This window comes from Magallana gigas, chromosome 1 (genome assembly GCF_963853765.1).
Source record: "Magallana gigas chromosome 1, xbMagGiga1.1, whole genome shotgun sequence".
Classification (NCBI taxonomy): domain Eukaryota; kingdom Metazoa; phylum Mollusca; class Bivalvia; order Ostreida; family Ostreidae; genus Magallana; species Magallana gigas.
In genome coordinates this window covers 51,546,211-51,648,441 of record NC_088853.1, presented here as the reverse complement: position 1 = coordinate 51,648,441, position 102,231 = coordinate 51,546,211, and the positions used below count along the sequence as shown (strand labels likewise).

Sequence of the window (102,231 nt, the reverse complement as noted above, 5' to 3'; positions counted from 1 at the left end):
CAACCCTTTTTTATGTATGTTGCTAAATCAGATTAATTTAAACACTTTAAGATTTTTTTTTTGATCTCGAGCATCACTTTTCGAACACCTTAGGAGTACAAACCCGCCATTGGTCTACGTAAGACGATGCTTCAGAATAGAAATAATATTGCTTTCAGTAATTTTCAGTACGATGTCTTAATTTACGCTCTATCATTTAAATCAATTATGATGAATAAACATCTACATGTAATCAAAAGTATAAATGACGTTGAAAAGCTAAAGATTCCGCCATAGGCAATTTTTAATTGAGTTTTATTGATTGTAACGTAATAATAAGAATTCGATGTTCGTAACAAGCACTTGTTTTAGGTGCGCGATATTCCTGAGTAAAGCAAATTAGGTCCCTGGTACTATATTTTCAGCATTCAACCAAATAATCAACGGTGTCTAACATTAGTTTTTTATGTGATTTATCTTAAGCACATGAACGTGTGTAAATACATACAAAATAATTCATAATTTGCATTTTTCTCTTTCACAGTTGAAATTCGTTAAAACACATTTTCTGCTATCTCCAGAAGTATTTGTTTCTCATCTTTATTACAGCTGGTACAACATTTTATAGATACATGTATATATTGCAATCATTAAAAAATATAAGCATGTAGAAGATAAATTTCATTAAGTATACTTTCTTTCTTTTGAGAAATCGTTTGTTTGAAAGATTTTGATGGTGATTATCATTCTCGTGCTTAACACCGATTCAAGTTAAAGCATCACATAGAATTATATATGTCAGCCTTTGAAACAGTGATATCACGGTTTTCTGATCGTTGAAAAATTAAAAGTGTAGTGATCACTGCAGATATTTGTAAACTGTCACCATGTTAGTGCCATTTTGTCCCACGTGAAGATTGTTCTCATTATCCACACATGCACTACGGGGATCAGTGATGTTATGTTCTGATGTGAGTAGCATAGACAAGAACTGGCCGTTCTTAATCAGAAGATGAGCCGCGTTAACATTAATATCGCAGACCAGGATATGACCAAGGATATCGGTACAGATACCAAAAGGACGAAGCACTGACCCATGACCTGTAAAGTAGAACCTGTGTTGGCCAGATTTATTCACAACTACAACAGCGTTCTTGTCTAAGGCAGAGACACAGATATCGCCATTAATATTTTCTGTAATATAGTGTGGATTTCTACTGTACAGCCCCAGTCCTTTGATGTCCCCTTGAATGTTTTGTATTTCTATCCATGTCTTGTTGTACCTGGTGACTTTCCCCTCCCAATCCTTGCTCATTCCCACCAGTATGTCCTTGTTGATGTGAGAGGAGTGTATACTTATTGGTTTCCAATCTCCCGTTTTAATGAATTCAGTAATTATATAATCTTGCGTTATTCTACTGATGACATTTTTTTTTGTCTGTATAGATCAATTCCGCATCTAGTGTGACTGTGTGGTAGCCTTCAACTTCACCATTGGTTTTTATCTTTAATAGCATACTGCCCTTAAGATATGTTTGGATGAGGTAACCCGTCTTATTACTGACCCAGTCTGCCTGATTGATCTGATGATAGATGAAAATTACTGTTATCACCTGGTACTGTGTACTTCCATACCTCAGTAACACAAAACGATAGAGAAAGTGTGTGTTTCTTTCCCTTCCGTTTTGTCTGCTTCCCTGTAGGTTTCAACACTGTAGAGGAAGTCTCCATGGGTGTTGTCTTTCTGTTCTCTGGTTTAGTGTTAGGAACAGTTATATTACCCAATAATTTTGGACGTCGTCCTGGCTGTATTGACTACCAGTAAATACAGGAAAAACTAGTTTTGTGGTCTCAGGCATGGATTTCATTTTTAGGTTTTCTGAAAATGAGAAAATGATAGGATTGTTTTGGACACTAACAAAGGAAAGGTAGCACTGAAACTTTTTGGCAATATTTTCAAGGTAATCATTGTATTCGTTATAGGTTTTGTCTTGACTCTGAAGCTTTTCCAAGAGGGTCTTTTCTATTCTGTTGGCTTGTTCTAAATTGTCCGACATCGCTTTTTTAACTAGAAGTTTAAGCGATTCTGCTTCAGCTTTTATGGATGCTCTTATTTTATCCATATACGTTTTCATTTTCAAGACATCTTCTTTAATATCTCTCTTCATCTCTTCTGAGATTGAGAGATGATATTGATTTATGTTGTAGATTTCATCAAGGCACATGATGAAATTATTTGAGTAAATTGTCTCAAGATCGGCAAACATATGTCCTCTATGGTTTTGTATTGCGCATTTGGAACATAATGGAACTTGACAGTTCTCGCAAATCATGCCTATATCCTTAGAAGGATGATGTTTGCATTTCTCTTCAGGAAGTTTACGTTTACGCTCTCTGTAAGGGACCACTTCATGGCTTTCAGTTTCTGGACTCTTCTGATGTTCATCTCTGCATTGTTTACACATCGGTTGGTGACAAGGATTGCAGTAAAACTCGCAGTTATTCTTACAATCTTCAGTACTACACACTAAATTATGCTGGGCTATGTCTGGAATATCCTGTACAACACCTGTACCTACTTGTTTGGATAACGCCATCTGAAAAATGGTCATTTATTTACTTTTTAAATTTTACGTACTACTTAATATCTTATATCAAAGAAAAAGTAGAAATAAATCTTCATCGGCAAATGACGTGGTACTGTTCTCACAATTAAAAATATGAATAATGTTTATTATTTAACAATAATGTTAAATTAAGAATGTATCTTATGACTCACCTTTCTTTTTGAAGTTTTGCAATGTTTCTAGTTTATATTGGACGTTATACAGTTTATAAATCAAGACTTTACGAGATCTGTGGTTCTACTGCCAAGTGATAGATTAAAAATTTAAATCCTGGAGCATGATTGTGCCCGGTGCCGGAAAATTTAAGCCATATGATATCAATTGATCAGGTTTAAATATTTGCTCTATTTTAGTGGAACACTTGTTTAAGTTTGATGATGTCAAAATCAAAATATCCTTTGGTTTGTTTTGTTTTTATTAAACACTGATTTTTTAAGCTATGTTATTAAAGAAAACGCTAAACTACCCTGTAGATACCATACTTATTTTTTAATACCCTAATATAGAGCCTAGAGGTTTAATTATGGAAGAAAGCAAACGTAGTTCTATTTTACAATTCAAACCAGATGGCAATTATCCCCATCCCCCTTCCCCGTTAAGCCATACATTACTGAAAAATGTCTTCATAACTGAGTTTAATTACGATCGCCGAAGATAATCGATGACGACTCACTTTTATGCTCTGTTGCTAAGCACTGGATATCTAGGATGTTTCAAGTTAGAAAACACTGAACAGAATCGTCTGACGTTAGACAAAGTTGTCACTGCAGAAGAGGAAAAAGAAATACAATAGCCCAAAATTGAATGACTAATTCATAATTTTACTTGGATCGTTTCGGCATAACACTGCATGGGGTATTCGGAAAAGGGGGTGCTACATTTGTAAGATACAATGCATGTTTTTTTTCAAATTGCGACTAAGCAGATTTTTTTTAAAACCCAGAAGTTAGTCGACAAAGATAAACTTGAGACAAATAAAAAATAATTGATATGATTGATATGTGAAATAAAGCGGATTAAAGTCTATTTATCAAAGTCATTTTATCTAGTACATGTTACACACTAACGGTGGATGCAAAGTAATGTTTTGTATGTTAGATTTGTAATTGAGAAATCGCAACGAGTTTGTACATACGCACTGTTATTCACAGCTCCATATCTACGTCGGATTGTACGTTTTGGGTTTCTGTCGTTTGTTACTGTATAATTAATTGTCAGCTGGTTTACTGTGCTTGCAAGTATTCATGATTTTTATTCAGACAATGAGATAGTGGAATGAGAAAACCATTCATATATGTCAACTTGTGCAAGGCTTATTTTGAAAACGTTTACCTATCAAAAGGGTAATCTTTTTAAGGTACATTAAAATCCAAATCTTTACTTTACACCGATACTTACTTCAAGTAAAAAAGAAACATTTCATGTAAAACTGTATTAGAATACAAATTTAAATGTATTGTTAGTTTTGCTTGAATCCAAAGTTAGATATAACTTCATTAACGACATTTTAAAATCGGAGAGATGTTATTTAGTCTCTGGATTGGAAACTTGCAAATCCAAATGGAAATTGGATAACCTTTGCTGTTGCAAACCCAAAACTTTTCTATTCATCAAATGCGTCTCTCTCTCTGTCTCTCTCTCTCTCTCTCTCTCTCTCTCTGTGTCTCTGTCTCTCTCTCTATCTCTCTCTCTCTCTCTTTAACCATGAACCAAGGAGGTAAACAAACAAAATATTATCTCTCTCTCTCTCTCTTTCTCTCTCTCTCTCTCTTAAACCATAAACCAAGAAGGTAAACAAACAAAATATAAATTAGATGTTTAACAAAAGCGTTTTAATTCACCAAGGTAACAACGGTATTTTGACGTCATATTAACGTTAGCAAGGTCTCTGGTGTTGACCTCACAATTTCGGCATACTTTCTAAGCATTACACATATCAAGTAAATAAAAACAATTTATTTTAACACAAACATTCAAAATGGTGCACAGATGTTACAATAAACTGTTCAATGTTTTATTTAGGTTTATATGTTCTTCTTTTTCTAGTCTTTCAGTAGTATTAGACTCGCACATTTTATAAAAGGGGAAAACAGTAAACGATTTCTTTCCACATACGTTCATATGTTCACTGAGGTTTTTTTTTACGATATTCCAGTGAATTAATATGCTGTTTTTGTATCCGAATTCGTTCCCGTAATGTATTTCCTGTTTCTCCAATATAAAGTTCTACACAACCAGAACATGTGGTTACATGAATTAAATTTCTGGTATGGCATGACATGTCATTGTTGATAGTAAACTCTTTCCTACTAAAGTTTTTGTCCTGTTTTGATATACGGGCAGGTACCTCACCGTGGATCTTGGCAATTGGTTACTTTGTAATCTAACACAAGCATATTCTTTTTTTTCATGTTTGATTTCAATGCCAGAACTTGGAACATAGGTTTTTTAATATCCAGATCTTACAAAAAGTACTTTTATATGTAATGCTCACTGAAGATATTTGTACACTGTCATTGTGTTGGTGTTATTTTGTTCGACGTGAAGATTGTTCTCATTGTCCACACTCACACCACGTGGTTTCTTTATCCCTTGTTGTGAAGAGAGAAGTAAATACAAGAACTACCCGTCCTGATCCAGAAGATGAACTGTGTTACAGTTATTATCACAAATCAAGATGTGACCGAGGATATCAGTACAGATCCCATAAGGAATAAGCACTGACTTCTGCCCTTTGTAAGAGAATCTTTTTTGTCCTGATTTATCAACCACCACTACAGCGTGTTTGTCATAGTCTAATACACATATATCACCGTTAGTATTTTCTGTTATGTAGTGTGGATATCTACTATAAAGCCGTTGTCCTTTGTTGTCCCTCTGTGTCTTTTGAATTCCGTTTCCTCTTTTGTTGTACCTGATGACTTTACCCTCTTCATCTTTGCTCATGCCCGTCAGTATGTCATCGCTGATATGGGAGGAGTGTATGCTAAGTGGTTCCCAATCTGTTTGTGGTCACTTATCTGGACCGTTCATGACCGTATTGATCCTTCTATTACCTATACTAACACCATTTGGCACCAAATCTTCGTTGTGTTTGCAGTAACAATTGAAGTAATATTTTACACCAAAGCATGTTTGCTTTCAAAGTTTATACGGTCAGGTTTTGAGCGCATTGTTAATGAAGAACAAAGTTTCTTTTATATTTGATTTCATTTAATCTGCGAAGTTTGATTTCATCTCTGGATTGCACACTTGCACTCGCAAGGCAATCCTCGGCTAATAAATGCAAACCGAAGTCTCTCTCTCTCTCTCTCTCTCTCTCTCTCTCTCTCTCTCTCTCTCTTTTTTTCTTTTATCAATATCAATTATCTTATATCAATTGAATTAATTTTGGGAAAATGCTTTTTTTTCTTAAAACAATTAAACATTCATAAAATGCATAAAATCTTATTTCCAGTTTTTGATACTTGTTTAAATAATTTGAAATTGAATTTTAGATGGAATGGTAAAATCCATCATATTTCCTAGATAGAAGAAAATTTAAAGTATTGATTTAACTGATGCATTTCAGTATGCGTTGAAAAGATATATGTTGACCATATAATACAATATTCTTCTATGTAAAATACTTCTGAATTCTGATAAGTGATACTATTTCCTTAAAAAATCTGACAACTGAAAATGAAATGCAATGTAAAAGATATAATAATAATAATACCAATTAGTTGAATTAAACATGTAAAACATTTTACATATGATAATGCAAAAGTTTTAATATATTTCGTTCACTATAGCTACTTCTCAATCTGAGCACAAATGAATCATCTGTAATGACACTAGATTGATATAGATCTCTCGAAAAAAAGAATTTCAGTTTATGTTTAATCGAGTTTGATTTCAATGCCATACCGATGAATAAAGGCTTTTAGGAATGCTGATTTTACAAATGATGCTCATTGAAGATATTTGTACACTATCACTGTGTTAGTGTCACCATGTCCTACATGAAGATTGTTATCATCATCCACACACACACATAAGGGATACTCTCTCCTTTCTTGGGATGTAGCTAGAAGAGTCAAGAACTGACCATCCTGATCCAGAAGATGAACCGTTTTACTGCTCGTTTCACAGACAATGATGTGACCGAGGATATCAGTACAGATACCATAGGGACGAATACCATAGGGATGAATCTTTGACTCTTGACCTGTATAGGAAAATCTGTGTTGTCCTGATTTATTCACCACTATCACGGCTTGTTTGAGACAGTCTGATACACAGATATCACCGTTGATGTTTTCCGTGATGTAGTGTGGATATTCACTATACAGTTCTTGTCCTTTGTTGTCCCGTTCTAAGCTCTGTATTTCTTTCCCTGTTTTGTTATACCTGGCGACTTTACCATTCATTAACGCTCTCATTGCAACCAGTATATCCCCGTTGCTTTGGGATGTATGTATGCTGAGTGGTATCCACATCCCTATAGTGAATTCAGGAATAGTTTTTTCATGCGTTATTCTATTGATGATACGTTTCTTTCTGTCAATGAAGATCAGATCGCCGTCCAGGGTAACGTTGTGGTAGCCTTCAATTTCACCGCTTGTTTTTATCATCTGTAGCTGTTTCCCCTGTAGATCAGTTTGAACAAGGTTGCCACTTGCATTACTGACCCAAAGTATGCCTGATTTACCTCCTGATATATGACATACAATATCAACACCTGGTACTATGTACTCTTTAACATTGTTGATAGAGGAAGACAGAGAAAGTTTTTGTTTTACTTCTAATTCATCTCCGTCCGCTTTTTTCAGTTTTCTTGTAGGTTTCAACTGTGTAGAAGTAATGTCCATTGGTTTTATTTTTCTAGATGCTGGTTTAGTGGTGGGAACAGTTACCGTACCCAGTAGTTTAGCGACATCATTCCTGCTGTATCGACCAGCAGTAAATACTGGATAAACAGGTTCTGTCGACTTAGGTATGGGTTTAATATGAAGTACTTCTGAGAGAGAAAAAAGGATTGAGTTGTTTTGAACTTTATCGTAAGACAGGTATCCCTGGAACTCTTTGACAAGGTTTTCAAGGTAACACTTGTATTCGTCATAGGTTTTGCCTTGACTCTGAAGCTTTTCCAATAGGGTCTCCTCCATTTTGTTGGCTTGTTCTAAATTGTCTGTCATCGCTTTTTCCACTAGACGTTTAACTGACTCTGCTTCAACTTTTATGGATGCTCTTATTTTCTCCATACACGCTCTCAATTTCAAAATATCTTCTTTAATATCTCTTTTCAAATCTTGTGAGGTTGGAAGATAATATTGATTAACGTTGTAAATTTCGTCGAGGCAGAGAGTAAAGTTCTTTGAATAAATTGTCTCTAGGTCGTCAAAGGTGTGCCCTCGATGGTCTCTTATCGAACATTTGGAACATACTGCAACTTGGCAGTTTTCGCAAATCATGTCAATATCTTTAGACGGATGATCTTTGCATTTCTCGACAGGAAGCTTTCGTATACGTTGTCGGTAAGGGACTACTTCATGATTTTTAGTGACCGGACTCTTCTGATGTTCATTGCTGCATTGTTCACACAACTGTTGGTGACAAGGATTGCAGTAAAACTGGCAGTTGTTCTCACAGTCTTCAGTGTCACACACTAAATAATGTTGGGCTATGACTGGTACGTCCGGTACAACACTTGGACCTACTGGCTTTGATAACGCCATCTAAAATTTGTTCATGTACTTTAATTAGCCCCATCGTTGACTTATAATCTTCAGAATTGAATACATGTCAAAGTGAAAGTAAAGATCATTCCAGATTTAGGTGAAATTGTTTACAAATTAGAGTAAAGGAACACTGATCGATATATGTATCATGGATAAAGAATTTTTTGTGTATTATGACTCACCTTGCTTTAGGAAGTGTTGCAGTAATACGAACTGACTTTGTACGTGATGTCGTTGATAAAGCGAGACTTCACGGGATCTCTTTTAAACGTCCTAGATGCAGATAAAAATAGCTTTAATGTATGATTTGGCCAGGTAGCATGGATTCAAAGTCTTATTTGTATTATTAGGTCGCCGTGACTGTACCAAGCTTAATGATCAGTATGATGTCAGTATCTTTCTTTTAACTATTTTAGTGGAACTTTGACAATTTTATGTCAATGTTAGGACATTGCTTATCTTTGAATTACATACAGTCAAAAGACACCGGTATTGTCTTTCATTAAAGATCTAGCAATCAATGATTGATATTACGTTAATTTAATTTAATAAACCGATACCAGTATTCGATCCTGAAGATGATTGGGCAAGTTTTGAGATATAATTTTTTTTGATTGAAATTTTCGCACTTCACAGCTATCAATAAAAAGATATTAGCATTTTTGTTTAATTAAGTCCGTGCCGTATACAGTTTAGTGTTGTCGAATCCGTTTTAAGATGGTTGACAGTTTTTGTATTGTCATTTTTTCATTTCTCTCAAGATTTGATTTTCTACATGTAACACAAAACCTTAGAATATGTTACAAACTTATCAAATCTTAAAAATGTGCGTAATGAATAAAGTATAATAAAAAGTATACTGAAAATTCCCAAAATTGCCTGTTTCTGTCATTTTTGTTAAAAAAAACCTTCCACACGAACATAACCACCCCCCCCCCTAAAAAAAAATTACGGTCATAACGGATTCGGAATCACAAATTTTTGGATATAGCGAACTAATTTTGAATCCCGTAAAGGTGATTAATTACGAAATTTAATATTTCTATACTATAATAAATTTATTTAAAGCTTAAAAGATTTGCACTACTATTAAACAAAATAGTTTGAATAAATGTATTTTCACATTAGTTCTTTAATTCACAATCTGATTTTTAAAGGCATCAAAAGAATTTACTTTCATTCTAAGCCTCAATTAGCAAAAATTGTAGTCTAGTGAAAAAAACCCATCTAAATAGGAATTCACTATACTCATAGTTATTATTATGAAATCGTTATACGGATATAACAAATCACGAATATAACAAAGAAAATACGTTGGTCCCTAGGACTTCTCTATAACTGCGTTTAACTGAAATGAATTACTCTAGGAACTATTTAGTAATGCGATTCCTGTTGGGCATTAGTAAAAAAAACTTCTTTTACAAAATTTGTGATGCACTGATTATGCTTAAAAAGTTTTAATTTATGCATTTTATTTTGATGAGAGAGAGAGAGAGAGAGAGATTGAAAGGTGTCTCAATAAATTTATCTTGGCACGTGGTCAGAGCATGGATGCTGTTATGTAATGGTTATACACACGTGTAAACACATGGGTTATTTTTCTTCAAATTGTGTTGAGTTTCTGATTTTTAATGTACCTGTCTGAATCATACAATTTTGTTTTTGATTTCAGGCAGTCTACTTATCGTAATTGTTTTCCCTCGGACTGAAATGTCACACTTTCATTGGTTTAAACATGGTACGTAATTGCCTCGTATATCTCTATGTTTGCTCCGTGAGGATTAATATTAGGCAATATGACCGTCATTGGCCATCACTTAGCCTACTAATGTTGAATTTCATATTATATAACCCAAAAACCGTGTCCGTTCTCAAATATTTAAAGTTGTTGCCCCTTGGAGTTATTTTTAAATTAGAGTAGTTGCCCTTTGAATTGACGTACCATAGTGTTTGTGTCTGCTGCGTTCGTGTATAATGGCATCCAGATTTGTACTAAGCACTGCAGAGGAAAAACAGGAAAAGCGATTAAAATTGAACTGTAGCAAAACGTTACAGGTAAACAAAGGAGCGGCTAAAGTTTTCAAAGAATATTTGAAAGTAAAGGGAGAAAATGAGAACTTTCTAGACTTTGACAACGTGAAATTAGACGCGATTTCTAAATGGATCTACGTAGAGAAGATGGATCACATTACAAAGTAAATTCTCTGGAGACAATTTGCCATGGCATAAACAGATATTTGAAGTTGCCCCCCTTCAATACAAAATTGGATATAGTGAAGGATTCCTCGTTTACCGACAGCATCCGTGCTCTGACCACGTGCCAAGATAAATTTATTGAGACACCTTTCAATCTCTCTCTCTCTCTCTCCCTCTCTCTCTCTCTCTCTCTCTCTCTCTCTCTCTCTCTCTCTCTCTCTCTCTCTCATCACGGCTGTTTTAGCCGAAGCCAAAGGAATGGGGAAGGGACACGTGGTTAACCATCCTTTTATCTCAGACACTGACTTAAAATCTTTGTTTACATGTATGCATTTGTCTATTAATACAGCACAAGGTCTCTTCAATAAAGATCAGTTTGACATCCGAATGTTTTTCTGCAGGCGAGGGAATGAAAACATGCATTACATGACCAAATATATGTTCCGAGTTGAAACTAACGAGGACACTGCTCGAAAAGTCGTGAAAAAAGTTGTTGATGAACTAACTAAATACCATCGTTTGGACAAAGAAACTTCTTTTGGAATTATGCCAGAAAATGAAGGTTTGTTTTGCTTTTAAGTATGTCTATATTTTAAAAGAATTGAGTCATAGAGAAAATCTTATCATACTTATAAATTCTTATTTAAAATCTATCAATATTTATACATGTATGTATTTGTGATCTTTTTTGGTGGGATCAATCTACTGTCAAGTTTTGTCTTTGGAGATGTACTAATCAAAGCTGCATTCAGAATGTGACAGATAATTTTGATTGACACAATATACATTAATTTTTACTACTAAAAATTTACGTGTTTCTTGATTGGGGTTAGAAATGTTCCCTTTGACAGGCTATGACAGCGACCAACAGAGGGTTTTCTCGAATCTGATGCAGTGTGGTTCTGTAATGTCCCTGTTGGTGAAAAGAAATTGAGAAGTTTTCTCAGCTGCTTGGCCAAGGCTACTAACTTGTCAAAAGTATATACAAACCATTTCGTAAGAGCAACTGGAGCATCTATTCTGTCCAAATGTATGTATGGACCCTCACAAGTTATGTCTGTCACTGGACACAAGTCCGTACAGTGCCTGGGTGTCTATCAGCGAATTAGTGATGCAGAAAAAATTTAGATGAGTGAGTCAATCAGCGAAAATCTTGCACCAACATCCCGCTTGCCAACGTTACCAAGTTCCATGAGGCATGCTAATATGGCCAATTCATCTTCTTCATCAACGGTTTGTGAAACTCAAATAATGGAATGCGATCTTACCGGATGGCAAATTGATCAACTTTTTGCAGATTTTGAAACAAAGTCCAGTTGAAGAGAAACAACAATTCAGACCAATATGCTTCAGTAACTGCACCGTGAATATCAGTAATATCAACATTAAAACAAAATAGTTCAATAAAAGAATATGTATAGATTTGAGTGGTTTTAATTGTTTATTATTAATTGTTGAAAAGAACTATATAATATATATGATAAGAATTAAATTTGGCCCCCATAATTTGCCATTTTTTAAGTGTTACGGGTACAAAAAAAGGTAACTTCTTTTTTAAAAGAGATGATATAAAATATATTTTTCATATATCTATTTGATTGTTTTGCTCTTACTGGCAGTATGTGACGTCAAAAGTGACGCTATTTTTTAGAATTCAATCAAAATCAGTCAAAAATTGATATTCTAATATTTTTACGAATGGGGAACATAGAGCGCATGCTTGAACAAGATAATTTTTTTGTCACGTATTAGTCTTGGCTAGATACATCTCTGATTAAAATATTTTGTTTGTTCAAGCATGCGCTCCATGTTTTCTGAAAGAAAAAGTGCTTGAAAACAAGCTGTTATATGCTATAAATGCAAAAATGGCGGGAAAAGGTTGTCTTTACGATGTCATATTTGTATATTGTTGGCACTTGAATCAAAATGAATATTATGTACACACATCACATATATATCTGAACTAAAAAATCAAAGAATTACAGTAAAATGATGATGTTCATTTTAGGGGGCCATTTTAGGCCCATATCATATGTAGTCCTATAATAGTTTATTTTTGAAAATACTGTTTGTTATTGATATAAAGATGGTTGAAATTTATTTACTGTTGAAAAAATAAAAATGTGTGGAATTTAATTAATGGATGAACAGTTCTTGCGAGTAAATGTATCACTTGATAGTTCTTGGGAAAACAAAACACTTCGCCTCACCATCTATGAGATTGATCAACACAATATATTTCCAGAGTGTGTCAGTAACTAACCTAATAAGTAATAATATTGAAAGCGCAAATAAAGTTCCTTTTTCATATAATATCGCGCTATTTCAGATAACAAAAACCTTTAATATTTTACTTTTTACTGAAAACCATATCACATCGTGATATTTGTCTTCATCTTAAAATCTATAGCATATTTTCAAAAAATCAATCTGTGAAAATAAATTAATCGCAAATAAACGTATATTCATGATTTGCGTAAAACGTTCTATATTAAAGGCTCTTGAGAAATATTAAGTAATAGCAAACATTTTCTAGAAATGTTTGATAAAGCATTCGAATAAAATAATGTTTCAGGTACATGTATCTGTATTTTTTCTTCTATATTTTGATTGTAACAAAAGTTTTAACAGAAACCAAATAGCGCCAATATTAATCTAATTAAAATTTGACTTGTAATCGTAGAGGAGTGGAATTACAAGTCTAATTTTAATTAGATTGCAAATAGTGGGTTTTTTCTATTTAATCTTAGAGACCACACATAAAACTAATAAAATTTAATAATAATATACGTATTAAAATTTGTTTAATAAATCGTTGTAATGAATATTAAATTCAGTATTCAGTACGACGATGTAAAGCGAAAATGATTAAACAACCATCACGGAGTCGCGGGAAAATACGGTACCCGCGTTGGCCGTAAAGTAAATTCTCCCTGTTTTCTTCTTATAAGTCAGTTTACTAACTTCAGGATAGGTAAGAGATTAAAATAATGTTTAACTTTGACCAAGTACATACACAGTAATGTCAAGATCAAATCAATATTTTATCACATTTAATAACTGACGTCCGATTTTTAAAACCAATATAACATTAGACAGGTATGATAAATTCAATTCAATACAGCAACCAACTATATACAATTATGTAAATTAAAATTAAAGAATAAGATTTTTTAGATTTATATCTTTATTAGATATTTCTCAAATTCTGGTTGAATTTTTTTTATATCAGCACTCATTTAAATTGATAAATCAAAAAAAGTATAATGTAATTATTTCTATAACTGGAATAGAGTTATCAATATTTTACTCTCAGTACATGTAATAGTTCAATTATTTTTTTATTGGTTTCATTAAATATTTGAACACTGTTATTGTATTGGTGTTGGACTGTCCCACGTGAAGATTGTTGCTCTCATCCAGACACACACTTCGAGGATACTTCACCCTTTGTTGTGGTGTGATTAGTAGAGACAAGAACTGACCGTCCTGATCCAAAAGATGAACCGATTTACTGTATGCATCACACACAATGATGTGACCGAATACATCGGTACAGATACCAAAGGGACGAAATTCTGACTGCTGACCTGTGTAGGAGAACCTGTGTTGTCCTGTTTTATTCACAACTACTACAGCATGATTGTTAAAGTCCGACACACAGACATCACCGTTGACGTTTTCTGTGATGTAGTGTGGATTTTGACTATATAGTTTCTGTCCTTCGTTGTCTCTCTGAATGTTTTGTATTTCTTCCCCTTTTTTGTTGTACCGGGTGACTTGACCCTCTCCATATTTTCTTATCCCAACCAATACGTCCTCATTGATATGAGAGGAGTGTATGCTTATTGGTTCCCAGTCTCCTATTGTAATGAATTTAGTGATTGAATAATCAAGAGCTATTCTATTGATGACGTTTTTCTTTGTGTCTGTATATATTAGATCGTCGTCAAGGGTGACTGTGTGGTAACAACCAGATCCACAACTGGCTAGTATCTGAAGATATCTCCCCTGTAGATCTGTTTGAATAAGTTTACCACTATTATCACTGGCCCAGAGTCTACCTGATTGACCTACTGAGATATGATATACCCTTTCAACACCAGGTACAGTGTACTGTCTGACCTTGGTAACAGAGCAAGACGGTAACAGTGCTTGTTTGACGTCAAATTTCTCTCTGTCAAGTTGTTTCTGTTTTTCTTCAAATTTCAATTGTGCAGAGGCAGTCTCTATGGATTTTATTTTTCTCTTTTCTGGTTTTATGTTAGGTGCAGTTATTCTGCCAAATAGATTAGCGACATCATCCTTGCTGTTTTGACCAGCAGTAAATACTGGATAAACAGGTTTTTTGGTCTCAGGAATGGGTTTGGTTTTTAAATGTTCGGAAAGTGAGATAATAATCGGATTGTCTGTGACTTTATCAAATGACAAATAACCATGGATATCTTTTATTTTGTCCTCAAGATAATTGTTGTAGTTCTCGTAGTTTTTGTCCTGTCTCTGAAGTTCTTTTATTAGTGATTGTTCTATTTTCTTGACTTGTTCTAAATTGTCTGTCATCACCATGTCAGTCAGTTGTTTAAGATACTCTGCTTCGATTTTTATAGATGTTCTTATTTTGTCCATTATTTCTTTTATTTCTTTGGTATCTTCTTTTATATCCTTTTGCATATTTTGTGAGATTGGGAGAAGATACTGATGAATATCGCAGATTTTATCAACAAAGATAGTAAATCTATCTGAATAAACTGTTTCTAGGTCATCAAGCTTATGCCCCCGGTGGTTTCTTATAGCACATTTGGAACATAAAGGAACTTGACAATTCTCGCAAATGATATCTATATCTTTAGAAGGGTGATCCTTGCATTTTTCCACAGGAAGTTTTTGTCTACGATCTCGGTAAAGGACCACTTCATGGTATTTGGTTTCTGGAGTCTTCTGATGTTTATCTCTGCATTCTTCACACATCGGTTTATAACACGGATTGCAGTAAAACTGGCAGCTGTTCTCACAGTCTTCAGTGCAACATATTAAAAAATGCTGAGCTGTGACTTGTTCATCCTGGATAGTATATGGAATTACTGCCTTGGATAATGCCATCTGAAATTTGTTTTGAATGTCGTTTAATTTTTCCATCCTTGTCTTCAAATGTTTATATTTTAGCAAATGATACACTGAAAGTAATTCTAGATCAATGAAGGTGTTATCTTACTTAAAAAATGTAGGAATGTCAAATTTACTCAAAGAAGCTTAATTGAAGGCTTAACGAGGCCGGGTCTAATTAGTTCTGCCCTAGATTTTTTAATGAAATTTTTTACCTTAATTTCTATTTATATAATTATTATTTTAAGATTAAAAAATAAAACATTTACCACACCGTTTGTTTAGGGGGTCATCTCAAAGTTTGTTAATCTTTAACATAGGACCCTATGGGATTTCGCTTGAAATGTATCAATTTTGCACATTTTTTAAACTTCTGCCCTAGGGATTTCTTTTTCTGTTCTACATATTAAAGTTATTGCTAAAAGGCATCAAATGGTCAAATAAAAAAAAACCTTTTACCTACTGGTTTGTTCCTGGGGTCTTATCAAAGTTGATTTTTGTATGCCCAATATCCCAGATTTGTCAGATAATGGCTATTTTTTATTTGAGAAAGGCGGAAAAGGTGATCTTTATAGTATTATTAAAGCATTCAGACATATTTAAGTAATAAAAAAATATATAACATCACATATTAAGGGTCATTAATATAAAATACATGGTTACTGTCTTGAAATATATGAATTAAGCTATATTTAGGCGGGTTCAGAAAACGTGACAGAGGGTTAGGTCTGCTGAACCCTCTTCAGGTTTTCGACCCGAGCCCAAATATAGCTTATAGTTCTAGACAGTTATGTTTATTCCCCAATATAACATTAATTTTACGCATTAAACGAGCCATTTTCAACAAATTTCGCTGAATATCTGCAGTTGAAACTATCATGCCATGGCGTCAACCAAGCAAAAAGATGACGTCACAATACAAATCAAACGCTGCGCGAAAGCGTGCGTACTCGTTCTGTACTCGGCCTCGTTAAGTCGAACGATATTCGAGTACCCATTGATTTATTTGAAGCATGTTTTTTTTTCTAAAAAAAAGATATAGTTGTCCAACTTTGGGTCTTTAAGTCAACACTATATACATCTAGAAGTGATATGTAATAAGCGACTTAACATAAATTAGAATTTTCATCTTAATATCCGTTTAGCAAATGTCCTGGCTTTTCCTTTTTGCTCCGGACGCTTACACATAACTGAGTAACACATCATTATCATCAAACATTTTATTTATGGCGACTCAAACGTGTCATGCTTCATGCTAAGTCATTGTTTCGTCCCTTAGCAAATATTTAAGTTAAATGACTACTAAAACTAACGCCTTTTATTAATTTTGATATTACATGTATTAAATTTCAATCAAACAAACATCTAATACAACATTAACTGTTTTAATGTTTAACGTGAAAGAATCCCAAATCACATGATTATGAGAAAAATACTTTTTCAAACCATAATTTGATTTATAAAAAAAGGAGATCTTCGACACAAATATTTAAGCCGCTTGAAATATTATTCTAGGGCCAGGTACCGATGAAGAGACTATTACTTAATGACTACGAATGCCAGAAAAAATTATGCTGTTATATTTATTCGTAGCCCAAAACCGCCGGGTTTTTTTAAATTTCCATTCCCTTTAAACATGAAATGAATAATAAACTAAGAGATTTTCTTATCCATGATCGTCGTGACCAACCAAAAGTCGAGTACTCATTGACATCCCTAATAAAAAGATAACATAAACTTATATTGTTCCATTTCTAATAGGAATATTGCTATTGGTATATTTGACTAATTTTTACCTACCTTTGCTGTCTGATGTTTCTTAATAGCACGATTATTCGTTGGACGTTATATCGATTATACAACAAGAATTTATGAGACCTGTGTTTACTACCCTCTATTGAAAGATATAAATAGATTTAAAGCCCCTGGTAATATTGTGAACAGTAGCGGAACAGATCAACCAAATGATACCATTCAAAACTTGTGTTGTGCGACATTCGGATACGTTTGGTTATATCATATCTATCTAATATTGCTTCTTCATTAATTGGCAATAAGATGACACTTGTTCAGCCTTGTCAAGAGTTAAATACAAGAGGCCCGTGGGCTACATCGCTCACCTGAACAACAGTTCCTTGTAAATTCTATTTCATAGCATGTGCTATTTCTATTTTAAACTTTTAACCCCTTTCCAGAGCCCCAGTATTAGTCCGTGTGTTGGCTTTATCAGTTTAGAATCTTATTTATTTCAGGTTGTTTGCATTGTTATCTCAAAAACTAGAGCAGTGTGGTTCTTGAGAAGATTTTTTTTTACATTTTGCTAGATATATTTAACCTTGAACCTCGCCTGGGACCCAAGATTTAGTTCGGTGGTCACGATTTTTACAATTTAGAATCTTCACTATATAAACAAGGTATTTTATAGCTATTGGCATTTCTGGTGCAGCGGTTCCTGAGATTTTCAAACATTTTTCTTTGAAGTTCTATGTTTTAATTTGATCCCCGCATGAGGACCCAGTTTTTGTTCGGGGGTCACGATTTTAACAATTAAGAATTTTCAATATATATACAATTTTTGTTGTAAATATTCGTATTTCTGGTGCAGTGGTTCTTGAGAAAAAGATTTCTAAACATTTTTCTTTTGTAGTTCTATGTTAAACTTTGCACCCCGCCTGGGATATCAGTTTTTGTCAGGGGGTCGCGCTTTTACAATTTAGAATGTTCACTAAATACACAAGCTATTGAGTATATTATTGGAATTTTTTGTTGCAGTGGTTCTTGCGAGAAAGATTATTAGATATTTATATATATATATATATATATATATATATATATATATATATATATATATATATATATATATATATATATATATATATATATATATATATACTGACGAATATAAGTTTCCATAATAAGCGATGAAAGAAAATTGATATATTGATAAATGTCAAATGTTGCATTAAAAAAGCAAAATTTAAAAAAGATAAATAAATACAGATTCAACTAGTATAAATTTTGTTTTCGGACTCAAACATATCCCCAAGATTTAATCTATTTTTACCTGAAAATAGGAAGTAAATAGACTGGATGGCCTGCTCTTGATTCCGAGCGCTGTCACTAGAAAACTCAAGGCGATTGCACACGCTATTATTATGACAGCAAACCAGTCTAGGAAGTAAAAAATTCATATCTCTTAAGATCTCGCTTTATCAACAATAGAACGCCCATCAAATAACAACACAACTGCAAAGCTTACCGAAACCAGGTGAGTCATAAAATACGTCTTAATTCTATTTTCATATCATATATTAAAAAATATTCGTTTATGTTAATTTTTATAAATGCCATGTCATTTGTCGATTTAGATTCATCTTTACTTTCACTTTGATATGCATCATTAGCCCCCTACCGGTTTTCACCGGAGGGGACTATAGCTTTCCTCTGCGTCCGTCAATCCGTCTGTCCGTTCGTCCGTCCGTCCGTCATCCGTCTGTCTGTTTGTCCGTCCGTCTGTCTGTCGCACTTCAGTTTTCCACACTTTTTTTCTTTATGCGTTTGAGGAATAATATGAAATTTGCTGAACAGCTTCAAAATGTCAAACTTCAGATCAAGTTTACACTTTTGTAGCGCGTCTGAATGGCATATTTTATAGAAAATTAATTTTTTATATTCCAATTTTTTAATTTTCGAGTTCGATATTCTGCATAACAGTGCATCGTTTTCACAATTTCCACAAACCAGTAGGGAACGTGTATTGCTTATGCAATACTCTCAGAATGGTTGTTAAATATAATATATTCTAAGTCGATTTTGAAGATTAACAAATATAAAAATTACATCTTCAGATGGCATCCTCCAAGCCAGAGGTGTCTTGTACTGCTCATGACTTACCAGACACTGCCCAGCATTATTTAGTGTGTGACACTGAAGACTGCAAGAAGAACTGCAAGTTTTACTGCAATCCTTGCCACCGGTCAATGTGTGAACAATGCAAAGATGACCACCAGAAAGGTTCAGAAACTAAGGGCCATGAAATGGTCCATTACCGTTTACGAAAACGAAAACTTCCTGTGGAGAAATGCAAGGAGCATCCCTCTAAAGATATAGATATGAATTGTGAAAATTGTCAGGTTCCACTGTGTTCCAAATGTGCAATACAAGACCACCGAGGGCACACGTTTGAGGATCTAGAGACGATTTATTCAAAGAACTTCGGTCTCTGCCTTGATGAAACACGTAACATTCATCAATATTTTCTCCCAACCGTACAAGAAATAAAGAAAGATATTAGAGAGGATGCCAAGAAACTTATTACTTTCATGGATAAAATAAGAGAGTTGATAAAAATTGAATCAGAGTCCATGAAAGGTCTGGTGGATGAAGTGATGTCAGAAAAGTTCGAACAAGTCAACAAACTAGAAGAAACACTGAAGGAGGGAATTCAGAGTCAATATGATACATACAAGGAGTACAATGCCTATCTTAAGAATTTCGATACTAAGATTTACGGTTACATGTGTTTCGATAAAGTCCAAAGCAATCCAATCCTATTCTCACTTTCAGAATATCTGAAAATCAAACCTATCCCTGAAACCACCAAGCCAATCTATCCAGAATGTACCGCTGGTCAATATAGTAAGGATGACTTCGCTAAACTTTTCGGTCAAATATCAATTCCTGACACTAAACCAGAGAAGAGAAGAATAAAACCACTGGAAAAACTCCCTACTCAGTTAGAACCTACAAAAAAGCAAAGAGGACGAAAAAGGGGGAAATCTTTTACAAAAAGAACTCTCTCCTTGTCTTCCTCTGTAGACATAGCCAAGGAATATACTGTACCAAGTGTAAAAGGTGCTTATCATTTATCACTTGATACGTCCGGCGGCATATGGGTCAGTGATAATTATGGTAACCTTGTCCATGCAGATCTGAAGGGGAATCAGTTACAGAAGATACAAACCAGTGCCGGGGATGAAGGTTACCACACAGTAACCAAAGATGGGGATTTAATCTATACAGACAGAGAAAACAACATCATAAATTTAATAACATCAGATAAAACAGTCGCTGAATTTATTAAAACTGAAAAATGGACACCTCTTAGCATACACTCCTCCCACATAAACAGAGACATTCTGGTGGGGTTGAACAAGGATCGAGAGGGTCAGGTCGCTAGGTATAACAAGACGGGCAAAGAAATACAGAACACTCAGAAGGATAGCAAAGGCCAGGGAATATGTATTAGCTATCCACACTTTATCACTGAAAACATCAACGGTGATATCTGTTTATCAGACTACGATAAAAATGCCGTTGTATTGATCAATAAAATGGGACAACACAAATTCACCTACACAGGTCAGGGTTCAAAGTTCCGTCCCTTTGGTATCTGTACTGATATCGTCGGTCACATCCTGGTGTGTGATAATGAGAGTAACACCGTTCATTTACTGGATCAGGACGGTCAGTTCTTGTCGTTTCTTCTCACGGAGGAGCACGGGATAAATAATCCCCTTAGTGTATGTGTGGATGCGGATAACAATCTTCATGTGGGACAATATAACACGAACAAAGTGAAAGTGTACGAGTTTCTAGAGTGACCATTACTTAGTTGAAAGTAATCATATCAAGATCTGCACACAATGACTGTGAAATTTAGCCTTATGATACATCAATTTCAGTATTTGATTGTATGTTGTAATGAAAATGAAATGGTATTTCGTATATTTGCTGATGCATTAGAAAATAGGTGACCATTCTTAGATAAGCAGAAATTGGCACTGAATTTTTACGATAGTCGTTAGATTGCATAAAAAATACACCGTTTAATAATTAATTGCATGCATATGAAATGATATTTTGTTTTGTAATGCATTTTAAAAATGTTCATTATAATATCAGTTTTGAAAGATTTAAAATAAAAATAAACTGAATAAAAAGGATCACTTGCTATATTTTGTACGCCTTTTTGGTATTGGTAATCCAAACTTCACAAGACGTATGTCGTAGAAGAAAAATCAACATGCCGATAAATGTTAGTTGCAAGTAGTTTTTGTATTGTAATTTAGGTACACTAGTACACAATTTGTGCATTAGACTCATAAAAATATGGTTTATATCAATTGTATGATCAATACATGCATCAATAAATTGGGCACGCCCACAAGATATTGACTAAGTGAATTAAGTAAAAACATGATAAAATATAATGATATTTTTTGCATACATATGAACATTTAAATTGGTGTCAAATTCAAATAAATATTAACACTTACAAGAACAAAAAAAATTAAATGAATTATTATAATTACAAGTGGTACCAAACTTACAGAGAAGATGCCTTCATTCTAAATTGCCTTCATTCTATTCGTTATTTTACTTTGTTTCACATTCTTGGTTTCAAAAAAAAGTTTCGAGATAAACACTTCAGTATTAAAATTAAACAAATCTATAATACTATATTAAAATAATAGACTCGAATTTTTGGGCTTTAATACCGAGAAATCGGAAGAGTACTGTCATTTATTTTATACATTTTAAACATCATTGATACTTGAAGATTACCAATTTGTTTTTATTATCAAGCTTCGCTAATCAATAATCAACAAAAATTCATGTAAAAAATCCGGAAATCATATGGATTTTTTGAATTTTACAATCTTGCGCATGTGCATTACATTCACGCTAAATCACGGGAGACGCTTTAGTTTATGTTTCAACAATATCACATTTGCACGGATAAACTCAGAAACAATATTATAAATACATGTAAATTTTCGTTGTAAATTTGTCATCTCTTCTGTTCATCAAAGGTAATACGGGAGATAACTCTAACTCAGTGCATTTAATATGAAAAATCCGGAGAATTTCGAATGTCAACATGGTGTGTAATTCGAAGCAAGTAATAAACGTTGGTCAAAAAGTGTTGAGTTCCTCATTAATATAAATTGAATTTTAGATGAAAGATATATACAGCCTCAGAATGGTTTTTTTTTATAAATAATTTAACTATTTTCAATGCAGCTCCATTATTTTTCCCCAAAATCGTTTGGAGAGATTCTGCAATTGTTTGCTACATGGTAGGCATTTTAACTGTGGAAAAACACTGTCCCAAGACACAGTTAGATTATTCTAACTAAGCAGAGTGAAGAGAAATTAATAGCATTTTTGTAGGCTTAAAGCTTGGTTATGTAAATGTCAACAATACGCGGGTAGGTTAAGGCTGCTCCGAGTTAAATGTCCGTCGATATTATGATCAATTTCAAAATTGTTTATTTTTATGAAAACAGTGCTAAATATTAATATCAAGTGAATGTGTTTGCCATGATATTATTTTTCTGCTTCGGAATCGAGTTGATCTTTGAAGCTGCCGTGCAATGGTATCACGTGTAAGTTAAAAATAGATACCTTTTTTATCTTACAAAAAGTCAAAAGGTGTAACACTACCCCGAAATTCATATGTATGTATTATACAATAATTCGATCGGCTATTAGTTCCTGTTTATTAGTTTTCCTGCTAGAATTCTATTGTTAATCGCATAAATTGAATATTGTCATTATTTATCGGAAACCCGATGCAAGCACGGATCAAAGTCACTAAATTAAATTCAATATGATTTCATTTGAATTAATCACATATTATAAAAACCGTATTCGCATTTTTATATGGGATAAAGATAGCAAGCATTACAGAAAACATAGATTTACCACGTAATTGGACTCGGATATTGTTATTTTTTCGGCAATGATCTCTGAATTGTTTATCAATTATACATTCAAAGTAAGTTCGACATGAAAATTTCGAACGTAGCAATATATTGCACTGAAATACTAAAAAATCACACGAATGATAAGAAGACTGAAAAATTTGTCTGCTACCGTGCACATTCATACCTCTGTTGCTTAAATCTTTATCAACAACTGAGAAATAAAATAAGCAGATCTCGTAAAGTCTTTCTTTATCAACAATAAAACATCCAAAACCAACTCTTAACAGTGCGACACCTCTCATAGCAAGGTGAGTCGTGAACTACATATTGAAATTCATATTTGTTTAAGTATCCTTTACCAAAGTTCTTTAGTTTCAAATTTTTAAACAATGCTAGGTCGTTTTCCGATTTAGAATTATTTTTACATTCACCTCGATATGCATTTTATTGTAAAGATTTCACATAAAAAATGTAACTAATAAAATAACATAAATAACGATTTCAGATGGCATTATCAAAGCCAGTAAGTGAAGGTGTTGAACAGGTTATAGCCCAGCATTATTTGATGTGTGGCACCGCAGATTGTAAGAAGAACTGCCAGTTTTACTGCAATCCTTGTCACCACCCAATGTGTGAACAATGCAAAGATGAACATAAACAGAGTCCAGAGAGCAAGAGTCATGAAGTTGTCGTTTACCGACATCGTAACCGAAAACTTCCTGTGGAGAAATGCCGAGACCATCCTTCTAAAGATATAGATATGATTTGTGAGGACTGTCAAGTTCTACTATGTTCCAAATGTGCAATACAAGACCACCGAGGGCATATATTTGCCGATCTAGAGACAATTTATTCAAAGAACTTTAGTCTCTGCCTTGATGAAATACGTAACATTTATCAATACTTTCTTCCAACCATTCGAGAAATGAAGAGAGACATCAGAGAAGATGCCATGAAACTAATTACATTTATGGATGATTTGAGGGCATTAATAAAATCTGAAGCAGAGTCCATGAGACGTCTGGTGGATGAAGTGATGTCAGACAAGTTGGAACAAGTCGTCAAACTAGAAGAAACTCTGAAGGACGAAATTCAGAGCCAATATGATACATACAAGGAATACAAAGGTTATCTCGAGGACATTTACAATAGGATCACCGGATACATGACCTTTGATAAAGTCCAAAGCAATCCAATCCTTTTCTCACTTTCAGAACATCTGAAAATCAAACCTATTCCTGAAACCACAAAGCCAATTTATCCAGTATTTACTGCTGGTCAATACAGCAAGGATGATTTTGCTTACCTATTCGGTAACATATCAACTCCTGACACTTTACCAGAGAAGAGAAGAATGAAACCCAAGGAAACTCCTCCGAAACGGACTCTCTCTTTGTCTTCCTCTGTAGACATAGTCAAGGAATATACTGTACCAAGTGTAAAATGTGCTTATTATTTATCACTTGATACCTTCGGCGGAATATGGGTCAGCGATAATTATGGTAACCTTGTCCATGCAGATCTGCAAGGGAACCAGTTACAGAAAATTCTAACCAGTGTCGGGGATGAAGGTTACCACAGTGTAACTAAAAGCGGGGATTTAATTTACACAGACAGTGGAAATAATACCATCAAAATGATAACATTGGATAAAAAGATCACTGAGTTTATGAACATTGAAAAATGGACCCCTCTCAGCATACACTCCTCCAACATCAACGGGGATATACTGGTAGGAATGAGCAAGGGTCGAACGGGTAAGGTCACCAGGTATAACAGTTCAGGGAAAGAAATACAGAACATACAGAGGGACAGCAGAAGTCAGGGACTTTATATTAGCTATCCACGCTATATCACTGAAAATATCAACGGTGATATCTGTATATCAGACTATGACAAAAGTGCCGTTGTGGTTTTATATAAAACAGGACAACACAAATTCTCCTACACAGGTCAGGGTTCAAAGTTCCGTCCCTTTGGTATCTGTACTGATATCGTCGGTCACATCCTGGTTTGTGATAATGAGAGTAACACCGTTCATTTACTGGATCAGGACGGTCAGTTCTTGTTGTTACTACTCACAGAGGAGCACGGGATATATAGGCCAGTTAGTGTGTGTGTTGATGCTGATAACAAACTTTATGTGGGTCAATTTAACACGAACAAAGTGAAAGTGTACGAGTTTCTAGAGTGATCATTTCTTCGTTAAAAGTTATCATAGTAAGATTTGAAGATGCCGCCTGATTTATAATGATGTCTTTGAAATTTAACCAAAAAAAAAATGAAATGCAGATTTTAATTGTATGTTGCGAAAATGAAAAGGATTTTTGTACGATCAATTGAATATGTGAATACAATAAAAGACAATGAACTAAAAATAAGAAATTATCTGTTATGAAATAAAAAAAACCTTTTCCCTAAGGAAGGTTTATAACTCTAAAATATGACTTAGTTTGAAATTCTAAAAGAAATGATGTTTTATTATATGAAAAATTTAGTTAGATATCTATTCACTTAGTTTAATTCAGAAATAAATTGTTGATTTTTTTATTGGGGGGGGGGGGGGTGTTCATGCACATGTCAAGGTAGTTATGTAGTTATACCGTAATTTGGCCAACAAACGTTTTTGGACTTTTCTCTAATCTTTTGTCAATTATCTAGAAGTGTGTAAAAGACGTAAATTAATGTTTTTGTTGATCAACACATCATTACACAGAAGGATCCGCCAATTCTCTATTATACTAGTAACTATACATATGGCAATTATTAGAGATGAGATAGTTCAACCAATTCCGTCAAAATTCATGTTATCATTTAAATTAGGTTTCGATTGATCAGCATATAGAATAAAAGATTTCTTGAGAAAGCAAAAAAAAAAATTCACGTAAAGTCTATGTTTAAAATTAAAAACAAAATTCACTACTACATTATTCAAAGAAAAACTGATCTTACACATTTTAGTTATTATTCAATTTGGCTAAACAATGCACTTCAATAGTTTCAAAACGTTAAATCTGACAAGATTAGCTTCATACAATTGACTTGAATTTGTCTTCAAAGAAAAACACCAAATCTCCAAGTCTGACTTGTTTTAGAGATATGTGTGTACCTTGATCAACAAATTTGCACATATATCACAAATCCAACCAGCAAAGAAAAGAGTATACAACTGTCCTTTTATTACATTCAAAAGAACCCTCTTCAGCATTGTATTGTTTTATCTACATCTACTTTTGAATCATTTAATCAATAATTCATTAAAGGAAAAGGGTTAAAGATATTAAAATCATTATTGTTGATTAAAACGTTACACAGAATGAACAGCCATTTTTCACATTATGTGTAAATGTTGCCATTGTATATCAACATGTCTACTTGGAAGTCCGAGGTCAGTCTGTGTACTATATCCTCTCAATGTAACTCAAGGTTCGATATTTCAAGAAATAATCCACGCAAATATGCGGAAAAAGTATAAAGACAACAGTTACGTGAACTTTCTTGACATTTTAAAAGCTAAGCACTGTATTTAGGCAGTGTTTAAAAATTAGAAGAATGTGTATATTCTAAGTGCGACAACTAGGTCGTGCTTTGGATTGCGTATTATATTTGTTTCTAGCCTTACAAGTATGAATTACAATCAATTTCAGTAAGAATATAAAGAAAAATATACTTAATGGATATAAATATTATTTGATGACAGTTTGCTGACATGAAAATATAATCCGTAGACTCTATATACCTAAAAACCAGCATTCTGACGGTAGATTAGGAGCTGTGATTTACTCTGATAATGTGAGAATTAAGCAACAGTGATATCTCTTTATTGATGTTTTTAAATAAAAACAAGAATATGAGGGGCTGCTGGTTTTAGAACAAAGAAAAACATTGTCCCTTAATTCTTGGAAATTGCACTCCTTTTTTCCTTCCAATTCCTTAGCGACAACTTTATCTAACCTTATATATTTCTTCTCCAGTTACTTGAACCTGAAATAGCTTATAATCCAGGGCTAAGCAGTTGGGAAAATTATAATATTTGGGATGTAAATCGGTATTGTATTCTGTAGATTTTTGGTTTTAAAACTGAGTCTAATATCTATAGTAAATAAGTTACTTTAATATTATTGCTCAAAATCAATAGTATATGAGAGAATATTGAACCGAAAAATAGTACATCTGTTTTAACTTATTAAACAGATATACCTTAACTATTTTGTACATTTAATTCTTTTTTCAAAACTTGAGTCCATCCCACTCTTTTCTAAAACGGCATAGAAGCAAACCTGAAAAATGGACAGAAACTGATTTATCAATACGCCTTATGAAAAACTTCAGAACCAATCCGAAGAAGAACGACGACTACAAGTACATGTAGCACCGATTTAATCAGTTGACTCAATATTAATGATTTATAGTGTGGCATTGTTATTAGCTCATCTGAACCGAGGGTTCAATTGAGCTTGTCTGATCAACCGATGTCCGTCCGTCTGTCCGTCCGTTTGTCTGTCTGTATGTCTGTCTGTCCGTCTGTAAACTTTTCACATTTTTGACTTCTTCTCAAAAACTACTGAGCAAACTTTGTACAAAGCATCCTTATGTAAAAGGGATTTTAAATTGTTCAAATAAACGCCTTAACCCTTTTTTAAAAGAGGGTAATTGCAAAACAGTGAGTATAGTGTTGTGTCTTTAAAAATCTTCTTCTTAAGAACCACTGGACTAAAAATACCAATATTTACAAAAATCCTTGTATACTTAGTGAACATTCTCTATGGTAAAAATAGTGACCCCCGAACCAAAACTTGGGCCCCAGGTAGGGTTCAATTTAAATCATAGAACTACAAAAGTTCACAGTCTAACATATATATATATATATATATATATATATATATATATATATATATATATATATATATATATATATATATATATATTTGTTTTCCCTTGGACTGAAATGTCACATTTTCATTGGTTTAAACATAGCACGTGATTGCCTCATATATCTCTATATTTGTTCTGTGAGAAATAATATTAGGCAATATGGCCGTCATTGGTCGACGCTTCGCTTACTCATTTCGACATTTCATAGTATTTTATACATAAACTGCATGCTGTAAGTTCTTAAAGTATTTGGAGTTGTTGCCCTTTGAAATTCTTTAAAATTAGAGTAGTTGCCCTTAGAATATTGACGTCACATTGTTTTGTCTGGAGCAGAACAAAATGGCAGCGACGAAATTTGCTCAAATCTCTGCAGAGGAAAGGGAGAAAACATTTGAAATTAAATAGCAACAAAACATTGTAAGTAAACATGGGTAAAGCAAAGATTTTGAAAGAGTATTTGAAAGGTGAGATGAAAATTTTGAAGAGTTTAAATGAGTTAAATTGGACGAGATGTAAGGCATCTTGTACATGGCTTTGCGTAGATCATCGCTATTTGTGAATAAATATGTCGCTTAATAGTCCTCGAGAAAACAAAACACTTATTAGGTTAGTTACTGACTCACTACGGAAATATATTGGGTTGATCAATCTCATAGAAGGCTCGGCTTCGCCTCGCCATCTATGAGATTGATCAACCCAATATATTTCCGTAGTGAGTCAGTAACTAACCTAATAAGTAATAATAGTTAACTTGTCTCACGCTGTCTTCAATAAAATATTGTTTCTTAAATATAAATGATTGGTATGGAATCCGGATAGCGCCATGTAGTTCACTATCGCATCAACGCACCATCGACGTTTGAGTCGATAGTGAGATGCGATAGTGCGATGACGATGATGCAATGGTGCGATAGCGCGATGACGATGATGCGATCGCGCGACAATGCGATGACGATGGTGCGATGGCACGATAAAGCGATAACGCAATGATGCGATGATAGGATAGCGATGACACGATGGTGCGATAGCGATGATGCGATGCTCTATCGCGTTATTGTTAGTTCTTTATCGCGTCATCGTCATCGTATTATCGTAGCATCGCTCTATCGCCTTTCCATGGAAAGGATTATATTCCCAGCCCATTGCACAACATAGCGTTTGATGACGAAGAGAATGTAGTAATTATTATCAATAGGTAGGACTTAAGATGAAATAAATTTATTACGGACGAAGTAACATGCAGATGTTTGTATCTGTTGATGCATAAATATAAATCCTGCAAATATATCAGCAGAAAAATAACTATTAAGTTATTAACCTGTACATAATTCCCATCTAAATTTAAATGAAAGTATAATACTTTTGCAATATTATAAATCATATTATGTTCACAAGTCATTAAATATTGAAAGTAAGGTAACTCTTACAATTACAATGAATATAGAGTACGCACTTTTCCCTTGGTAGTCATTCCAAAAAGTACTGGTTAAAAATATTAAAGACAAACTTTTTATCAATTTATCAAATCTAACAGCTCCCTAATATACTGAAATTAAAGTTTATTTCGCTCAATATATAAAGCATATGTGTTTGTTAATTAATTTGAATGAGAATTATCATCCCCGCGTTTGAATGCATGCCTTGATCATGTGGTTTTCATAAATTGCATTTATTTCTTTGTTTATTTACCTATGATTTAAAAATATATATCGTTAGCAAAAGGGTAAAGCTTATTTGTAATACCTAATTATTATTAGAGAGTCAAGTTTATCAACCTCTCATATAAAATCCGTTCATATATTCACTGCCTGCCGCGTTTTCTCTTTTCAAGTCGATGGCGCGATGATGCGATGACACGATGACGATGACGCGATAAAGAACTGACGATGACGCGATAGAACATCGCACCATCGTTATTGCACCATCGTGTCATCGCTATCGCACCATCGCGTTATCGCTATCGTATCATCGCGTCATTGCGCTATCGCTTTATCGTGCCATTGCACTATCGTCATCACATTGTCGCGCCATCGCATCATCGTCATCGCACTATCGCACTATCTACTCAAATGGCGATGGTGCGATGATGCGATAGTGAACTGCATGACCCTGTCCGGATTCCATAGATTGGTGTTTTTTAAATTTATTATACTATATCTATTATACTAGTTTTTGCTTTTACCAGTTTTAGCATGAAATTTCGCTTATCATGAATACCTTTGTGCTAAAATCACGTTCATCCACTAGCGTGAAAAATGTCCAGATCATATGTTTTTTCAGCGCCCACCAATCGTTTCAGCTTCAATACACAACGTAAAATATAAAGTATACGGGGGTATTGAATTGCATCAGCCATGAAATAACCCGGATGATAACGTTGAACAATTGTGTGATGTATTCCGAGTGAGTTACAAATGGTGAAAATTGTGAAGAAATATAAACGATGTGTCAGTAAAGATATTTTGTATATATTCCCTTTTATCGATTTCAACTGTATTTCTTTCACACACGAAATGTGTATTTTCATTACAAAATGGTCAAAAAGTGATGGAAGCACTACCTTGGGGCAGGCAATAGGCAACGATCTTTTTTTCATTTTTTTTTTTTGGTATGGTTAGAAGAAAATATTGATGGATGTTTTAGATTCCATCAAGACAAAGAGTGAAGGTCTTTGGATAAATCGCGTCTATACTCTTAGATATATGACCTCGATGATTTAGTATTGCGCATTTAGAACATAGTGGAACATGACAGTTTTCTCAAATCATATCTATATCTTTTGATGAATGTTCCTTGCATTTCTCCACAGGAGGTTTGCGTTTTCCTGGAAGGTAAGGGACCACTTCATGGCTCTTCGTTTCTGGTGTCCTTTGATGTATGTTCATCTCCGCATTATTCACACATTGATTGGTGACAAAAATTGCAGTAAAATTGGCAGTTGTTCTTGCATTCGTCAGTGCCACAAACTATGTAATGCTGGGCAATGACTGGTATATTCTGGATATTACAGTATCCAACACCTCTTGATTTGATAATTCCATCTGAATATTGTAAGTTTATTTATCAAATATTCAACTGTACACCAAGTCAAATACAGAAACTCTATTGTAACAATAAAATAAAAAGTGATGTGTTCAAATCATTAATTATATCACTCTGTTAGAAAGTTCCCCAACCCAGATTATTATTTTCATCATCAACAAACACACTACGGGATTGTTTACCACTTGCTGTGCTGTGATTAGCAGAGACAAAATTTGACCTGCCTGATCCGTGTGGCTGCTATTATCGCACATTAAAACGTTACCGAGAAGATCGGTGCATTATCCATAGGAACGAAACGCTGATCCTTGACCTGTAATGTATAGGGAAACCTGTGTTGTCCTGATTTTTTCACCACTACCACAGCTTGTTTGTTATAGTCTGATACACAGCTATATCCCTTGATATGTATATATATATATATATATATATATATATATATATATATATATATATATATATATATATATATATATATATATATATATACTACAGTCTTTGTCCTTTGTCATCCATCTGTATTTTTTGTATTTTGTCATATGCTTGGTTAACACTCATCGGCTTTACTCATTCCCACTAGTATATCCCCATTGATTATTGAGGAACATAGTCTCAGTGGTTCCCAGTTTCTTTCCTAAAGAGTTCAGTGATTGTATGACACGTTGTTATTTTTTCGACAACATTCATGAATTCGCCCTGTGTGACTGCGTGGTTGCCTTTTGATCAACCGCTAGTTTCTATTAATTTTATGGTCCGTACTTGACTCCAATGTTGATCTGTATTGATAAGTTAACCATTCCATTTTTTGCTTGTATTCACACAAGGTTGAGGTTTTTATTCATGTCACGGACTTTCCTTATCCGTCTTTGATTAGTTTCGTTAGTTCTCGATGTCATTCTGTTTCCGTAGCCTACTTATTACAGCCAATGTCCGAGAGAGCTATTCCTTGCGGTAATGAAATCCGCGAAACCCTGTAATTATCGGCCATCTTTTTCAATTTTCTTGGATGGAATCTCGTCATTTTGAAGATGAACTCTATTCAGTCCATTACGCAGGAAGGAATTGCGGTATTAGTTTCCATAGGAACGGTTTTCTGAAAGATTGGTTTTTGCTTCTACCTCGTCAATCCAAAGACAAGTACCAATTTCGGCAAAGAGTGCCTGTCCATTACCAGACCTGATTGAGTGTGCGAATTTTACACATTAGTAATTGATCCAAATTATATCAAAAGGGAAAAAACAGGGAACAGTTTTTTTTTTTTTATCGTCTTAATTACCAGTTCGTCCTCCCTAATTTTTTCAAACTCGAATAATATACCAGAGTTTGTCATAATCTATATATTTACGTTATGGTAATATCCATTTTTTTTCACTGCGCATAGAAACAGATTAATATTTTCATAAGGCAAGCAGGTACAATGTATCCAAGCAAGAGTATAAAAAATCGTCCATCCCTGTCGAGAAAAAAAATTCACTGAAAATAAATTTTAAACTGTTTCATCCGGGGATCAAGACGTTTTACACAGAGGCGAGGGAAAATTGTGTTTGCCACTGGAGGGAGTTACCAGTATTACCATTCTAAAATCTACTTATTGATATTATGTTTTAAATTTCGTGGGGGCCTAGACCACATGACCCCCCCCCCCCCCCGCACATAAATCCACAGATATGCACCTAAATGCAATGATATAAAGTACATCTTTTAACTGAAATTATATAACATTTTAATAAGGATGTTTTTTTTTCATATCTATTACATCAACACAAATATAGTCCCCCGAATATTACATCAACACAAATGTAGTCCCCCGAATATTCATTACATTTTTTCAAAGGAAATAGGTTTTTTCGGTCATAACAGCTGAACAAATGTAGTCCTCCCAAATAATTTCACTCTAATTATCTCAGATCAGTGCAGCAGTTACTGTTAGCTCTATTAACCAAAGAAAGACAACCCTTCCTCTTTCCTTAAAGCCAAGCATCGGGGCCAAATAAGCTCACTGAATAAAAATACATCTTGACTTTAGTATAAAAATTACGTGACCTTGACCTATATTTTGTTTATCATAATGACGCATCCATTTAAAGATAATTAAAACATTCTTACCATCTAAATTCATCCTAAAGACATCATAACGCAAGTGCTTCAAAACAGTTAAGGATTGTTTTAATAATATTACTAAGAGTTGTCAAACACATTATATATATTACGTAGTACTATTAAAATCGTTCTCATATTTACAAAACAAACAAACAAATGTAACAAGATATTTGTAATAATTCATCTTGAATATTTTTTTAATACATGAAAAATAAACATCAGAATCAACAGAAGAATTCATTTATAAACATACATCAGGTATATATATAGATTGTCTTTCACCAATAAACATTTTTTTAATTGTCAATGAGTACAGTATATAACTAATTAAGATAAAAAGACAATACATATTATCAGCTTAAAATGATAGCATTCATAAAAGTATGAAATATATACGACATTGAAAAAAAAATAAACCCCAAAGCTATTAAAACAATTACTTACATTCATCAGAGGTATTATTATGAAAAATGTGCAGTGTATGCAGTCTACACAAATTTTCCTTCGTAGAACAAGTATTATTACGAGGAAAAGGCAAGCATATACAATTACATATGTATATGTAATTCAAAGAATAAAAGAAAAAAATATAAATAAGTCAACAATTAAAAATCATACAATTGCAGATAATTATTTGGAATATGATTTGTCATAAATAGTTCACTAGAACGAATATACAGCTAGCACTCATGATATCCAATCAATCAATTTATCAATCAATCAAACAGTTAATCAAAGAAAAATTAACCCAAGAACTAATTTATAATTCATATTAAGCATTGATGAGTATTACTGAAGCAAAACATATAAACAAGTATATGCCCAATATTTTTTTTACTAGTAACCTTTTTAGTATGCAAAGATGTGGGAAATAAACACAAAAAAATGTATAAAACAGGTTAATGCTGATATTGATTGAATAAACATTTCATAAGCTTTATCAGCTGTTTGTTTTTCACAAATGAATTGAGCTTGTGCTGGCAATCAAATAAAAAGATTACAAACAAGCCGATGTCAATTAGCACACATTAAAAAACTTTCAATTTAGAACGGAAGAAGGAAGAATGACCAATATCTGCAAAATTTAAGATGTTTCTTGTAATGCCACATAGCAAAGCAATACGTAACCAACTGAACCTTAAACATTCAATTTAACCTTGACCTTCAGGTAAACACTTCATTCATCTCTGACCTTTATAGTCACAAGGTATAAAGTTTCTATCAAAGCATCAACTATAAAAATGTGAAGGTTACAATTGTAGACAGAACTAAAACAATAACAAACCAAATTAATTAATCTTAGGAAACATGACTTTTTTTTTATCACATCTTCAATATTAACATATCAATATGTTCTTTATATTTACATTGGTTCAACAGAAAATGATAAAAAGATTGAGGAACAATATACATACAATGATAAACATGAACAGAACTCTCATTGTAAGCACTATATTGAGGAAACCAAGATATTGGTTGGTTTTGTATAATTTTTAAAAATAAAATTAACAGCACACACCTAACATATACAGTTCCCATGTTCAAAGAACATCTCACATCAGGGTTGACAGAAATTGAAAAAATACAACAACAACAAAAAGTTCTAAATCAGCACTTTTTCATGGGTTGAATTATAAATCACAGTTTCACAAATCTATTTGTCAAATAATCTACCTGTCATATTTTTTTTTAATGAACTTCTCTATATATATATAACAATAACTTTCTTATCTTTCTTATCTATATCCTGTAAGTAAATAGGCAGCAGGAAGAATTTAGTCACAAAAATATTACGGGTCACTCAGATGTACATGTAGTCATTTCTGATCACCAATCAGAAATGGTAATTTCCAGGTGAATAGGTAGGGAAGCTAAATTGTCAACAAATTAAACATCAGAACTGTCTTAACTTTTAAACATGATATTTTTCATCCATGAACTGTTTGTTATATAATGAAGAAAATTGAAATAATTTAACCTTAAAATTTTTTAAAAATATTTTCCTTTACCTTTTAAAAAAGATGTTTATTTTTTTTTTAAAAGGTAATAAAGCCTAAAAATCCATTCCTTTTAAACATCTCTAAAAAGCTGCTCTAACTGTAAACCTTCCCAAATAAATATTTAAAGAATGCATTTTAGTAGTACATGCATATTGAATTTATGTAAATTGAAAAAATACTGACAAGACATCTCCAAAGTTTCTTTAACTTTCTGTCATTCCTTCATGGTTTAAATTTGAAAACTTCAGCTAGGATGGTTTCACCTTAAACACAAATTTTCACAAATAGGATATAAATTTCCTCTAATAAATTATATAGAAAATCATATACTATTCAGTTATAAGTTCTCTCTGGGGTTTATTCAAATGTCTCAAATTACATCTCAAATGAGACCAAAAAATAAAAGTATACTGCACTACTTTCTTCTAAATAAACTTCTAAAGCCCCCCTTCCCCTTGGATGCTGCTTTATTCTCTTCTTTTTTCTTCTTCTCTTCCTCCTTCTTCTTTCTCTTTTCTTCCTTCTTTTTCTCATTTTCTTTCTTTTTCTCTTTGTTGTCATATTCTTCCAAGAAATTTGGATTTTGTTCCAACAAAACTTCAACCCTGCAAAAGAGAAACGACCTTAACCTCTTTTCTTACTTTGTTTCAATAATTTAATTTGCAATAATCAAATAAACTGCAGGTTTGAAAAGAATGTAAATACACTCTAGCATTTGGGCTGTGATAAGCATATGCATGTTTGAAAACTAAATAAAAATCTATTGTCTTGCTCTTTAATGAATGATGCCTGCATACATCTCTATGCTAACAACTCTTGCTCCAAAGACATCTATAGAATCTGTAAACCTGTCTGACCTGTTGATCTGCACTTACCTACAGTTGCCTATGTACATGCCTTCTTTATTTTACTTATATATATACATTTGTACACTTGCCTATGTAAAGACATGCCATTGGGTATTAAATTTGTGGATGCATGATTTATCATACTAATGTATACCATTCATGTGGTGTTATTTTACGCCGTTTTAAGCTTTCCGCTTAACTACTGTTAATTTCTATCCATTACACTGCTATGGATAAAAAACCTCTGGGTTCCAATGATGCCTTACTTACTGATAAATATCTTTTTACTTGCCTGATGTGCTGCTGTGCTGTGCTGTGTGCCTGCGCGGGGTTTAGGAGGGGGAGGTGAGGGGTTCGGGGGAGTGAGAGAGAGGGGAGTTATCTGATGTGGTATGTGGCTGAAGGTATCTATCATCATACCTACAAAGCAAACATAAACATTTACCTAATGAATGTATATACATGTTAGCCATTTAATTTGACACAACATTTTATTCAAGTGATAGAAATATTGAATTGAACAGCATAAAACAAATATTATCCACAAGGATTAACTTACAAATATAATATCTATTAATGCAATTTCATCAAACAAAAAACATATATTTTGGATCCCTTTTTGTGATTATAAATAAGAACCCTCTCCATACAACAAAGATGAAATCAACTTCTTTTATTAAACATAAATCTACTTCCCATGTTAATTTAACAAATTTGACAACAACTTAATATTGACAAATAGATGGTATTTTTTTAAAAAGTTGTATTTATACCATATATATATTATTATTATATATAATATACCATAAAACATTAACAACAAAATTCCACCCCTATGACTGTTCAACTAAATGACTTGAAACACAACTATCTTCAAGACACAACAGTCCTAGATCCACCCCTGTGGCCAAATTGAAACACAATTATCTTAGATCAACACCTGAGACTGTTTAAGAAACAAATATCTTGGATCCACCCCTGTGGCTGTTGTACTCACTGTTGCACTAGCTCTGGGACAAAGATGTACTCCATCGGAATGATCTGACCTAGTTCTGACAGGGACCGCACAAACCTCAGCTTGGAAGAGAACTTGGCACTGTAAAAAAAAATAACCAGAAATGATAATATATATGTTTTGTAGGAAATAATTTTAACACAATAAATGTTCATTGTTCCTAAGATAACTGCCATTCAATTTATGGTTTTATGAAATTATTTCTTATTTTAAAAAAAAAAACAAATCTGTATCACAACTGAAACATACATGTACACAATTTCGAGATACTTGCTTGATTAGATTTAATATTTAGTTACTAGTATTAAAATTGTCACTCATCTTACTTAATCATACATTTACAGTTAATTTTTACAGGGACATGCTTTCATATTTTTTTTAAAGAATGGGCTTAAGGGGTCTTGAACACTTAAAAAAATAATGATTGTATTAAACAAAAGTATCAAAATAATATTTAATTTCTTCATCTGATATGTGTATATGATAGTTTTGATAAATAATTAAATACATTTTTAAAAGAGGCTATATGCTCAATAAATTATCCTATAAATCTACTTTAGAATTTTCAATAGGATATTTCAAACTATAAAATGTCATCTAGTATAGGAAAAATCCAAATATTTTAGCAATAAAATTTGATTGTTTTCTTCTATCTTTATATTAATAGAGCTCTTCTTTTTAAGGAAATACATATGGTCAAAAAATGATGATGACTATCGAGCGTTCTTAATATAAACACTACAATATATACCCATTCCTACCTTATGAATGGCCTAGTCATCATTACAATGGTTCGTAGCCATAGCGTTGGATGAACTAACAACAGAGCTTTCAGGTTCTTACGAAGTCTGCAAAATAAAAGTAAGGTAATAAGTTTTAAAATACACTAAATCTATAACTGTTTAACAATACAGTTTCAACAAGTGCAATTCCAAACAATGATTTGCTTTGTTTTTTTTTGTTTTTTTTTTGATTTCCAATTATTGTTTTTCGATTAATTCTACCATAAGAATAGTGGGTAAAAAATACATGCAATGGCATACAGTTTCTTGACTGCATCTTCTTTAGATTGATAAACATCAAGTTAAAAGCTATTTAATAAGTCAGTTGGCAAACGGCAAATAATTTTTTTTTTACAAAGGTGGCTAAAGCAGGAGTAAGACCATCCTCCCCCTCTTTTAGTCACTGTGAAGATTGACACAGACTCCCACTTTGAAATAAAAGAAACTGATCTAACTCGGGGCTATTTATATATCTCAAAGAATTCATAACATTGTCTGCTTTGGCAGAATAAAATTAAAACAAACAGGTTATTTCAAATCTGTCTCCCACCTCCTGTCAATCATCTGGTAACATTTTTTCAGCCAACCGAAACTCGGCATCTGTCTTCGAGGGGTGGCGCCATGGAAATACACAATCATGTAGTCCTCTGCAACTAGTGTCTCCAGAGTACTTATCACATACCTACGTGATATAAAATTGGGTTTAAAATTAAAAAAAAGAACCTACAAACTTCTAAACTAATAGAAAAATAAAAAATAAATGTACATCTTAACTTCCTTGAAACCTTGTGTAGGTCAATATAAATATGCTTTCTGAACAGCAACAATTTAATACTATGCCATCATATTATTAATTCAATGAGACCAAATTTCATGAAATGTCAATATTTGTAGGGGCATAGTTTTACGTCTTCACTTGACTTGACTTTACAATGAATTTAACATTGTATTTCATAATTCATTGAAGTACTGCAGATGTTCTATCATGGGTGAAGAGAAGGAAAATTAAGCCATCAATAAATGCAATAATTCAACAGTAATAGACTAGCTAGGTCTATTATGAATGAAAACATTTAATTTTTAAATATATTCATTGAAATACTTACATGAACAAGTTATCCATTACATATTGATAATCACGCCTACTCCTATCTGGAAGGTAGCAACCCGAAAATATGATAATTGCGTTTAGTCCATCTCCATAGTAACCTGAAAAAAAAAATGAAATTCTTTTAAAACATGGTATCCTTTTTGTTCTTCCATTTTTTTTTTATCTTTGAAGAACTTTTCCCATTGTGATCAAATACCTCAACATGTCGCATGTGTAAGATGAAAACTAAATAAATTTGATATTGACTCTCTTTGACTGTAGCCATGGTAACCTATTACAAAACATTGAACTGACCTCCATGAGATAACACCTTTTTGTAAGGCTCAATGACCTTGAGGTCAATCTTCATGGTCTTCCCTCCAATTTCAACTCCTTTCCAAAGTTTGGCCTCCTTGTACTCTTCCCTAGCCGAGAATTCTGGGAGTGGATCTGTCTGTTTAATGGGTGTGTCATCTGGAGATAGAAAAACATGACTATTTAAAGGTTTTTTTCTTAACAAGGTTTTAATTGGAAGTCAAAGATGGGCCAGTCTTAGATTAATTGACATTTTTATAAGAACAAATTACTGTAATATGTGATAGTTAATCTTATGAAAACAAAAATTGAAAATAATACATGTATATTTTATCTATTAGATACTACTAGCTTATGCATAGACAACTGAATATCAGGTACAGTTAAAGAAAAAGGTTAGGAATTTGTTTTTGAGAGGGAGAAAGAGAGATTTTGAAAGAAAAGAGAGAAAGATTTGGAGAGAGAGAGAGAGAGAGGAGTACTAACTTTCCCACTCCAGTCCATCTGCCGGGTCCATCCCATCATCCTCAAGATCATCGCTCAGAATGCTGAAGTTGGCCGTGATCTTCCTCTTTGGATGTGCACTGAGGGAGGTATTCCTCACTGAAATAATCACCCATTTAGACTGTGAGCATGCATTCCTTGTAACACACAGTAACATTGTATTGTTCAGATGTGAATAAAAATTAATATTAATGACTTGTAATGATTTGTAGATTTCTACATTGCTTACAGTGTCAAATCCTGACAATATAAAATTGTGAGCAACAAGTTTTTGTTATAATTTCATATATATATATGTAATTTCACAATGGTCAGGAAAATTAAAACGATTGAGAATTTAGAATCTGTATGGGGTGCTCCTTGCAATTATAACAATACCACAGATATTAATATTTTAGTTTCATTAGTAAGAAATCTACAATAACAGACTATGCAACACTTATTAATTATCAGTTGATTAAACTTTTCAATCTTTGAACATCAGGCAAAAAAGGCAATGTCAATAACTCTGATCACAGATTTAATGAGTGACTGAAGTCCTTAAGGAGGCTGGGGGGTCAAAATATAATATAATATAAAACCATCAGATTTATTTGAAAATTTTATAGGCGATTTCTGAAGCTATCAATTACTACTTGATAAAGAAAAATTTCTTATATTTTAATATCAAAATTTTGTCATTTTCCATTATCTTTATATGGAGCTCTTCTTTTAAAGGAGATCAATATTGTCTAAAATGCCAGCCACCCCCAGCCCCCTTAACGAATTATTGAGGGGTCATGCCAAAAGAAGGATAACTCTGACCTCGACGATTTTCCGTACTGGAGTGGCTGGAATTACTGGAATGTCTGGAACGGGAACCTTCCGAGTCGCTGGAATCATCGGACACGTTCTCCGCAGGGGGCATTCCCGGAATGTCATCCTCCTGCCATTCATCCGCCAGGTCAAGACCTCCCAGTCGATCCTGTGTAACAATAGAAAAAACAAAGTACTGAAAGTATCTGTAGACAATGACATGAGTAAAGACAGTCCCGTGCACTGCAGTTAGAAAAAGCTTATCACAGTCCACTTTTTAAAAAATATGTTTAAGCAAATTAATAAACACAATGAAATTTTGTTAACCCTTGTTATGATATTACAAACTGTGAAATACAGTAAAATGTAGACAAAATACAGAATTTTAAATTGGACATGACTGTATCTCATAATAACTGAATCATGAATTGTTAAAAACAATACCTTGAGTTTGCTGTCTGATTCCGTCATATCATCACTTGGATTTTTCTTGCTTTCTACCAAGACCTGAAAAAAAAAGTAGACATCATCATCAGGAACTCATCAAAATCAGTTGTTTACAAATCAATATATTCGTTTTTGTTTATCGTACATTTTTAATGACTTATCCCCATTTGCAAGAATGACCTCAAACCCCCACACTCCTGTGAAAAACACCTAACTTTAAATCCTTGTAAATAATAAACAAATTTTGTAAAAAGTATCACAGTATCAATTTCTACACATTCTGTGCTTTTATGATCACCTCTGCAACCTCATAAAATAAATGAAAATCACTAATTTCTTTCCTATTATTTACTAATCTAGGGTTAGTTTTTTTTTCTCTTTTTTTTTTTTTTTGGGGGGGGGGGGGAGGAACTGTGTGTTTCCAAGAAATTCTATGACTCTTAATGAGATTTTTTTAAATGATTAAAAAAGTTAATTAAGAAAGTTAAAGCTTTCAATTTCTTTTTTTTTTGCTAACCTTAACTTTATCAGAATGTGATTGTCACATTTTAAGATAATCAACTTTCTATCTTGACCAGTAAAATATACATCAATTACATATCAATATGGAAAATTGAGGAAAATACACATACATGTACATGTAAATATAATCTTGACTTCTGAGAGATGATCGAACTACTTCCACAAGATACTGTGATTCTTATAATTGAGATTTTTATGACACAAATTTTTAGCTTTCAAATCTTTTAGCTAGACTAATTATAAGATTGTGACTGTAACATTTAAAGATAAGCATTACTTTCTGTCTTGACAAGTAAAATGTGCATCAATATCATTTTAATACGAAAAATTCAGACAATATACAATACACATACATATCTTGACTTCTGAAGATAATATATGCCCCTCTAATTTGTAAACAAAGTTATAAGTCTAATACCTATCATTCATGCATCAGATCTGTGCATCAAGGGTTCTGAAGCCCTGATGGAGTTATAATGAACATGCTTATACATAAGTTATATTTAATCTTTGATATTTTGGACAAATACATGTATAATTATTACAGCTTAAACATTAAGTCTCCAATTCCTGTTGGACTTTTCATGTTTTCATGGAATTCACATTTTCTGGAAATGTTAAAATTTGAATTCTACAAATACTGACGACATAATACAAACACCTGACCTTTAGATGAAAAACTAAACGAAACATGTTTACTTACATTATTATTATAACTCCTCCTATATATTTTGTTGGACTAATACAAGTTAGTTTTAAACATGTAGTCGCTTTCAAAATATATGTTCATCACTTCAAAATATATGCATAAACATGCGTACAGATACATCTTATGACTAAATTGTTGTGTAAAAACCCAAATGATGAAGTGAAATATATGACAAGGGTACAAAGTTGATCATCACCAAGGCTAATAGATCAATTTCCATGTCTAAGTACAAGTAAACACTTATAAACAAACATGTGCACATGTACACACATTACACTTTAACATGCACACTAATATCCTCCTTGCATGTCCACCCCCCTCCCCTTCCTCCTCTAAGTTTAGTTATAAACATAATAATAACATACCAACAAAAGGGGGAACTAGAGATATATTGCTAAAATACAGTAATCCTTCATCAATTACTGTATCAGAATTTAACACATCAGCAACTTTTGAGAAAGAATCCCCGCCTTTATACCCATCCTTACCATTCAATACGTGGGTCGTTGTCAGAGCAGTGTACTAGGAGGGTGAGCCATCAGTAGACATGTTGGAAAACACAGGAAGCTGACTACGGTGTGTGTGCATGCTAATCAGGTCATTACTTACACATGTTACAGGGTGAGTCAAAAGTGATGCACCTCTACAGGGTGTTTCAAAATCTGGTAGCAGTAGCCTTGCTCTCAGGCACATCTTGAAGAACTATTAGGGTGTGTCAAATATAAATAAATGTGTTTGCTTATCTTCTCTAATTGTAACCTTTGTTATCTCTCCAAATAAATTGAGACTCAAAAATGCATCTTGAAAATTACACATCTCCCCCTCCAGGCTAATATTAAAATATTACAGGGAGAGCCAAAAAAAATAAGCAATATTAAATCTCAACTCCTAAACTCTAAAACATTTACCAACATTTACATTCACCAAACAATCAAACTTAATGGCATAAAAATCTAAAAGAAAATGTACGTTCTGTGATAATTATGCTTTTCATGTGAACTATACATTTCCCCTTTGAGTGACTTTTAAAAATTAAATCATAGCACTGAGTTAACATCTATACAGTCAATTCTGAATTTGAAATTAACAAGAATTGGACCATGCATAAATGATCACAAATTGCTAAGATTCAATTGCATATTGCTTTTACAATGAATGTTGGTAATTTCCATCTATTTGATATGATATCTATTTGATAACTATATAGACATTATAACCTAAAGAGTCCACGTGATAATAATTAAGATTCATCTTCTACATTTAATGATTAAATTACAAGTATCCTACTTTGGGCCTCTCACATTTTAAACTCATTTCTAAATGCAGCCCAAAACATTGTAACAAACAGATATTTAAACTTCCTTTTTCTGACAGTTTTATTTAACTTGATATAATACATTAAAGAAAACTATATATACAAAGACTAATCTACATGTAAACACAGTATATGCTATCTTACAACTGTACACAATGCTCTTCTTATCAATATCAGTGTAGCTCCTACATGCCTGTGATACACCTTTAATTAATTATTGATTAATTAATAAAATACGGATGAGGTAAGTATTTTCCTACCTGGTGACTGTTCAAAACCTCTTGAGTATATCTGTACATCTACATGCATGCATCAAAATGTATTTTTTTTTTTTTAAAAACACAATCTATTTCCTTGTACAGAATAGGTTTTTTCCCTCTCAAAAGAAAGAGTTCATCATATTATTCATTTTCAAATGATTTTAAATTTCCTGAATGCAGTTATCATATTTTAGCACTTTATTTACAAATTCAATACACAAATTCAGATCACATTTTTAACAGAGTGCACATTCTTCATACCATACCCCCCCCCCCCCCCCACTTTTTTCAATAAACGTACACTTGAAAGGACTAAGTGCGGTTTTATGCAATGTTTGCCCCCCAAAATCAAAGTTTTAGAAAGAGCTTTAAATTTAGATGAAAGATAGTTAAAATCATATTGGAAATAAAGGTGTAAAAGGTTATCACCACAGTGACGTCATGAATATTGCATTATTTGGATAAATTGATGTTTTGTAGCAAAATATGAGTGTTTTCCGATGGTTTTTCGACTGGGAAACATCGAGCGCAGGCTTGCTCAAGTACCATTTTTTAGTATGATATGTATAACTATCTGAAGAAAAACATATGTTAAAATTACACTTGAGCAGACCTGCGCTCTATACTTCCGAATGCAAAATATAGGGCAAAAATGAGAATATCTTCATTTGTTTGCAAATTTGCGGGAATTATGTCATTTAGGTGACGTCATAGATAAACAGCGAGTGAGCAATGATGATTAAAATCAAGGTTAAAGTTATAGGCATCCTCTTGACAATGATTTGTGAAGATTTCATTTTTATACGATACTATTTAAAAATTGGTTGAAATCGGGGGCAGATATTTGACCATACCGCACATAGTTCTTTGTTTGATTCTTCAGTTTGCAAAATAATCCTTTTGAAATGCCAAAAATTATGAAATCTCAGATATAATCTATTGAAAGTTAGGAAACTTTAGAGTGTGATGTAATTTTAGGATTAGGTTTTTAGAATGATATAGCTGCAAATCATATAGAGATAGGAAATAGCAGGTATGTGTATATAAGAGTTAATTTTTTATGGGGTTTTTAATCAATAAAATGTACACAGATAAATAATCAAGATCAATAATTAAAGATGTATCTATTGTTTATGCTAACATTAACTGTAATATATGATAATTTGGTCTCTTTGAGAGAGAGAGAGAGAGAGAGAGAGAGAGAGAGAGAGAGAGAGAGAGAGAGAGAGAGAGAGAATTATTATAAACAGAGACCAACAGACCTGAGAAAATTGATTTGGTTTTAAATTTGATGTCTGCAGTTTAACTCTGATAATAATTTTTAAATAGGTTGATGATTTTAAAATCTCTGTCTTGCAAAGTTAATGGGTGGGGGGTTTAAAAATGGTTGGGGAATAAGTCTGTGAGGGCAGTACTCAGGCTTTATATCAAGTAATTATCAGGGAGAGTCAGCTAATCTCTGTTAATTATAGAATTAACATTATCATTGATAAACACCAGTTGTGACCTTCAATTATGTCTTAAAATTGTTTTCTTATTTCTAATAAAGGTAAGGAAGAGTAGAAATAACAGTAAACTCATTAATATTCATATCACTGCAACTCCACATAATTACATGCTGTGAACACACAGCCTTTTTTGATTAACTAACTCCTTAGCATAAGAAATCATCCTCTGCATCCAGAACACCCCCCCCCCCCCCCCACCCCGACACCCTATCCCTTGACACCCTATCCATATCTCACAATATCATTATAAATCATCTTACCAAATGCACCCTTACAATCCCAGAGAAAAATACCTTAGTCTAAATTCCTATAGAAATCCCCTGCCGGATACATCTATATAATTATATACACAGTAGATTTGAATTTCATTTCGGTGGTCGTTATTAGAGCCTTCCCCCCTCTTTAATTTCTATTAGGCTTTATCCTGGTTTGGGTAAACAGTCATGGACTGTGATAACATTCCAAGAGATATCAGGAGGATGGGGTGGATTATAGAGATATACGGGTAACATTAGGTGTAGCAAGTCCGTCAATATAGTAAAATGCTGTAAACGTATTACTGTACATCTGGCTGTGTATTCTATTTAGCGTTTTTGGCAGAAAACGCCGTCCACTAAATCTGAAGTACACCTCCAAATGTAAAATATATAAGTAGATATTAAAAAGGTACAATCAGAAATGCGCTAAATCAAACCCAGCTTAACTTGTTAAAAAATCATATTCCGCTAAATATCGTACCTGCTGAAGTTAACAGTACATGGCTTTCCTCAACTTAATTTTGATGGTTAAGGAGGGTGTGGGTACGGGGCAAATGCTTTTTTCTATTTTTTTCAACTTTACAACATGTAAATGTATTAAGCATGCGCACAGACAAAAACCTGACCACCTCTAAGAGTAGAAATGAAATGCAGGTTTAATAGACGTTCAAATTTAATACATTCAATTTGAGCTATTACTGAGATTTATGTTGATGATTTCAATCTTATTAGCATAAAATTTATAGATATAAACTGAAAAACAAGAACATTATTAAAGTTAACTGAACTTTCATGATAAACAAATTAAATCAAAATATGAGATTGGGGAGGGGGGGGGGGGGGGGGGGGTCACATACATATAAATTTAAGATATAGGAATTATAGTGGGACAAAACTTTCAAGTAAACACTTAGTTAATATTTATGAGGAAGAATTGACTGATATAATGCGTTTTATTTGTTTAAAATTACCACAGGCTTGTTGTTTACTGACCTTGGAAAATACTCTTTGTAAAGGGGAAACTTCGTAGAAAAAATCTGTCACTGGTATACATTAATTACAATCATAAAAGGGTGACCTCATAGTGCACTAGAGTATTATACAGATAAATGTATGTATATACTTCCTTGGTTTTCGTTTTATGAAGAGATCCTCTCCCTACCTTTCATAAAGTGTGTCAAATCATTGTATCTTAAATTCAAAATGCTCATTTCCTAATGTATAAAAAGGAATCATCAATGCTTAATAAAAGCCACTCTTTAAATTTTCAAACAAACCAACTGGCAAGAATGAAATCTTCACCTTTGGTATTTGAGCCATATTCCTCTTTTTAAAAAAAAAAAGCTTGCCAAGTCAGTTCTTGTTTAATTACATAGGCTTAAAATGAACTTTTCTCATGCACCTTTAGTTAAGATAAAAAAAAAAAACTAATTGCCCGACTATAAAAGTCTCAAAGATGTCCTTAAAGCTGCATAATGAATGAACAATTTATTAGTTTGCATGGTCTTTAAGAAAGTGAAAATCAGCTGCTTTTTGTAAATTAAAGGCATTCTCAAAAATAAACCCTTTCAATCTTGCAGTCTTAAAAATAATCCATAGTTGAAAATATCAAAGCTGCATTTGCTTTAAGCTAGGCTAATAATAAGCTTCCAATTCTGTACAAACCATTACATAGGCTGCTCACTCAAAACTAATGTTATAGGTTTTATCAAACAACTTAGGGCCTGTATCTAATATGCTTATAAGTAGTCAGACAGAATTTTAAAAATTATACTACATACTGAAGGCATAGAGAGTATTATAATAACTGAATACCCCTTTTTTTCATGTCACAAAATTTGTGTATTCAACTATTTGCGATTTAAAAGAGATCACCAAATCAAGCGAAAATTAGATTATCTCAAAAATAACCAGATATACGGTATATATAAATTATGTGTTTACTTTTTGAAGTTAAATATACACATATGCTTGAAAATCCATTCTGGACCTTTTCACCCCCCCTACCCCCACCCTCCATGCCCCTCCCTACCTTATCTAAATAAAACCCTTTGACACACTTTAGCAGTTACATAAATCTTAAAGTAGACCGAGTATCGCACTACGTCATAATACGGATTTTACATGTTTGGTTCGACTTTTACAAAGCGTTTTTGATACCCGGTATTGATTTTGCTCTACATCGCTGTTGTAAACAATGGCAATAATAAGCAATTAGAACGGTAATATATGTATTCTATGAGAGATAGAAATGATTAATGTTGAGAAACTCGATTCTGTTAAAGTAAAATGAAAAACGAAGTTTCTGATTAACCAGGATCTCGGGTATGCTTATATCTTCTTTGTTTTGACCCCCCCCCCCGGAATTTTTCTTTTTTCTTTTACTAAAACCGGTTTAAATTTAGAGACAGAAGCTAATTCGAATATTACCAATTGTAAATTAATTAATGTTTAAATGATATCTAACATTGTTGACAGATCTAGGCAGAAAACTGTAGCAAAATGTGATTTTTACGGATTTTTTCGTCAGGGTCTACTTGGTTTAGAGCTTATAGCGTGAAAAGTAATTCGTCAACATATAATTTATTTTACCAAATCTTTTTTCTAAGATGTCAATCTATAGAATAAACACCATGAATTTAAGTTTGAGTCCATAAAATAGTAAATAATTTACCAAACGCGATACTTGCATTGCATTTTTTGTATTCTATTTTGATACATCAGGTCCATAAAGCGTTCTTACTTACAAAAATTTGCGCAAAATTATTGATGAGATATGGCTTAAATAAATATTTATACTCTATTTTGTATGTTCAGTTCTAATTTTCCCAAAATTGGTAATTATTTTTAGGAAAAACGGACGTCTGGAATTTCGTAATTGTCAATAATTTTCGCAAGGGGGTACACCCGTCTGAGAGGTGATAACAAACAAACTAGCATGTAAACATACATATTTTCTTTTGTATATGTATTGTTAGAATGTATATTTATCATTTAAAGCTAAGCTTTTAATGATTGAGCCCATTTAGTGCCGAGTATAGGACTACCTTAAATCATTGACAACAAAATATTTTTTTAACCAAACACTGACACACGTACTACATAAGGGCATTTAAAAAAAAACTGTATTATAAACTATTAATTAATTTGGAACTTAATATTTTGATATATTTCAATTCAATGATGCATCACCAATGCCGGCCACCAGCAAGCAATCATAATTAAGGATTGCATGTCTAAGGGAAGTATATACACACCAGGAATCATTGCAATTCATGCAACAATAATTGGAAGAAGGTCCAATTCAAAAACTTCAAAATTTTTTTTTTATTTAAAGTCCGGGGGGGGGGGGGGGGGGGGGGACTCTGCTAAAGGGATGTTGATTTACTGCACTAAACACTTGTAACTAATTAGATATGATGAATCATGAATCCTCAAGGTAAATCTATACCATGTCAAATTCAATATCAGGTCTAGCAAAAATGTATTAATTTCATTTTTTCATCTCTCTGTAATATAAGCTCATTAAGGGTTTTACTATAATGTAGTTTTCAGGTCTAAAAAATTGCGTTGACTTGCATTTTTCATCCCTACCATGTCTAAATTTATTTAATAGCTTAACTTAGTATGCATTAAACTCTCCTAAAAGAACATGAAGAAGCACGGATGACATGGTTAATATGTATAGGTTAACAAACACATTTTTTTCTTTAACATGAGTATATGCAATTACCACTCAAAACTATACATATTAAACATGTTAAAACATTATTATGAATCACCACTTACATACAAATTAACAAAATCCAACGAGGCGAAGATGGGAGAAATACAAATGTGAAAATCTAATCCACTCACTTAAAAGTCTCTATAACATCAGTGATTTGGCAACCACAGAATGACAGAGAAAATCCGGATGAATTCCAGATATTCACAAGGAATGCACTTGAATTCACTTGATATAATCAGAATAAGAAGTTCTGAACGTCATTTACGAAATCCAAGAGATTTCAGTTGCATATGAGCTGGCTTAAGTGCTCACTGTTAACTTTCAATGAAGAAGATTATCTAAAAAGTTTTGCCTTCTGATTTTTTTTTTTTGGCAACATGAGTGAACATTGCTGCATTATTATATGTGAAAGAGGCCATAGATAGGGGGATTTGTTTGCAATAAGGAAGTTAAGACTATCAAGTGACAAATTAACTGCGTTATTGCCAAAATTTAGTGCAAATACTTTGATGTGTTCAAGAGTTATTTCCCTTATCTTGATAATGATCTCTATATCATAATTAAGTTACATGCATTGCTGATCCAACTTTTTTTTTATTTTTTCAGGGTGGATCTGGGGAATAATTTTGTTGGGGAGGGGGCTGTTCCATGGCATATGTTAGATAATTTTACTATATGAATTTAACCAGTTTTAATTTTCTAGGACCCATCCATCCCCCCTTCGGATCCACATATGAAATGTATATATGTATAATGCTGCAGCAATGCAAAACCTACATCCTAGGTATTATTTGGCAAGGTGTCAACTGGGTTTTTGGTGGGTTTTTTTTTTTTTTACACAAGTCACAGAATTTATGAACAAAACAAAATTACAGTCACTGCCTGACAAAAAGGAGAATTTCATTGATAAAGTACTTGTTGAGGACTGGCAGAAATAATAGGAACCAATGGGGAACAAGTTGCCAAAGATTTTCCTGGTAGTTTGGACTTTTATTTTTACCTGAAGCTTTTCTTCACTATAAATGGACTTCAGCACACAGATTATGTAACGACATACACAGCCTCCTACTAACCTCTTTTTCATCCTCTGTTACCGTGGCAGCAGAATCAACACTCTCAAATGGATCACTGGAGACAGACATCAGGGGAAGTCCCTCGTTGGACTGTGATGATGTCACTAGAGAACTCTCCTCTGTCACTGATGACATCACAGACTGACCTTTGGATGGCGACAAATCTGACATCAGGGCCTTGTCATCAACCTTAATGCTGATCCGTCCAGCTGTGGTCATGTACACTTCCTTTTTACTTTCAGAATCTACTTTCACTTTCTCTTTTCCCCTCACTTTCACTTTATCTGTGTTTTCATCCAGGTTATCGTCCGTGAACGAGTCAACTTTAAAAATCACCTTGGTTTTCACTTTCAAGTCCTCCACTTCCAGCTTTTCTTTTCCAGATGTCGGATTTTTCACCTTTTCTTTGTTTTCAGGAGTCAAGTCCTCAAGATTCATGTCGCTCTTGACGTGTGAGTACGACAACAAACTCTCGTTACTTATACTTCCCATGGACGCCATCGACCTGCCCGTCTGATCAAGGTTAACGTCACTCTTGAATCCAGTGTACGAAGACAGACTCTCGCTGCTTATGCTTCCAATAGAAAGACCAGAACTAACCATCCCGATAACGCCAGAATTGTTCGCACCTTCAGTCAAATCCGGGGAAGACAGCCGATAACTCGCCTCTGTCGTTGTCGGGGATGACCCATCCGACGGAGACGACCCAGATTCTTCCATATCATCTGCCGTGTCGAAGTTGAAGATACTCTGGGAGGGAAGTTTGGGTTTTCTTAGATTTGCTGATGCAGTTTCCTCTTCCATTTCTGTAAATAAACATAGGTAATCACAGATTACAAAGCTCACCGAGACGAGGCATCAACTTTATGAGGCATCACCTTTAAAACCACCTTTATCATATGATATGAAAATCATAGTTAATGATCTTGGATATTCATGGATACTGTTTTGACACAATATCGTATATCATATGTAAAAAAATTGTATGATAATCCTATGTTCATTTCATACATTATTATAAGATACAATGTTTATCAATACAATAATATAAAATATGATATTGCATCCAATGATACTTACAATATATATCATTTAATACAATATAATACTGTAATAAATATTGATGCAATATGATTTTGTAACATATAATATGACATTGTATCGTGTTATACATTATTGTATTTAATCACATAATACAATATCATAATATCTAATATAAATACAATATAGCATTATTTGATACTATATCATATCACATAATACATCACAATATTGTAACATATGATATTATATTGTATAATATAGTATAATTTTGTATTGTATGATATTGTATCATATTTGATACACAATATTGTATCATATGATACAATATAATTTGATAAAACATTGTTTCATATCATATGATACAATATCATCTGATACAGTACGATATTATATAATACAATATCATTTTATACAATATAATATCATATGATACAATATCATATTATACAATATCAAATTATATGATATCTTATAATATCATATAATACAATTTCATGTATTATATAACAATATATTATATAAACCAATATCATATTATACAATATTGTATCATACGATATGCTATAATTATAATATACAATATCGTATCATATGATACAATATCATATATTGCAATATAATATGAAACAATATCATTCGATAAAATAATATATTATACAATATCATATTCTACAATATTGTATAATAATATACAATACTATACATAACAATATCATAATACAATATCATATAATAATGTACAAAAAAATTGATACAATATCATATCATATCATATAACTTTTTACAATATAATGTATGATATTACATTGTATCATATAAAACAATAGTGTATCATATCATAGAATACTATATCATAGGAATCATGTTAAATCATTTAACAACAAACACATCTATCAAGCAGGTTTGAGTGAGGTAGGAGAATTTTTAGCATCCTTGATAATGGAGATCAGGCTCTGCATCTGAAGCTACCTCTGCAATTCATTTATATTATAGTTAAATCAATTATGCAAGCTATTATCTATAAAACATGTAACCTGTTCCAAAAAACTAAACCTCATCCAGCATCCGAAACCTATGGCTCAGATTCAGCATTCAAGCCTGTCAGATGCATCAGTATCATGAGATGCATCATCCCTGCAAGTTTGGTGATGTAAGGACCAGTAATAACTAAGATATAATCATCAGAGGGCACCTGCTCTAAAAACTTTAACCAGCTCTTAAAACCTTAACCTCATCCAGCATCCGAAACCTATGGCTCAGATTCAGCATTCATGCCTGTCAGGTGCATCAGTATCGTAAGACGCACCATCCTTGCAAGTTTGGTGAAGTTAGGACCAGAAATAACTAAGATATATTTTTTAGCATCCTTGATAATGGAGATCAGGCTCTGCATCTGAAGCTACCTCTGCCATTCATTTATATTATAGTTAGATCATATATGCAAGTTTGAAATAGTGCTATTACCTACATATATTAAACATGTGACCTGTTCCAAAAAAACTAAACCTCATCCAGCATCCGAAACCTATGGCTCAGATTCAGCATTCAAACCTGTCAGGTGCATCAGTATCATAAGACGCACCATCCATGCAAGTTTGGTAAAGTTAGGACCAGTAATAACTAAGATATGATCATCAGAGGGCACCTGCTCTAAAAACTTTAACCAGCTCTTAAAACCTTAACCTCATCCAGCATCCGAAACCTATGGCTCAGATTCAGCATTCAAGCCTGTCAGGTGCATCAGTATCATAAGACGCACCATCTATGCAAGTTTGGTGAAGTTGGGACCAGTAGTAACTTAGAAATGGCTATCAAAGGGCACCTGCAACAAAAACTTTAACCTGCTCGAAAAACCTAACTTCATCTAGCATCCGAAACCATCCATTAGTAGGTCCAGATGCATCATTCATGCAAGTTTGGTGAAGATAGGACAAGTAATAAGTTAGATACAGGACCTGCAACAAAAACTTTAACCAGGTCCGGACGCCGACGCCGACGCCGACGCCGACGCCGAGGGTATAGCATAAGCTCCCCCCGACTTCGTCTCGGTGAGCTAAAAATATCTTCTTTATTTTAATTTTTCACTAGACTTAGTTATAATAAGCTTCATTTTTTTCTGTCAGTTGTATCCAGATTTGTTAAAACTTAATATAATAATTTTACTAATCAGAAAGATAATTCAAATAAAGACAAACATTATAATTAACCTTAAATTGTGGGTAACTATTATCGGATCCATGGAAAATTGACACCTTGATAAGAGAGATAACTCTAACAGGGGTGCAAATTAAACTTACCAATTTTAAGTGGAAGAGGTATAGAAATGAGAGCAACAGAAAAGAAGAGAAAACAGAACAAAACATCTCTCTCTCCATCTCCATCTCTCTCTCTCTCCATCTCTCTCTCTCTCTCTCTCTCTCTCTCTCTCTCTCTCTCTCTCTCTCTCTCTCTCTCAAAACAAACATATTCAAACGAGAAAAAAAAAAGCTTGATGTAGATTTTTTTTCTGCAGTAGGACCCCTTTTATAATACAGTACCGATCAGACCCAGCCTAAAACCAGAATAAACCCCAACTAAACCCGAGGTATACTTTTGGGGTTCACTCGGGGTTTACTCGGGGTTAACTTTGGGTTTACTTGGAAATTGCTTTTACGGTCAACTGTATGCACTGAAGTGTAAAGCAGACCCGTTTTGATTATTGCAGTGGTGTACAAAATACTCTCCTTGACTGTACCGGACTAGAAAAATTATGACTAGCACTTTTTTGGTCAACTGTATACCTTAACAGAAGATTATCATAACAATATTTACTGTAAATTCCTTATTTTACGCAAGTGCTTACTTCTGCTTTTTTCTCTGTTTTGTATCAAATCACGAGAATATAAAATCGCAATCACCAATTTTTTGTTAATATGATTTTCTATAGTTAAAAAATGTCTAAAAAAGTTGAGCAAGATTTAAAAAGCCGCGAGCCTGTGGGTTGCTCCTCCCGATTTTACGCAGAAATTAATTCCTTACATTTAAAAAATCTAGTAACTTAAATCTGATTACTCTAGTTACCTGATTGGACGAATTCTGACATGTGAACATTTGATTTCTTTCTCTGATTTAAAGATAATGACAACTTACATATGATTGGGTATTACCTGATTGGACGATTTCTACAGCGTTTCTGATGACTGTATCCAGCAACTCCCTGGCCACATGCTGAGTCGGTGAAGACGCACTCTCCCCATCACTCTCACTCTGAGTACGCTCTATTTCACTCTCTGTAACTTCTACAAAAATCAAAGTACTGAATGTACTGCATCACACAAAGGGTGTTCAAATTACTATTAAACTGTTTTAGACCATGTCTCTGGAAAAACCATAACATTTTCCAAAATTATAACAAATCTAATCATGAACAATTTTTCGATTTATGCCAGCTTTATATTTTTACAGGAAAACTCACTTAAAAAAACTGATGAAAGTCTTGGTTTTAAGGAAGTTGCATCTTTTTTCCTTCCCCTTTATTTTTAACAGTTTCTTATATAATGCTTGAATATTAATAGTCCCTGCCATAAAGAATTTGAGATTCACATCTCCACGCCCATCATGAGGCAAGCCTCGGACTTGAGAAAGCTGGATGCTTAACAAATCACCCATCAGATCCATTACACAATTTGATTTTTTAGCAATACACTATGATATTTAGCAAAGGAAATCCAGATATTAAAGGGTTTTAAATTTTACATATTTTCTTGTATCAAGAGCTCTCCAACTCAAGGAGTTTAATACAGTCTACAAACACCAAGACTATACCAAGCCTCATTAAGTCTGCATCTTTACACAACATTAAACTATACATACAAAATTCAAAATGCAATTTAAGATTTTTCTTCCTTTCAACATATTTCAAGAGCAAAAGTGTGATTTATGGATGACTGAAATACTGCAGTGGTTTCAAGTATAAGATTGTTTGTGAACCAAGGACTTCCTTAAAAGCAAATTTTATTGTATAAACAGTGGGTAAACGACATTGAAATACGACAAAAATTAACAGATTCTATACAAGCACAAATTAGTATTTTTTTTAAGGTATGATAAAATTCTAGCATGTGAACAATTTGTAAATGCAAGTTAAATATTAAGCAAGTAAAATTAGCTATTATGGGAAAATCATAATTTGAAAGAATTCTGACAAGATGTTGTATTGAAACTAGGGATCTGCAGGCCATTAATTTGACACAATATACACTGCACTACAAAGTTTGACAATCTAAATGTTTTGATATAAACAATTTCCCACTGCAATAGACCCCTTCACTATAACTGGGGTACTGCTCTCTTGCAGGGCAAAATGATACACTTTGCCAAAATTTTAGTAGGTAGATAATTAAATGACGTAAATGAAACTATTGACGTTACGTCATATTTCACTAAACCATGTCATTTTGCCCTGCAAAAGAGCAGTATCGCAGTTACCGTGAAGGTGTTAATTAAGAGAGTTGGACGGTCTTTACCATATTTAGACTATATTGATCTTTTAAAGATGAATAGCATTTGCATAAAGATAAAATATTTTTTTTCATTATTCAATCCCATTCATCCAACCCCCCAAACATTCAATATCTAAATTTGTAAGGTAGATCAGATGGTAAATTTGTTGACTGTCCATCCTCCTTAAATCATAATACTATGATGTCATAAGCTTCACAAGTTAGGAGTGTGGAGGACCCTTAACACTGCTTAACACAGTCTCTTACCCTCTTCCCCCTCTGTCTGTGTCAAATCAGACTCCTGCTCCTCAACTTTGCCCTCTTGTTCCTCAATCTTGACTTCCTCCTCCTCTTTCACATCTCCTGCTTTACTCATTCCTCCTTCTATCTTTCTATCCTCCTTGATTTCTTCCATCATTCCTTCATTCTCCTCCTCAATTCCATTCTCTTTATAACCTTCCTCTCCTTCTCGAGATCTGTCGAAAGACTCGCGCGAGATCGAGTGCAGAATTTCCTCTCGGACGGTCTGCGGAGCCTCTCCGCTGATTTTGCGGAAACTTGAACTCTCCACCACCTCCTGGTTGCCTTGGTTACTCATGAGGTCATAGTTACCATGGAAAAGGTCCACTTTGGAGAGATAATCAGTTTCCAAGCCAAGGAGCTGCCCACTGCTTGGAACTTTCTTCACATCTGAAAAAAAACATATTTTTCAAAAGTTGATCATCTTATCATTTACTGTTCTGAATTAATTTACATTTACAGACTGAACTAACAGATAACTAATATCAAGCGATACATTCATCTCTCTGTTTATATGTCCTCCTGAGTTATTTTAAAGTGCTGTTTGCAATTGTCAATGAAATAGCTCGATGTAATAATCTTTGTTTAGATCTCCACTGAATCTTATTGAATAATTGTTGATTTTTTTTTAACAATTCTAGCCTAAAAATAAAATCAGTTTTAGAAATTATATGAATAATTTTGAGGAATCTGCAGCCATCTTCATTTTTGAATAAACCAGAGAAGGAATATACTTCAATGTGCATATAAAGGTATAATTATCTATCCAATCCATTTGTGAAGAAAAAAAAAGGAATGCTTTTCACCAAAACTTACCAGTACTTGAGTCAGGGACCAACAAACTCGGGGGTCCTTGAGATTTTACTTCTACTGCTTGCTCTTCCTGTTTATTGGTTTCCGTAGAAACAGGGACAACAACCACCTCATTACTTTCTGCCGTGTCCACCAATAGATCACTAGGTTCAAAGTTATCTAATACATGTTCTATGAGCTTCCCCGCTAAAGAGAATGCAACATCATCCACTGGTCCGGTGTCCATATTTGGAGATGTCTCGCTTGACTGACTTCTGTCTCCTTGAGCTCCTTGACTGTCATTTTTTCCCATAATGCCACTGGATTTCCCATGATTCCCTGTGCCATCACTGCCGCCGCTGCCATCACCATTTTCATCCTCCTGATCACCAAAGTTAAGATCTAGCAAGTCGTTCACTGAATTTTCTTGATTGTCTTTAAACATTTCTTGAGCAATTCCCTTGGCAACCACATTTTCTGGTTTTCCTGACAAAGGGTCAAAGTCCAGTAGATTTGGCACCAGTGGATTTATCACAGACTTGTCCTGACCAATACCCAGCAGACGGTCATTGAGAGAATTCATGTCAAGACCATGTCTCCCGTACTTCTCCATGTGGGATTCTACGAAGCTGTTCTGAGGTGTAAAAGGGGAGTAACTCTGCTCGAGGTCCCCTTCTTCTCCTTCCGCACCAGGGGACATAACTTTCCCCTCTTCGGGGTCGGCCATCATGTTCCCTAAAGAGGAGCGTTTCTGTTGAACTCTGAGCACCATATCTGCATTGTTAAAACTAGGTAAATGATGCTCCTTGGCTAACCTATCGAAATTGCTTTCCATGAAACTGTTCTGTGGGGTAAAAGGAACAACAGCTTCTTCTCCATCATCTTCCTCCATCTTCTTTTCTTCATTGCACTCCTCCTCATTTTCCTCTCCCTCTTCTAAAGCAGTGGATGCAATCCCACTCATACTAGCTCTCTTCTCCTGAATCTGCTGCACAATTTCTGCATTATTAAGACTGCGTAGACTTGAATCTCGGTTATATAAGTCACCGAACTGCTCCGAAACAAAACTGTTGCAAGGTGTGAAAGTTACATTCTCTGCTTCCTCCTGATCTGTGGAAGAAGAAACCAAATCCACTTCTCCACCTAGAGATTTCCTCTTCTGTTCCACATCACGCACCATCTGGGAGTTATTCAAAGTTCGTAAGCTATGTTCCTTGGCGAACGCATCAAACTGAAAATCCGCCACACTGTTGTGTGGCGTATAGGGACAACTGTCTGTGGAGTCTCCTCTCAACCGCGATGTGGTCATTCCGTGGCTCATCATCTGCTGCTTCTTTTGTTGGATCTTTTCAATAGTTTCCGCATTGTTCATGCTAGGTAGCGTGAATTCGTTGTTAGGGTGGTTAAATCCAGATGAGATCAGACTGTTTGGGGGTGTACCTGTTTCCGGTGGGGTCACCGTGTGACTCGGAAATTCCGAACCAGGACGGGAGTTGGCAGTCGACCCCGGTCCAGAGGAAGCTTCCGAGAGACTCTGCATCAAATCAGGGGTCCTCAGGGGTGATTCCATCACGTCAGACTCTGTAAAGTCTCCCAGCAAATCGGGGATGCCGGAGCCTGCAGTAAATCCACCTTCTCGAGATTTTGGCAGCGTGACACTGATTTTAGGTTGGTTCTGAGAGGGCGTACTGCTATCAAACAACCCCAGGAGATCTTGGTTAGCAGTGCTATTGGCATTAGCATTGTCGGTCATTATGGGATCAAATAACAGATTTTGATTGGTGCTTGGTTTATCTGAATTGGTTGGCACTGATGGGGAAGATGAGTCAGCAGAAAAATCTACGAGTGCACTGGCACTCACATTTGACCCCATAGGGTCAAAATTCAACAAGAGTTCATCCTGAGGTATACAGGTTGTTTGCAAAAAGGATTTGACTAGTGGCAAGACTTTCTTTCTGGAAGCCTTGACGTTTCCCTGGCGATATGCAAATGAGTATTTCAAGTCACATGTCAAAGGTTGAAGATCAAGTTGGACACCTTTATCACTTATTAAGAACTCTGCCAACTGAAATGCAAGAAATAAAAACATGTTACATTTATATGATTGCAAACAAGCTTTTATGATCAGGGAGTTTTTGTTTGACTGTTTTTCACATTCAATAGTTTGGGTAGGAAATATCTAAACAGAATCTTATCATAATTTAACTAAAATGTTCAACAACTGTTGTTAAATTGTTTTTCATAAAAACTTGTGAAGTGCTATTTTGGCCTTTGTCTTGATAAATTTGTTTAACATAGAGATAAAGATTTATCATTTAAAGTTTTTATTATTCTAAATGCACGCGCGGAGTAATAATAAGAACAAATAGTGTTTACACAATGAAAAAAAACTTCCCAGTAACAATAAAATGATTTTAAATGATTCAACCATATTAGACCTTGGGCTCTTTAGAATGACCCTGAATATTTTTCACAGTTCAATTTGTATCCGACTTGACTTTGATGGTTATTAATTATGGCATTTTTTATTTCATATGTAAGTTCATATGAACCCGTGCTTTGTTTTCTAATTACTTTACTTTAAAATTTACTTTCACTTCACCTTTTTCAATTCCTCTTCATTGTGAGAGAAAAGCAAAATTTCCCTTTCGGGGGCCCCCGACTCGATGTGCATTGTCATGACGACAACACTCTGTCCACTTCTCCCATGCATGACAGCATCTAATGCCTCTTTCACATCAGATCGCTGCAAAAAAGTCTGAAACAAAAAAAAATATATATAGACTCTGAGGAAGTTTATACAAAATGTATATGCAAGTAAATATGCTTAAAAAACCTCTCCAGCTCAATCCATTTCAGAAGAGAAAATCAACTTTTTTTACCCAAGTTGTGATGTGAAATGATGATTGATTGTAATTGCAAATTGATCAGTTTAAAATATTTCCAACTCTGATTATCAATTTAAAAACCCGGCAGAAAGGGTTTTTCCTTGTTTACTTACATGTTGTGTATATAAGAAAGACAACTCCAAAGAATGAATATTGCTTAAAATTGACATTTAGTTTAGCCCACCATGTTTAGCTGATATTATTGTCATTATGAGTATTTTGATTTCTAATAATTTTTTTGTTGAAATAAATCACAAATTTTAAAGTGAAATATTCTTACTGAAGTTTTATCAGTTATATACATTTACTTCAGAAAACAATAATCATTATGGTTTGATTATATTCTACACAATAATCACATATAAAATACAAAGGGTTTGAAAACAGGTTTTTGAAACCTACTGGATTCTCACCCTAAACAATTATAGTTCATGTAACAGAAAAAAAAATGCTAAAATACATAGATTCAGTAACAACAGCTCAGTATCTTTCAAAACATTGTTATTGCCAATTTTTCTTAAATTTTTCAACATTTGTTATGACCAAAAATTAAAATATCCCTTAACACTGATGCTTAACCTACTGAGACCAAAGCATACATAACATGTATATCTGAATAACCTGAATTATCATTCATATACATGAACATATAAAATATGTGTTGCCATGGTAACTTACTTCCAGAGACACAGGAATTGATGACATCACCATTGTTTGGTTGCTATGGGTGACACATTTAAGGTCTTTTTCTAAGACTTCCTGAGTTGTAAGGGCTGCGAAGATTAGATAGAACATATAAAAACACACATGATTTTAATGTCTCGTTTATTCAAAGCAAAATGAATGTTAATTTTTTTCCTCGTCTTAAATACTAGTGCCTATGATATTCATCAAAATACGGTTATCAACAAATATTGAGTACCCAACAAATTTTCTTTGGCGAAATGATTTTTCAAACAATAATATTTAATCCCTACAAAAATAATTTAGATCCAACTTGTTTCTTTCCTTTTTTTCAATATGAAACATTTAAAGATTAAATTGAAAATTAATAAAAAAAAAAAAAAAACCTATTGTACATGTATATTACAAACACACAACTCATTTTTTTTCTTCATTCTAGACAACTGCATAATGCACTAAAATAAAGAGGCCCCTTGAAAGGGCAATACAAAAATGCCAAACGTCATATGATAAAGGATCTACACTGTTTTAAGCATACCCATATGTCAGAGAAAAATTACATAACCCACGCAATGCACATGTACATGTAATCTAAAACCTAATGTAAAACCACTCAAAAACTGAACACCATGCATGCACTTGTTAAAACATGATCTAGATGAAATTACCGGAGACATCGTTTTTAGCTTCCTGAATCTGGTTGAAGAGCTTGTCTCGATCAAGGTTGGGAACGGCCTGCATCAGGCGGCCCAATATCTCCTGGTCGTACGGAGTTGTCTTTCCTGCCTCTGGGCTTGTATTAACGGTGTCCACTAATATTGTTCCTGGAAAAAAAAAGTTTTTGATTTTTTATTTTGATAAAAAATTTAAATTTTAAAAATTAAAAGAACAATGTAACACTGAATAGTGTCAGGTAATGAAATAGAACCCTTAAGGATTTGACTTAGTATTTAAATGATGCAAGTACATAATATTGTACAGTGTGTATATTAAATATTTTTTAGAAGAAAATAATATGAAAGGCATAAAACTCTCAATCAATTTTTTTTTAAAGATTTTTCTAACAAAAACTTAACATTATTTACTACAATCCATTATGAACAAATTTCAAAATGCAAAAAATGTACGATATGAACACACTTTAAGTTGCATAATCCAAATCACTATACACACACTGATCTCTGTCTGTTATTTCTGCCAGCTCGCCTTTCAGAATAAAACAAAAGTCACAACAACAAATGTACTTCATCAGAGACCTTATCAAGTTTCATAATTAAACACTGCCTGCCAATCTGACTGCCCTAGCAACAGCATGAACTGTCTAATGCACAGACCAGCTCCCTCCTGCTATAGATTATTTTCTCTCTCTCTCTCTCTCTCTCTCTCTCTCTCTCTCTCTCTCTCCCCCAAATATTCATCTTTCTTCAATGATTCTCTCTCTCTCTCTCTCTCTCTCTCTCTCTCTCTCTCTCTCTCTCTCTCTCTCTCTCTCTCTCTCCTGCTGTCTGTGCATGTCTCTCTCTTCTGGCAAACATCAAGTTGATTATCAATAAATACACATTATGCATAAATGAAACATTATTATAGCTCTGTTTATCACCCTTGGTCCTATTCTTATCTAAAGCAAAACTTGAGGAAAAAACAAAGGGGAGAAAGGAGAAGAATTGTCACTCGACTTTTTGATATTTACCGATCAGCATGGTGGCAATTTGTGGAGACAGAGTAAATTCTGGACAGTCCAACATTATCCCCGCCACCAGAGTGCAGCAAGATCCCACCATATCCAGCATGACCTTCACCCTGAAATAGAGGTCAAAGGCTAGAGGTCAAATGTTTAACGGTCTGTGTATTTCTTTATATAAGTCATAAAGGTAAAATGCTAAAGGTCAAATGTCATTCAGTATTTCTTTATGCTACCAATTTTTAAAGTCAGGTCTGCAATGGTCATTGATAAAATACATTAGACAAATTAAATGTTTTATGGTTGTAGACCTAAGTAACAAGCTAAATTAAATACATGTATAGATTTTTTTTCTTATTTTCTGCAAGAACATAATTCCGGAATTAAATTCACTCCGTTTTCCATCAAATCATGATAATAATAAATTGCACATGCCAAATTCTTATCATTATTTCTTTCTTTATACATGTAGTTTACATGCGTCTGGAAAAAAAATGCAAGATTTTAAAATCTGCAAGATCTGCTTCTCGCAATTTTATAATTCCTCGCTTTTAATTAGGAATTAACAGTACATGTAATTAATCTAATCATTCAATTCATTTATTCCTACACCTATTTGTCATCAATAAATCTTGTATAATTATAATAACTGAAAAAAAAATTTGCAAGCGTAATAGTAATATAAATATATAAAATAATGTACTAATGTCATCACTGTATTGATCAAAGTATCACAATTATACTAAATAAAAAATTTCCACACATAATGCACGCAACCAGGTGGGTTTTTTTTTCATTTGAACACCAGTAGCATAAATAGAAAGTACACATGTAACTGAATTGAAAATTAATCCCTCTATTGGAAAGATGCAGGTGAAAGGAGTAACAGTCACCGATCTTGCGGTCACCTGTAGCTGATGACAGATCATCTATCAATTGAAATATCATACTGATAAACATATAATCATTTTGTTCTAGTGTTTTTTTTCACAGGTCGCCATGGAAACCGACACTTTTATTACTGTTGACATCGTCGCTCTGTCTGCTTCATCATTATTACATTTCAAAGACAAAAAAGGAATGATACCGATTTTGCTTTCTCCATTTCTGAATCAAAAGAATAGTTGTATTAAGTTTTCTTTTCTTCTATTCTTTTCCTAGTAATTAAATGACTGTCAAAAGAAAATTTGGATTGAAGTCTTTGGGTGCCGCTAGCAAAAGAAAATTGATCCATCATTGCCATTCTAAAGTCTCCCACATGAAAAATGATGAAAAAAAGTTGAAAGATGTAGGCAGTGGATCAGAGAGAGAGAGAGAGAGAGAGAGAGAGAGAGAGAGCTGATAAAAAAAATTTTCAGGACATGATAGAAAAATTATTGTGCCATATTAGATTAAAAAAAAATCACACTTAACTTAAAAAGGAAATTAAAAAAATATTATCAGGAAGAAAGCTTAATTAAGATTTTGCTTTGCAAAAGGGAAAAAAGTTCAGTGAAAATAAAAACAATCAAGTACATGAACATACCAGATGTACAATGCAATTGAACCCATTTTCATATTTAAGGAACAAGGAATCATTCTTTGAGCATTATGAGGTGATAATTTTGGTCAGAGCGTGATCAAATCCAATAAAGTCCAAAAGGTTTTATGATAGACATGATATATACCTTTTAATTCATATAATTTTTATATTATTTATTTAATATGATTTTCAGCAAATTTATGATTAAATTATTTGAATATAAATAGGCAAACGACACTTGTGCCTTATATATACATCATTTGAATTCATTGGACTGTATAGTACAAAAACTACAAAGATGATATGTACATGTAGTGTTATTACAGGCAATTTAAGACACTGAAAAATGTAAATATTGTTCGAAACAATGCTGGGGCTTTTACAATTTTTATCCTCCAAAGAATTTTTAAAATGAGTTTTTAGGTCAAATATTGTACAATAGCAAATAGTGTTTTTATTTTCAATATATAATTTTATTCAAACATCAAAACATATATCTGAATGTTTCCCTTATATATTGTTTTCTAATTATTTTGCAGTGATCTAATTTTTCGCTGTTTTCGCAATCACTTTTACAGAGCAAAATATTCAATACGCAGAAAATATATTCAGTAATGTTTGCCATAATACAATTTTCAAATCACTTTAAATGACGCCAAAATTTTTTTGCACATTTTCTCTATTTTTTGCAAATTTTTTCACAAAATAAAACGGATATATATTAGGTAAACCACCTTAAAAATATCCGTGCATGTAGTCATGTAGCATCTACATGTATGTAATTATCATCCATATCAAAATGTTCCCTTTCAAGATTTGAGACATGATCCACTGTAGTTTCCGACACAGATAGATTAGAGTTCTGGGGGCTGTCATTAAAGTGTCATCAGAAGATGGAGGGGGAAAAAAAAAATCAATATTGAATTCTATATGAAACCTTGTCAAGTCGCCATTAATATTTCAGCCCGATTAAGACAGAGAGAGAGAGGGTTCTCATAAAAAGTTTCGCTCTTCATATTAATCTGTGGAATTCAATTTGTCTGCTTTTGTCAATCTACTGTCAGAAGCAGATAAAAAAAAAATCTTTCAGTTTATGTTACTTTTAATTCATGTCTTGTAATTAATTAATCACCATGATCACTGTTTATACCTGTTGATGAGAACTTTGTCGACTAATTAAATCACTTTATGAGACTATAATACTACTTGTCTAAAAAAGATACAATTTTTAAGAGGGCTGGATGTTGGCGGCCATTTTTTTAGATTATATTAACCTCCTTTTTACGAAGAGCTCTCTTTAACGACAAAGGAAAAATATTTAAATGTTGAAGCTGAAAAAAAAACGATTTGTTCTTTTAATTGCCACAATCCACCGAATGTAAAACAGTAATGCACAGTAGTGTATAATACGCACCCCGACTTTGGGTCTGAAAGTGGTGAGAAAAAAAGCTTAAGATTGGGTGTATTATATGCACCCAAAAAATGACCAAACAGTAGTACTGAGTATAATTAACAAAGCAGGTACTAAGTATAGTTTAAATAGCTTCAAACTGAAATATATCTTTATGAATTTTTTTTCTTTATTTAATGATATTTACATTTGCAAATATGCTTCCTTATACGAACCTATATAATAGCGAAAACGTTCAATTCTGTATGTAAATATAGGTAATAAACAGCAATGTTTAAAAAAGTTCACCGGGATATGAACTTGGTTGGTACGTGATCAAATCATCTGAGAAGCCCTTTGGGCTTCACAGGATTTGATCATGTGACCAACCAAGTTCATATCCCCGTGAACTTTTTAAATTGTTGTTTATTTCTTAATTGATTGTAACACTGTAGCTTAAAAAATCATTTCTAAAAAAAATTTAAGGTTAGTGAGATGGCTATTTTGTTGACCATCGATCCAGCCTCCTTAAAAAATCTATTTTTAGCTAATAATTTCCCAGCATTCAGCAGTGTTTTACATTAGAAGTACATATTGCAATTGTAATATTCCAAATTGCATTCAACACAGAAAACAAGAGTATAAAGAGAACAAATTAATGTACATTAAAAAAAGGTAAATTTGAAAACAGATGGTACAGGTTTGTTTGAAGAATAAAAGATCAAAAGTTTTTAAGACCATGAAGACTTTAAACACATTTTATCATGGTACTGTGGTTAAATTATCAAGTGAGCACAAGTTTTACTCCTAGACTAAAGTCGAAGTATCCATAGGAAAAGATTTTCTTCAAAGGATTCAATTGTGGATGAGACCACGAAAACCAAAGCTGTTCATTATAGAGAGGCATTACTGGTAAATGACATTATAGCCAGGAGCGCCAAACTTAGTTTCTATTCACTGGTTGATAAACTAATTACTCTTCTTCCCCAAGACTCCTTACCTTTGTGCCCATCTATAGAGAATCATTTATTGAGCCAGCAATAAGCTTCAGATCTTTAAGACATATCAATAATTCACACAGGATTTTTTTTTTTAACAAAAATGAATCTTTACGATGTAAACTACTACTTTTTATTTTTACAGTGAGACACTGCTGAATACTATTAAACTAAAAACCGCAGTTTGAAAAATAATTAAAGAACTTAATTTGCTGTAATCATTGGTAATTTGGATGAAGTCATTTTTTATAACTTAATTTATATCTGAAAATCTTCAGCCATTAAAAGTTCAGTTTTATTCAAGTTAAAAGTTATGGTGAGTTTCAGATACATTAAAATACATTTATAGCAAAATTAACATGCTTATGTTGAATTGGAGCGAATTTTTTTCATTCCCCATGACTATATTACATGTTGTAAACTTGACAGATATAGTGAATTATGCTTTTAACTAAGCAAAATTGCCCATCCCTGGCATTTCCTTACAACAGTATTTTACTGTACACAACGACCTTTACAATAAACTGACATAATTATTTTGATATACATGTACTATAAAACTGACCTGTCGCTTGGCTTCCTCTCCAACTGATGATGGTCGATCACCATGACAACACTGTCCTCTAGCGATGCATGCTCTCCCGCCAAGACATTGTGGTCCACCAGGGTCAGGGACAGTCTGCCCTTGAGATGGAGGTCTTGAAGGTCAAGGTCATCTTTGAAGGTCAGATGGTCTGGGTTTATGCCTGTGTGGCTGAGGAGATACTTGGAGTCGGTCCTGAGATGGAATTGCGATTTTGGAGTATTCAGTACTGGAAGACATCTTGTTTGGCTTGAAGATGAGGTCTGGAAGAGGGAAACAAGTTGAATGTCATGGTCAAATGTAATGAGGTCAAGGACATTCAGTGATTTACTTGTTTCATGCTCTTTTAAGCTGCATAACCATGAATAAGATATTGAAGATCAAACCATTAAAAAGAAGAAGCATAGCATTTCTTCAGAATAAAAACATATCCATATTAGTTAATGAAGTGTTTCATTATTAGTGAATACAGAAAATGTAACCTTGTGCAGAAAATAGCCGTAGGTCAAGGCTGCCACCACAGAGTCAAGGTCACATGATTCGTTGCCAATGACAACATGTATTTTATCATCTGTCTCCTGCAAGCAAAAATTTTGAAATAATATGAATATATTTGTAAAATAATTTTATCAAACTAATTTTAATTCCTTCGAAGTTTAAATCAACTCTTTTAATACAAATATGAAAGCTTCTCAGTGGTATGAGGATCAGTTTAAAATTATAAATAGGTTTTGAATCTGTCTCCATAATCCTCAGTCCATTAAAACATCAGTTCTGAATTAATGTATTAACATTGTGTAGCTGTGTTGCTTCTATATAATTATATATAGTTTCATGATAAGCAGTTATGTAATGCAATACATCTCCAATTTATTTTTGCCTTGTAGTTTGTTTTTTGCCCTTTGAGTTTATCACTTTTGAACAGTTTTGCCGTGTTTTGAATTCCCTCAAAAAATGAAATATATGATAGATATTTTTTTTTAATTTAACACAATAATTTTTGAATTGTTTTGCCAATCAGTCTAAGTTTTGCCTGCTGGCAAAGAGAACGAAAGGGGTAAAAATAAAACAGGGGCAATCTAAATGTTCCCCTGTATATAATATAAATACTTGTACTTTTGTTATGTTTTGCATATGAAATATTTTACATTTTTATAGCTGCATTGGATATATATCAAATTTCCATATTACTGTGGAATCATTAAAATTTGTTGGGACCAGTTTAATCTGTAGATTGCTAAAATTTCAAAGATTCATGGGGACATGATTTCATGTATCATCAAAAGCAAACAAATTGACTTAATATGACCCTAATTATTAATTCTTTGAGGATGCCTTTAATTTTGTGGATGAGAGCTACCCACAAGTTCACGAAAATTGAGCCACCACAAATCTAATGATTCCACAGTATATCAAATCATCCAAGTAAATGAAGGACTAAGCTTTTGTTGTCCTGTTTATAAGTAAAGATGTTTTTTTTTCCTTTAGTGAAGGACAAAGCTGTTCAGTGATGGATCTATATAATATATACAATGTACATGCAGCCCTAAATTGATATCATTAAAGGGGCTTATCATTTAAACTCTTCAATGAAAGATACTTTACTGCCTGCACCTGATGGAGGCATTCATCACTAAAACAACCTGCTCTTTATCTTGGGGAAATATAAAAAATTCAAAATATGCAGCCGTCGGAATAATAAAATGCAATGTTTATGCAGCAATGCACAGTTGCACATTAAACCTAAACAGAATTTTTATTGTGCACTTTTTTTTCTTGACACATTTAATACTTGTAAAACATCTTTAATCTCTCTTGAAAGTTTTTTTTTTTTTTTTGAGTCATAAAACTTAATGCATTTAATTTCCAATGCACAGCATTGCTGCAACCATTCAAATTTAAAAAACTTTTAACAGAACCTGAAATCATTACAAGATTAGACGAATGCGTTGTCTTTCAAAATTGTGAAACAAATTGCAGGCATACTGTAAAACAAAGCCCTATTTATGCAACCCCCCCCCCCCATTTCAATTGGTTCATCATTATCAACCTACTGCCTCCCATGGTCATTTTTCAGCTATGCTTTTGTGCTGTAACCATTTAAAAAAATAAAATAAACTATGCATACATACATGTATGTTCATTTGATTCTCTAAAAGAGTGTGGGTGCCATGACCTTGAAGAGTAACCTTTCCATATATACATGGGTGTCAAGGTCATTGCATTTCAAACCTTTCAGTGAAAAGCAAATGAAAATGTTATAACCCTTAATTTTTTTTAACTATCTTTTTAACCAGAAATGGAATTTATCCCCTGTAAATGTACATAACAAGTAAAACAAACTTAAGGGTCTTGCTTTTAGTTGACCTTGACTAATAAGGTCAAGGAGAGTAGAATCTGTTTCTACTAAAGTTCAAAAGCCCAAAAAGGAAGAAGAAATTTTAAAAATTAATAAATACAACCTCAGACAGACAGATGGGCAGATGAATTGACAAATGAATGGATAGACTTAAACAGAAAGACAGATATAAAAACAGACTGAAAAGATGATTTAGTTCCTCTTCCAGACAATTGTTTCGAGAAATATAATTATTCATAGATATACTTCATGATTAAAGGTAATACCCTAATATTTGCATTGATTCAAAATTTCTGAACCAGCATTTTTTTTATCATAACTAGTTTCCTGCTTTAAAATAAACATGTTTGATTACACTTTTTTTAATGTTATTTGCTAATACAATGGATACTGGTATCAAAGCAAAGAGTGCATTACTGCATGGTTACAAAGCAAAGCAGAAAGGTTTAATAAATTCACAGATGCAGGTTTCAACATTTAATATGTTATTAATTAATGTGATAATCTGAATAATCTTACCAGGAAATGTTTGGTTTCCTGTAAAAATTCCTCCATGGCTTCTAGCTTTTTCCCTCTAGATGGTCTCTATCATCCATAAAAACATTGTTATTGTATTTGTGACTGTGGGATTAATCTGGTAAATGAGAAAAAAATGCACCATTTACATGAAGTCAACTAATTGTAATTGCAATCTTTACTACATAATTAATAACGAGAGAGAGAGAGAGAGAGAGAGAGAGAGAAGAGCATTGACAATTGGCAATAACAGGAAAAATGCTCTGACTACCTCATAGTTTCCAACAATTTCAGCTTATCATAATAAACCAAATTAGTTCCTATAAATGATAAAAGCTAATTAGTTATTAGTATTACATGCACAACTCAGAATCAGATTTGCTGAAATTAAATTAAATCCATGTTTCCCTGAGTCAAGCTGATATGAACAGTTCTTTTCAATATTTCATAAATGAAGTATAATTTAATGTTACTGAACATGAAAAATTTCAAATGAATTTGATCATGGACCAATTTAGTCCAAACTGTGTTGACCTGTATCATCTTAATATTTTCCCACTAATTTCACTGGGAAGATTTGGGGGAGTGAGTGAATTTTTAAAAAAACATGTACATTACTGTGGTTTCATTAATATTCAAGGGCATCAATTTTCATGGATAAAGTGAAAATTACAGTTTTAAGGATACATAAATCCGTGGCTAATGGCCCTATCAATACAAAATGTTAATAAAAATTGCACTTTAATGAACATTTAACTTCGTGGATCAACTAAACAACGAAATCCACGAAAATTGGTATTCAACGAATATTGATGAAACCACAGTATTCATTGATTTAGTATAATATTATTTGTTATTCACTGAAGAATGAATATCATAATATGTTTCCTTAGTGATGATATTCAAGGGGCGACATTTTACAACACTCTCTCTCCTTTTAAATAGCTTCTAAAACAAAATTTAAGTTAAAACTAGTGTAGGTCTGTTTATCATAACTACAACAAAAAATCAATGAACAAACAGGTCAAATTGTTATCAATATCACCTTTTAAATCAAGCTTGTGAATTTAAATCAATAATTTAAGTCTTAAATGGGCTCATTACAGAGCAAGCAAGGGCTTACAAAGTCAGATGCACTAATAGCTAGGCCAAGGAATTGAGTTTTAATATTACGGTACAATTGATACATGTATAATTATATATTTTTCTAACATGTTTAACATGTGATTTATGTGTACATTGTACATTGCTACTTATCTCATCAACTGATAACTTACCTATCTTTTCGATAGCAGAGTGGCTAAAAAAAATTGATACTTGCCCCTTGACTTTTGACCTTTCAAGGTCATCAATCATTCACATTTGACTTTCACTCTGACACATTTCCATAATTACCTGGTAATATCACATTCAAAGGAATCTAGGACTTTTTAGCATTAGCACCATTGAGTGACTACAAAAACTTGATATTAGACATTTTAAAATCATCCTGACTACTATGACTATGATACCGTAGATTCCTAATCAGTTGCGAGGAATTTATATTCACGTAAAATCGAGAGAAGTACATCTGATTCTCGTGGATTTCAAAATCTCGCTTTTATTTTACGGACAGATGTAAACTAAATAGAACTATGATAAAAATTCAGCATTCGCAATTTCATACTTTGCGATTTGATCATTTTGATGCATAACGGTTCAATCGCAGAATTAACTACTCGCGTAAAATAAGGCATTTACAGTAACAATAAAAACTGCAATTCTCATTAAATCTCCATATTGTATGGATCAAAGCTTGGGAGGAAAGCAAGTGAAGAACTAAAAATAAAAATAAACAGAAGACTGAAGAAGGCCAGGTACACAATGTAGTCTTTGATTATTGCAAGCACAAAATTATGATAACATCTTCAGTATCTCGAGGCAAAATGTTGTCTGCATGCAGAATGCAATAAAACCTTATCCCTTGAGATATAAAGGGAATTCTTTAATGATTTTTTTTTTTAGAAATAGTACTCCCTCCCCCTTTTCCCCCCAAGGAGATTATAATAACCAGATAATTACTGGCTTAAAAGAAATAACCAAAAGAAAGATGGTGGTAAGACTAATTAGAGTAAAATACAATAAATCACCTTATAGGCTCGTGTATATCTAACACTGATCGACAGCACATGTAATCAGTTAAATAACCATAGGTTTCCAATTTTTGCCATCGACTGAAAAATCAATATTAGCAAACTTAACCTACATATATGGAGAAATTCAAGCTTAAAACAACAAGGCCCTTTCAAATGAAAAAAAAAATTGTGTCAAATGCAGTTTTTTTGTAAAAGACAGATGTCGATATCTTTCTTAATATGAACAGCCTCTGCAAGAGTACAAAGGGGCCTGGATAAGTGTCTTTTAACCTGGGGAGATAATTATTGACATCTTAAGTAACACTGGGAAATACATTATCCCAGAACAAGTTTGAACGTTGCATATGCAATATAAAATGCAGATGATGTGTCAAATAAAAAATACATGTACAAATAACCATTTTTTCCATTTCTATTTCAATTTAGTTTTACATTCTTTGTATTCATGCAAGCTAAGTTTGGAGAAAAAAATCTTTTTACATCCATTCCAATTCGATCACAGAGCATTTATATCTATCTTTTCTTCAAGGCTCAATGTTAAAAATTATGTACTATATATGAGAGATCCTATTTACATGTATACATATACATGAACAAGTGATAATACTTATAAAATTATATATAGAGCCCAAAGAGTATTTGCATGTACATGTATTATACATCCAAGTTACGCAAATCAATACATCAACTACATTGTGTAGCAGTAGGAAGCGTATTAAGTATTTGTGTATCTTTAGATACTTGAACAGTGGTCTGACTACATGATTGTACTGAATCTTCATACTGAAGGTTCAAAAAGTGGGTACATGTCATATATCATAAACAATCCTCCATATCTAAAGATGTTGAAGAAATGTTGAGGGTCCATGGGAGGGAGGGATGGGGGGGGGGGGGGGGGGGGACAAAAATATTTTTGCATTACCGTCGTACAACATGTTCAAAGCTATGTTTCTTTAAGTCTAATAATCATCAAACGGGCCTTTTTCTATCTCTCAAAATTACATCAACGTTCGATGCACCTGGCATATGCGTAGATATAAAAATCCAAGTAATAAATGTACATGTATATATTGTGGCAAGAAGATTGAGCATGATAAGTACCGCTAACTACCAGGTACTTGCTTGTATACTGTGGATTTCTTATCAAGTGCAAGGAATTGATATCCATGCACTCAAAATTGTCGCTTTTATTTTTCAGACAGTCTTAATTCAATTATATGAAAGTATAACAAAAAAGGTGCTCATACATTAGATCTTAAATTCTCATGATTTGATTCAAGACAGCAGAAAATTGAATAGTGGCTGCATTATAAATAAGGAATATACAGTACATGTCATTGAGACAAGAGATACTCCAGTGTATGCACAGTTATCATCATCATATCATCATCATCATCATCATCATCATCATCATCATCATCATCATCACTGTCATCATTTTAACAGATATGAAAAAAGATTTTGCATGGTATCCAATAGCCATGGGCATCCCAATAATTAAAGCAAATGCACAGGCATGTCAACACAAGAAATGTTTATAGCTTGCATACAATCGCAGTTGTTTTTTCTGCTTTCTTTGCATTTAGTCAAGTCCTACCCATAGGTTCATTGAGTCTACTCACTCACCAATAGATCCCCTTCCCAAAAATTTTATTCAGGGACTTAGGGAGGGGGAGTGCCCTACTGCACTTCATATAGGACCCCCCCCCCCCCTTTAAAAAAATAATAAAAATAGAAAGTTAAAGGGTCTGGGTCCAAAACAAATACCACAGGCTCCACATTTAAATTTTGTTTACTGTTAAAGGGCTTCCTTTAAATGTCACAAGTTAAATCTTACATAATTTCCTAAACAGGTCAACCGGCATGCCTATGTAAATACATATTTAAAGAAAACTTGCAACGCAATTCATCATTATTAAAAATAAAACAAGGAAAATCCTGATTTCTGTAAGATTATATCAATTTATAAGCTGCTCTTTCTCTCAATAAAAATTTCTTAGTATTTTATGTTAAAGAAAATATCATGAACACAATAATTTCGTTATCTGTGAATATTATCAAGTACAAATAAGACAGAACCATGCAGCTGATAGTTAAAATCCACCACCCCCTGAAAACGTTGTGAAAATACCGCATATATTACCTGTATGAGAATTTCAATCTTCGGTTATTCCTACATTATCGGTAAACTAAATTCCACAGGTGGAGAGATATTGTAAACATTAAAGTCTACACGCGTGATTTTTTTTTTCTGCGCCAACTTTGCACATTCCCCATGCAAAGCGGAAGTGGGAATGTTTACGTTTTTTGCTGATCGAGTTCAAAGTGCATTCATCGCGTGTGCATTGAGCCCGATCGAAAATAAATAAATAAATAAATTTGTTAATAAATTAAAGGATATGCTATATATTAAGACTATTGACGGAACATTTTTGACATGTTTCAACTCTCTTTGACCGTGTTGATGAATAGGTACACAACAGATGAAGCATTTTCCTCTAATTCAATTTTTAGAAAACCTTTTTTTTTAATGACTTTTGTTTTTTGGCTTTTGTTTGTTTTGGGGTTTTTTTTTTTATTTGATTTTTGTTTTGTTTTTGTTTTTTTTTTTTGGTGTTGATATTTTTTATTTTGCTATGTTTTTTTCTTCTTATTAAGGAGAGGGAGTGGTTAAAATTGACCTAACAATATTTTCCCACATCGCCTTTAACCTTTGATCCCTTTTTGAACAGCGTAAAATGAAATAGGGCTTCATTAATTGTTATGATTTGCATTGTCGATAATTTACTTTTTTATACACTCTTAGTGTTTTCCTGTATGTATTTTTACAGAAGATTTTTTGCTACTTGAAGACTCAGAAATATATACTTAAAGTAACTTCTAAAGCATTTATCAGTGTTTGGTTCAGATCGGGGGTCAGGGGTCACACTCCACCCCTTTTAAATATGAGAGAGAGAGAGAGAGAGAGAGAGAGAGAGAGAGAGAGAGAGAGAGAGAGAGAGAGAGAGAGAGAGAGAGAGAGACACAGAGAGAGAGACAGACAGAGACAGAGACAGAGAGAGAGACAGAGACAGACAGAGACAGAGACAGAGACAGAGACAGACAGAGACAGAGACAGAGAGGGGAGGGGGGATTGGGTTGATTTGAAATTTTAAAAATTTGAAAATTTTGAAATTATTCTAAAATAATGTGTAGCTAGCAAGCCGTAACACGGACTTGGATGATTCAACGATACGACAATATCAGTTGATAGTCATCAGATTGTATCAGTCACTTTGCAATTTCGATGTTGATCAGAGAACGTCATATTATTAAGGTTTCAAAATTTTATTATTGTGCCATATTTTTAATATCTTAAGGATAAAAGTTGAATATCCCTTTTCGATTTAAAACTTATATCTATAAATGAAGCCGATAAATTGAACTATGCAACGTTGTAAAAAAAAAGCATAATTTTTTTACTAAAACGCCTAACGTTATAATAATTTGCATTTTTTCTGAATATTTCATTAAAAAAAAACAAATAAAAATTTATTACACATATTACATTAATAGTAGCACAAATAATGAGGCTAATTTCATGAGTTCGTTTTATAATTTTTTAAATCGCCAACAAAATTCCAAGAACTTCCGAAAGATCAGCTCTTTTGACCCAATCAGGACTTAGTTCTGAACATTCTTTAAACATTCTTTGGGTCTCTAGAATGTCAATTCCGACTGTCCCTGAAAAATTTCCCACAAGCGAACAAGTACTTCACAATACAAACACCAATTTTCGCATCAACCTTTGAAAAATTTCTGGATTCGCACATGAATGTTACATACACGTATGTTTGAAAAGTGTTCTTGAATTATTTGTTAGCAAAACGTTTTAACGAAAACTAACAACAGTCAAAGTTCTTTAATAGGAAATTGTTTAATTCAAATTTAAGTAAAATTAAACAACAAGACTGACATGAACATTTCATTAAATCATATAAAAAATAACAGGCAAACTTGACCGTAGGTTTAAGATAAAATAAGGTGAAAATCACAGGTGAAAAGATATAAAAATTCTACATGACGTCATCATATTTGACCTTTGACTTTTAGATATGTCCTTGAAATTTGATGTTCATAAAGTCTGAATACTAGTGTTTTAAACTGAATTATTTTATTGTGATATACTAGTTATTATGATTCGACTGGGCACAAGTTATGCAGCCCCCTCCTAATCAAAATTGTTGACATACATATTTTCACATGTAAATATATAAAATGTCATAAGTGTATATATAAAGATTAAGGTTCAAAAGAATGTTCATACATTAGAGCAAGGTTTTTATTCACACATGTTTTTTACGTATGTAAAACACAATCAAAATCATATGGATTTTTTAAAAATGAAAACACTATTGGTAAGTAACTAAATAAGTCAGTGATTTAATTATAGTAACATGTGTTTACAATATCAAATGGAATATCAACGATAATATGTTTAAATTAAATATGCAACCCGTCAGGACTTTCAACACATCATCGTCGGGCCTTTATAAATGTAAAAAAATGAAAAATGATACAACTTTAACAGGTACTAGTAAACAAAGATATGAATGAAATTATACAGGTTTGTCTATTTTTGGAACAATAAAGACTGTTTCAAGTGATGCAATTAACGACAAACATGTTCAATATTATCAAATGATATAAGGCTTAATTACACAAAAATCAAATTAACACTATATAAATGTAGGTTTACAAGAGAGGGATATATATGTAACCCACATGGTTACCCAATCTTACAATTGTAATTATCATCATATTAAAGTATTTGAATCTATAATGAATAAATATTGTTTAAACTAAACGAAGATTCTGAATTTATCAAAATACGCTGAACCTAGATCTATTTTCTGTTTTGAGTAATTGACGGTTATGTTTTATACTGTTTTTTTTTATTATTGTTATGATGTATTGAAATTCACTTTTAAAAAGTTTGTGTATTTAAGAAAAAATTGAAAATAATTTATTACAAGGATGTTTTATACTAAGAAATATAGCTTACTGTCGTTAATTTTTTTGCCTTTCCCCACTAATTATAGTTTACAACTGTTAATCTAAAATTTTGTTAAGGATGACGTTTACTCAGAATGAAAAAAAAATCCACTGATGATAATGAAAAACCATCTATTGTGTGTTATAGACCTTTGCTTGCATTGTTATTTTTCACTTTCAGAAAAGTAGGTCAATGACCTACTTTTTGAGTTAATGGCTATTGAATATTTATTGAAAAATCAAGATAAATCCCATAAAAATTTAGACTACGATTGAGATTTTCTTAATTATAAAAATATTACAAATAATTAAACACTTTAAAAAATAAGATACAGTTTACGAATGGTAGTGGCACTAAATAAGTACACAACATTAAGATTTCAGCATCAATTTTTAAAAATAATTCAGTCCGAATTTCCTCTATCAGTTTTCAAATCACTACCCATTTTTGATTCAATTTTACAAAAAATTGAATGATGATAATACAAAAACATTTATGATATTGAACTACTTATATTGACCTTATTCTGTTGGCATAAAATTTATATGAGGTCAATGATCAAAATTTTGAGATATGATGTCCTTTATCGTTTTTAAACATTTTTAAATATTATTATTATTCGTGCCATAAGATTATTTTAATGAATAAGTGAGATAAAACCAACGGAAAATATGCAAAATTACGTAGACTTAAATATAAAATCCTAACTTTTAATATTAGACTACTGCCAAAAAACTTTTAGCAGAAAACAAAATCTGCAAAATTTAGTCCGAATTTCCTCTGTTTGGCTAAAAGTCAATTTTTGTTTGAGCATAATTCCATAATAAAGTAAAACTATTGAATGTTTTGTCAATGATAATTCATTTCATAAATACTTTTTGTGTTTAGAACAAATTTTACTCATTACATTGAACTTTTTAACAATCGGAGTTTGAGAACTCAAACCCTGAGTAAATAACACCCTTAAGCGCTTTTTTGTGTGTCACTGTGTAATTGGCTTGCTAAAGACATTGTAGTTTTGGGGTTCAGAGTTATCTCTCTTATCAAAACAGCTGACCAACATGCACGAAAATAAACATGACATTGTATGCAGAATGCAAAAAAAGAAAAAAGAAAATAAAGAAAGATTGATGCAAAATATATAAGCAAATGAAATATTCTTAAACTTTCCAACTTTCATCTTCACTTTCTCACCTCTTCACTCTTCCACTTTCTCAACTTTCATTTTCACCATATCTCTCTCTCTCTCTCTCTCTCTCTCTCTCTCTCTCTCTCTCTGTTATCATCGCTCATTCGGATCTCTACCTCGACTCTTTCTTACTTTACTTTCCTTTCCGTCAATCACATCCATAATTTTTCAAACATCCTTCTTTAACTTTCTTTCCAACGAATTTTTTAAGACACTGAAATACAGAAAAAACACATATACATATGAAATAAATTCAAAAATCATCAACCCATAGAGTATCAAATTATGAACATGCCAGGGGTAACTTTCTCAGTTAGCTGCAGATTACAGTTTCCCTGAATGACCCCAAATATTTGTACAAGTTTCTGTAGGACGTCTTCTCTAAAATCTAATCCACGCATATCAGCTGTGTCCAAATTCTTCCTAGCTTTTCTAACGAAATTCTTGCTGATGAATCCTTTATGCTGACATGGTGGTCACACACAGTTTCTTTTTTCTAGTTTACTTTGTTAGCTGCAACCAAGATGAACAGCAAATAAAATATCTAGAATTATCATGCAAATAAACATTAGTAGATTGATTCGTTTATTCAAAGTAAATTTAAAGAAAACAGTAATGGAACATTTTCTTTAACAGACGAAGATTGGGGGATCAGATATCGCAAAAGCCTATTTGGTTGAGTCGTACAGTACAATTTTAGATGTTTTTTTTTTCAAATTAAAACTTTTTGATAAATGTTATAATGCAAGTTTGCAAAAGTAAAATTCTAACTATATTCAGTTTTGAATACAGTAAGACACAGTTATAGCGAACACGTTTAAACTGAATTGACACTTACAAGCGAGGTGATTTTCATTCCCTGTGACTTTATAAAATGTTGTAAACTTGACGGACATCACGTATTACGCTTATTAAGACTTAAAATAACACGTCCCTGGCACTTTGTTATGAGCGTGTTTTACTTTAACAACAGACAAGACAAAATTATTGCCTTACGTTTTGTGGTATCGAGCCCACAACCTAAAAGCCTAGTTCTCTAAGGTTAACTAATATTTGGTTTTCTAGCCACTAAGCTATTTTAGTCACAAAGTTCGTGGTTTAGATGCTACAAACGACTTTGGCCTCGAGTTTACGGACTTGTATATTTTTTTTTGTAAAATTAAAGTTTAATTGTTGGGACAGAAAACAATATTTTTTAGTGTATTGTGGGTTATCTCTTCACGTTCTTGCTAATTGAAATCGGTTTGTTTTTTAATCAGACCTTTTTTAGATTCTGATGAAAATATGGAGCATAGACCCACCCTATAAAAGATTGGGTTTTGAAGTTCGATATACGCATACGCTAGTTTAAATAAACATATTCCAAGTAATAAACATATTTAAAGGTTACAATTCGACGTTATGTCATACATATTGTTGCTAAGCTTTCCTGTTACAAATATGTTTGGCGTAAATGGATTATTATAAGATGATGTCCACAAATTAAAAAAAAAAACAGGTTTTTTTTAGGCATTTAAGATTACCCGGGTAGCTAAGCCCATGCACATACCAGTATACCTCAATTAGTTGCATATTTGAACTTGGGCTTTAATCTGTTTTCGCAATCTTAGCACCAGAGGATAAAACATCTAAAATATGAAAACAGACACCTTCCTTATTCTAAACCTTGCCGAAGAGATTTTGGAATCTATTAGCTTTATAAATAATCTCTGTGCATGCAATTAGTGATTAGTTCAATGTCTACAGCAAAAAACAGCTTCTTGTCCAAAAAGCTATCTCAAATACTTTATGACCACCATTCTCAAACTTGAGACAAGATCAACTGTACAGCATTGGGAGAGAACCTGTGTATAACCTTAAAACTAGAACCTGTGTATAACCTTTGAGCCAGAACCTTTGTATAACCTTGTAGCCAGAACTTCTGTATAACCTTTGAGTCAGAACCTATGTATAATCTTGGAGCTAGAGCCTTATATACTTTTGAGCTAGAACCTATGTATAACCTTGGAGCCATTACCTTATATAACCTTGGAGCTAGAACCTATGTAAAACCTTGGAGTGAAAACCTTACATAACCTTGAAGCTAGAACCTATGTATAACCTTGGAGCTAGAAACTATGTATAACCCTGAAGCCAGAACCATATATAATCTTGGAGCTACAACCTTATTTAACTGTGGAGATAGAAACTTTGTATCACCTTGGAGCTAGAACCTATGTATAACCTTGCAGTTAAACACACGTCCTAGATGTCCTTGAAGTGAACAGCTTAACGGTCGTTCTAATTAGTGTTTGCTGTCAGTTTCTGTTAAGTTTCAGTAGAAGTAAAACATATTTTATAAGGTATATACACCAAAACTATAAGACCAACTTGAGTCAGAACTCTTAATCTAGGGTGGTATAAAATAACAATTTTGGTTTAGGGCTTCCTTGAGTACCTGATTATGAATTCGGTTGAACTTACTGATGAGAGGGAGTAGAGATGAAAATTTTCAGCTTTAAATTGCATTACAACCACTTTTGTACCCGACCTAGAAGCAAAACCCTTGCCCCATTTGACTTGGCATTTACAATTTCGATGGAAAACTTTCTTGTCTACATAACCACATATTTGAATTTAGATTGTTAGCTAATGATTAGAAGGATCGAAGAAGAGTTTTGAAAAAAGCAAATTTTCTTGTCCCATTTTGCAATACACGATTGTAAATCACATAAGCATAAGTTTAGATCTTTAATGCGCATTAGGAGTTTCGTTTGCCATCAGAGTAAACATTTCAATATCGATTTAGTTAAATCCCAACCGACATCAATTTATTTAAACGATGCATTTTTATGATGCATATACACCGTGTTTTTTTCTCGATGTTTAAAATGACACCTTATCTTGAGTATACCACGTGGTTTTCTCTAGTAACGGGATCAGGAGATATCAATACCTGGATTCGCCATTTTGGATTTTAGTGGTTTGTAACTTATTTATTTGTATTCAATATATAATGTATCTTTATATCGTTTATAAAAGATTCTTTATTATTGTTTGCAAAGCATTTAACAAAAAATAGACGCCACCTCGTCATGCTTTGAATCATGAATTTTGATTCATAAAAATGTGTTTCAATTAGTCTGTCAAAAATTAGTATTTTTACACCAGAACAGTAAATTTGGTATAAAATAATAGTTAATTTCATTTAGACAAGAAAGTAATGAATATATTGGATTTATTGTTATTTTATCATTATCATAATTACTATTATTATTATTATTATTATCATCATTTTGTTATTCAGAACGTTTTTCCTTTTCTTGACCCAACTGTCTAACCATGAATTCTACCCGCGGTAAGCAGGATGTTTTAAGATGTGACCTTTGTGAGACCTCTATGCCCTTACTGCACTGTGACATTTGCAACGTGAATTTGTGTAAACCCTGTGTAGGGGAACATGCCTTAGATGAATCCAAAGAACACAAAATAGTGCCATTTAAAAAGCGAGGATCTACCCCTAAATGTCTAAAACATTCCTCAAAGATATGTGAACTTCATTGTGAACAATGTGACTGCCCAATCTGTGCCCTCTGCGTTTCCTCATTTGATCATGAACAACATTTTAAAGTCGATATTTTCAAAAAATTCGAGGAGAAGAAAGCTGCCTTGCAAAAAGATATTCAAGAGTTAGAAAATCTAATTTATCCAAAGTATCAAGATATTGTATCTGAAGTTCCTATTTATAGAAAGGATTTGAATAAAAATTCCCAAAATTTAAAAGCCGCTATCAACAAACAGGGTCGAGATTTGCACAGAGAAGTAAATAGCGTCATAAAAAAAATGAAGGCTAACGTTGATGATTTAAACTCCAAATACATGGCTTATCTAAAAAAACGGGAAGATGAAATTACAGGCATAATTTCCGAAATCCAACAAAACATATCTGATATGAAGAAATTATTGGATTCGTACGATGTTTGTCATGTCTGTGCGTACAAATCTAAAAATGCAGTATTCAGAAAATTGCCTCCTAAACTGAAAGTATGTTTACCTAAGTTCATCCCTCATGAAATCGACGAAGCAGAGATAAACCTACAGTTGGGAGTCGTGCTGAAGTTAAAGGTTATAGCAGGAGAATATGACCCTATTTTCACTTCAAAAGAAGTTGTTCCCACTCTTCCAAAGAGGCCACTGATGGCTAATCCAATAGTTATGACAAATATTTTCACCGAGTCTGGAAATAACAACTTATGCCATGTGTCATGTGTGGGTAATAAAGAAATTTGGACTAGTGGTTGTGACGAGTTCTTGAGACTCTACAACCTCGAAGGAAAACTTGTGAAGTCCATCAAAACAAAGTCAGGGAATATTCCAATTGCCATTGCTATAATAAGGTTTGATGATCTTATTTATGCTGATAACTATGATAGATCTTTGAATATTGTAAAGGGAACAGAAGTTCATACCATGATCAGATTACAGGGATGGCGACCGATAGGCGTATGTAGTTCATCTTCTGACGAATTCCTACTTCTAATGGTCAATGATAGCAATAACCAAAGAAAAGTTGTGCGTTATTCCGGATCTACAGAAAAACAAACCATTCAATTCGATGGCAAAGGCATACCTCTTGTTTCGTCCACCAGTAAAAATTTCCCAACATTCATCTGTGAGAACAAAAACTTTGATATTTGTGTGGCCGACAATAACGCCAATGTAGTTGTGGTGGTCAATCAAAGTGGGGAATTCCGATTTAGGTATACTTCAATCAATAGATTATTTCAACCAATCGGAATTGTTACAGACAGCCAAAATCGAATGCTAATATCAGACGGTATAAATAATTTCATCCACATTTTAAATGAGGACGGAAACTTTCTACGCTACATTAATAACTGTTATTTACAATGTCCACGGGGTTTATGTATAGACAACAATGACAACCTATTTGTAGCCGAAAGTGCTACATGTGCAGTGAAGAGAATCCAATACTGCAGCACGTAACTAAACTGATCGTGCACAAAGAACAGGCAATTCGACAGATCATCGATTTTACGTAAATACAGGATTTGTTATTAATACATGAGTCTTTTTGTATAATACGCCAATCTTTCCTGTGTATCAAGAAACTTGTAATGGTTTCATTACATTCATTACAAACTTTTGCATGTAGTATTGTGAAATATCGATGTATCTTGGCATTTACTGTTTAAAGGGACTTGGACACGATTTGACTTAAAATTCTTAAATTTTATTTTTTTCCATTTTCAATAGTTATTCTAATAAATATAGAAGTTTATAATGCTATGTCAAAATTTGAAAGTCAAATATCAAATTATAAGCAAGATACAGAGTTCAGAATTCTTTGTTTTGTAAACAAAGCTCAATATTGTGATTTTTTACATATGTGTTGTATTGGTGTAAGTTTCAATCAAACGTGTCTTTCTTTTGTTGATAATAGTATTTACGAAGATATTGAAATAGTTTTTAAAATTGTTTTTTACATGTCATTTTGTCTAAGAAATGATAATTCTCTACATTACATTTTTGTAAACAACTTTAAGACTCAAGATTTGTTTACATAACGACCAATTCTTATCTCTGTATCTCGCTTGTAACTGGCTTTAACATTCAATATTTTGATCAATCATGTAAAATGAACCAGTGAACCATTTTAAACATAAAAAATAAAAATAAAATTTTTGATCTAAAATCGTGTCCAAGTCCCTTTAAATTTCTTACTTGCAAATAATAAAGAAGATCTTAGAAGGACGTTTTCAGATCACGTTTGCTGAATACTGTATCTTACAGGAAATCTTAAGCTTATTTAGAATATTTAGAATATTTAGAATGAACACTTCTTGAAGATATATTAAAAATCCTACCTATTTATTCATTACAAAAGTAGTGATCCACAGTTAATGGTTAAGAAAATAGCAGACATATCAAACATTTATAAAAGTATTTGAACATATGCCAGATATCTTGCTTTTAGCACTTGATGTATAGGGAATATACTCTGCATTCTTATTCAACTTTCTTTCCAACGAATTTTTTAAGACACTGAAATACAGAAAAAGCACATATACTTATGAAATAAATGCAGAAATCATCAACCCATAGAGTATCAATTTATCAGCATGCCAGGAGTAACTTTCTCAGTTAGCTGCAGATTACAGTTTTCCCTGAATGACCCTAAATCTGTAGGATGATAGGGTGTACAAGTTTCGGTAGGACGTTTTCTCTAAAATCTAATCCACGCATATCAGCTGTGTCCAAATTCTTCCTAGCTTTTCTAACGAAATTCTTACTGATGAATCCTTTATGCTGACATGATGCTCACACACAGTTTCTTATTTCTAGTTTACTTTGTTAGCTGCAATCAAGATGAACAGAAAATAAAATATCTAGAATTATCATGCAAGTAAAAAATAGTAGATTGATTCAGTTTATTTAAAGTAAACTATAAAGGAAAACAGCAATGAAACATAATTTTCTTTAACAGAAGAAGATTGGGGGATCAGATAGTGCAAATGCCCATCTGGTTGAATCGTTCAATACAATTTCAATTTTTTTTTCAATTAAAACTTTTTGATAAATGTTATAATGCAAGTTTGCAAAAGCAAAATTTCTAACTATATTCAGTTTTGAATACAGTAAGACACAGCTATAGCGAAAACGTTTAAACTGAATTGACGCTTACAGCGAGGTGATTTTCATTCCCTGTGATTTTATTACATTTTGTAAACTTGACGGATATAACGCATTACGCCTATTTTAAGAAGTTTAAAAATCGCCCGCCCCTGGCACTTCGTTATGAGCGTGTTTCACTTTAATTTAACAAACGACAAAAATATTGCCATACGTTTTGTGGTATCGAGTCCACAACCTAAAAGTCTAGTTCTCTAAGGTTAACTAATATTTGGTTGTCTTACCACTATTAAGCTATTTCAGTCACAAAGTTTGTGGTTTAAATGCTACAAACGACTTTGGCCTCGAATTTACGGACTTGTATTTTTTTTTTGTAAAAGTTTAATTGTTTGGATAGAAAACAATATTTTTTAATGTATCGTGGGTTATCTCTTAACGTTCTTGCTAATTGAAATCGGTTTGTTTTTAATCAGACCTTTTTTAGATTCTGATGAAAATATGGAGCATAGACCCACTCTATAAAAGAAGCGGTTTTGATGTTCGATATACGCATACGCTAGTTTAAATAAACACATTCCAAGCAATAAACATATTTAAAGGTTACAAATCGACGTTATGTTAAATATACATTCTTTTAAATGTTTATTTAGATATCAGTTTTGTTAATATTTTGATTTTATAGTATCTTAACTGTAGTTGCTTCCATCTTCTTTAACTCCACATTATTTATTTCTCGCTTAACCTTGGGTATTCATATTGTCTATGTTTCATTTTATTTAGTCTTTTTTATATATAGCAGCACAAATGTATAATATTTAAAAAATGGTAGCTTTTTTGGCATTGCAAATTCTTACAATGACTACAGTGTACTTCATTTTACTGGAAGGAGATTGAAAAGTAAGTTTGAAGCAATGTGATAAAAAGTTGAGGTCAAATTTCTTTCATAATTAAAATAAACAATAAATCAGAAAAAAGTAACAAAAAAAAAATATTATTATAGAAAAAATGTTGACTTGTACTATCTTGATGAATATGTTTACATGTATCTGTAAAATATACATATTGTTTCTTACATTTCCTGTTATAAATTGTTTTGCGTAAATGAATTATTATAAGATGATGTCCACAAATTAACCAAAAAAAGGGGTTGCTTAGGCATTAAAGATCACCAAGGGTAGCTAAACCCATGCACATACCAGTAGACCTCAATTAGTTGCATATTTGAACATGGACTTTAATCTGTTTTCGCAATCTTAGCAGCAGAGATATGTAAAATATGATAACGGATACCTTCCTTGCTCCAAACCTTACCAAAGAGACTATAGAATTCAAAACTTAAAGACCTTTATAAATACATCTCTGTGCATGCAATTAGTGATCGTTCAATGTTTACAGCAAAAACAGCTTCTTGTCCAAAACGCTATCTCATATACTTTGTGACCAGTATCCTCAACCTTGATACAAGATCAACTGAACTGCAATGAAGTGAAAACATGTGTATAACCTTAAAACTAGAACCTATGTATACCCTTTGAGCCAGAACCTTTGTATATCCTTTGAGCCAGAACCTATGTATACCCTTTGAGCCAGAACCTATGTATAACCTTGGAGCCAGAACCTCTGTATAACCTTGGAGCCAGAACCTCTATATAATCTTGGAGCCGGAACCTTATAAAACATTGGAGCTAAAACATATGTATAACATTGGAGCTAGAACCTTACATAACCTGGGAGCTAGAACCTAAGTTTAACCTTGGAGCCAGAACCTTACAAAACATTGGAGCCAGAACCTTACATAACCTTGGAGCTAGAACCTATGTATAACCTTGGAGCTAGAACCTATGTATAATCTTGGAGCTAGAACATATTTATAACATTGGAGCCAGAACCTTACATAACCTTGGAGATAGAACCTATGTATAACCTTGGAGCCAGAACCTTACATAACCTTGGAGCTAGAACATATTTAAACCTTGGAGCCAGAACCTTACAAAAAATTGGAGCCAGAACCTTACATAACCATGGAGCTAGAACCTATGTATAATCTTGGAGCTAGAACCCATGTATAATCTTGGAGCTAGAACCTATGTATAACATTGGAGCCAGAACCTTACATAACCTTGAAGCTAGAACCTATGTATAACCTTGCAGCTAGAGCATACGTTCTAAATGTCATTGAAGTAGGTAGCATTAATTTTGTTCAAATTATCGTTTGTTGTCGGTTTTTTTTTAAGTTTTAGTAAAAGTAAATAAGATTTTTTTAAAAGAAATATACATCAACACTATGAGAACTACTTGAGTCAGAACTCTTAAGGTGGCATAAAGATAACAATTTTCGAAAAGGGCTTCCTGGTCTACCTAATTATGAATTCGGTTGAACTTACCAATGAGAGGGAGTAGAGATGAAAACATAACTTTTATCTGCATTACAACCATTTTTGGCCCCGACCTAGAATCAAAACTCTTACCCCATGTGTCTTGGAATTTACAATTTCGGTCTACATAACTACATGTTTAAATTTATTTTTTAGCTGATAAATTGAAGTAATGAAGAAAAGTTTTGAAAAAAAATAGTCAATTTTCTTGTTATATTTAGCAATATACACGATTGTTAATCACACAATCATACGTTTAGGTCCTTAATGCACATTAGGAGTTTCGTTTGCCATCAGAGTAAACATTATCAATATCGATTTATTTAAATCCCAACCGATATCAATTTATTTAAGCGATGCACTTTTATTATGCATTTACTGTGTTTTTTTCTCGATGTTTAAATTATGTCATCTTATCTTGAGTATACCACGTGTTTTTTTTCCAGGTAACGGGAATAGGAGATATCAATACATTGATTCGCCATTTTGGATTTCAGTGGTTTGTCACTTATTTATTAATGTGTTATTTGTATTCAATATGAAATCTGTCTTTATATAGTTTAAAAAGAATTATTTATTATTCTTTGCAAAGCATTTAACAAAAAATAGACGGCACATTGCCCTGCTTTGAAGCATACATGTAATACTTCATTATTATTTTGTTATTCAGAATGTCTTTTCTTTTCTTGACCCGACTGTCTAACCATGAATTCTACCCGCGGTAAGCAGGATGTTTTAAGATGTGATCTGTGTGAGACCTCTATGCCCTTACTGCACTGTGACATTTGCAACGTGAACTTGTGTAAACCCTGTGTAGGGGAACATGTCTTAGATGAAACTAAAGAGCACAAAATAGTGCCATTCAATAAGCGAGGATCTACCCCTAAATGTCTAAAACATTCCTCAAAGACGTGTGAACTTCATTGCGAACAATGCGACTGTCCAATATGTGCTCTCTGCGTTTCCTCATTTGATCATGAACAGCACATTAAAGTCGATATTTTCAAAAAATTCGAAGAGAAAAAAGCTACCTTGCGAAGAGAATTACAAAAGCTAGAAGATCATCTTTATCCAAAGTACCAAGATATCCTATCTGAGATTCCTATTCAGAGAAAAGATTTGAATAGAAATTCCCAAAATTTGAAAGCAGCTATCAACAAACAGGGACGCGATTTGCAAAGAGAAATAGAAAGCGTCATTACAAAAATGAAAGCTGATGTTGATGATATGAACTCTCAACATCTGGCTGATCTTAAAAAACGGGAAGATGAAATCGCAAGCAGTATTTCCGAAGTCAAACAAAACATGTCTGTTATAAAGACATTATTGGATTCGTATGATATTTGTCAGGTTTGTGCGTACAAATCTAAAAATACTGTATTCAGAAAAATGCCCCCTAAAATAACAGTATGTTTACCAAAGTTCATTCCTCATCAACTCGACGAAACAGAGATATCAAAACAATTTGGTTCACTGCTAGAATTGAGGGTTATTACTGAAGAATATTACTTCACTTCAATGTCAAGTGTTCCCTCTCATCCAAACAAGTCATTAATAAATACACCAGTAATTATTTCAAATGTAATCACTGAGTCTGATAGCAAGAATACATTATTTTATGTATCTTGTATAAGTGATAAAGAATTTTGGACGAGTAGCGCAGATGGAATCATGAGACTATACAACCTCAGAGGAGTAATAGTCAAGTCAACCCAAACAAGGTCAGGAGCACTTCCATATACTATTACTATAATTAGGTTTGGTGACCTTATTTATGCTGACAGCTATGACAAATCACTGAATATAGTGACGAAAGCAGGGGTCCATACCATGATCAGAATACGGGGATGGAGACCTCGCGGCTTGTGCAGTACCTCCTCTGATGAGCTCCTAGTTGTTGAAGTCAATGATTACAATAACCAAACAAAAATTGTTCGGTATTCTGGCTCAACGGAAACGCAAAGCATTCAATTCGACGACAAAGGAAAACCTCTTTTTTTCAGCCACCGGTAATTCTGATTTTCCACAATGCATCTGTGAGAACACAAATCTCGATATTTGTGTGGCTGATATCTACAACAATGCAGTCGTTGTGGTCAATCAAAATGGGGAATTTCGATTTAGGTATACTCCTTCGGAATTATTTTATCCTGTTGGAATTGCTACGGACAGCCAAAGTCGGATCCTGATATCAGGCCGAGATAGTGATATTATTCATATTGTAGATCAGGACGGATATTACCTACGCTGCATTAGCAACTGTTATTTGCAGTCTCCGTGGGGTTTATGTTTAGACACCAAAGACAATCTCTTTATAGCTGAAAGTGCAACAGGTAAAGTGAAGAAAATAAAATATTGCATGTGACTTCTAGTATCTGATGACAGATATTGTGTAAAAAGGGGATCAGATTTATAAATCATTAATTAACAAAGTCGGATCCTGATATCAGACAATAAGAACAATCTTATCCACATCTTAGATCAGGACGGACAGTTCCTCCGCTACATTGACAATTGTTATTTACAGTGTCCATGGGGTTTATCCATTGACAGCTACGATAAACTTTTTGTAGCTGAAAAAGCAACTGGCATAGTGAAAAGAATCCAATACTCTATGTGACTAAATTGTCAACAGATTTGAGAACCAACCTTGCTTGTATGAACACTCTCTAGCTCATATATCCCATTAGATATGACTATCATGTGTATGTTCATATACATAGATAAAGTATTTAATGTGAAAAAATGATTGTTTTGAAATAAATATGCTGTGTTCAAATAAATATCCTTTGAATATTAACATTTTTAATGTACTAAGAATCAACAATTAACATTAACATGGATTTATACAATATTACCCTTAAAACGTTTGCGTGCAAATGTTAAGACAACATTGAGGATACCCTTCTTAATCTTCATACTTTAGACCTCTGCTTGATTATTGTTGGATTTAAGGAAATCTCTGATTTTTAAAAATATGACTGCTTAATCAATAAAATCAAAAAGGAATAATGTGATATACGCCATTAGTTAAAGTAAATAAAAGATCTACGAAATATTCATATTTTTGGTCAGCTTACCATTTGAATATCTTCTAGATATACCAGATGTCTGTGTTTAAAGTAACCACTCTTATAAAACCATTACCAACAACACAAGAATGTGTAAGCAAGCTAAACGAATACGAAAACATTTTTAATAGCAAGCGCCGCTCGCGTAGCGAGCTCCATAGGTAACGTGTACGAACGGAGGAAATTCGAGTTGAAATCTGCACATTGTTCAAAGAATTTTTTTTGGACCAACGTGAAAAACTTTTACATATCCCAATAATCCTTTGCGGTGCATAACAACATGGTGGAACAGGAAGCGTTTCTAATGAAAATTCTTACATTGTACCTGTAAATCGCATACATCATTTTCATTTAACAATAAAAATTCCTTTTATAAACATTAAAGTAAACAACACATATGCTTACGTAAAAAAACTGTACCTAACTTTTGCTGACATATGACGTCATTTCCTTCCCCGAATTTGTTCGACAATTTACGAAAACTGTCGAGCGCAAAATAATGTTAAGTATGACGTTACGGTAATCTCGGGCTATAATTTCCAGCGATAAATTTAGAGGTGGATCAAGCATCTATATTGGATGTAACTTGTAGGAAGTACTCAGTATCAGTGTTAACGCTGACTCTTTGGCTGATAAGTTTTGTTTTGATAATTTTTTTGCTCATTTAATACACAAGCAAGTTCCATGCTAAATTTACTGTCATATTAACCCAATGATATATGCATACGTTAGGTAGGTGACAAAAAATTATTAAAAAAGAAAAGTCCAATCATCATTAGATCTACGTGCAGCCACGTCATTTTGTAATGAATAAATACAAGATAAAAAAATTAAAAAGTTAAAATATCTACATGTATTTGTTATAGTTGTATCACCGTTTAAAATTCACTGTTCATTTATAACTTTATTTTGGACTTTATTTTTAAAATTCAACATCTGTTTCGTAATATTTTCTCACAGTTTATTTCTTACGAAGTTACTTATTTATTTAGTGATTGACACTTTCGGACTCTTAATGTGATTTCAAAGAGACAGAGTGCCATGTCTCAAGGACTGTTAATCTCTTAAAACAACATTGTGCAATTATCAGTTTTTCATTTCTTGGACATCAAAGACTCTTTGAGTTTATTTAAGTAGTTTATATCTGTAAACCTTTCACTCAGCTTACTTATGTCATTACCTGTCAATTTATAGTCATTGTTCAAATTCCTTTATATAGTTATGTACAATTGTCAATCGGCAGTCTGGAATACGGCGGCCAGCCTTGGCCACGTCCGACTCACCCAGAGTCTTGAGTCCGGAGGCCACTACTGGCCATATCCGACTTGTTTGTAAAATGCCTGTCTGTTAAAATGTTTTAATGTTGCCATCGTTGAGTCTCGACCAATAAAAACGGAATCCTTCATCAATTGCCTGTTTATTTCTCTGGAACTGTATACTGGTGGACCTTCGGGAATACGGCAAACCTACCCTTCGTTTTTACCTTACGGCCCACAGCGCGCCTCAACCCTATACCTTATACCCTTTACGCCAACATTCCCTCACCCCGTCCGTACTGCACACGGCGGATACAGTCCAGAAGAATTCCCTAGCACCGTAAAATCTACGCGGTCACAATTGGTGGATGAATCCTTAGGGTAACAACAACGCCCGAGGCTGCTGCATATATTTTGCAGTAGTCAGATTCTGGACCTCTTCAGCCAGCGAGTTTCCCCCATTGAAGTTCAACTCAACGTATCAACTCAACGATGGACAACAACAGTTCCAGCCGCCATGAACTATGCAGACAGTTTTCTCTGTTCATCACCAGGAAACAACGGTCAACTGTAAAAACTTCAGCTGTCCTCAAACGTTCGTCGCCGGTGTAAGAAAATCAAAGAACAGAGGAAGAAATGTGATATTCTATTCAAAACACGAGGACGTGTTTTCCCCAGAGCGGTGGGAAACTATCACCGTGCAAAATTCACTGTTTAATTAAAACTTTATTTTGGACTTTACTTTTAAAATTCAACATATGTTTTTAATATTTTCTCACAATTTATTTTTTACAAAGTTACAAGTTTATTTAGTGATTGACACTTTTCGTACTCTATATGTGATTTCAAAGAGACAAAGTGCCAAGTCTCGAGGACTGTTAATCTCTTAAAACAACAATGTGCAACTAGACTCTTGTTGCTATAGCAACAAAAAGGTCTTCCGTTCCTCATGTATTAATCTGCACAAAAAATCCAGTTATCTTGTAAACAGAAAATGGATACATGTACATTTTGTATTTCCTCAAAGTTTAGATGTTCAATTTTTCGTTAGTTATAATTTCTCGTTGAAAAAAGGTTTTTTATCTAGGGACCGGAAACGAACAAACGGAAGTGATTTAAAAAACGGAAAGTAGATATGTTAGTTCATTTACCTACGAATGTTACTGTTCATCACATTGAGTAAAATGTTTCTAAAAAAGTTAAAAGTTTTAAAAAAAGTTCCATTGCTTTTGAACATTTCAAGTAATAAACGGAAGTGACGTAGGACCCAATAAAACCCAGTAGAAATTGTTTGTTGATATTACATCGCACAGATATCCTTTGTATAGATTTATTCTTATATATTTATTCTATTGACAAAAAATTTGATGCGTAAAAAAATTATTTTTTAAGTGCTTCCGGTGACGAACGGAAGTTATGACGAACAAAACAAAAGTGTTTAAACACATCTACAGCTATAGGTCTATCATCCCACAAAGTTTGAATGTTTAAGTCTTTACCGTTTTTTAGATCTCGAGGTGAAAAGCTTTTTGTCGCGGGACAGGAAACGGACGACCGGAAGTGAATTTAGAACATTTTTACTTAAAATCCTCTAGATCTTTATATTTTCTGTCATTCCTGAAAATTTTATAAAAATCCATGAAGACATCTCTGAGAAGTTCACGAGAGAAAAAGGGGAAAAAAATAATAATAACTAGACTCTTGTTGCTATAGCAACAAAAAGGTCTTCCGTTCCTCATGTATTAATCTGTATAAAACATCCATTTATCTTGTAAACAGAAAATGGATATAATATAGACTGTACAGGGATTCCCAAAAAATAAACAAAACAAAAAGACATAATGTAAATTTTTGAGTACTTTCTGTGACGACCGGAAGTTAGGCGTGATCATACAGAACATAGTAAACATATCTTAATACATTGTTTTGTCTTTCCTCAAAGTTTGTATGGTCAAGTTTTGTTAATTTGTTGTTAATATCTCGTTGAGAAAAGGTTTTTGTCTCGGGACCGGAAACGAACAAATGGAAGTGATTAAAGAAATTGAAAGTACATATTTTAGTACATTTACGTACGATACGTTACTGTTCATCACATTGAGTAATTAAAATGTTTAAAAAAATCTAAAGTTAAAAATAAAAACTTCTGTTGCTTGAACGCTTCGTAGTGAGAACCGGAAGTGACGTACGACTAAATGAAACCTCTTGAACACATGTTCAATCAAATGTCCATTATCCATACAAGTTTTTTGTCTTGATCTCTCACAGTTTCCGAGCTCTTGTGGGTACTTTGTTTTCAAAAAAGAAGGCTACCTGAGATATTTAAGAGTTCTCACCGGAAGTAGAATTTATTTTACCATCTGTAGAAGACTTTTGTATTTTTATAGCTAAAATGTTATCCTATGCTAAATAAATGACAGATTTTAAAAAAATCAAAATTGGGTGTACTTCCTGTGTCGACCGGAAGTTACGCCGGATAAAACAAAATAGTGTTAACACATGTACAAACATAGGTCTATCATCCCACAAAGTTTGGTTGTTCAAGTCGTCACCGTTTTAAAGATCTCGTCGAAATAAGGATTTTAATCTCGGGACAGGAAACGGACAAACGGAACTCCTCAATGAAAATTTAATTTATTATTTCTTGTTAACTTGCCTATCTCACATTATTATTTATCAAAGTAACTGAAACTATCGAAAGAAAAACAGTTAAACGGATAAACAACTTGATTTGTTTGAACTCTTCCCGTGTGGACCGGAAGTGACGGTCGACAAAATGAAAGTGGTTAAACACATCTTCAATCAAATGTCTTTCATCCGTGAAAGTTTCTTGCTTTGATCACTTTTAGTGTCTGAGATCTCGCGGGTACAAAATTTAGTTTATAAAAACTACCTGAGATAATTGAGATATCTCACCGGAAGTAGAATTTTTTTGTTGACATAACATCGCATAGATAAAGTATGTATAGATTTTTACATATATATTCATTATATGGAAAAGGAATTTAATGCTTACAAATAATTATTTTTGAAGTGCTTCCGGTGACGACCGGAAGTTACGCCGAACAAAACAAAATAGTTTAAACACAGCTATAGGTCTATCATCCAATAAAGTTTGGATGTCCAAGTGCTTGCCGATTCTGAGATCTCGATGGAACAAGGTTTTAAGACGCGGGACAGGAAACGGACGACCGGAAATGAATTTTGAAAAAATGAAAAAAACAGCTCGAGATATTATCACTTTCTATCATTCCTGAAAATTTTAGGGAAATCTATCAAGCCATCTCTGAGAAATTCTGCCGACAAAAAAGGGGGAAAAAAAAAGAAAGAAAAAACATTACAATCACTATTAGGTCTTCCGTTGAAAACGGAAGACCTTAATAATAAGAAAGAAAGAAAAAACCTAAAAATCACTATAAGGTCTTCCGTTGGAAACGGAAGACCTTAATTATCAGTTTTTCATGTCTTGGACATCAAAGACTCATTGAGTTTATTTAATTATTTTATATATGTGAACCTTTCACTCAGCTTACTTATGTCATCACCTGTCAATTTATATTCATTGTTCAGATTCTTATAAATAATTATGTACATTTGTCAATCGGTAGTCTGGAATACGGCGGCCAGCCTCGGCCACGTCCGACTCGCCCAGAGTCTTGAGCCCGGAGGCCACTATTGGCCATATCCGACTTGTTTGTAACATGTCTGTCTGTTAAATTGTTATAATGCTGCCATCGTTGAGTCTCGTCCAATAAATACGGAATCCTTCATCACTTGGTTTATTTCTCTGGAACTGTATACTGGTGGACCTTCGGGAATACGGCAAACCTACCCTTCGTTTTTACCTAACGGCCCACAGCGCGCCTCAACCCTATACATTATACCCTTTACGCCAACATTCCCTCACCCGGTTCGTACTGCACACGACCGATGCAGATCCAGAAGAATACTCTAGCACCGTAAAATCTACGCGGTCACAATTGGTGGATGAATCCTAAGGGTAATTACAACGCCTGGGGCTGCTGCATATATCTTTCAGTAGTCAGATCCTGGACCTCTTCAGCCAGCGAGTTTCCCCCATTAAACAATAACTCAACGTAACAACGATGGACAACAACAGCCACAGTCATCATACACAGCGCAGATCTGATCACCGTGAAGTTCCAACCAACGTTTCAACACCCTTTCAACGCCCAATTACTACCGACTCAAGAAACCAAAGAACTCTACAAAATTACAAGATAGTGATATCTCATTCAAAACACGAGGACGTGTTTTCCCCGGAGCGGTGGGAAATTATCACCGTTTAAAAATCACTGTTCATTTATAACTTTATTTTGGACTTTACTTTTAAAATTCAACATCTGTTTCGTAATTTTTTCTCACAGTTTATTTCTTACGAAGTTATTTATTTAGTGATTGACACTTTCGGACTCTTAATGTGATTTCAAAGAGACAGAGTGCCATGTCTCAAGGACTGTTAATCTCTTAAAACAACATTGTGCAATTATCAGTTTTTCATTTCTTGGACATCAAAGACTCTTTGAGTTTATTTAATTAGTTTATATCTGTAAACCTTTCACTCAGCTTACTTATGTCATTACCTGTCAATTTATAGTCATTGTTCAAATTCCTTTATATAGTTATGTACAATTGTCAATCGGCAGTCTGGAATACGGCGGCCAGCCTTGGCCACGTCCGACTCACCCAGAGTCTTGAGTCCGGAGGCCACTACTGGCCATATCCGACTTGTTTGTAAAATGCCTGTCTGTTAAAATGTTTTAATGTTGCCATCGTTGAGTCTCGACCAATAAAAACGGAATCCTTCATCAATTGCCTGTTTATTTCTCTGGAACTGTATACTGGTGGACCTTCGGGAATACGGCAAACCTACCCTTCGTTTTTACCTTACGGCCCACAGCGCGCCTCAACCCTATACCTTATACCCTTTACGCCAACATTCCCTCAACCCGTCCGTACTGCACACGGCGGATACAGCTCCAGAAGAATTCCCTAGCACCGTAAAATCTACGCGGTCACAGTTGCATATGTGGTCAAACCTTTCAATAATATTGGATATCACTCACTAAAAAAGGGTGAGGGCACATGTCTACAACGCTTATATAGCGTACAAAAATAAAAAAGATAAAAAACAAAATTGATGTCACAGAGGAAAATAAAACACAGGTAACAACAAGGAACAAAATGAAAAATAACACAGACACATAATTTATTGTTTACTGATTTTAATGATCATTATTAAGGATGACGTTTACTCAGAATGAAAAAAAAATCCACTGATGATAATGAAAAACCATCTATTGCGTGTTATAGACCTTTGCTTGTATTGTTATTTTTCACTTTCAGAAAAGTAGGTCAATGACCTACTTTTTGAGTTAATGGCCATTGAATATTTATTGAAAAATCAAGAAAAATCCCATAAAATTTTACACTACGATTGAGATTTTCTTAATTATAAAAATATTACAAATAATAAAACACTTTAAAAAATAAGATACAGTTTATGAATGGTAGTGGCACTAAATAAGTACACAGCATTAAGATTTCAGCAACAATTAAAAAAAATAATCCAGTCCGAATTTCCTCTATCAGTTTTCAAATCCCTACCCATTTTTGATCCAATTTTACAAAAAATTGAATGATGATAATACAAAAACATGTATGGTATTGAACTACTTATATTGACCTTATTCTGTTGGCATAAAATTTATATGAGGTCAATCATCAAAATTTTGAGATATGGTGTCTTTTATCGTTTTTTAGCATTTTTCAATAATTTTATAATTCGTGCCATAACTTTATTTTAATGAATAAGTGAGGTAAAACCAACGGAAAATATGCAAAATTACATAGACTTAAATATAAAATCTTAACTTTAAATATTAGACTACTGCCAAAAAACTTTGAGCAGAAAACAAAATTTGCAAAATTTAGTCCGAATTTCCTCTGTTTGGCTAAAAGTCAATTTTTTTTTTAGCCTAATTTTATAATAAAGTAAAATTTTTGAATGTTTTGTCAATAATAATTCATTTCATCAATACTTTTTGTGTTTAGAACAAATTTTACTCATTAGATTGAACTTTATAGCAATCGGAATTTGAGAACTCAAACCCTGAGTAAACAACACCCTTAAAAGGTAAAGGAATGATAAAACGTAATTGTAATTACATTAAAAAAAACCAAACTGCTTTGTGTTTAACAAAATATCTTATTAAGTCTGTTTAACATTTTATTAATGCTCAGTGGTAGTTTGTTTAAGTGTATAAGCCTAGGAAGGGACTATTGGAATAAAAGTTTAATAACTTCGGGTTTCTTGCGGTGGTAAAAGTTTTCGAGACGAAGCCAAAGTTTTTTGATTAGGACAAGTCCACGGGCTGCATTAACAATGATGACAGATGTGTGGTTCCTACTGCGCTCGCCTCAACGGTCACACCGTAAAACATATTAACTTGACTTGAATTTTAATAAATACTAGACTTTGAGCCGTGCGTGCACGGGTTGACTTTGCATAATCATGATATCCGGCATTTACGAAATAGGTACAACGACACACCGTATTGTTGATATTAAATAATAAAGCTTTAAGTCTACAATAATGCTATTAATTTTACTACACTCTGCTTAGTTTGAATAATCTAACTGCGTCTCGGTACAGGCCTTTACCACAATTAAAATGCCTCTCATATACCCGTAAAATAGCAAAAAATGGCAGAATCGCTCCAAAACGATTTTTGAGAAAATTAATGAAGCTGCATTGAAAATAACAGTCAAATTATTTATACCAAACCATTTTGATGCTTTAAATACCTTTTATCTAAAAAATCAATTCATATTAATAACTGATATAACAGGTTTTAACAAACTTTTTTACTCGCTTCGAATTAACACACCATGTTGACATTCGGAACTTTCGAGATTTTTCAAAAGAAATGAGTAAGAGTTATCTCCCGTATATCTTTTGATGAACAGAATATATGACAAATTTTCAATTTCCGAGTTTATCCATGCAAATGTGATATTGTGGAAACATAAACTAAAGACCCTTCCGTGATTTAGTGTGAACTGGTGAGCATGCGTAAGATTGTAAAATAAAAAAAAACAAATGATTTCCAGATTTTTAAAGAGATTTTCGTTGATTATTAATTAGCGAAGCTTGATTGAGAAAAAATAAAAACAAATTGGTAATCTTCAAGTACCAATGATGTTTAAAATATATATAACAAAAGACAGTCCTTTTCCGATTACTCGGTAATAAAGCCCAACAACTTGAGTCTATCATTTTAATATAGTAGTATAGATTTAAAAAAAGATAAAAAACAATACCCACATCAATATTTGAATTGTTAGCTATTTATATTCGTCATTGCATGTTAAATAATACATTTATGTCAATTCTTTTATCAATTTTTTTTTGTATGTTTCTTTACATTTTAATAACATAGATATTTACATGATATCATTAAATTTACTTTAAAGTTAGATACGTAATTTGAAGTACATTTGCTATGTACAATAGCACGTATACTGTAGATTCCTTATTGATCGCAAGAACCTAATTCTGCAATTCTACAGTTATCCATCACATCTCGAGAGCATACGTTCGCGAATGTCGAATTTTTATCATAATATCAAAGTTTACATGTCCCAAAATCAAAGCGAATCTACAGTACATTTGGTAATAAAATTTGCGTTTGAGCATATGTATTTTCTAATCTCAATATATTACTATTCCTCTCGTTTTGTTTGGACATGTATACATTCTCCTTGATAATCATAGCTATTATTAGGACGATTTTAAACAAATTTATCAGTCTTTAAAACCATGGTTTCCTATAAAAATTAGAACAAATCACAGTAATTCAGATATATTTGTTTACTAGGTAAATCTTTCAGAACATAATAAATATAATCTACAAAAATTTAATATAATATCAGTTTGTTGATATATAAATATGATTGTTCGTCCATATATATAGACCGATCTTCTTTTGTTCTATATATTATCTGAATTACTGTCACAGTGATTTGTTCTAATTTGTATAGGAATCCAGGTTTTAAAAGACTGCATGACCAGAAACAGATTTACCATGTTGTTTCGTTATTTACATGTAAACAAGTTGCTGTCCTTTAAAAAATGACTGCAATACGTGGACCACATGCATGTGTTTCCAACGAAAACGTGAAAGCCTTAAGATTATCAAAGTTTCCACCGACTCTAGCAGCCTACTTTAAACCACTAAATTTGTACGTTGTATTACGTATATGTATAGCCCTGACTTTTTATGTAAGAGTTTAAAGGATTCATACTTCAAAATTAATAATGATCTATATAAATGAAGATTGCATGTATTGTATCAGGTATTTAGCGAATTCTACTACTTGCGCACACATTACGCATCGCACAACTTTGTAACCTACATGCAGTGACAGCTTTGTGTAAATTAATTTCATATTTTGATGCATTTTTCTTGAGATTTTAATTTTTATACAGTGACACAATTATTCAATCATCTATTATATACAGTCACATTAATTATTTAATCATACTTAAATGCTTAAAATTTTTTTAAAGTAAAGTTAAGCTACATGATTATGATATTTGATGCCTATTGTAGTTTCGGCATAAAATTAAATTATCTCATAATGCTGACAGTTCATATCACATGCCGATCATTTCTTTAAACGGAATACTTTGTTACTGTACTGTTTACCGACAACTTTGCAACTTTAAAATTACAGCACCTTTGAACTTGGCATGGTATCCCGATCCCGATTCAGATAAAATGTGTTCTAGCCTGGTTCACTGAGCTACCCATAACGCACAGGAACCAGGCTAGCTCATGCGCAGGTTGATTTTTCCCCATAGCACCCGGTTTAACCTCGCTTATATATTTTCTGCGTGGACCTCAGGGTCCACGTAATGACAACAGTACACAGGGAGCTCCTGGGTCTCCACAGTATGACAGGTGCATACTTTCTGTCAGTTTATGTGATTCTGATGAGCGAGTGAACTTAGCTTGTTTGAAATCATTCATTATAGTATGTCGAGCATTCGTTTGAATACCTTGACCAGGTAACAGTGAAAGTTTGACTGGACAGGTGTACTACACATACTATATACACTTTCATAATATTAGTAAAGCAATACCATAATATTAATTGGTTTGTTTTTCTAGACTGCATAAGATTCGACCCCTCATTACGTCTGGAGGGAAGCATTAAAAAAAGATTATAAACCAGGAAAATACCAAAGTATTGATGAGGGAACGGTGAGATACAAGGGTCACCATTTTGCTCGACAATATACTCCATGCAAGCCACAAAAAGGGGCTTAAAGGTATTGATAATTCATTTTTACACACAAAGAAATGTTTATAATTAATTTAGTTACGTTTTTTCAGTTAATAATATTATATGTAAGCCTTATTTTGATTGTGAAATCAAACATAAATTTAAAATTTTAAAATAAATGTACCTCTTTATTAGTGTGTGCCTGTTCATAAACCATGTATTACAAGTGAAATAATTAAAATATATTATCAAAAATTATTGAAATTTCTAATTTGCAACAATAGTAAATACTCTGATAAGAAGTTTGAAATATATTCTATCCAGATACACACATGGAAGTAAGTTTCCATAAATATATAATTGTTAAATTTTTTTTTTTTGAATTTCATTCCAGATATGGATGCACTGCGAGCCGAATGGCTATACCCATTATCGGCTCTACCTAGGAAAATTTGATGAGATGCAAGGACAAAGCTTGGGAGAGAGAGTAGTGCAAGGACATTAAACGTAAAGGTCATAATGTCTTCGTGGCAGCTTTGTATAAATTGTATTACGATATACTCTGCCTTTCTTTGTTTGCTTACCAGGAATGAATTCTAGCTTTCTTGAAAAAAAAAATAATTATGTTTCTGAACTATTTTACAACTCCTTATGTTACAAATTGCAGATTTTTCACATCAATTTCTTTGGTCCAGTGCTTGGAAATTTATGGAATACATGTACATGCATGTGGGACCATCAAGGCAAACAGGAGGGGATTTCCCACCGAACTGAAAAACCCTAATTTAGAACGTGGGGATTCCAAGCAAGCGCAGCATGAAAACATGGGCATTACCTTGGCCTTTGAAATGATAATGAACCCGTAAGATTTTGTCTATTCTTGTATATACTGTACCGGTATAATTTGGGTCAATTTTTTATCACAATTGTTTATGCAACTGCTTATAATGCAGAGGGTTTTAACACATTCGTATGTATAGGCATGAACCTGATACATCTCTCTGTGTGTTCAACTGGGTAACAATAAGCATGAGCTTTGAAACAGGTTTCTTTTTCTTGATATTAAAACCTGGAATAAAAAATTATATGACATAAATGCATGCTTTTCAGGTACATGTCTTGTGCACTACATCAAACCCACTTGGAGATAAACCCACCATTAGACACAGGAGGGTGGTGATCTTGTAGTTCTTCAGCGTCCTCCTCCAATACAACATTACCAGCAGAAATACTCTGGAGTGGACTGCTCAAAGAATACGTTTGGAAGACCCTCAAAGAAATTCTGGAAATATTTTATGAATTTGAAATCTCTTTTATAAACAGCTTCCTTCTGTGGTTGAACACTCCGGGTACAGCAAAGCCTACTCAGCACTATTCCTTGAATGACTTCTCCCTGGATATTGCACAATGCTTGATTGGGGACTTCTCAAGTCGTAAAAGATTACGAAAAGTTCAGCCACATG

At 33.2% G+C, this 102,231-nt stretch overlaps 6 protein-coding genes across 6 annotated transcripts; 3 read left to right on the top strand and 3 right to left on the bottom strand.

The window, feature by feature from the left end:
• Window positions 1-6,559: 6,559 nt before the first annotated feature.
• On the bottom strand, window positions 6,560-8,623 carry LOC117687623 (E3 ubiquitin-protein ligase TRIM71-like). The gene is made up of 2 exons (XM_066086670.1): window positions 8,512-8,623; window positions 6,560-8,326 (listed from the first exon to the last, which is right to left on the bottom strand). Exon 2 carries the CDS (start codon window positions 8,324-8,326, stop codon window positions 6,560-6,562), a length of 1,767 nt encoding a protein of 588 aa, XP_065942742.1. The 5' UTR covers window positions 8,512-8,623.
• A 5,105-nt stretch (window positions 8,624-13,728) lies between these two features.
• Window positions 13,729-17,571, bottom strand: LOC117687620 (E3 ubiquitin-protein ligase TRIM71). The gene is made up of 2 exons (XM_034464469.2): window positions 17,429-17,571; window positions 13,729-15,625 (listed from the first exon to the last, which is right to left on the bottom strand). The coding sequence occupies exon 2, from the start codon at window positions 15,623-15,625 to the stop codon at window positions 13,859-13,861; it is 1,767 nt and encodes a 588-aa protein (XP_034320360.2). The 5' UTR covers window positions 17,429-17,571; the 3' UTR covers window positions 13,729-13,858.
• A 1,186-nt stretch (window positions 17,572-18,757) lies between these two features.
• LOC105317671 (E3 ubiquitin-protein ligase TRIM56) lies at window positions 18,758-21,752 on the top strand. The gene is made up of 2 exons (XM_034464463.2): window positions 18,758-18,896; window positions 19,477-21,752. Exon 2 carries the CDS (start codon window positions 19,477-19,479, stop codon window positions 21,229-21,231), a length of 1,755 nt encoding a protein of 584 aa, XP_034320354.2. The 5' UTR covers window positions 18,758-18,896; the 3' UTR covers window positions 21,232-21,752.
• An 897-nt stretch (window positions 21,753-22,649) lies between these two features.
• Window positions 22,650-25,626, top strand: LOC105317672 (tripartite motif-containing protein 2). The gene is made up of 2 exons (XM_011414388.4): window positions 22,650-23,648; window positions 23,846-25,626. The coding sequence occupies exon 2, from the start codon at window positions 23,846-23,848 to the stop codon at window positions 25,532-25,534; it is 1,689 nt and encodes a 562-aa protein (XP_011412690.3). The 5' UTR covers window positions 22,650-23,648; the 3' UTR covers window positions 25,535-25,626.
• Window positions 25,627-34,202: 8,576 nt separating this feature from the next.
• Window positions 34,203-74,202, bottom strand: LOC105326623 (uncharacterized). Its single transcript, XM_034464462.2, has 22 exons — window positions 74,044-74,202; window positions 69,769-69,883; window positions 67,373-67,468; window positions 66,873-67,153; window positions 62,407-62,516; window positions 61,385-61,540; window positions 60,711-60,805; window positions 59,747-59,902; window positions 57,169-59,209; window positions 56,320-56,742; window positions 54,718-54,849; window positions 50,528-51,333; window positions 41,151-41,213; window positions 40,716-40,875; window positions 39,894-40,010; window positions 39,408-39,566; window positions 39,109-39,211; window positions 38,553-38,684; window positions 37,982-38,068; window positions 37,203-37,301; window positions 36,498-36,625; window positions 34,203-35,962 (listed from the first exon to the last, which is right to left on the bottom strand). The coding sequence occupies exons 2-21, from the start codon at window positions 69,802-69,804 to the stop codon at window positions 36,538-36,540; spliced, it is 5,340 nt and encodes a 1,779-aa protein (XP_034320353.2). The 5' UTR covers window positions 69,805-69,883; window positions 74,044-74,202; the 3' UTR covers window positions 34,203-35,962; window positions 36,498-36,537.
• A 6,798-nt stretch (window positions 74,203-81,000) lies between these two features.
• Window positions 81,001-83,455, top strand: LOC117687616 (tripartite motif-containing protein 2). Its single transcript, XM_034464460.2, has 2 exons — window positions 81,001-81,086; window positions 81,411-83,455. Exon 2 carries the CDS (start codon window positions 81,446-81,448, stop codon window positions 83,108-83,110), a length of 1,665 nt encoding a protein of 554 aa, XP_034320351.2. The 5' UTR covers window positions 81,001-81,086; window positions 81,411-81,445; the 3' UTR covers window positions 83,111-83,455.
• The last annotated feature ends 18,776 nt before the right edge of the window (window positions 83,456-102,231 follow it).

What these genes read in the sequence shown, in the direction of transcription:
- LOC117687620 (XM_034464469.2), bottom strand. Translation starts at nt 15,625, where the DNA reads ATGGCATTATCCAAGGCAGTAATTCCATATACTATCCAGGATGAACAA.
- LOC105317672 (XM_011414388.4), top strand. Translation starts at nt 23,846, where the DNA reads ATGGCATTATCAAAGCCAGTAAGTGAAGGTGTTGAACAGGTTATAGCC.
- LOC105326623 (XM_034464462.2), bottom strand. Translation starts at nt 69,804, where the DNA reads ATGGAGGAATTTTTACAGGAAACCAAACATTTCCTG. An exon ending in ACAGACAGAGGGGGAAGAGG is followed by an intron (nt 54,850 to 56,319) that starts GTAAGAGACTGT and finishes TGATTTTTGTAG; the next exon opens with AAGTTACAGAGAGTGAAATA. An exon ending in CAGTACGGAAAATCGTCGAG is followed by an intron (nt 40,011 to 40,715) that starts GTCAGAGTTATC and finishes TGATTATTTCAG; the next exon opens with TGAGGAATACCTCCCTCAGT.
- LOC117687623 (XM_066086670.1), bottom strand. Translation starts at nt 8,326, where the DNA reads ATGGCGTTATCAAAGCCAGTAGGTCCAAGTGTTGTACCGGACGTACCA.
- LOC117687616 (XM_034464460.2), top strand. Translation starts at nt 81,446, where the DNA reads ATGAATTCTACCCGCGGTAAGCAGGATGTTTTAAGATGTGACCTTTGT.
- LOC105317671 (XM_034464463.2), top strand. Translation starts at nt 19,477, where the DNA reads ATGGCATCCTCCAAGCCAGAGGTGTCTTGTACTGCTCATGACTTACCA.